The 144,179-nt window shown below is 36.6% G+C and overlaps 1 protein-coding gene across 5 annotated transcripts; it reads right to left on the bottom strand.

The window, feature by feature from the left end:
• Window positions 1–30,987: 30,987 nt before the first annotated feature.
• ATG5 (autophagy related 5) lies at window positions 30,988–141,805 on the bottom strand. 5 transcript variants are annotated; one of them, XM_081044930.1, is made up of 8 exons: window positions 141,509–141,805; window positions 134,469–134,634; window positions 128,770–128,897; window positions 118,812–118,890; window positions 102,999–103,161; window positions 83,234–83,328; window positions 48,788–48,905; window positions 30,988–33,118 (listed from the first exon to the last, which is right to left on the bottom strand). In XM_081044930.1, exons 2-8 carry the CDS (start codon window positions 134,574–134,576, stop codon window positions 32,982–32,984), a joined length of 828 nt encoding a protein of 275 aa, XP_080901056.1. In that variant the 5' UTR covers window positions 134,577–134,634; window positions 141,509–141,805; the 3' UTR covers window positions 30,988–32,981. The 5 variants fall into 5 exon arrangements, with proteins under 5 accessions (XP_080901056.1, XP_080901060.1, XP_080901057.1 ...); XM_081044934.1 differs by having other exon boundaries at window positions 83,234–83,324; window positions 141,509–141,798; XM_081044931.1 differs by having other exon boundaries at window positions 140,835–141,563.
• Between the last annotated feature and the right edge of the window lie 2,374 nt (window positions 141,806–144,179).

Raw genomic sequence — 144,179 nt, 5'->3', positions numbered from 1 at the left:
TGAACACTGATGTGCAAGGATCTGAGTCCTTGCTTTCAATCCTCTTGGGTATATACTAGTAGAATTGTAGGGCCACATGGTGTTTCTTTTTTTTTTTTAATTGCAATATTTTTTTATTCCTTTCAGGTGCAAAAAACAATGTACTAGCTAGACATTTATACCTCTCCCATAGTGATAACCCCCTCCCCCAACCTACTACCCCTCTGACATCACATACAGCTGTTACAATTCCACTGACTCTATTCCCTATGCTGTAGTCCACATGGGCCACATGGTATTTCCATCTCTAGCCTTTTAAGAAACCACCAGAGTTTGTAATTGTGTTTTGATGGGAATGTTCAGCAGTTAAGTAGCTTCCTTGGGTAGAGATGATTAGGATATTTGAGCTGGGACTGGAGATGAAATATTGCTGCAGCTTGACATCAGGCCAAAGGACCTGAGAAAAGCATGGCTGTACTTCAGGCACTCTCCAGGCTGCCATGCTGACAGGCCACCCCAAACACTTTCCTTGTCAAGTCACATGGATAGAAACCAGAAAATCGTTTGACAAAAAGAATTACTCACTACCATTCTCTGACCAGGCCATCAGGGAAATGGCTTCCTTAGACAGAACTCTTGATTAGTGGCATTCATTTATGTAGTTTTATAATTATAAAATATATCATATAAACAAAGAATACATAAGTAGAGATTGAATAATAATATTGTCATCAAATCTATCACTCAGCTTAAGAAACACAACTTTACCAACCCATTTGAAGTTCTCCATTTTTCTTACTGAGCACATTTTCATTCTTCACCTCACAATTTAGTCTCTTGTTTTTTTTCTAGTTTACCATATACATATACAGACTTACATATTGTCCAGTTTTGCATGTTTTTGAACCTCACATAACTAAAATCATCTGGTATGTATTTTTCTGTGACTTGCTCTTTTCATGCATCATTATACTTTTGAGACTCATTCATACTGAAATGCATAGCTATAGCTCATTCATTTGTACCACTGTGTTATGGGTTCCATTTTATACACAACCTTAATGTATTTATCTAGTCTATTAATGATAGGCCATTTTGGTTATTTCCTAAGAGTTCATTCCAATCAGGTTTTTATCCTCATGGTAAGTGGCACTAAATGATTTTAAATGTCTGTCTTCCTACATGTATAGGTTTTGTCTCTAGATTGTAAGTACGAAGAAAGGTACCATGTCCCTTTTCTTTTGTTTGATTAGTAAACATTGAGTGGTCCTGTGCCATCACCCACTTATTTTCTGAACACTAGCTCTCTCTGACCCAACGGCCATATTTATGCTCACGACCCCATCTTCCCTTCAAAGCTGACTGGGCCAGGGGCAGATACTTGACTCAGACTGAGCCAATCAGATATTCTCTTAAGAATTTTAAATGAGTGTCAAAAGAGAGTGGTCTGTTTCTTTGAGGTTGGCCCTGTGTAAGTGGAAACGTGGGGGCCCAGCTCAGCTGCTTTCCTCACTGTGTGCCTGGAGGGGAAAAGGGCGATGGGCGTAGAGTATAAATGAGAGGACTGAGAGGATGAATAGGTTTTTTTAAAGGCCTGGGGGTGGTTGGTGGGCCAAGAGTCCTAAAGCCTTCCAGGCCTCAGCCCCAGCCCTTTGCAGAGGACCGCCCCTTGGGTCCCTTGAGATCGCCCTGCTGAGTCTCTATAATAAATTGACCTTTTTGGCTTAAATTAGTTTCAGTTGTTTTCTATAACTTTCAATCAAAGACACTAACTTATCTATTCAATTTGCTTCTTCCCAGCCTTTCAAAAGCATTGAAGAGCCGTCCAGGGACCCCTATTAACCCGAGAATAATTTAAATTCTTTCCCCGCCTAGAGATAGGATCTGCTCCAATGCCAGAGGCACTTGGCTTCAGAGAGTTAAACAGTGGAGTGGATTTTTAGCTGTTATGCGAACTTTATGTCACAAGGTATAAAGTAGCTATACTAGTTTTATCTCGAGTTATTTTGACCGGTTCTTAGAAATGACTGTAGAATTTTGCTCTTAACTTCCTCAAAAAAAGGTGCCTGATAAAGATGCTCCCATTATCCTCTGGTGATTGGGAGGGTAACCATTAATAAATGAATTTTACAGCTAATCCCCAAGCCTTATCTAAACTCTTGGCCAATAGCTTCCTCTTCTGCTTTTTACCAGAGGTGTTGACAGGAAGTAAATGGACTGTGAGCATCTGAGTTTTTATCTGCTTTTATTTCCCTCACACACCTCCAGTGGAGATGCTAATGAACAATGACAGGGGGAAAAAAACACAGGTGGCATGAGGATAAATAGAAGAAACAAAAACCTGGATTGTTGGAGCACCAGCCAGCCAGCTCCCAGGAGTTGTCTTAACATTGGAGGGCTTCAGGAACACTACTGATGATGAGGAAGGGAAAGGGGGGTGGGGGTGGGGCCTGAAGCCTGATCATGCCTGGGCATTTAGCTCCATGTTTCACAAAACACTTTCCCAACTTTGGATCGCTGCATTTATAAGACAACACATTCCCAGGTATCTGAGATCCTGAAGACGTGGCCCTCACTAAATGGAAGTGAAACAGGCTTTCCTCCTAAATTTGGTTTAGCTTAAAATCTTTTATCAGTCAGTGCAGCCCCTAAAGGCACTGGAGTTTTTATTCTAGCCTCTGCCAAGTGGTGAAGCCAGGCCACACCCCCATCTCACTTTAGAGGCAGCCATCAGCTTTGATGTGTAATTTGAGGCAAGCTATCTTGTGCCTCGCCTTTCTTTTTTCTTCAAAAACCACCTTATAGCCACAAAGCTGAAGTACAGAGGGGATATGACTGACTGCTCAGCAGCGCCATCTTAGAAAGCGGGGTGGATTCAGTTGCTTAAACCTCAGCCAACTGAATCAGATAATCCTTTGTTGTGATATTTCAAATACAACATTTCAAACTTGCTCTCAGAAACTGTTAGGTATTCACTGCCGAGCCCTTGAATTTGGCAGGTAATACCAGACCATAAGATTGCAAGCAAGGGATGACAATGGTGTTTCATTATTCATGGAAACATGCTGCTGGTATGCTTCGGTTTTAGCTTTTGATGAACAGAAAATGTACTCTGAACTTATTTTCCCTTTTGTGAAATTCTGACACAGCGTTTTTGGTTTCAAAGGAAGCTATATAAAAAGACCAACAGAAACCCCACAAAATGAGACCATCTTAAAATCAAGTTTACTAGCTAAATAGGATTAAGCTAGAGTTGTGTTTTAAAAAGAATAAACCAGAAGAAAACAAGTTTCTGCAGCGCGATGCCCACTTCTATCTAAACAGTTCTGAAGTCCAGATGCAAGCTGTCGCTGAAGCATCTCTGGAGAGAGCGTGGGAAGTTAAAAGTCAGTGTTTTTGATTAATTAATAATCATCCTCAGCTGTGTTGGCAAATGATAAAAACAAATTGTCTGCCTTTAAAGTAAGGGTGGAAGATGTGTGCTTACCCAGAACCGAGGGGGAAGGAGGAAGAGCCATGTTGGCCTAGTCTGCCCTTGACTGGGCGGCTGGTAGTTGAACAAAAATGATGTTGTTTGTCTCTTACCCTATAAAATCATGATAACAACCATAGCTTGGGCAGTCAGTCAGGGAGGGAGGCGAAGGAATGGCCCAAAGGATGATTTTATGGGTTGTCTTCTAGAACAACCCAGCTAAGTGTTTGCGGGAATAACTGTTTCTCCATGTTTGTCATTGTGAAAGTCATGTAAGCATGAGTCAGCAGGCTCCAGCTGAGTGAGTGTGAGCATGTGAGAGTTGTGTGTGAGTGTGGATGTGGGGATGAGGTAAAGATTTATTGGTAGTTGAGAAGAGAAATGCACAGACCCCTCTTCTTTTTAAATTTGCCACCTATACACAAAACAATGACCCTGTCATTTTCTTAAAGAGTCTGTGGCCGCAGTTGGGTGCCATCTTTCTACCTGAGCCTGTCTATAATTCTTTAAGCCATGCTTCTTTTATAGGACTTACCATTTATCTCCTGGTATTACAGTCGCTCTTATCTCTTCAAATGTAGTGTTTTCTCTTTTTGGCAGCAACTGGTACAGTTTATTGGCTAGAGAAGACATACAACACAGAAAGGTGGAACTGATGGCTGGAGCTGTGCTACATGCCATGTTCATTCTGTGGCTCCATGGCAGAAGTTAAATCTTCCTCAGTGACTGTGACATTCTTCTCTTTCTTTCTGTCCCTACTGCCAGAGCCACGATGCAGGCTCTGATTAGTTTTGTCTGTTCTGTTCTCATGGTCTGCAAATAATTGCCATCTCCTAAGTGCCTCTACTTGAATCCACCCTATTCTATCCTACTCCAGTCTCTAAACTTTCCATGACCTCTCATTCCTCGCCAAATAACCCAAACACACTACTCCCAACGATGCGAGAGCCTTCACACTGTGGAACCAGAATACTGTTTCCATCCTAACTCATATGCCCCCAGATGTGTTAAATATCCAATACACCATTTCGCTAAGAATTCACTCTTAATTTCCTACCGCCATCCCTAAGGAAAAACTCACTCAGCCTTCAGGGCTTGGGTCAAATGCAGTTTTTTATTTCACTTACTGGATGTGATTTCCCTTCTCTTGATCTTTACCCAGCATTCTGCTCCAAGTCTCCTCCTCCTTTTGTATTAGACTTTTTATGGGCTGGTCAAATTACTAGATTAGAAGATGGCTGGAAAGCCAAGTTCATCTTTGCCTCAGAATCGACAGCACAGTACTGGGGACACAGCAATCCCACTTGAATTATTTCCAGAGGATAGCCAGGCTTTCCTCCTGCTGGGAATCTGCAACCTAAGGCTGACAAGTACCAGATAAACATGGAAACTCTGTAACCCCAACACAACTATTCACCTATATTAGTTTTTTACTACTGCATAACAAATCACTGCCAATTTAGTGGCTTAAAACAATGCCCATTTATTCCCAGTTCTATAAATCAGAAGTCCGGTCAGGATGTCTAGGTTCTCTGCTCAGGGTAACACAATGTTGAAATCAAGTTGTTGGCCCTCCTGAGTTCTTGTGTGGGGGCTCTGGGAAATTGTCCTTTAAGCTCTTGTTGGTGGTAGAATTTAGTTCCCTGTGGACGTAGGACTGAGGTCCTGTTATGATTAGGTCAGGCCCACCAGGATAATCACCATTTCTTAAGGTCATATGTAATCATGGGAGTAAAATCCATCTGCAGAGAAGTGGAAAAATTCCCTTTTCCCTCCTCTGGTTCTTTTGGGTGGTTGAATAATCAAATCAATGAGACAAATTGACAAGAGAAAATCAAGTTGAATTTCATGCACCCGGGAACCCCACATACATGAAAGAGTCATGGTCTCTGCATACATGGGAGGTTCAAAGACAAAGAGGAAAAATGGGCATATGTGACGTTCTGAGCTAGGGATGAGGTAAGGCACCTGGAGCTTGAGAAAGTCACTGCAGGAAGAGCACACATGTTTAGTAATTAGTTTGCCCTGCCATATAGATAGGTCAGAAAAGGTTACCTCTGGGCGGCCTGTTAGTTCAGTTGGTTAGAGTACGATGTTCATAACACGAGGGTTACCAGTTCGATCCCCACATGGGCCAGTGTGAGCTGCGCCCTCCACAACTACATTGAAACATCGACTTGACTTGGAGCTGATGGGGTCCTGGAAAACCACACGTAAAATAAATAAAAGTTAAAAAAAAAAAGTTTATCTCTGATAATCTCTTATTATGGGCAAGGCTTCTAATTCAAATTCCTTTAGATAGTTAAGGGCTCAGGGGACAGAAGTTTCTCTTGAGCCAAAGATCTCAGTTGCCTTTAGCTCAAAATAATCCACATACCACTGAGACACATTTGGGGGTGGCTTGTTCTGAACCCCCACACATAGTATTCACAGGATGTGCATACAAACAGGGGAAACAGGAAATCTTGGGTCCATTTTAAGAGTCTTCCTACCACGTCACCTTAAGTATCAATCTGAGCCATTATGAGAGAGTTGAGGCCAAATCAATTTTGTAGGCAAATGGTGGCTGCAAAAACCACAATGTTTCTTCAATGAGTAGAGGAAGACACTGTAGGGAAGGGAAAACTTAAGAGTTCTTGAAATGTGGGAGGGACCTAGAATTCCTGAAAGATCCTGAAAGGTATAGGAATGAGAGGGTTTCCCAGACAAAGAATGCAGATGAGGAAGGGGAGACAGGGAGGGATGAAGGAGCTGCCAAACCTGGAGGAACAGGAGAGACCAGGGTGGGCAGCAGAAGCAGTGAGGAAGAAAACACGCCTGAGAGCCCTGGATCAGGCCTGTGTTTCTGATCCATAGTCGGTGGGGAAGTTGCTGGCATGGCCAAGGCCAAGGGCACAAAGGACCACTTTGGTGGACATGCTGGAGCAAGAGGGATGGGTTTACAAGAGGCATTTGGAACTGGATAGCCCATGAGATGGCCAAGGGCCCATGTGAAGGGAGGCTGAGGAAGGCAGGGCCTTTGGCTGTCGGGCAGGCTGGCAGAGAACAAACAATGTTAAGGTGAGAGTCATGAAAAGAGTATCACAGAAAAGATCATCCTTGCTATGGATAAAACAGGAAACATTTTCCCTGAGACGAACGTGGGCCCAGGAGGCAACATTTATGTCTTGGACCCAGTGTACTGCTGCCTTGCTCTGTGACAGTGAGCTCCTTATTTGACCTTTCAATGCTTTTGTTTCCTGGTCTATAAAAGGGAGAAGATCAACACCCCTGCTGCTACTGCTTGGCTTAATTAGTGCACAGAAAGCACTTCACTGTCCCTGGGTGCCAGGACCACGGCTTTTCCCATTCCAGGGCTCTGCATCGTGGCTTCTGCTAGTGACTGGCATTAATGGTTCAGTGCTGAGGGGGAGCACAGCACAGGTGCAGCTTGACCTGAAACCGCCCATGCCTGGGGCGCGCCTACGCAGAGACCTCTCAGGGCCTGGGCCCTAGGAGATTCACATCCAAATCGGGTGTAAATCACATAGCAATTCTTGTTCAGGAGACTCCCTTGAAGCTATGATAATCTCCTGTTAGAGTCCTGTCGAAAGGAACTCTCCTGGGGTTTCCAGGGTGAAGAAGGCTCCATAAGTCACATTTAATCACCATTCACTTTCAGACCATGTCATTCATTTTGTCAAGTAAAGCCCAAATGTGACTGTTGAAAGCTGTGTGACACCATGAGGCTAACATAAAATCTTTGAAACAAGAGCCAAGCATTAGCTTCCATCTGGTATACCCTATAGACTAGTCTGGATGGTAGTAAAGGCAGTAGGCAGCGGACGGCCGTTCCTACTCTGAGCTCAGATCAAGTCTTAAAACTCTCAAGACAATATCAGGCAGTCATTGACGTGTCCTAGAATTTTCCAGACCCAGTAGTGTTTAGAAAGATCTGGGCTGCCTTTTCAAGGACTTTGAGGAGCAGGTAATGATTTGAACTGAGAAAACCCGAAGTAAAAAGGTCCGATGACAGCTCCCACTTCCCAGCAGGACTCAAGGCACACCCTGCCAGAGAAGGGACGTAGCAAGACCACTTGACAATGAACCAAACCTCAGAGAGCAGCCCAAAGCAACCCGTGGGGTTTTGCTCCAACTTTATGCATACACGGTGTCAGGGGTTCCTTCAGTCCTGAGCAGGAGGGAGGGTCCCTCTAGGACGGAACACTTTGGGACCGGAAGGTTCTCTACTGACTGAGGAGCACCCCCTAAGGACTGGGTCTTCTCCATGTGGGGTCCCAGAGCACAACTAGGCCAAGCAGTTGGGCAGTGAGGTCCCAACAAGAGACTACTCTCCGTGGGCCTACCTGCTGCCCCTCGCCCCACATCCAGGATAGACCCAGGGTCTGCAGGGCTATCCTGGGAAGTACTGACTGGCCAGGAAGTACTGAGCTCTGTGACCACACTTGGAGTAGCTGGAGCAGGTCCAGAATCTTCTGGAGTTTCCAGGTAGATAGGTCTGTCTTGATTCAAAGCCCAAGGTCTCCTAAAGAGTCTCAAGGAATCTCTGGTGACAGCCAGAGCTCATGTTAGAAATGATGCTCCTCTGGCCTCACTGCATAACCTGGAATTTTCTTTCAACATTTTTCTAGAATTGAGCAGTGTTTGGCTTAGCCACTGTGGTTATTCTTGGTGCCTACTTTTATTTCCGAACATACTACCTTTATCATCGACAACTCCGTCTTGCCCCTGCTCTGTGAGTAGCAGCAATGAGCCTTTTAAAGAAAGGCCGTTCTGCAGTTTGCTTAACTCAAGGGTCGGTTTATAGAAAGATTCCCAGGAACCCCACCACTAAGGGACTGAGTGACTTTGGGCAAGTCACTGTATTGCTTTGGACCTCAACTTTCTCATCTAGATAACGAGAAAACTGGACTAGATTGCCTCTAAGATACATGTGGGCGCTAATATCCCGTCATCTATGATCTAACCATTCTGGGGCACTATTGCCCTGGAGAGCTTCAGTTATGCCTTTAGCACAGTTTATTCAGCAGCTATCACGTGACAACTTCTGTGCTAGGTCCTGGCAATAGACTATGAACAAAATGTGGCTACTATCCTCAAAGAGTTTATAGTCCAGTAAAAACTCACCAAACTTTGAGACAATTGTAGGGCTCACCTCATTACTACCCTGCCTCTCAAGGACCTCTTCATTGCCTGATGTCTGGTGTCTTGAAAATTGTTGTTTCATATATTTTGTCTTTTCCTTTGGGGGGGGCTGTTTCAGACGGGAGGGCAAATTTGGTCTCTATTATTTTGTATTGGTCAGAAACAAAAGTCCCACCAAACATTTTGGATCCTATAATCCAATCAAAAATGAATTAGAACCTATGTTCCCATGATATATATATTTATTTGTAAATTATATGCACATATACTTGTGAATATGTATACTAAATATCAATCATATTTGTTACCATTAGTAATAGTAAACTTTAATATCTTTCTTCATTTGTAGATTGAAACATAGATATAAATATTTTCTTCTTGCATTTCATGTGATCACCCACGTACTCCACAGGTCCAGAGGAGAAGGTCTTAGAAGTCCAGCTCTGTGAACTTTCAAAATAAATTGACAGAGATATCCAAGATACTTGATATGGCTAACACTATACATTTAAGATAATCAGAAATAGGAGATTGACACACTTCAGCTGATACCAACTAAAGATAGGGTTCTACAGAAATCATTCTTTAAAAACAGTTTCAAAAACGTTGCAATCTTTGATCCTGTTTGGAAAAATTCCGTTTTCTTTACCTTGGCCTGGCCTTATTTAAATATCAAGTTTCCATAAGTATTAAATGCATTCTCAGCACTATGTTAGGTATTGTGGGTGGATGCAAAAGATCTTTGAATACAAATGCCCGTCCTGAGTTTAGCTATATTTGCGTCCCTGCCTGAGCAGGGTGAGATGTACCCGTGGGTGGGCTTTAACCACGTGCACCTGACAAAAAGGAAATTGGGCACCAGGATTAGGCCTGCATTTCTTTTCTGGGACTTGAGAAGATGCCAAGGGACCTGGCTCACGCCTTTTCTGAACTAGCTTGTTCAACCTGGTTCTCAAGTTTGGCTCACACAGCAGCAGCAGAAAGACAGCAAGGGGAGGTCATGTTGGCGAAATGAGCCTGCAGAGACCCAGGCGGAAAGTGGAGCTCAGGCTGCTCATCACTTTCACTCTGCTGCTGCTGCGAGGGCTGCTGCAGCCACCCACCCCATGCTGCTGCATGAGGGTCAGTGTAGCACACCAGCAGGAAATACATCAGGCGGCAGAAAGGGTAAGAAAGAAACCTATCCCTTCTCAGTCAGGAGCTTTATTTCCACCCTGGTCCACAGCTTCAAAGGGCAGTTGCCTCACAGGGAGAGTGTTTCACGGAATCTGGTTTGCATGTTTGAGATAAGGCCGTTTTTTGATCTCTGAAATTGAGTCCTAGAAGACCCCATTTCCAGCAGCCTTGACATCCCCTTTCCCTCCCACTCTGGCAGTCCAGGTTGTTCCAGCTCTCCTGGTTGACCACTGATCCTCCATGAGGGGACATGTGGCCAAGTAACCGGATCTGTCCTCCACTTGGACAATTTTGCAAACCTTTGCATAAGAACAGATTGCACAAGCTAGCATGTCTGAGGTTGAGGGAAGAAAAAGGGAAGAGTGTTTTCTCCTTATGACTGGGACCCTGTTATTCATTGGCTTGGGTGTTTCAGCTGAGTTTTGTGGATTAGGAGGCCAAGTCATGTCAGCACTAGAAACCACGCTGGTCTCTGTTACATGTGCTGCCCCACCTTTTCCCCGCAGCCCATACCATTCCTTTAAGACAGACCTCCCTGTTTCATGTTTTCACAGAGCAAAGCTTTTCTGAGTGGTGTCTTAGGTCACAACCAGTTCACACTGCCCAGCAGACGCTGAGAAGAGAGGTCTGGGGGACTCGTGTCTGGGGCCTCCATCTTCCGGCCTGGCCCTGCTTCCTGAGGTGGAGAGGAAGCAGGACTCACCGTGAGAGCTGGGCTTTGGCGTCCGCCAGCAGTGGAGCTTCCATCCTGCCCTCTGGTTCAGGGAAGGAATGTTGGTTACATGAAAGCCAGGGGCGGCTGTGTAATGTGGGAGACAGTGAGGGCCATGTTCCCACACTGCAAGCCATGATGACACTGTTAAAAATGGCTGGTGGGCGGGGGAAAGTGAAAGAAAAAGAATAGGGGGAACTGAAACCAAAGTGAGACATGTAGTAGGATCAAGCAACAGTAACAGCCAACTTCTGAACAGAGACTGGGGATGGGATGGGACAGAATTAGGGAAAGGCAGAAGAATGCGACTGTGGGAGGAAACAGAATTCGACTAGGAAAACAATGAGACATGAAGAGAAGACATGATCGTTTGTTTGAGGAAAGGGCAGGTAATCTGCCAACACACAGTATGGGAAGCCATGGCCAAGTAAACCCCTGGGTACGTCACCTTCAAAGCCTCAAGTATAGAACAGATCAGCCCCTAACGATAAATGTATGTCTCTGCTTGCTCAAGGCCTACGTACATTCAGGCAGAAAGGGCCTGTGAGACACTTAGTAAAAGAAAAAGGAGATGTAAGCAGAGGGAAATGATCAAAGGGAGATCCACATGTGTAGTCGCAGCTCTTCTATGAGTTAATCTTCAAGCCAACCTGCTCATGGTCTTGTGGGTGATACAAAGAAATAGAAGCCATAGTTTTTGGCCTCAAGAAAGTTAGGAGAGGGGACAAGATGTACATACGAGTACACAAGCAATAAATAACAGTGATATTATTGGGACTGCTCGGATGAACACAGTAAGAGAATGCTGGTTGAAAGAAAGAATGAATAAATAATCAAAGAAATGAAATACAGAAAGGCTTTCTTGACAATGTCCCCTTGTGGAAAAAAATTAAAAAGCAGGAATTAAGTTAAGCAATGTTGGTCGAATTGGATGAAAAATTTTAAACTGGGCCAAGAAGGTTACCTGGGCTTGATTACAAATCCAAACTCCCTGTGAGCTGGATCTATATAGACATGATATTCAATTCAATATTAAACATTTTTTTTTTAAATTGGTGCCCCCTGGGAGTCATATTTAGCATTAAAAGACAATAAAGAAAGATTGGCGAGATGGCTCTAGAGGAGACCAGTTTGCTAGCATGGAAGCAAGACTTGCCTTAGTCTGAGACAGATACTGGAAGACAATTTGAGATCAAAGATCAGATGAATAACTGAGGTTGGAGGGAGGCCAGGTAGGGAAAGAGGTTGGTTGTACATATGTGAGTCAAAGAGGCAAGGGCATCCAACTTGCAATTGAGAAAAATGAACAGTGAAGGTGATGATAATTACAACAACTAACATTTATTGAGTGCAAACTGCGCTATGTGCTGCCCTAAGCACTTTACATACATTAGTTTACATAACTAACCCTCACTGTCACTCTATTTGGTATTTATTATTATTACCATTCGCATTTCATACAGTAAGAAAGTCAGACACAGTGATCAAGCCATTTCAGAGTAGAGGTTAGCCCAGGACTCTAATCAATTCCTAAAACACACTCTCTCTCTCTCTCTAACGGCATGGAAAATTCAGTCTCTGTTTCTTCGTATGTAAACATTTGCTTTTTAACCTTTAACCTGTTTATAGAGACATGTAGATGAGAAAGCCTTTGCGAAGCGACTGGCTGTGTTGTCCTTATGAGAGTATTGGCATTATCCAGGCAATATCCTTAGTTTTCTTTTTTCCAGACATACTAAGTGCATGCTTACTTTCTCATGCAATACCATAAAGCCTTTAAGAAATTTAGAGAGGCTCATCAAGGAGACAAGCCTCCCTTGTGTTCACAATAGATAATAATGCCAAGAGAAGAAAGGTCTCTTTCTGACATCCATTTACAATTCTTACAATGTTGGGGGAATGGCACTCTTCTTTTTTATAAAACATTTCCCCACTGAGAAGAATAGCCAGCTTCTTGTCCTTCCCAGGGCCTCTCCTGCAAGGACCAAACCAGAGAGGACCAAGACATCTCAGAAAACAGGTTTCGAGTCTGAGAAGTAGCAGATAGACAAATCGGTAGCAAATACATCTGTTTTCACAAGAGCCTGTTGTTCTCTGTACTAACTGCTATAAAAATGACATGAAACTAGCCACACATTAGTTTTAGTTCTCGTGACTAAATCAAGAAATGGCATGATGGTGCTGTGTCATTAGAAATGAAACCAGCTCTTATACAAGAGAATAGGGCCGACATTTTAATAACCTGAACAATTTCATAGAAAAATCAAAGTTGAAACTTCAACACCCAAGCCCTGAACACCTGTGCTGCCGAAGTTTGGTTCTGAACCAGTGAAACTTCTTTCTTGTAATGAAGAGGTGATGAGCCCCGACTTGTTCAGCACTCGTGGTGGCCAGGGAAATCTTCCTTCCATCTGCTGTCCTGCTAGGTGGGAAAAGGTCAGCTTAATCTTGGCTTTAACAGGACTGACTGTATTTGGCACTTGAAGAAAATACCAAACGTACCTTATATTTGATTTTTTTTCAAAGACATTAACCTTATATGTTTTGCTATACACATGACATATTGAGATACATGAATTTGACCTTCCCTGAGATATTGTCATCCACCTATTTTCAGATAAAGAAATTGAGATTTGAAGGGGTTAAGTGACTTACCTAGAAGCAGGCTGATTGGGGTTCTGAAGAAAGGTTTTCTTTATCTCTATCAGCATTGCCTCCAATTTGGCCTTTATCACAATAATAATGATGTTGATGTAGTAAACATACATAGGTTGCCTCCCAACTTTCCATTGTCCCCTTCTCCTGCCACCATCCACGTTTTGTCTTGAGGGAACCACCCCCTCCTTACTTCCTCCCCTTTCTCTAACAGGTAGATATATATCCAGCTCCCAGGGGTGCCCCGCTAAACGTGAGCTAATCGGAGTACCCATCACCCGGCCATGGTGATTGGCTCAGAGGTGGGCATATGGTCCGATTCAGGCCAATAAGGTTTGAGGAAATGTTTGCTAGGGCTACTGGAAAAAAGCTTCCTCAGTCCTCTGTTGGGTTACCAGAGGGGGTGATGTCTCTTTTCCTGGAGGGTGTACTAGAGAATACAAAGTCCAAAATGTCCTCAACCTTTGTGTCACCAAGAGAAGTGTCAGCCTGAGGATGAAGCCAGCCCACAGAAGAGGCAGTGCGATGAACGAAACAGACTTGAAAGCTTGTATCATGAGGAGGGTATACAGTCTAGATTGTGCTCTGCAGTTTTCATGCTATGAACCAGTGAAATTCCTTTGTTTGCTTAAGCCACTTTGAATTTGCTATTCTGTCACAGGAGAATTCTTAACCAATGCAAATCACCACCAGCATCACTACCTGTATCATCCGATTGCTGCTCTGGCCTATCAGCCCATAGCATAAAACCTATTTGACCAAAATGACCGATCCTTCAAAATTCATCAGCATTTCTAGAGCATGCCCATCTCTGGTGCCCAACTTTTTAGAGAGGGCTTACATTTTTCTGTTCCTAGGGTCTGGCTTCTTCAGTTTTCTGCTCCATATGGGCTCCCGCTAGGCCCGTCTCTCTTCCAAGTCCCTCCACAGTGACAAGAGATGGCGGCAGTCTGCTGAGGAAACCAGAAGAGGAATGGGCAGCCAGCTGCACATCTTGGGTATTGGCACTGTCAAGAAAAGTATGTCAAGAAAGGATTTTTCCACTACATATTTTTAACATAGTGGAAAATCAGGTGAGAAGTTTCTTTGAAACAGTTAGTTATATAAATAATAATCTCACCAGCTCCCTGTCAGAATTATAAACTCCCATGTGTCTGATAATCTACGACAACTGGTTTTTGCAATTCTACTCAATCTCAGTTTTTCTTGAAAAATTCTGTTATTTCTACTTCTGGCCAATCTGACTAAGCACAGAGGGAGAAGCACAGGCTAAGCAGCTGAAAGAATCCTGTAACTACCTTACGTAGAGAAAGAAAGCATAAGCAAGTGTTTGCAGGCTTGGATGTGTGAAGGAGAACGCTCCCTCTCTCCTTCCCCCTTTCCCCCACACCCAATCTATCAGCAAGACCTGCCATTTTCCACGTCTTTGTTTTTTAATTGGATTTATTTATGTTTCTACGTATTATTTTCCATGTGTTGACTGCCTCATGCCTTTCTCTCCATCTTTACTGCAATTGTGTAAGTTATTCCTTCGACATACACACACTGAAGGCCTGCTGTGTTCCAAGCATTGCTCTAGTGGCTGAGAGAACACGGCTGACAATGAAGCGTGAACCACACATTCTAGTGATTCTTCTTGCTCAGGCCACGTGTGAGAGCTTTCTCACTAACTGCCCCCTGCTTCTTCTTTTGCCCTCCCCTTCCAGTCTCCACTTAGTAGCCTAAAGGATTTTTAAAAACATCAGGACTGCCCTGTTTAAAAGCCTCCAATGGCTCCCTATCAATTAAAACCCCAGGGTCTCCTGGGCTGCGGGGCGGCTGTGTGCCTCCGTACATTGTCACATCTCATGTGTTCCTCACAGGCACACCGGCCTTGCAGACCCCATCAAGTATATTAAGGCCTTTTCTCTCTTCAGAGCTTTCAATCGGCTCTTATTTCCTCCAAAAACAGCGGTTTTCAAACTTTTTTTAAACAATAATTCCCAGTTAGAAATGCATTTTATATCATGAACCGGTAAGTACATCAACCTCTACATTAAGGTAACATTAGTTTTATATGATAATACTTCTGGTATTTTCTATGGTTTTTTTTTTTTTTTTTTTTTTAAAGGCTAGTCAAGACCCACTAACCTGCAGTTTGAAACCATTTCTCCCTCTGCTTTTTAAGTGGCTGAATCTTTCTTCAACTGTCTATCTCCATGTTAGCCACTCACCGGGAGTTTCTCCGGACACCTAATCTAAACCAGGTTCCTGATTTAGGTTACTTTTCATCTGAGTCTCTTGTCCCTTCCCTTTCACAGCACGTGTCAGAGTTATAATTACATTTTCCTCCGATGAGACTTGCTCATCGTCTCGCACACCACATTGCTAACTTTTGAAGGCAGGGACTTGATCTGCTTTGTGCTCCACCGCATGTCCAGCATTTGGTTCAGTGATTGGCATTAGACTAGAACACACGTACTCATTGGCTGACTGACAGACTGGCTGACTGTGGAGGTTCGGATTTTAAAGCAAGGCTCCTCCATGAAAGGAATCAGTGCTCCCTGGAGAAATGGCTGATTCTAGAGCTGAGGCAAGAAATAGGCACTGCCAGAAAGTAACGCCCCAAAATGAAAGGATGGGGCACAGGAGCCAACCTGAAAGATCTCCCAATGTCCGAAGCTGGAACAATGTAAGCAACAAATTAAATAACCTACTGTCAGATTATAACCCAAAGCATTAAATAAATATCCACAAGAGTTCATACTGATATAAATGGGTGACTGAAAAAACACATGAGCGAGAAGAGATTAAATCGTCCTTACAGAAAAATGTCAAATAATTTATATAATTGATATTCCCTACCATCCAGGAGGTAGAGCTTATTTCTCCCCACTTCATCCCCACCCCCTTGAGGGGAGGAGGTGCTGCACGGAGTGGCTGGCTTCCAAACAACAGAGTAGGAAATGGAGAACAAAGTAACTTTACTCTGGAGAAAGCTGGCAAACAGTACCTTGGCCACCGACTGATTTCACCACTTATGTCATGTGCCTCCTGATAGGATGTGATGAGAAGGGTATTTCATCTCTGTGGACTTTCCATAACGCTGATGCAAGCATAAAAAACAGCATTAGACAAACCTAAATAGAGGGACATTTTACAAAATACCTGTCTATTACTGCTCAAATCTGTGAAAACTTCATGAAAAGCCAGACTAGAAACTGTCAAAGACCAGAGGGATTAAGGAGACATCACAGCTGCACGCAGTGTGGTGTCCGAGATGAAACCCGGGAACAGAAAAAGGAAATTAGTGGAAAACCGAAGGAAATCTGAATAATAGGGATACTGTGTTTCTCAGAAAATAAGACCTAGCCGGACAATCAGCTCTAATGTGTGTTTTGGAGCAAAAATCAATATGAGGCCCGGTCTTATTTTACTATAAAATATATATAAAATATACTATATTTTACTATAAAATAGAACCGGGTCTTAATATAATATAATATTAATATAATATAATGCAATACAATATAATATAGGGTCTTATATAATATACTATAAGATCGGGTCTTATTAATGTTTCTCCAAAACACATACTAGATGATTGTCCGGCTAGGTCTTATTTTCAGGAAAACACTGTAGTAAGTGTTCAAAAGTATGTGCTGAATAGATGAGTGGCTGTATAAATGGACGAGGTCTTGCTAACTTCACCTGAATTCCAGAACCGCCGTAATAATATTAGGTCTCCCAGGTGCCTACTGGATTTTCACTTTTGTACATGGTGATGACAGTGCTTGCATCCTCAGAGGTCTTCTGGAAAGCGTGCAGATGTTAGCATCGGTTTTGAATGGCCCTAATGTTCATTTATGGGCCCTGATGTGCTAGGACATGAGCTTAGTTCCCTGAAGCATTTCTTGATGGTATTAAAGGATAGGTGTGCTTATCAGCAGGAATGAATGGCATTTACTGCTCTATTCTAGTGTCCTGTTTAACCCAGCAGGGGTTCAGCACTGTGGGAATGGGTAGTCAGCAGGGGCTTCAAGTTTTCCTTATGGTCTGGATATGATCTGGGGAAGTGTAAGAAGACAGTGTAGAGGGTATTGAATTTTCCTGTAGACCTCTGACATTCCTCCTCACTGGTCCTAAATGCTCAATATATTCACTTGCATATAACTGAATTTGTTTGAATTTGAAACAAATTCAAACTTTGGAAAAATCATACAAATTATGTACCTATTAACAAAAATAGGGTAGACTGTGTATTAATATGTGTATTACAGACAATACTATGAAGGTTACCAGAGGAGAAAAAGGGTGACGGGAGGATGAAGAGGGTAAAGGGGCAAATATATGGTGTTGGAGGGAGGCTAGACTATGGGTGGTAAGCACACAATGTGATACACACGTTATGAACAATTGTACACTTGAAACATGTTATTAACCAGTATCATCTCACTACATTTAATAAAACCTAGGTGTATTGATATGAAATAGTCTCTAAAATATATAAAAAGAAAAAGAGAATTACAGAGCAGAGTAGATATGTCACTATCTTGTATGTGGGGGGGGTGTCTCACAGGTATTATACATACCTAGCTGCTCTCTGAAATACACATGAGAAACTGATGAACAGAGGGAGTTCTGTGGAAGAGGCACAGGAGGGAGGAAACTTTCACTATACACTCTTGGAATCTTGATTTTTATACAACGTACTTGAAACTTAAAAAAAAAAACTTTAAAAAATGATTCCAGGGGAAGCAAAACTTGATTTTTGGCTTTTTCCGATTTAGGCTCGGATTATCTTTGAGCCTTTTGCTCTCTGCAGGATCTTTAATATATTAGTTGATAGACAGGTAGGCAGTTCTGCCTGTTAAGATCTTGCTTTTAACATCTTCAGTTGTGGCTTTACATGAAGTGACAGGCATACACTGATGGGATTGAAAAAGGAAGTAAGGTATTCATCATAATTCATATGTTCTAAACTAGGAATTAATTTTAAAAATAAATCCTATAGTTATTATATAAATAGCACACTCGTATTACATTGTGCTATTCTGTTAAAAAGCATTATCTTGTTACCTGTAAACATATAAAAATCATCTCTAGATGATTAATAATGAGTCATACTACTACCCTAAAAATATTTGCAGGGGCCGGCCCGGTGGCTCAGGCGGTTAGAGCTCCATGCTCCTAACTCCGAAGGCTGCTGGTTCAATTCCCACATGGGCCAGTGGGCTCTCAGCCACAAGGTTGCCAGTTCAATTCCTCGAGTCCTGCAAGGGATGGTGGGCTGCGCCCCCTGCAACTAGAAAAATGGCAACTGGACCTGGAGCTGAGCTGCACCCTCCACAACTGAGACTGAAAAGACAACAACTTGAAGCTGAACAGCACCCTCCACAACTAAGATTGAAAGGTCAACAACTTGAATTGGGGGGAGAAAAAAAGTCCTGAAAGTACACACTGTTCCCCCAACAAAGTCCTGTTCCCCTTCCCCAATAAAATCTTAAAAAAAACAAAAAACATTTGCACAAATGTTCAAGTCCCTTTGAATTAACACACAATAGATACCTCCAATAAATAAATGATCAATAATTTACTATAAATATTTCGTCAAGATCATGACATTCAGCTTTTAAGCAATTTTCAAATAAATAAATGATCAATAATTTACTATAAATATTTCATTAAGATTACATTCAGCTTTTAAGCAACTTTTTGTTTTCTTACATTCCAAAACAACATGGTTTCCAGATAATTTCTTAGTTCTCAGGGAATGTAAGTTAACACATAAGATTTTTGTGTTACTTAAAACTAGAATGAATTTGCTAGAAGATATATTCTGTCACATTTCAGCTAACTGCGGAGAAAAAATTTTCAATTTTTCTTGCATCGATTTCACTGCAAGCTTAAGCCAAATGTAAAACATTTACATTCAGCTGTCACATAAACAAGGATGGGAAGACCTAAAACCTAAAGTAGCAATATGTATGTTGGAAATACAGAATTTCAGGCCCAGTCCCACCTACTCATGACTATCTGCATTTAACAAGAGCCCAGGCAGTGATTCCCGCGCCTGTTAAAAGTTGGAGAAGCTCTGGGCTAAGAAACATTAATTATGTTCAAATTCAGGGTATATTCTAGTGAACACTGTATATAATCTTTAGCAATAAAAACTATGTGACTGTTTTTGAAAGCAATCAGTCACACTTACCAGGAATGACTATAATAATCCTTGCTCCCACCCTGCTCCTCTTACTTGGGAAACATCCTTCTATGGGGTTGCCAGTTATCAGTTGGTTAGAGCGTGGTGCTGATGGCACCAAGGTTGCCAGTTTGATCCCCACATGGGCCACTGTGAGCTGTGCCCTTCTTAAAAAAACAAAACAAAAATCCCTTCCACTCTTCCTAGATCATCTATTATCCCTCTCCTCAAAACGGTCAGATTTTTTCCACTGGTTCCTTCCCCTTCACCAATGAACACACAGAGGTCTCCCTTATGCATAAAACAGACACACACACACACACACACACACATTTTCTCTCCACCATGCTAAAAGCTCCACTACAGTGATTTGTTTTTGTTTTATTTTTTTGATTTGTTTTTTTCTTCCATCACTAATTTTCTCAATAGTCTGCCTGCAATCTGACAGCTATTGACCAGAATCAGCTCTCTTGAAGGTCCCAAGTATTTAACTGCCAAATCCAATGGCCTGGTCTCTGCTACTTCCCTAGATCCCTCTGCAGTTTAGGAGTTCTTTCTTTAGCACTATTGTCTCTGGCATCTGCCATTCTTCTTCTTCTTGTTCCCTAAGCATGGGCTTTCCCCTCAGCTTAGCTCAACATCTTCTCTTTCTACTGCGGGGACTGAAAAAAAAGAATTAATAATTTTCCTCCCAGTAAAATTATCATTAATTGATGATATGATACTGTATATAGAGAATCCTAAAGAATCCGCCAAGAAACTATTACAGCTGATAGATGAAATTAGTAAAGTAGCAGGATACAAAATTAATATTCAGAAATCAGGTGCATTTGTATATACCAATAATAAAACATCAGAAGGAGAAATTAAAAAGGCAATCCCATTTACTATTGCTCCAAAGACTATAAAATACCTGGGAATAAATTTAACCAAAGAAGTAAAAGATCTGTACTCAGAAAATTATAAGACACTGAAGAAATGAAAGAAGACATAAATAGATGGAAACACATGCCATGTTCATGGATGGGAAGAATTAATATAGTTAAAATGTCCATACTGCCTAAGGCAATATACATATTCAACGCAATTCCTATCAAACTACCACGACGTTTTTCACAGAAATAGAACATATAATCCTAAAATTTATATGGGACCACAAAAGACCCTGGATAGCCTCAGCAATCTTGAGAAATAAGAAGAAAGTGGGAGGTATAACAATACCTGACATCAAATTATACTACAAGGCTACAGTAATCAAAACAGCATGGTACTGGCACAAAAACAGACACATAGATCAATGGAACAGAACAGAGAGTCCAGAAATAAATCCATGCCTATATAGTCATTTAATCTACGACAATGGAAGCAAGAATGTACGGTGGGGTAAAGACAGTCTATTCAATAAATGGTGCTGGGAAACCTGGACAGACACATGCAAAAAAATGAAGCTGGACCACCTCCTTACACCATATACAAAAATAAATTCAAAATGGCTTAAAGACTTAAATGTAAGATCTGAAACCATAAAATACCTAGAAGAAAATATAGGAAGAAACTCCACAGACATTACCCGGAGCAAGATTTTTACTGATACATCCCTTTGCGCGAAGGAAGTAAGAGAAAAAATAAACATGTGGGATTACATCAAACTAAAAAGTTTTTTCACAGCAAAGGAAACCATCAATAAAACAAAAAGGGATCCTACTGAATGGGAAAAGATATTTGCCAATGATATATCTGATAAGGGGTTAATATCACAAATCTATAAAAAACTCACTCAACTCAACTCCAAAAAAACAAACAACCCAATTAAAAAATGGGCAGAGGACATGAAGAGACATTTTTCTAAAAAGGACATACCATCTGTCAAGAAATGCTCAACCTCACTAACCATCAGAGAAATGCAAATAAAAACCACAATGAGATACCACCTCACCCCAGTCAAAATGCCTATCATCAATAAATCAACAAACAAGTGCTGGCGCGGATGTGGAGAAAAGGGAACGCTTGTGCACTGTTGGTGGGACTGCAGATTAGTGCAGCCACTATGGAAAACAGTTGGAGGTTTCTCAAAAATCTGAAAATGGAACTAATTACCTTATGATCCAGTAATTCCACTCCTAGGTATCTATCCGGAGAAATCCAAAACTCCAATTGAAAAATCTTTATGCACTCCTATGTTTATTGCAGCACTATACACAATAGCCAAAACATGGAAACAACCGAAATGCCCATCGGTAGATGACTGGATTAAGAAACTGTGGTACATTTATGCAATGGAGTATTACGCAGCCACAAAGAAGAAAGAAATCTTACCATTTGCAACAACATGGATGGACCTAGAGAACATTATGTTAAGTGAAATAAGTCAGACAGAGAAAGACAAATACCATATGATCTCACTTACATGTGGAACCTAAAGAAAAGAATAAGTGAATGAACTAATCAGAAACAGTTTTGGAGACATAGAGGAAAAACTGAGGGTTGCTAGATGGGCGGGGGTGTTGGGGGAAGGGGGAAAGTGAGGGGATTAGAAAACAGTCGGTAACCACAAGATGGCCATGGGGTTTTGAAAATTAATTTGGGGAACGTAATCAATAATGTTGTAAAGATTTTGTAGGGTATCCGATGGACACGTGTCCCATTTGGGAAACCACTTCAGGGAAGATGTAGATGCCTGATCACTGCACTGTACACCTGAAGCTGAAGCTGAACAATAATGAATGCCAACTGTAATTTTACATATATATATGTATAAATATGTATGTATATACTTACACGAAGCGGAGTACAGCATTAGGAATAGACAGTGGAAATGTAATGGCTCTGTGCGATGTCAGAGGGGTAGTGGATGGGGGGAGGGGGGTTCACACAGTGTGAGGGATATAAATGATAAACGTCTAAGTATTACTTTGTCTTGTGCACCTGAAACTAATTTGGAAAAAAAAGAAATGCTAAATCACAAATACAATTTGGTGCTATCCTCAAAAATAAATAAATAAATAAATAAATAAATAAATAAATAAATAAATAAATAAAATAATTTTCCTCCCATTTTCTGAGTTCTTGTAGCTGGGCTAATCAAATTGACAGAGACAGATTAACAGGAGAAAATCAAATGTTTAATGCATGCACACGGGAAATTCACATAAGCATAAAAACTCCAGACAATGAGGCAACACTGGGTATATATGTCATTTTGGACAAAGGAGAAGAGCTTACGGGGGGTGGGGTATTAGATTTCAGAGGTGAGAATGGGCGATAATCAGGTGGCTGAGAAAGACCTGAACATCCATGTGAATTTCCGCTGGGCACCTCAGAAACAATGAGACACGGGGTAGCTAGCTAACAGGCCCCTGCCTGAAGCCCTTTTATTTACCACACTTAATTTAAATTAGCTTAAGACAACATCCTAAGATTTCCTTCCTGGAGTAGGCCTTTCCCTCTGAATCTCTTGGACAGGAAAGGGGGGAGGGTCAAATGTTTTTTCGCAGTCTTTTTGTTTCTTAATAACCAGCTTACATATCAATATCCTAAAAGGCAGCTTCGGGGTAGCAAAACTTTGGTCCCCTTCACTGCTCTGTACGTTTGCTATGTGTTCTCTCACTCCCTCCACCCTCCTCCTGCTTCAACGTTCATTTCCATGCAGAAAACTTCCCAGACAGTATCTTCTACACTAGTCTCTGGACCTATAACGGTTCAATTTTGTTTTCATTCGTTTAATATGTTACTGAGAGCCTCTGACATACTAGTAGTGTACTGTGCCAGACACTGGTGAACAAAGCACACCCATCCCTGCCCTCGGGGAACTTACAGCCTATCAGGTAACAGCCATAGGGAGCAATTAATACAAGTGAGATAAATACTGAGCGCAAGTACAGAGTGATCTAGGGGAAGGTAGAACCAAGTCTAGTTCAGGGGGTAGGGTTTCCAGATAAAATATAAGACATCCAGTTAAAGTTGAATTTCGGATATACAACAAATTCTTTCTGGTGTAAGTATGCCAAATATTGCATGGGATATATTTATACTAAAAGAAAAAAAAGATTTCTTATTCATCTGAAATGCAACTTTAACTAGGAGCTTTATATTTTTATCTACTACATCTGGCAACCCTACCAAAAAGGGATTGGTCAGTTGGAAAGTCCTGAGGAATTAAAAGGATGAGTAGGAATTAACAAGCAAAAGACGGTGGTAGGAGAGGGGAGACATTCCAGAGAGAGTTTATGAGAGCTTCACGCTTTGGGGTATCTGAAAGAGACACAGTACAGTTGGATTATGGAGAAAGGCAGAGTACAGGGGAATAAATAGTGGGAGGAAGCCAGATCTTGCAAAGCTTGTATTATGGTAAGGATCTGAAGTACCCTAAAAACAACTGGAAGCCATTTACAGATTTCAAGCAGAGGACAAAATGGACCTCAGATGATTCTGGTACCAATTTCAATGTGGAGCGGGGATTGCCCACACCACTACCGAGCAGTTCTCTGGAGGTTAAGAGTTCAGTCTCACAACACGGCCCCCAACCCAGCTCACTACAGAGGCCAATTGCAAGCCCTGATTGCTGCCTGTGCTTCTGACCAACAAGCTACAGACTGGGAGTTCCCACAAGCCCCCTCTTTAGGTTCACTTAATTTGTTAGAGCAGTTTACAGAACTCAGGAACACATTTTACTTACTAGATTACCAGTTTGTTGTAAAAGGATGTAACTCAGGAACAGCCAGATGGAGGAGAGGCATAGGGCAAAGTGTGTGGGAAGGGGCACCACTCTCCCCCGTTTCCATGAATCCACTCACCCAGAAGCTTTCTGAACCCCATCCTTTTGGGGTTTTATTGAGGATTCAATAAAGATATGATAGATTAAATCATTGGCCATTGGCGATTCATTGAACCTCTAGCCCCTCACTCCTCCCCAAAGGTCAGGGGGTGGGATTGAAGGTTCCAACCCTCTAACCACATAGTTGGTTCTCCTGGCAACCAGCTTCCCATTCTTAGGTGCTCTCCCAAAGTCATCTCATTCAAATAACAACAGACACCTTGATTGCTCTCATCACTAGGAAATTCCAAGGGTTTTAAGAGCTCTGTGCCAGAAACAGGGTAAAGACCAAATATATATTTCGTATTATAAATCACAACATCACAGGACCTACGCTGAAGTTTTAAATGATCTTTCTGGCTGCCAGATGGAGAAAGGAATTGAAGGGGCAGGAATGGATGTAGGAACTCCGTTTCTGAGGCTACTGTGATAAGTCAAGAGACATTAGTGACATGATCATGACAGCTTTCTCTGGACTGCCCTATTAGCTGCCACCAGAGCCATCAACTGAAAAGGTTGCCCTGAACATACACATATGATTTAACTATTAAAAATACTCAGTGGCTCTGATTGCACACTAAATATAAAATGTCATCTACTTAACCTGATACTCAAGGCTTTCTACAATCTTCTCAGAACAGAGTATCTCCTATCTTATCTTTCCTTCTCTCCTGCAGTGATGTAGGTTCCTATTCCATCGGCCAAACTTTTCTCCGAGCTTTAATTCATAGGGCTCTTTCTCCCTGGCTGTCATTCACTGTCTTTCCCTCTTTTCCCAATTTCTTGAAGAATTTCTTCAAACCCCAGTTAGAAAGCCTCTTCAAGGAATCTTTTCCAAACCTACTCAGAAGTTACAGAAACATACGCATTCAACAAATATTTAATAAGGTCCTGTGATGTGTCAGGCACTGTTAGAAATATGGGAATAAAGAGAAGAATGTCTCTGCCCTCAGGGAGTTCATATTCTATGGAGATCACAAGTTAAGTCAAGGCAACGGCAGGAAGTAGGGAAGAATGTGGACAGTGGGCTTATTCTGCCGGGGTTTAAATCCTGGTTCTGATGCTAGTAAATTTTTCTGTGCCTCAGTTTCCCCATGGGGATAATATGAGTAACTATCTCTTATAGTTCTGAAATTAAGTAACTTAACACTTGAAAAGCACTTAGAACTGTGCCTGGGGCATTGTAAACATTCAATAACTGTCAATTATGTAGTGATAGAGCGTGGAATGGGGGGGGAGTATGACCTTACCTATATTCAAGTGACAACATGGGCTAGTACAGACATAATAGAGTAACAAAAGTGGAGAGTGATGAGATCATAAGTAGGGATCAGATGAAGCACAAATTGGGAAGGATCTTAGATCTGTTTTGGGTGGGATGGCGACACTGGAACATTTTGATCAAAGGACTGCCATGGGGCCATTTAGGCTTTAAGGACATTGTATTTTGAAGAGAAGAGTGGGGCACAAGAATGGAAACAGGGAGACCAGGTGAGAGGATACTGTAGTAGTCCAGGTGAGGTCATGGTTGCTTAGACTTAGGGGGTAACAGTGCAAGTGGTAAGAAGTGAACATTCCCAGGGTATATTTTAAGGTAGAATCATTTGAGCTTGCTGATGGATTAGATATGGTTGTGGAAAGTAAAGAGGAATTAAAGATAACTAGGCTAGAAATAAAAAATAGGAGGCGTTGGGGCTAGGTAGAATTGATTAAGTAGGAAAGAGTGGGAGAGGTACAGATTTGAAAAGTCAAGTTCTGCTTTGACCAAATAAAATTTAAACTATTAGACATCTGAGATGGATGTCAAGTAGGTGGCTGGGTAGAAGTCTGGCTCAGGAGAGAAATTAATATTGGAGATCATATTGGACATTTCCACATTTAGGAGTGGAGAAGAAAGAATCGTTGATGGAAACCGAGAAAGGGGCTGAAGTAGGAGGAAAACCAGGAGGGTGTGGTCTCCAGTGAAGAAAGTGGTTCAAGAACGAAGGTGTGATAAACTGTGAAATGCTTCTGAGAGGTCAAGCAAGGTACCATTTATTAGCTAAAAGTACGTCGTTCTCAGCTCTGTTTTTCTCATAGTGCTTTGTTTGTACCTTTCTCATTGCAATTTTCAACTATTACGTCGTATACTTGTTTTCGTCTTCTCTTCTCTAATAGAGGCTCCTTAAGGTCAGCGAACACGGTATGTTCCTCCCAGGACATCCACTACCCTGTTTGCTCAATAACTGTATGAATAGATGAATTATTTGGAATGCTATAAAATCTAGGAGAATATACCTAACACAGAATCTGAAATTAGAGCCAGTTTTACTAAGATGTCCTAGACATTTTCCTTTAATACTTATGAGTGGGCTTTGTTCTTCCTAGAAGGAAAGACATTCACCATGCATCTATTAGACTACTGCTAACCACAACCTACCTGGCATTTCTGTTTGCACTCTAGTGTTTCATGCACAGTGCAGTTCAAAAGTAACAGCTTTTACTTGATTTGCATAAATATATGCATATATATAGATAGATATATCTCTCTATCTATATATATATATATATATACACCATTTCCCTGAAAATAAGACCTAGCCGGACAATCAGCTCTAATGCGTCTTTTGGAGCAAAAATTAATATAAGACCCGGTCTTATTTTACTATAATGTAAGACCGGGTCTTACATAATATAAGACCGAGTCTTATATTACTTTTTGCTCCAAAAGACGCATTAGAACTGAATGTCCGGCTAGGTCTTATTTTGGGGGAAACATGGTATATATGTATTTTATATAAAATTTCTCCCCAACTTGACTATCTCTCATCTAAAGTTGGCTCCAGTTGATAACTTCAGAGATTATCAGTTAACTTTCTCTGTCACACTTAATATTACGGCACATCAGACACATCAGACTATGCTGACATTTCATATTACATGGTAATTAATTTCAAAACCATGACAAAAGGAGCCATAGAAATATAGGCACTAGGAATGACCAAGTTCTTAAGGGAGGTGTGGTTGAGATACCATACCCAGAAAAAGGCTAGTCAGGGCATGCCATTTTCCCCCAGGCCTGCACACAATGAATCAGATACAGTTAATAGGTCACTGAGTTACTGTCTCTGGAAAAGAAAGCTAAAACGCAACAGTTTTGAGTAACAAGAATATCAACGTCCAAGTTTCGGATGTAAGCTTTCAGAAACTATAACTTGTTATTTGGAAAATGTGCTGGAGACAACTTCACAAAGTCGTCACATCCCAGACAAGTACAGTATCTGCCTAGAGATCAGAAATGCCTGCCACATGTGCCACATGAAACCATCCATCTGTGAAGCCAGCCTCTCTCTTGGCCTTTTGAGGCTCCTGGTGATTTTCCTAGAATACCACATTTCAGCTCCATGGCTCATTTGGCTAGCTTTATGGTGGCTCCCTGGGAGTAACTATTCATCTTTGATTCCTATTTCCTCACATCTAAAGACTGAGAAGGGTCTTTTCTCCAATCCAGTGCCCACGTGCCTTAGTTTTTGTATTTGTAGATGTTTTGTAAGGACAACTTGTGGTTCCCAGTACGTTTACTAAATTTTACTCTGAATATGCCATCAAATTATAGCATGGCTGAGTAGCCAGACTATCCACCCAATACTGGCATCATGAGTTCTCAATTATTGTATCCCTTGCACAAAGTTTGTCATTGTATTGGGTACCCACAATACACTTTGTGAACGCGTTTCAAGAGTGACACTGACAAAGTGGGACAGAGCTGGAGGATGGAATGAACGGGCTAGAGATATTTTGCTTGGAGTCAGAAGCTTGAGAGCTTCTCTCAAATAGAGTTGTCAGAAAAGAAGGGATTAAGCCTTATGCTATAAGTTCTGGGTCGTTAGGATCTAATGACTCAATGTAGCATTTCCCAAACTACAGTTCAATGTGACGTGGTACTACGGGGGAAAATCCTATAATCAAGACAGTTTGGGAAATGCCAGGTATCTTAATCTTAGAACTTTCCAAAGCCTTTTGTGCTTTGGACTCTAAAAGGGAGATACACTACACAGCTTTTTCTAAACTTTTATTCAACAAATACTTAGTACATTCCAGTATGTTCCAGGCACAGTGCTAGGTCATGGGAATACAATACTGAGTCAAATAGACGTGGTCTCTGCACTGAGCTTACGCTCAGTGTGAGAAACAAATACCTTACAAATACTTATTATAAACCCCAGTAAATATTATGAAGGAAAAGTTCATCAGCATTTTCTAAGTAAAAACACAAAGGAGATATCTCTTCCACTCGATGTAAAAGATTGGAACCCAAATATTTCTCTTAAAGCTTTTCATGAGCATGCTTCTAAAATTCTACCGTAGTTTGAATAACCTTGCTCATATGTCTAAGATATTTTCCTTGCTAAAAATGCATTACATTTTCAGAAGTAAAGTCTGGAGGCAAAAGCAAGACACAAACCACTCATTTATGAAAAGGTCAGAATTAATAAATACCTCCAGATGCCTGATGAGAATAGCTCCAGCTTTAGGGGCTGCTTAAATTAGTGATGTTGAAACAGAAGCTATGTACTGCGGTCTATGCTGCAACCAAAATGAATGTGGACTGATGCAAGGATCTGATCCACAGTGGTTCCTACTGAAAGTAGATTTGAGTAAGCAAGTCTCCACCAGTAACGCAACCCCGAACCAACTGCACTTGGTATATTAATTTCTAAACGACAAGCTTCTTCCTATTTTTATAGCTGGTATTTTTTAACAGGAAAATAGGATTCCAAAGTGTCATTAAATAATCTTGAGCTTTTTCTTCTTTTTATGCACATTTGCAAAGAACCAAGTATGTGCTAGATGTACCACAAAGAACCGGGAAAAACAATGAGGAAAAAGCCTGGTTGTGTTTTATTTCTCCTTGTGATGTGGGGGTGGGGCCACTACGGAGGGAATGCAAATTAACCACTTTCAGAAGAAATCAACTCGTATGTCAAAGCATGCTGGCATTTAGAAATCTTCAGATTTGTCTTTATCTCAATGTTGGCCATTCTAGCATAGTATCAGTTAATAAAACTTAAGTATTTAAAAACCTAAACACTTAATGAACCACCTAAATGACCTAAAAATTGAGTCCCTTTTACTCTGTGGTTACCATAGCATGCCTATTACATTCCACAGTATTACATTTGCTAGTAAGTGTGGAGAATCAAATTTGTAATTCAGGTTTGAGAGAATTAAGGGATTCTTTTGTCAAATAAAGCTATTTGGAAATAAAATTTTATAATTACAGTATCTTTTAATCTCAAATTATCTGAAAAAAGGCATGCCTCTCTCTCCTCTCCTCCCCAGCATCCTCATGGGTAAGTTTTAATATTTTAGACCAGATGACTATAATTAGAAAATATATGAGGATGATAGAACTCAAAAGAGATAAGTATTTTGAGTGATTCCATCCTAGTGATTGACTATGAATGGAATTGACTATTGAAGGATACCAATGTTTTGCCATTCGAAAGCTGCCTTTTGGGATATAGATTTTAAGCTGGTTATTAAGAAACAAAAGGCTGAGAAAGAAATGTTGACTCTCCCCCCTTTCCTAAGGAATTCAGATGGAAAGGCAGGCTCCAGGCAGAGAAACTTAGCATAATCACCTTAAGCATTAGGATAGGAAGGATCCAAGCAGGGTCCATTTAACAGCTGCCATATTCCACTGTTTCTGGGTTGCCAAGCAAAAATTTACCTGCCAAGTGTATTCCTCTTCCTCAACTAACTGTAAATTACTTCCTTGAAAATGTCAGACCCCTTAATCCCTCTTCTTCTGTGTCCAAATGACATACACACCCAATTTTCCCTATCTTTGGAATTTTTGTGCTTATGGGTATCCCCTGTGCACGCGTATTAAAAGTTTTATTTTCTCTGGTTAATCTGTCTCTGTTAATTTATCAGCCCAGCTAGAACTTAGAAGGTGGGAGGCAAAGTATTATTGTTTAGCCCCCCACACGATATTGTCACACTTGATTTCCCCCCCACCATCCCCCAAGATTCCACACTTTTACTTCAACTATGTTAGCACTTCTAACAGGAAACCCAACTTACCTCAGATCTAAGTATCAACAGTATGATAAATAAAAAGTGAGACTGTCATTCTTTGGCATGACCCACATAACTCAAATTTCTGAAAATTTAAAGGAAAGGTTACCTTATGTAGCCTATAAAAATAAACATACCCTAGAAAAAGAACCATTAAAAATGACTGTCACTCAATATCAAATCTTGTATATTGTTTTCTTACCAATTCCTACCTAGGTTCCAGTGAATGAGAACAGGGGGATAAACATAATCGGACTAGTCCATTCATGGTTCACTTCAGACTGATTGGAATACGGTCTACACATCACCACGCTGTAAAGAATGGTAGGTCAATTTTATTCAATTATGGTCAGGCTACTCTGGGTGTCTAGATACACATGAGTAAGCTGCTCATCAATTGAATTCTATTTATGATTAGAACTAAGATCATCTGAATGCAAAACATTATGAAGGGCAAACAAGCAATGATTTCCTTTACTTAAGCTGAACTTATTCCTTCCTAGTTAACGACGCCAATAATTTTAAAACATATTTTAATTTTCTTGGGGGGGGCGGGGGGTTGTCACTACCAAGGATGAGTTAAATAAGCATATAGAGATTGAAGGACTTCCCCAATTTTCTTTCATATGTTCCCCTTTATTCCTCGTAGTGTTTATTTCTTAGAAAAACTTTTATGACTGGTGTTAAGGCTAAGGACATTTTAATGACTTCCCCAATAGGTAACTTGCTTTATATCAATATCATTCTGACCTCTAAAAATAAAGACAGACACAAAATTTATTTAATTTTTTAATAAACCATAAAATTTAAATATTCAAATAAAAAGAAACAAAAATAGATATTTAAGCCAGTACTAATTTCTGTTTCCATTCTTCCTCTGCGTATCGGAGGCTTGACTTACCTGGGATTAGAGTAATACAGTTATGATGCTGGTACAATAATGAATACGTAAGTAAAAATGGGCAATGGCTTGAGAAAATTTACTTGCAAATCTAGAAGTAACGATCCTCAGTAGCTCACGTGAGCCCACTGCGGAGACCTCACAAGGGTCTATCTGTGGAAAAGCATGGCTCACCATTCTCACCACACTTGCTTCTTCACAGCTCAGCACTCCCTGGCATTTTGATCCTTCGCTCACTGAAGCTCACTTCAGTCTGTCAAAACATCAAGGGGGAAAATCCCCAAACTGAATAGATGAATAAACACTTTTAATGTGAACAATCATATTCAGATCAACCTCTTTTGAAAAAATACAAGTCAGTGGGTTTTTATCCTTAAGTCACTCAAATATTATTTTTTCTGCCTGTACTAAAACGGCACTTTTCATTTGATTGACATTAGACCAGTGATTTGCTATTTGTTCCTATTTTTGGGGATCACATCAGTACCCCGTTTTTCTTTTTGGACTGAGCATTATACTTTCCATTCCAGAATAGTCGATCTTTGACTAACTTTATCTTATTCTGTATCTGCTATTAATCAGTGAAAATCACGGAAGTGTGATTTTTATTCCCTTTACTCTTCAGTCTAAAACCATTTCTGTATGATACTCTGTCTTTTAGCATACCCAAGTGGGTCAACATTCAATACGGACAGCAAGCTAGCTTACAAGAAACAAAGTGTGATGCACAAATACTTTCAGCTGGTAGAATCCCAGCAGTGCGGGAATCGAGTGCAGCAAAATTTTCCTTATATTGAGTAAGAATCCAGTAACCTCTGAATATTTTTGGTAAAGTAAGGAAAAGCTACTGCAATCAAGAGATGGGTAATCTTCAGACTTCAAAGACTGGCTGCCAGGGACCACAGTGAAATAGATGTGAAGCCAGTGGAAAACAGTAGCTTGGGAAGGAATGGGTTTTTCCAAAAATGCAAAATTTTCCTATTCAGATGCTTAGCATACTATGATTTGACAGGTTTACATGGGCCAAACAGCAATGAGAATAACATTATTTATATCTTTAGTGTGTGAAGAACACAGATTTAAAAACTGGCAGCTAGAAATTCTATGGTAGCTCCTGAGACAAGTTATCCTATACTCTACATTCATTCCATGCTGACGATGACCAGTCTGAAGGTAACACACAGAGGAAAAACGGTGATGTACTGTATGTGTGTCAGAAAGTACTGGAAAAGTGACAAAACTGCATGTTATTAAATGACAAAACATATTCTGAAGCTTTATTTAAAAATCTCTCACTGTTCATTATCAAAGTTACAAGATTGTTTGCATACCAACAGACAGACTGTAAACATAGGAAATTTTCATTAAGGAAAGATGGGTTTACTGTAATTTGATCTTTTACAAAAAATTACTGCAAGTTATTGATAACAGAATTTCTCTTTTACTTTCTTAAGTCTAATTCTCTTGAAAATTAAACCAATGTTTCCATTCCTTCAAGCTAAAGTTCAACCATGGTCACCTTAGGAAATACCCCTGTTTATTTGTTAATCAGAAATACAAATTGAGTGGCACATATTTCCATTTTCTTCTTAGGCCAAAGGTTTCAGCTTTGTTATATTTTACAAGAAAACAGAAGACTTGCAGTGGTCCTGTCAAGTCTTTCACGTTGCAGATGAGGTTTAATGACGGCAGTGGAGGAAAGCAGTGGGGATGCAAAGTACGACCAGCCCAAGTGTCTTATCAGACGTGGAATCTTTTTCCTGTTTGGCTTGCAGCAGTGTTTCTGGTCAGGTTACCTCCACCAAACCTGACTGAAGCAGATGGGTGACATGCTCCGATAAATCCTGTTTAAGGGTGATTCCATTCAAGCAAATGGTTGATCCTTCAATCTGTTGGTTGTGGGACGATACTAATATGAAGAAAATTATCCGGGTAGCTCAGATGTTCACTCAGCCACTGCAGAGGTGTTTCCAACATTGGCTCAATTCCATGAATCATTACTTGATTCTTTTTTTCCCCATCTATTCCAACAAAGAAATCCAATAATAATCAGTAAGACTCAAAACAGTTGAAGAAAAAATAATCTGCTGCGTTTGGGTAATCCTTAGTGAATTAAATGGATTTTACACCTTTAACAGGTTAAACCTGGTTTGTTTCCTGAGCAGGAAATGTGGACATGGAGAAAGTTCAAATGTTGCAATATGTATCACCCAAAACAGAAACCTGAGGGTTACAATGAATTCTGATAAAAATGCTGTTGCTATATGTGAAAGTATTCATTCTTTCTTAATTACTGTGCTTACCTAAGACTGACGTTAATGAAACTATAGTGGAGAAAACAGCCCATCGTACCCACTGACCAAAATTTATTTTAATTAAACATTAAAAACTGTACTATACGGCAATTAAAAATGACAGGTATGTGAAGTAGGTCAATACATATTTAAAATATATAAAATAGAAAGGTGAGTAGAAATCATCAAGCATAAGATCAGTGTTTAGGAAGATGTTTAATAAAACTGATGGGAGCTATAGGTGAATTTTCAGTAAAGCTGTTCAAATGTATATCAAAAAATTTTAGACACTATTAGAACAAGAGTTAGAGTTTTTATGAGAAAGAACTAAGAGTCTGACTTAGGGATTTCTGCTTTAGAGTCATGAAACCTGACAGATTTTTGTTAACACCAACTCCCTAATTAAAAGGGTGCTATAATAAGTCACACTTTTCTTTCAAATTCAAAATTGTATCACAAATTAAATTTCAAGCTAGTTTTGTGTCTTTTAAGATTTTGGTATGATGTACTGACAATCTTTAAAGTAAACAGAAGTACCCTTGGTTGCTGTAGGAAAACAAAAACAGCAAAATCAAACTCCTCTTTTGGAAAGGACCAAAAAAAGAACCTTCAAGAAACTTTGTGTCACTCCATTAGCACAATTCTTGGTCTCTTTTAGTCTCTTCAAAATACAATGTCTAAACCTCTCAGCTTCCTGGAGACAGAAGGCAACAAGGAAACAGAATTCATGGAACTATACTGTATGAGAGGGAAATACCCTACTTTCCCCCCTTTTTGCTCCGTTTGAAATGACTTTTGCATCTCTAGTGCTTTAATGTCTAGGCAAAATGGGCTGATGATGTATGCTGATACTGGCTTGGTTGGAACCTGAAACAAGAGACCCTTTTAAAGAAATATTTAAACTTCCCATTAGAAGCAGCACAGTCCTGGGAGGTGACAGTCAACAGACAGACAATAAGGAGGACACAAAAACACTCCAGAGAATTGCTAAAAAAAAAGAAAATGCCAAAAATAAAAACCTAACAAAGTATCAATCTCAGAGAGAGCCAAATAAAAGTCCCAAACAAACCCCTGAATCATTGTGTCATAGTTAAAAACAATTTTAGAAAAAGATATCACCCCATACTACTACTAACCTGAAAAATGCTTTCATGTTTTGTCTGCCAATCTTGCATCTATACATGCTTTTTACACAGTTGTGATCACAGTGTTACTACAACGAGGGTTTTTTCTAATGAGTATCATCTATAAATAAAAGATTAAGCTTTATACAGAATATTATAGAAAACGGGGTATTAGTACTTTGAGAAGACTTTGAAATGTTGGTATTCAAATGGATAAACCCTCCGCTATCTGGCATGATTCATTCATCATCAGTTCTACACTGCCAAATTTTACTGTATTAAATTTTTCTTAGAATATTTGAAAACATTTCTGGTGTAGTTCTCTTTAAATTCTAATTATTTATTTCTTTGAAATACTTTAATATTCTCAGAATCTTCCTCCTACTTACTTAGCACTGAGTCAAAAAATGAAAGAGCAGTGGTATAAGAGTAAAAGTTCCTTATCTGTAAAGTTTTTCCCTAAGCCAGAGTCCCTTTTGGATATTCTGAAACTGGGTTAGAAGAAACAAGTCACAACTCAGTATCCAAAATACTATACCTAAAGAGGTATTTAAATGTGGGAGCAAATACATTACGGCAAACTCATGCACAGTGTGTTTGAAAGGCAAAAGGCCAATCCTGTTACACAAAGGGATAGAAGAGTTAAACAACAGAAGTTGAAGAACACAAGCGATTCAAACACTGTATAGCAAACCCAATAAAGCACATTATCAGAAACCTGAATAGGCAGCACTGATTCTGTGCTTTTAATTGGGGCCACTCTGAACCTGTGATGTGAAAGTGTCACTAACTAAACTTAGACAACGAAGGCAGTGGATCTAGGACTGTCATATCCCTCAATACAACAGTTTCAGATTTTAATTATTTTGTCACTGCCTACATTGGTCCAAATATTTCACTTGTGTATATTTAGCTTTTTTATTTCCTGATTAAAAAAAAGATAAAAATCTTTATTTCCAACAACAGTGGTCACCAGAAGGATTCTTAGAATGGGGCAAGCAGTGTCCTTGGAACTACTAACTTAAGTTTCTCTTATTCCTCACTGTTCCCCAGTTCCTAGCATAGTGCCAGATACTTAGTAATTAGTCAATAAATGTTTTCAGAGCTTGGATAATTTTGCTGCTGGTAGAAGAAGTCACTGCCAAAATAAATGTTTTGAGAATGGCTTTTGATGGCTGGTACTACTATATAGAAGAGCCCTACTGATAAAGACAGTTTTGTTTTGGTTATTAAAAAAGCAAAAAAATCAAAATGTTTCCAAATAAGCCAAGAAGTTTATATGCTATCACCTAAATTCATGGTACTGTGGGGACTAAAAAAAAAAAATTAATACTTTTTTCCTCCCATCTTCTAAATTCTTCTAGCTAGGCTAATAATCACATTACCAGGGACAGATTAACACAAAAATTAACAGAGAAAAACACAATTTTAATACATGCGCACAGGGAATTCAGATAAGCATGAAAATTCCAAAGACAGTGAGGAATCATTGGGTATAGATGTCATTTTGGACAAAGGAGAAAGGAGGGTGGGATATTAGATTTCAGGGGGCGATTTACAGACAGCTGAGGAAGAGGGGTACATACATGGCAGAAAAATTCTTGCTGGGCAGCTCAGAAACAATGGGACATGGGATATCTAGCTAACAGGCTTGGAGTTTTTCTTAAGGTGATTAAGCCCAGGCTCCCTTCCCAAGGCAGGTTTTTCTGTCTGTCTGAATCTCTTGAGCAGGAAACAAGGGAGGGCCAAAAGTTCTTTCTGAGTCTTATTTCTTAATGAACAGCTTAAAATCAATATCCTAAAAAGCACCTTCAGGAGGGCAAAATTTTGGTTCTCTGTTCACTACCATAAATAACAACAGAGCATGACTGTACATTCTGGCAATATCAGAACAAAATGGAGCAGTGAAAAATAAGCTGGTTTCTTTTTCTACTAACAGTAGAAAGGAAACACTTGATGATATTGCTAAAGTAAATCATGTTTTTGGTAAATATGTCTTTGTGTCTCAAAATGGGAATCTAGAATTTAATAATTGGGAATAAGAAATAATGTCACTACAAAGCAAATGACTCAGGAGAAAAATGTTACTCCACACTTCACCCACTCAGAATTTTTAGAAGTTAGTTCAATGCTTTAAAGTAGGCAACCATTTGAGATAGCAATCAAGTGAACTAGTTCTATATGAAATTCTCTCAAACAGGGCAGGTTTTGGGGGTATTTAATTTTGATATAATTTCAAACTTATGGAAAAGTTGTAAGAATAATATAAGAAATTCCCCTTCACGCAGAGTCACCAATTGTTTACATTTTGCCCCATTTGTTTTTATAATTCTGTGTATACATAATTTTTCTCAATCATTTGAGAGTAAATTAGAAATATTGAACCCTTTATCCTTAAATATTTTAGTGTGTACTATATTCTTTTATATAACCACAGTATAGTTATCAAAAAAAAAAATGAACACTGATATTGAAGGGGTCCAAAGTTTTGTCACCCTAAAACTGCCTTTTGGGATATTGACTTTAAGTTGGTTATTAAGAAACAAAAGAGGTTCAGATGGAAAGACCTCTTCCAGGATAAAAATCTTAGCATATTTACCTTAGCCTAATGTGAATTAAATACGAGATACAAAGCCCCCAATCAGGGCACCCTCCCCACACACTCCATGGTCCCACTGTTTTCTGAATTGCCCAGCAGGAATTTGTTTGGCACTCTCTTGCTACTTGTTAATCGCTCATTTTCACTTTTAAAATCTAATACTCTTGTTCTCCACTTTTCTCTTTTGTCCAAAATGACATATATACCCAAATTTGCCTCATTGTCTTGGAATTTTCAAGCTTATGTGAATTCTCCATGCACATGTATTAGATTTTGATTTTCTCCTAAATCTGCTGTGTGTCTTTTGAATTATTAGCCCAGCTAGAAGAACTCAGAAGGTGGGAGGAAAAGTATTTTTTAGGCCCTACAATATAATACTATTATGGAATCATTTCAAATTTTATCAATTATCCCAATTATTTTACTCCAGTGTAGGATGTAGTCCAGGCATCATACATTGCATTTAATTCTCATTTCTCTATACTCTAGACAGTTTGAAGCCTTTGACAATTTCCTTGACAATTTTGTTTTAAAACTAATTATTTAACCCCTCTTGTAAATATAAAAATAGTAATTCATAAATACTTTGGGTTTGTGATTTAAGGAAAAGGATAGAAACAAATGTCAAAGACGTGTATTTTCTTTAGGTAGAGATGGAATTCAATTCACTTAGAGAGATTATGTACCAACACAGAGACTATACAACAAAATTTCGTTTCTTATATTTATCTTCCTTGTAAGTCCAATTATTATGAAATAAAATATAAATGTATCATATAATTTTGTATTATCACCAATAGCCTAATAAAAACAAATTCAGTTCTGAACTAGCATCTACTTTAAAGTGAATATTTTTAGAGTTGTAGGACATTTTAAAGAAAACATATTCAGAAAGATTTTGGCTGTATGATTGCAATGTTTAAGAATTACATGTAAAAGCAAAAAGGGAAAGAAAATTCACATTAGCCAGGTAAGTCATTAATGAAAATTATGAACCCAAACCAATGGTTAACTTGTTATGTACATATAAAAAATGATGCACACACACAAATTATATGTATATATATATATATATATATATATATATATATATATATATATATATACACACACATACACACACACAGTGAATATGATATACAATAATAGAAATGAGACATAAAGGAGAAAGGACCAACTATGCACTGATAGTTAATAAGGTGCTACTGAAAGACAGACGAACTGGGAGGTAGGAAATTTGAATTCCAATTCTGGTAATGAAGGACTCTGGGCAGTCCTCCTATCTCTTTTAGGGTGTGTCTTTACAAAATGAAGGTGTCTGTCTAGATCCATGGCTAGCAAATCAGGCTTATCATCAGAATAATTTGGAAGATTCTTAAAAATACATAAGCTGGGCCCTCTCCATACTTTCTGAATCAATCCCTGGGGTAAAGTGTGTTTTAAAATGTCCCCTTGAATAAATCTTACGTGTGTAGAACTTTTCTTCAAACAAAATCTTATGCATATAACACAGGTGAGGTGGGGCAGCTTTGGTTGTGTGGGACTGGGCCTGCCTGCCAATCCCCTGCTTACTGACGTACGGCCCACGGTAGTTTGATACAACTGTGTGGGTCAGTTTATAAACCACTGGTCTAGAATGAGGACCACTAATGTCTTCCAGTTCTAGTACATGAGTCTTTTATGCCTGAACAGCAACATATTTTAGAGTTAAAATCGGCATAATTTACTGTTTTGAATTAATAGGCAAATCACTCAATCTTCTGAGTCTGTTTCTACCTCTTATAGTGTAGATAAACAATTCTAATTTCTAAGGTTGCATGGAGGATTAAATGGGATATCCGAGGGTTTGGACATAGCAGGCATTCAAAAACTGAGGGACTCTCTTTCTCATTCCTCCCTTCTGTTCACTCCCTAAAAAAATAACAGTGTCAAATATATTACTTACGAAGTGAAGACAGAAGACCGGTTTTTAAAAGATCATGGTTTAGTAACAAAACATAAACACTCATTGAAATTCTCTCCCTGCACACAAAGTTATGGAAATGAGTTAATTGTCTTAGTACTAGATATATCAAAAAATACATAAAAACCATACATTCAATTATGTGATTGGCATGCAAAGGGCTGTAAGAATTTGGCCTCATGTTAATATACACTCTGCATTACTCAGCCCCAGTATTATGCAGTGTGGCACATACATTTTACGAATGTGCTAAGAAAAAAAAAGATGAAAACAAAAATCCAAAGACTCAATCGTTACGCAAACAAAATGAATGACGTTTTCAAATATTCCTTAAGCACTGTAAACCCTCTGGATTAAGCGAGCAGCACTTGCAACCTGTACATTCCGTAGAGCACATCATGCCAAGTCAACGAGCTCTATTGTACTATGATTACGTAGCTTCACAGGCCTTAGGTAAGGTTCTTATTTTTTTTAAAAAGATGAAAACATTCAGGTGTGTGGGGGATTTCCAAAATCGTTGTCATACAATTTAAAAATATCACTGAGGACTCATAGTATGTGATGAATCTGTCTTTTAGAGATATCTGTTAGCAATGGCTAACAGATCTGCATGTTAGTCCTTATTTTTTTAACCAATTTTCAACAAGGAATATGACCTAAATGTCTTCAAAAACAGGTCAGTTGAGATTCTAGAGAGATGCATGAGTTTCATTCTTACTATTAAGAAGTATAGTAAATATGTGAACTCTCTGAATTTAAAGGAAGCTGAAAAAAAATGGCTGGTGTATCTTCATGAGAAAATGCTTTTAATCAGAAAATTTCGGTTTAAATAATTTTTTTAAAGTTCATAATTGTGAATATGGAAATAATAGAAATTTAAAGCCACATGTTATAACCACTGTGTTTAATCTTGTGGCTTCACATTTACATTTTATAATTCAGCAGAAAATTATTTCATTTACTACTTTGGAATGTGTGATGCTGAAGGTAAAACTTCTAAAAATATACTTAATACTTCTGAAAAAGTTTCAAACAAATAAAGAGATGAGCTTTTTGATTACCACCAGTTTGAACGATTTTGTTCTGACAAATTCTTTAACCTCTGATATGTTCATTAGTAAAACGCCAACTAATTGAATCCATCGACATGAAAAACCACAGGCTGAAATGTGAAGTGCATACATCATGTTGAAGGATTCTGACTCAGCCTCAGCGGTAATAGTCAGTGAGGTGAGGTCAAAGGGGGTTAAACCAAGCCAGGATATAGCCAAAGGAATACATCAAACGCTGATTTTAAAAGGGCAATTAATCTTAGACAGAAATGCTTCCTGGGGAATGAGATCTCAATCTTAAGAGCACACTACATGATGTAGCAGTAAAAATGAACATATACAAGCTTACAGAGCTTTTATCCTGTGATCACAAACAGAAGGAGAGTGCTGTTTATCAGAGAAATACAAACCCATTTAAAAATACTTACATTAACTTCTTCCGGATCTATACTAACTTAGCAGTACAGGTCTTAATGAACATATAATATCACAGTTAATATATATAACATATTTCTTTCTATGCATAAACTTTATATTTTTTATTATTTAGTATTACGAGCCTTGACTTTTAACATTTCATACAAGATTTTCAAAACATGTCCATGTTAATTCTTTCATTGACTTTTGCTTATAATCTTTCTATTTCTTACTGAGAACATAAACCAAAATTTAAACTAAAAAAAAAATTACGTATTAGTTATAATTATAAATAGAACCCTATATTAAATTAAGTGATTGTAAGACTGTTTTAATAAACTAAAAGCCTCCTGATAAGATAAAAAAGTGGTAAAAATTAGAAATTAAAATTTGCTCACTTAACTCACCCAAAAATAACACTTCGAAAATATAGGTTCAAATGTTTGATCTGCTTTCATAAAATGATCCAGTAATTCTAGTAGGGCATAATAGAGCCCATTAATACTTGTCAAGTATGAATTACAGAATACTTCAGAATTGTTTCATTTAAAATATAGGTGATAATTACACTGTTTATATATATGGTCAGACTGAGGCTACACAGGACTTGTTTTAATGAAGAAATGAGTAGCTTTTAATCGCCTGCATGTGTTATTATTTTGTTAAAGGAATTTTGTTTTCAAGTGCTAATGATGAAATCTTAATCGTCTGTTCTCACTTTTGAAAAAGTCATGTTAATTCATTTAACTTCTTGAAATTTAGATAACAATAATTGAGGGAAATAAGATGCATCTTCTGACAGATCCAGTAATCTCATTTTCATTAACGGAGAATAATGAAAATAATCAGTTTTTATTTCTTTGCTTTTAGAAAAGAGGTAGGTCAATGGATTAACTTGTTAACAGATTTTGTATTACAAAGATTAGTCCATGCTACCCATGTGTGGGGACAGAGCACAGAGATGGAGGTATAGTGAAACAATCAAGGCAAAGAATTTGACTCATTTTAGTTGAGAATTTGGTAATGTAATATTAAATTTAAGAAGATAAAATTACCAAGTGAAAACTGAGCCTAACAAATTGCTTCTGTCCAAACTTGAGTATAGAAGATCTTTGTTTATGAGGGCTACAATTGAGGAACTCTTTGAATTTCCACTGTGAATGACACTGTATCACTTTTTTTTTTTTTTAACATAAAATGTGCATCCTACGAGGGAGAGAAAACAATGAAGAGCAGAGAAAGTTAGAATGAGACTGAAAAGGTGGGGCTTCTATTAGAGTCCAGTAGCCCCACGTCTGGCTCACAGTAACTCAATAGCTAGAAAGTTGAAATAAACGTGCATTCTGTTGCTTAGTTTTCAATGAAAAACTTCACTAGCAGCAACATCTTCAGACCTGTAGCCTTTACCAAGTAGATGATAATCAAGCTGGCCACAGTAACTGTGGAGATGCCTTAGTGAAATAAGCTTATTTCGTCCTTAAAAGAGCCACACTTCTGGCATTTCGAATCATATCCAGAAGTTCATTTCTAAAAAAAGTGAAAATCCAGGGCATGGAACTTTCGCCCTAACCTAAGTATAAGTGGTTACAGTATCAGTTTACAGTTAGAGTTCATCATAATTTACATCAGCTGTGCAGAGACTGAACATCAACAAGTACTTGTCTCTGCAGAGTGGGTTTATCAACAAGCCATAATAGGAAAAAACACAACTCCTTACTAACTATAAATTCTGTATGAGTACATTTATTTGTGAAAAATACTAACAAAACCATAAGAAAACAAAAAAGAAATGTCAATTGTAAAACCCTGGAGTAATATGAGATTATGAAATCTCATTTAAACAAACTGTTCATTTAAACCCTACAACCATCCCATCCTTTGAGGCCGGTAGTAGGAAGGATCCTTATTTTATGGACTAAGAAACCTGCATCCATTAAAGAAAATCAAACCTTACTAAATGATCTTCCAAATCAAAGTGGGAAGGTACAAAGTGATACTAGAATGAAAACAAATTCTTAACGAGTGAAAAGAGAATTACTGAAATTGTGAAACCATTAATTATTATTATTCTTACTCCTAAATTCTAATTCTTATCAAGTTTGGGGGGGGTATTGTAGATTTTATGTTTCTGTGGTATGAGTTTGCAAATTGCAATGCCACCTCTTTGGGGGTAGTGCCATCATGCTGATAAAAATGACTTTGCTGGTTCAAACTTCAAATCAAAAGATCTACCCTGGATAAATAACATGAGATTTAGATACGTATTTCTTTTCTCTAATTGCTTTATGTCTGAAAAAAATTATTATAATACCAAACAGTTAATTCACTTTATAAATACAATCTGATCATGTCATAGAGCAAAGGAGAAAAAAATGTGAATATACCATTTTTCCTTACCTTTTGTGAAACTATTCTGTGGTTTCGTATAATAAGCATATCAAAAATAGAGTAATATAAATTTCCAGTTACTCTACTAAACGGGATACTATGACCCCCTAGCGTTAAGTTGTTAAAATAATCTTTCGATGTACTAAGCGAAACATAGATCAATCTTAAGTCACTTGGTTCCTCAGTGTTTTTCCCACATTACTGACTTCACTGAAAATTTTCTGCATATTTATAGGAGAGAAGTAGAAAAATATGGCTAGTTCCTCAGCAAACAGAGTGAGGACATTTTAGACCAGATACTACCCCTTAGCAACCAGCTGGGGAGCTGGTAAAGGATTCTGTTTCTACAGTGGTCATGTGGTATGTGACCTGGTCCCTCCTTTTCATTTGTCTAATTTCTACTCATCTTTGAAGACTTAGCTCAGTCTTCACTACCTATTATACTTCAGAATGGATAAGACAGCCATTCTAGGAGCTTCCTAATATTCTTTGTGTATCTTCATTCCTGTACACACCACATCTGTACATGTTTCTGCTCACTCCAACTGGACCAAAGTTACTGGACCAAAGTATCAAGACTACAATATGTCTTACACATCTTAATATCCCCAGTGCCAGAAGACAGTATGGTACAAAGAAACGGAATGATAAACAATGAAATCTATAACATCAAATGGAAACTGAAAGTTAAAATAGTAGTTGGGAAGGGTCTCAAGGTAAATAAATCTCCAGGGAACAGGGCAAGAATGGAAATGAGAATGGGACTACAGGACTGTACTTGTTGGTAACAAAGATGCAGGGAATTTTTACTAATTTGCCATGGAATGGCAAATTACACATACACTTCATTTGTACAGTATCAATATAAGTTGAGGATTAAAGCGGCCCAACTGTTACAGAGGACTGATCGACTAGAACTTTGAAATAAATCTATAAAAGCAAGAATAGACATTTTAATTCTCATATGCATAACCTACTAGGTTTTTATACATGACACTGAAAAACTGGGAAATAAAATATTATTGGGCAAAGCTTAAAGGTGTTTCATATTCTCCCAAGTAAAAGAATAAAAGCTATGGTTTTAAACTTCTGGGTTTTTTTTTTTTTTGTATGTAGTTTTTAATGAACAAAGAAAAAAATACTTCACACTTCAGGTCTGGTACAGAAGCTTAGCCCAGAGTCATTTTAATGAAAGCTGACACCACAGAAAAATTTACCTGAGCTCACCTTTGGTTACTTCCTGTTAGCTCTAACTTGGCTAACTCCTCTAGCCACTTATAAAACAACAACAACAAAAGAAACACACAAAGCATCATTAGTTACTCCACAAGAACAGTGACCTAAAGCACGTCTTCATAATTATTAGGACATTGTACTGTCATGTGATGAAATAAGGCAAAATTCCTTCATGTATGACTCACTTGTTGTAAGGAGTAGGAGACAATGGTGCCACATAACTTTTATGAAGTACTTTCTCTCTTTATCGTGTGATGACAGCCATTTGTTATCCATACACACCCAATCTTAAAGTCTTTCGCTTTCAACCTAAGTTGGGTGCAGGTGTTTCAAAATGCTTCACATTTGACAATGCCACAGGTGTACTGAACCAGACAGTAAACAGTTCTTTACTGAAATAGTGACTTGTTTTGGATATTCTACACAGATCCTGAAATGACAGTTTATTTTCGATATGAGGTGACAAAAGGAAGAGGTAAATAAAAGTTTTTATTTAAGATACTGGTGTTAGAAATGTGGCTTCCTCCTAGTATGAAAGGTACAATCAAAAGTATAGGTGCTATTTATATCATTTCAATGATGTGTGTGTATGGGTGTGTTCCCCGATATAAGCATGTGACAATTTGGGTGGTCATAGCACTGTCTGTCATAGCACAAGTCTGTCATAGCACCTGAAATCACCTAAGAGGAAGGATTACGGATTTAAGTTGTGAGTGGCTACCTAACTGCCCCCTCTTAAAAAAAAAAAATACAAGGAAGTCACATTGTGTATTCTTCAGGAACAGATTTACGGGTATGGCAAGATAAAAACTTAGAAGAGAATAGAGAATCTTTAAAAGAATAAAGAACCTCACAAAATTTGTGTGTCATTCTTGTGTAGGGCCATGTTAATCTTGCATTTATTGTTGTGATCTGGGTGTAGGAATGGCAGGAGATCACGAAATTGTGTTCTGATAATATGGCAGCTCAAGCCATGTGACTACTTTTAATTTACATGCCTGAATGTGACAGCCACAATTAAAAAAAAAAAATCCCACCCAATAAATTGAAAAAAAAAAATCCATCAAGAAGAGTGGTCAGAATTATATACAGGAACTCTGAAATAACAAAATAAAAATAGCAGAAATTCAGGTTCCTAAGACCATACCAGGAAATACTGTAAGAAAGAACAGCACATAGGCGAGATTAGGCACTAAACACAAATCACAGAATACTTAGGAAAAAGCAAACATTTCAGAATGTTATTTTAAACTAAACAAAAAAGCTAAAAGGTAGAAAAATTGAAGGCAAAAATAAATAGTAGCATAGTAATGTGGAAAAACCAATGGCCCAAGAAATGAAGACTTGAGTTCTAAACCTAGTTCTGCATTAAGTAACTAAGAAATCTTTAGCAAATCATCTAAATTAAGAGAATGAACGAATAACTCTAAGATTCTACAGTTATATTATTCTTTAAAGATGTCAAATACAAAATTAACACCCAATTTCTTCCTGCTCTTCTCTAGTAAGATTTCTCTCATCATTTTGTGTATTTGTTGACAAAGTGTGCTGCTGGTTGGAGAGATAGATCATTACAATAGAACAGTTTTCTTCAAAGGTTTTGAGTTTCACTGTAACATTCTCACTCAAGGATCCTATAAAGTATATTAAATGACATTATGCTTTTGAAAGATTGTCAAAAAATATCTAAGAAAAATAAGGTAGCCATTTGAAAATTAAGCTTTAGTTTAAATTTCAATTACTCTTAATTGACAAAGGCATTATTTCAATGTTCTTTAAAATATTACCAAGTATTCAAAAACAGAGAAAAAAAAACAGCACAGAGAAATTAACAACTGAAAGCCAATGCTTGCAGTGGGGACAGTTATGAGGCTTATGGGTCCCATTTTTGTTAATAAAAAAATTAATTTCTTAATTATACTTCAAATGGAAAAATTAGTCTATATTCCAAAATTTTCAAGAATGTAGCAAAACACGTTAAAAAATTTTTTGTTTTTAAACAAACCCTTACAGAATGGAGAAAGTAAACTGGAACGGTAAGTATTCCTGAATCAATAAAAATTATTGGGAGTATCCCAGGCAAAATTTCTATGACTTAACTTCAAAACTAAAGTCTACTCAACTATCTCTGCAAGGATATACAGGAAAATGGCAACACTGATTGTCTCTGGAGAGAGGAACTGGGTTACGGATTGGTGGATAGAACTTGGAAGAGAAACTTTTCTCTATATTCCTTTATGTACTATTTCATTTAGGAATTATATAAATGTATTATCTATCAGAAAACAATTTTTAATTATTTAACTGAATACAACACATAAAAAACCTTGATAAATGGACTTCATCAAAATTAAATACTTTTACTCTTCAAAAGAAAATGAAGACAAGTGCCAGACTAGGAGAAAATAACTGTAAATTGTATCTGATAAAGGACTTATATCCAGAATACATAAATAACTCTGAAAACTCAGCAATAAGACAGAAAAATCTATGAAAAAATGAGAAAAGGGTTTGAACAGACATTTCATCAAATATATCCATGAATAATAACAAGTACATGAAAACACTCTCAATGTCATTAGTCATTAAGGAAATGTAAATTAAAAACACCATAAGATACCTCTAAACACCATAAGATAGCCACTAAGATGGCTATAAGACAAAAAGTATGCTTTGGAGACGATGTGAAAAAACTAGAACCCCCATACACTGCTGGTAGGAGTGTACAATGGTGCAACCACACTGGAAAAGTTTAGCAGTTTCTTAAAAAACTAAAAGAAAACTTAGCATACCACCCAGCCATTCCATTCCTAGGAATATACCCAAGAAAAATGAAAACATATGTCCAAACAACGGTCTGTACGTGAATGTTCACAACAGCATTATTCATAAAAATCAAAAGGTGGAAACAATCCAAATGCCTGTAGAATAAACAAAATATGATATATATACCCAATGGAATACTATTCGGCAATAAAAAGGAACAAACTATTGAATCAATCATGCTACAAACTGGATAAAACCCAAAACAGTATGCTAAGTGGAAAGAAAAAAAAGTTGCAATTTTGTATGATTCCATTTATGTGAAACATCCCAGAGGAAAATTACAGAGACAGAAAGCAGACCAGCAGTTGTTTACAATTGGCAGTGGGAGCAGAGATTAGCTGCAAACAAGCACAACTGAACTTTTGAGGTGATGGGAATGCTCTAGAACTAGACTGCAGTGATGACTGAACACTATAAATTTACTAAAAATAAAAATCATTATAATGCCCCCAAATTTATTTAACTGAAATCTTACTGAAAACTAAAATTATATAGCAATAAAAATAGATTAGGATTCTAAAATAGTATTATAATCAACTTAATACTCATTATGCTATGATTTAATGATCATAAACAATGTTTCAGGTAACGACACAAAGAATGAATTCAGTAACTAAAATACTGAGTAAACCCTTAACCCTAACATTAGAGCTACGAGGATGTGTAAGATACCATCAAAAACCTTGACTCTATGGTCTAATAGAGAATAGAGTACAGTGATGACAAATGACACTAAGACCTTATAAAATACATTTATAACCGCTTGAACCAATGAAACCTGTTCAATTTCAGTAATTTTGAGTTGTCGTCAATGATCTATTTTTTTAATCAATCTCTTCTGGTATTGGTTCTGCCGGTTCTCCCCCTCACTGGCCTTTATACAATGCAGAAGTATTAGATACACAAGAATGCTAGGAAAGGCAAGCATATCTGATTAAAGAAAAGGTACAAAATTTTTTAATTATCTTATTCTTTTACAATGAAAAAACACAATGCAAGATTAAAAACAATATTTACCAGAATTGAATTCACAAATAAAAGACCCAGGGCACCAAAGATGTAATAAGACAACAATTTAAGAACATCTATGCGTAAAGATACATGTACCCGTATGTTCACTGCAGCACTATTCATGGTGGCCAAGACATGGAAACAACTGAAGTACCCTTTGCTAGATGATTGGACAAAGAAGATGTGGTACATACACACAATGCAATATTACTCTGCCATAAGAAAAGATGAAATACTGCTCTTTGTGGCAACATGGATGGAGCTTGAGGATATCATGCTAAGCGAAATAAGTCAGATGGAAAAAATCAAGAACCATTTGACTTTACTCATATATGGGATATAACACTGAAAGCAACAAACAAGATAAAAATTCATAGACACAGACAACAGTATAGTGGTGATTGGAGGAAAAAGGAAGTGGGAGGGAGGTAGAAAAGGGTGAAAGGTGTCAAATATATGGTGACAGAAAGAGATCTGATTTTGGGTATGGAACAAACAATGTGATATACAGATGATGTATCATATTATAGAATTGAAAACTTGAAACATATAATTTTACTAACCAATGTCACCATTTAATAAAAAAATATTGAAATGGTCCCCCCAAACAAACATTAAATATTGAGTGATTCTACTTCAAAAGATTTTTCCCTATAAGATAATGAAAATATCTTCCTGAAGTACTAACTAGTAAATGTGATTTATAAATACAGAATGTTTATGTTACCTCAGTAATAAAGATAAATGAAAGAAATATTTTACTGTTGCTGATTATATTACCTTCAGGAGCAACTGCAGAAGGACAAACTTCTTTGAGGAGATCTCCTAGCGTATGCAATTGTCCATCTGTAGACACAGGACGAAAAAGCTTCTGAATGAAAGGCCGTTCAGTCGTTGTCTATTTGAAAAATGAATGAAGAATTCAAACAATTAAGTCTTTGTTGCTATGAATTACGAATTAACAGATCAGAAATTTAAAGTTGGCATTAGATGCCTTTTGATATGATGTAATATGAAGTATATATCACAAATCTGGTATTATTGCCAAAAACGCTTAACATAAAGTCAAGTAAATCTAGTAATGAAGAAATAATCAGACAAATCCAGAATGGGTGACATTCTAAAGACAACTGGCCTGGACTTTTCAAAAACAATTTTCAAAGGCATTAAAAGAATAAAATACAAAAAGTTTAAAAGAGATTGATGAGATATAACAACTAAATACAAAATAGACTGTGACTGAATACTGTATTGGAGAAGGAAATTTTAAAAACCAGCAGCTATAAGATATTTTTAGAATAACTTGGGAAATGAGGAATGAATGTTAGATAACATTATTGAATTAATGTCAAATTTCTCAGGTATGATACCATGTTTCCCCGAAAATAAGACCAGGTCTTATATTATTTTTTTGCTCCTAACGACACATTAGGGTGTATTTTCAGGGTCTGTCTTATTTTTTCATGTACAACGATCTACATGTATTCAAATACAGTCACGTCATCTTCGGGCACATGGTCATGATGCACTGAAACGGTGCATCTGGCCACCTTAAGCCCCATCTTAACTGGGGCTTATTTTCGGGGTAGGTCTTATTGTCAAGGAAACATGGCAATGGTTATAGAGACAATATCCTTATTGTTAAGAAATTCACACTCAAGTATTTAGAGATGAAGTGCCATTATGTCTGAAACTTACCTTCAAATAATGAAGGAGAGGGAGAGGGGAGAAAAAGAGGGGAGAGGGCAGGAGAGGCGAGAGGGAAGAGGAGGAGAGGAGAAGAGGGAGAGGACAAATGTGGAAAAAATGTTAATACTGTGGATGGAGATGAAGCATATAGGGTCTTAGTTGTTTTATTATTTTAACTTTTCTGTATGTTCAAAATTTTTCAAAATTGTGGATGCAGCATTTCTTCTGACAACTATGTCATACCTTATTGCTAATAATTTCAACATTTTACCCACTTTAAAATTAAGTTTCATTTTCCTAAACTGTCAGCAATGGTGGAAGCCTTACCCTGACACAGAGTCCGAGGCTCTGGCATCAGCCCATATATGAACAGCGCTACCGTTTATGACCTCTATGATGTTGCATTCTGTTTCTTTGGAAATTTGGCACATTCCCTATCTCTTAAGTTTGTTGTGGAAATAACTGAAGAAACTGCTCCAAGCACAAAGTAAGGAAATGGTCAAGAGAATAATCTTCCCCAATTTTTTCACTGTTATTTTAAGGCGGTTTTTATTTTAAGCTTCCTGTAGTGAAACTCATAAAAACCTACAAGTACCGAATACAACCTTACAGTTTATAAGAAAATGATCTCAACTTTCTGGCTATTAAAAACGTTTTTTTGGTTCGTTTGTTTTATCACAGAGGTATACCTCAACTTCTTCGATAGAACTGTTACAGATTTGGTAAAACACAATTTAATTTTAAGTGTGGACGTACAGAAGAATGAAAGAAAAAAAAAAGACATGGTGCAAGCATGTGAGAGCTATCTCTCCTAGTTTTACACTGTGTATTCAGTGGATATATAACAACTGTTAAAAATGATATTCCAATAATACAGTTGTGTGTCTGTGTAAGTATGAAAAAAAACTATAGAAAACTAAAACCTTGATCATTAGTTTGCATAGACTATAATGCAAATCACTTCAATAATTGAACTAGTTATTTTTTTAAAGTCTGAATAATACCCTTCAATTTAGGAAGTTCATACTTTTCACACAAAATGAAACTGAGAAAGAGATCATGCACAATCAAGGATTAACTATATGAAGATAATAAAGGTTAGGGAACTTCAGAGAAGAAAGAAATGAATAAGGGAACGAAGTAATAATTAAAATAGCCCCCACCCACTTCGGGCTTTCAATCTTCCAAGTAACGAAGAGGCTTTTAAGACTTTTTAGCAAAGGAAGTGACGTGATGAAAGAGGCTTTTTCTGAAGCCTAATGGAAAGCAGCGCTGTGTACAATGACTTGGTTAAGAGGTAACATCAGAATGACTGGTGAGAGGCTGTTTGACTAATACAAGCCTATGTGATGAAAACTGGGGCTGGGCCAGTGGAGAAGGAGGGGCAGGACTGTGGCCTCAGTTAAAAAAAAGTTCAAGGGTATCGTCCATAGTCCCATCTGAAAATACCCAAGTTTTCGGCAAAGTCAAAGAAATCTTTTCAAGATTCAATTGCTCCCTACGTAGAGACAGCATTGTGAGATGGCTTAGCTAGAATAACAACACATAATATATAATAATATGATAAAACAATATGCTAAACAGGAAAGGCCAACTAGTCTTAGCTACATTATTAAAATCCAGAAATTCTCCTCTACCCCCATTCCTAGAAAAATAGCCTGTGATTTCTCTGTACTTCTTTTTCTATTCTGAGCAGTTATAATAAAGGTATGACAACCTTTATAATGATGCTCTTTGCTTGTGGGGAGCAGGGAAGCCCGAGTACGATTAACCTAATCTAAGTAAATTCCGTGAATAGTAACCAAGAAAACTCTCATCCAAGTAGAGTGCTGTTTCTCATATAACAAAAACCTTATTCGAAAAGACGAGACCCAAATACCTCAATCAAAAATCTAATGAACATTTTGTTTAATATTGATTAGCATGCCTTTAAAAACTTATATTCTTTTTCCCTCCCTACCCCCAAAACTTATTATTCTTAATAATTTATTATGCTAAAGAAGATCAATTAAGTGTCTGAGTAAGTCACACCAAACAATTTCAGGAATTACCCTTAAAACAAAAGCCCTCCACAGACAGATGGTGCATTCAAGGACTGTACAGAGGTCCTGAAGGGCTAGGAGAATGGAGGGTAAAGTCACACAAATTTCTTAACAAATCTCATTAAATTTAAGTTGGAGTTCAGCAGAGAATTCTAAATTATGCTAGGAAGTATTTTAAAACTACCTTCTTTTTGAATATAGCAAGAATTTAAGAAATACAAAAAACTACGAAAATGAATTCTTTCATCTTTGGTTCAGTCTGCATGAAACCAGACGATGCTCACACCATGGTAACCTGAATGTCAGTGTGACAGACAAGAAGGCCACTGTAACAGGAATACAGCCAATACTTACTTAATCTAACCATTTATTTGTAAATATGCAAACTATTTCAGTGACTTCCAAGAAACAGTATTTTTCTCTCATGAGAAATAATATGACTTGGTAAAGTCATCTCTGAAACTGCCCTTGTTACTTTTTAAAATACATGTTAGTCACTTCTTAAGTATACCAAATGATATATAAAATCGGGCTGCTGCCGGCTGGCTGTTCCCATCCCTCCTCTAGTCATGCACCCTCACCAATGCGATAACTTTTTCCAATAGGAAGTTATTACATTGTTGATTTACCTTGGAGATACAATGACCAGAAGCAGAAGAACCAAATTTGTAAAAACTTTTAAGTTAAATTTGTAACATTTTAGTGACTCAACATATTTTCTTAAGCTGACAGTTCAAGAGTGACACTTAAATTCTTATAGATGTGTGCTATGACTACACAGCAGTGTAGGCTAACCAGGATATTATCAGTTTTATATCTAAGAAATAAAATACAGGGAAAAGGTCTACGAGCATTTCCAATATAGCCAAATAGGTTAACATTAAAGTTCAAAACCCAGCAACGCTGCCTTACTACAGCTGACAATGCATGGACTTTAGTATTATGTAAGACGTACAACCACATCACCAAGATCAAGTCTGATTCTTCTGCGTTACATAAGGGACATATTGTAACAAAAAATACGACAGTTATTCAAGAGCTTTTTGGCCAGCAAGAACTGGCTTCAAGTCCAGGTTCTGTCATGTATTATATAGGACCATGGGCACAATTATCTAATTTTCCTGAACCTCAGTTTCCTCAACAGTAAAACAGAAATAATTATGTGTGTATACATGCACATATACAGGCATAAGTGTAAGTGGAGATAATGTCTTATACTGATGATTTTTTGAGATAAAATATATGTACAGCAAAATCATAGTACACATAGCCACCTAAACACAGCCTAAAACAGACTACAACCATGATCAACAGTTTTAAAATACTGTTTTTAAATTAATACTATCCCAATTTAGCAGATTCAAGTTTTATTTCCTTTTAGTTTCAATATATTTTCTCTAAGTTCACTTGTCTGTATGAACTTCAGGTTATATAAATTTAAAACTGGTCTAGAAATTAACACTAAAAGCAAGATCCATTAAAGGAAATACTGATAAACTTGACTTCATCAAAAACCAACCAACCAAACAAAAAACGCCTTTTGCTCTACAAAAAATCCTGTAAAGATAAAAAGACAAGCCACAGACGAGGAGAGAATATCTGTAAACCATATATCCATACAAAGAACTCTAAAAATTCAAGGGTAAAAAAAAGCAAAGAATTCAATTACAAAATGGGCAAAAGACATAAAGGGACATTTCACCAAAGAGGATATACAGATGGCAAATAAGCATGAAAAGATAACTGATATATCATTAGCCATTAAAGAAATGCAAATTATAACCACAATGCCATATCACTACACACTTATAAGTATGTCTAAAATAAAAAAAATAGTAGTAACACCATATGCTGGTGAGCACGCAGAGAAAGTAGATCTGTTATACATCGTTAGTGCAAATGTAATGGCACAGCCCCTCTGGAAAGAGTATGGTAGTTTCTTATAAAACTAAACATGCATTTACTATATGACCTAGCAATTTTATTCTTGAGTATTGCCAGAGAAATGTAAACTTACATTCTCAAAAAAACTTGTACATATATGGTTATAGCAGCTTTACTTATAATATCCCAAAACTGGAAACAATTCCAATGTCCTTCAACAGGTGAATGGGCAAACTATCTGTGGTATATTTATACCATGGAATGCTACTCAGCAATAATTTAAAAACATATTTTAAAAAAACCTTTATTTATTTTAAGTGTGTTTTTCCAGGACCCATCAGCTCCAAGTCAAGTAGTTGTTTCAATCTAGTTGTGGAGGGCGCAGCTCACAGTGGCCCATGTGGGGATCGAACCGGCAACCTTGTTGTTAAGAGCACCACGCTCTAAACAACTGAGCTAACAGGCCGCCCTAAAAACCTATTAATACACACAGCAACTTATATGGAACTCAAGGGAACTATACTGCATTAAAAAATGCCAATCTCAAAAGGTTACATATTGTATAACTCCATTTATATAACATTAGTAAAATGATAAAATTTTAGAAATGGAGAGCCAATTCGTGGTTCAGAGGTTAGGGCGAGGGGCAAGTAAGGTACGTGAGCTAGAGGTACTGCTCCCAAGAGGCCCCAGAAGCAATATACTTAGAGGTTGGCTTCAGCCCACGCAGAGCACCGCCTATGTAGCCCCACAAGTGGCACACATAAAGGGCGGTCTCAATAGGCACCAGAGCCCACTGGGGCAAATCCCACTCAGTGGGGTAAGCCCCCTACACAGCAGCTCATAAGCTGTGGATGTGGCCAGATTCCACAGCCAATCAGCCTGACGGTCAATCCCACCCACTAACGTGCCAATAGCAATCAAGGCTCAACTATAACAGAAGGGCACAGACAACCCACATGAGGGACACTCCTAGAGCTCCCGGGGCAGGTGACCAGGGAGACTGTGCCAGGGCTCCACAGGGCACCTACTACATAAGGATACCCGGCCAAGACTGGGAGACATAGCAGCCCTACCTAATACAGAGAAACAAACAATGAGAGGCAGCAAAAATGATGAAATAGAAATACGTCCCAAATGAAAGAACAGGAGAAAACTCCAGAAAAAGAACTAAATAAAATGGAGGCAAGCAACCTATCAGACACAGAGTTCAAAACAATGGTTAAAAAAAGCCATAGAAACCTTAAAAAGAACCAGTCAGAGTGCAAAATATAATTACCAAAGTGAAGAATGAACTAGAGGGAATCACCAGCAGACTAGATGAAGCAGGGGATTGAATCTGCAATATGGAAGATAAGGTAGCAGAAAATACCCAAACAGAACAGCAAAAAGAAAAAAAGAATCTAAAAAATTGGAGACCTCTGGGACAACATCAAGTGTAACAACATTCACCTCATAAGGGTCCCAGAAACAGAAGAGAGAAAGCAAAGGATTTAGAACCTATTTGAAGAAATAATGACTGAAAATTTTCCTAGTCTGATGAAGGAAATAGACATTTAAGCACTGAGAGTCCCAAACAAGATAAAGCCAAACAGGCCCACACCAAGACACATTATAGTTAAAATGCAAGGGTTAAAGGCAAAGAGAGAGTACTACAAGCAGCAAGAGAAAGGCAACTAGTAACTTATAAGGAATTTCCCATAAGATTGTCACCTGATTTCTCAACAGAAGCTTTGCAGGCCAGAAAGGATTGGCACAAAATATTCAATGTGATGAACAGCAACGACCTACAACCAAGATTACAGTACACAGCAGAGCTGTCATTTAGAATTGAAGGGCTGATAGAGCTTCCCTGAGAAAAAGCTACAGGAGTTCATCTCTACCAAACCAATATTACAAGGAATCTTAGAGGGACTTCTTTAAGATGGGGAGGGGGAAAAAAGATCAAAATTATGAATAATAAAATAGCAATAGCTACATACCTATCAACAATTACTTTCAATATAAATGGATTAAATGTTCCAATCAAAAGGCACAGGAGGGCTGAATGGGTAAGAAAACAAAACCCTTACATATGCTGCCTACAACTGACTCACTTGAGATTGAAAGACACACGCAGGTGGAAAGTAAAAAGATAGAAAAAGATATTTCATGAAAATGGAAACAAAAAAAACTGGGTTAGCAATACTTACACCAGACAAACTAGACTTTAAAACACAGAGACAAAGAAGAACCCAGTAATTCCACTTCTGGGTATTTATCAGAAGAAACCCAAAATGCTACTTCGAGGGGACATGCGTATGTATATGTTCACTGAAGCATTGTTTACAGGGGCCAAAATGTGGAGGCAGCCTGGATGTCTGTCTATGGATGAATGGATAAGAGGAGGTGATACATAATACAATGGAATATTGCTCAGCCATGGATGGGAATGGCTTGCCATCTGGGGTGGCCTGGATGGACCTGGAGGGTATTGTGCTGAATGCAGTATGTCAGACAGAGAAGGACAGATGCAGTATGATTTAACTTATACATGTAATCTAAAAAGTTAAATAAACAAACAAAACAGAAACGAACTCATAGATACAGAGGACATTTTGATGGTCGTCAGATGGGAGAGGGTTTAGGGGTGTGGACGAAAAAAGGGGAAGGGATTAAAAAGTACAAATGGGTTGTTACATAGTGGTCATGGGGATGTAGGGTATACAGTAAGGAATATAGTCAATAATATTGTAATAACTATGTATGGTGTCAGATGGGTACTAGATTTGTTGGGGTGATAGATGGGAGGGGGGTTGGAGACAGAGTGAAAAAGTTGAAGTGATTAAGTCCAAACTGGTAGTTACAAAAGAGTCATGGGGATGTAAAGCATAGGGAACATAGCAACAACTATATATAGTGCCAGGTACATCAGGAGGATCACGTCTTAATTTATACAAATGTCTAACCACTATGCTGTACACCTGAAATGAATATAAAATAATACTGAATTGTCAAAAAAACCATCTGGAGAAGGGATTATATGAATATCCAGAATTGAAAAAGATTGCTCTCATTGTTATACAAAAATTATTATATTTATAATTAGCATAAATTGAACTGAAAGGTATTAGAAAATCTAGATTTTATAATATACAAGTCTAATGAAGCTAATGTGTTAAGTATTCTGTGCATGCACAAAAGCTACCTCCCATATTAAAAACCTCACCAATAATTACAAGGGCTATCAAAATCAGTGTTTTCACTTGACACACAGTTTTAAATTAATGAACTAAATTTACTATATTTGAAAAGCTTTACCTAAGTAGTGAAAGCTTCATTAATATCAAAATGGTGACAGTGATATCAATAAAACTTTTCTTATACATCTTTAAAGAAAACAAAACCACAATGAAACACTTTACTTTTGAGAATCATGTAGTTGCCGATATTCCATTAATAGTGATGCCAGGTATTACAAGGATATAAAGATAAATAAATTGTAATGAAGGGTATTTTATTTACTTCCTGCCTATGCTATGAGAAACAAGGGAAAGATTTGAGATTGCTTATGACAAAAGCGTGCATATAACAACCAAAACTATTAACACATCTATAGTTGGACAGAATTATCCCATGTGTCTTATATGTGGAATCTAAAAATAAAAACAAGAATAAAACAAAAAACAGCCAAGCTCAGAATGGTGGTGGTGGTGGGATGGGTGAACTGTTTTTGTTTTAGTTTCAATAAATTGACTTTTTTTTTTTTTTTTTTTTTAAGAAAAGGACAAATCAAGCTATACTATGAATTAAAATTGGGGGGAAGATTGGAAAATTGGTGAGTCCCTTTGGTTTGCTTCACAAATAATGTGGCTATGAACCTGTATGGTGGCAAAGAAAACGGAGAGAATGGATATAAGGTATGTGGATAAGTTATGTGATCTAAAAATAGATATGCTTCACTGATTCATTTGTTCATCGTACTTTAATCATTTCTTTCATTACATCATGTACTTGATAGAGGTACTCAGCAAAAAGGGAGTACCGCAGTTTCTGCCCTCACAAAGCTCTCTGACCAGCCCTAAGTAGCTCCTTTAATCTAGCAATTTAAAAATTAGTCCCACTCCCTAAGTGTTCACAGCCTCCATCCAGAACCATTCACCCCATATCCTTTAAAGTCCGCTGCCTAGCCTGTTCCCAAACCTCCCAGTTTCTGATCACATCTTATTTTCTTGACTATGGTTCCACCCCACTCTCTTGGCAGCACTCCAGCTCTCATCTGTGGCTTCACTTCTTAGATTCACTTCCTACTTCCTATTCTGGGTTAGAGATGATTTCATATGCTTTGGATAAATTGCCTAGTTCAGCCAAGCCCTGTGGTCTTTGCAACTAAGCAAAGTCCATATGGCTGGCTCCTTTCCCCCCCAAACAGCTTAGACCCAGGCACTCAGAGTTCAGCCATTTAAAAAAAAAAATATCCCAATAGTAGGACTCTGGTCCAGGATCTCTAAGGACTAGTAACTAGAGGGCAGAGGTAAATTATATTATAAATCTTCATTCATTAAACATTTATTGCGTACCTACTAGGGTATCATTGTGAGGGGACACAAAATTGAATAATGCACACATAAACAACTAATCGCAATACAGTGTTAAGTGATAACAGACATATGTATAAAGTGCTATGAGAGAAAATTTAGAAGTCCAACACAAAATTTAATTCTGGACTTTTTGGCAGCTAGTGCAAAAACAAAAATAAAACCCAAAAAACCCTAACCAGTTACATAATTTCATTTTCTAAGAGAGGAAGATTTACCCAGTAGGTACAAAGTAAAATATGCTAAGTATGATAGAATATCAGGTATTAAAAAACAGTAGGAAGTTTAAAAGAGGATGAAAACGAAGGAATACAGAATGTCTTTATGGTTGCAACTTGAAATACATGTTTTTTTAAAACAGAGGAAGATCTAAGGTGTTTCAGGCCGAGTTCAGCACCAATCCTTCCCTTTCATAAGCCCCCCTTCCTACTAAAGAATGCAGAGGGCAGCTGGAATACAATGGAATCTGTGAGAAATTAATAGATAAGGGAAGAAAAATAGTCTAAGAGCTTAGCATGCAGACCCTGTAATGTCAAACGTAGTAGGATTAGGAAAGGTTTGGTTGGAATCCCAACTCAACACAACTGACTGTGTATCTATAGCAAATTACATCAATCTTTGGAGGTCTGCTTCCAAATTTGAAAAATGGAAATAATACATATCTTTAAATAATTGCTGTGATAATTGAATAAGGTGAGATCCATAAAACACCTCACGTAACAGATGCTTCACAAGCATTACTTATTTTCATTCCTCCCTTTTAAACTCCTGTTACGTGTGGAACCAAAGAAAGGTAACACTAGTCTCTAGAGAACCAACAACAGAGAATGAACAATAACTGGTATAACCATCAGTTCCCTTTGAAGTCTTGTTAATTAGAATAAATATGTAGCACAAATAAAAACAGGGGTTTACACAGGATATGCTCCCAGACTTTACCAACAATGACACGATACGTGCTTCAAACTGTCACATGCATATTTGGCCTAAGATATATTCATGCATGTCAAATTTTGCATCACATGCTTTTCAAAAGAAGCCTCATATTAAAATTAGCTTAAGAATATACACAATTACAATACTTCATTAAGTAAAAAGAACAGACCATTTTCAAATGAATGCTTTTAGACCTTTACAGTAAACAGTCCTTTTGGTGGTGGGAAGTGAGGCAACAGAGGGGACGATGGGGTGGGGAGTCTGTGCCACTTAATCAGACTACTTTTATCCTTTACGTAGGGAAATAGGAGACTTGAAAATAAGCACTTTCTGTAGTTACACTACCAGAGTCTAAAGTCCACTTTTAATATTCCCGACAACTCTAAAAAATAATAATTAACATTTGAAAAGCTGTCATTATTTTAGTCAGGGACACTTAATCCTCAAAGCAGTAGTGTTTTAATTGAGACTATGATTAAATGAAAGCACCCATCAGAATTATATCCACACATCTGGTTTGAAGTTTATGTTTTGTCTTATTTAAATTGTTACATTTATTATAATTCTGTCTAGACAATGCCAAATATATTTTGTCACATAAATAGTTAAGGCAAATTTTCTTCAAATACAGACAACAATTTGTGTCTTCCTTATATCTTTTCAGTGAATAAAATGTGCTACAGGGAAGCACCATTTTCCTTTTGGTCAAGATTGAGATAAATTTGGTGCTGTTTATGAACCAATTTATAAAATAAGTTATTGTTTTATATTGTTCATATTGCCTTAAATTTTTTATAGAAATTATTAGTAGAATGGCCAAATGAGAAGCTTCCTATAAAGGTGCCAGATTGATATTTTTAGTAATAATTATCTTACTTCTTCTAAGGTTTATCCAAAAACATTTTAAAACCATACGAAGGGAATCAATTTAAATGTTGTTATCTATAAGAGCTTTAAAATATCTTTGCTAATTTTTCCAAAGCCACACTAAAAAGGTATGCTAATACAAGAGTAATGTAATTAATAAACTGTTTTCCACTGAAAAATCAAAGGACACTTTCATATGTGGACTATTTCTATCTTTATGGTATACTTACATAAAATAATTAAGCAGCACTTTTAATTTGTACAAATAAAGAAATCAAAGTAGCATGAAGAAACATCTGAAGAAAAAGTTGTGCTGAACTCAGAATTAAAATTCTGTTCTCTTGATGCCCAGGTCAAGTGTCTTATGCACTAGAAAAATGTTTCTAAACCTGGACTAGGATCTAGAAAGCTCTATAAAGATCCTCAGCTCTCTGAGCATGATCTATGGGTTTTATAGTGAATGCTAAATAAAGTTTATAATAAAGGAATGTTGATAATTTTGTTTCTGACACAAATAATTGGCTTTGGATCCGGCAGATATGACAACCCAAAAACACAAGCAATGCCTCTCTGAAAACAAAAAAAAAACACCAAGCTGGACTTCTTCAAAATTAAAAATCTCTACTTCAAAGGATACCATCAAGAAAAGCAGAAAACCCACAGTATGGGAGAAAATATTTGCAAATCGTATATCTGATACTGGATTAATACCCAGAATATATAAAGAACTCTTACAACTCAATAAAAAAAGAGACCATGATTAAAAAAATGAGCATAGAATTTGAAGATACTTCTATGATGATATAAAAATGGTAAGCACATGGAAAGATATTTAACATCATTAGTAATTAGGGAAGTACAAAACAAAAACAAAATGATATACCCCTTCATACCCACTAAGATGGTTAAAATTAAAATGACAGAAAATAACAAGTGTTAACAAAAATGTGGACAAATTAGAACCCTCATACATTGCTGGTGGGAATGTAAACTGGTGCAGAGGCTTTGGGAAACAGTGTGGCAGTTCCTCAGACTTAAACATTAAGCAAAGAATTACAACAGAACCCAGCAATTCCACTCCTAAGTATCAACCCACGAGAATTGGAAATATATGTCCACACAAAAGTCTGCATATTAATGTCCATTGCAGCATTTATGCATAATAGCCAAAAGGTGAAAACCATCTAAATCTCCATCATTTGGTGAATGGATAAATAAAATGTGATGTCTCCATACAATGGAATATTACTTGGTCATGGAAAGGGATGTAGTAAAATATGCTACAACATTGACAAACCACAGAAATGTAATGCAAGTGAAAGAAGCCAGACATAAAAGGCAGACATAAGATTCCTTTTACACAAAATGTTCAGAATAGGCAAATGCATAAAGATAGAAAGTAGATTAGCGGTTGCCATGGGCTGGACGGAAGGGAGAATCAGGGATGAGGAGTGACTGCTAATGGGGTATGTATGGGGTTTCTTCTTGGGGCGATAAAAATGTTCTGGAATTATAGCAGGTCCTCAAATAATGTTGTTTCATTATAATATTGATCAGATGCTATAGGAAATTAATTCTTCTTTATATCAATTAGCCTGTGGTAAAACTGGTTTTGACAGTGAGAACTCCTGTATATAGTAGTGATGGCTACATCAACTCTGTGAATACTCTAAAAAAAATTTAAAAAATCAATGAATACTGCACTTTAAAAGGTATCGAACTTATGGTATCAAACTTAATACTTCAAGAAAGTTGTTATTAAAAAGAAAATGTAAGTAAAAAGTCCTCATGTGGGTGGTACAAGGAGTCCTTCTGGGTTGAGAGCCCAGATTCATCATAGTGTAATTTACTATTTAATTTACAACTATTCACCAAACATGTTTGTTTTATGAGTTTTTTTAAAAACAATAATTATATTCCCAAAAATTATTTTTTAAATTTTTGAAGGAGGTCAAGAGTCCCCAAACAATAAGGATCAGAGAAATATTCCTGCCCTCGTCATTTCAGAAAAATTACAGGTTTTTCTTTAAGATCAAGTTGTATAGCATCATGGCAATTTTAAAGTTGTCTGTCTGTGGGAATTTAAATAACTTTGCCTTAATTGTTCAGCAAAACACATTTAAAATTCATGTTCTGACATTTAAAATGAAGCCAAAAAGTTTTGAAATTACAAATGCTAGTTTAAAAGAGAGGGGAAGGTTTACTAAAATAGATACAGAATTTAATAATAAGGGGTTATATGAAATAGAAGTAATCTATCTTACCAAATAATGCCTGGATCATAAAAAATGTCCTTGTTGATAAACTGCTGCCCAGATTGTAGGCTCATTATGTCTCCTGTTTCTGAGTTTTCCCAGAACCCTCTCCACTAGTCAAGGTAGCAGAGGAACGCCTCAGCGTCCTACTTCCTTCCTTACTAGCTTGGAACCTCAGATTCCCACCCACACTGCTGTGACCTGAACGGGGAGGAGGCACTCTGAGTAAGAGGGAACTCTTCCTCTTGCAGATTCTCGAATTAGAATCTGGAATGACAAAGGAACAATACTATAAACGCAATTAGGGTTTGCAGCACTGATATCACAGTTCAATTTCATTATTAATTACATAGTCTATCCCAGGAATTTTATTATTTATAATACAAGTCCCTATCTCCATAAAAAATTCAAATTTTTGGAACACAGTATATGAAGAGAGGGCTGTCTACAGAATTCAAAGCAGGGTGAGATACCCCAACAGCATTTTATTTGAAGATAATAATCCAACATCACCAATTCAGCAAGTCAAATTACAGGTTTCTTTTCCATAATCAAAGTTTTAAAATAGCATAAATATTTTGTTATTTAGTAAACTGAAGTGGTGATATTTAAATAGGGTTTTAAGAGGATTGCAGACATCAAAGATTAATTCTTGCATAATTTAAGTGACAATTTAATCATCTGAGAAATGGAAGACTGCAGTGAGGGGCTGAACAAAAGACAACTGCTCCAAAGAATTCAATAGCATAAGAAGATACATTGTGGTAATCACTTATTATAAAGCCCTCTCAGGAACCAGGTCTTAAAAGATGATAAACTTGGCCTCGTGAATAGTTATCAGTAAAACTACAAAACGAGTGCAAGAGTGTGGTGTTCCAACTTAACAGATAATGCTTTTACTTAAGGAACTTTTTTACTGTTCCAAAATCGGCATCATTATTCCCCAGAATTACTTACAATTAAATAAAACCTTCCTTATTACACGGAATATGATTACAATACTATTTAATGTGAATGTTGTTAAAACATTCCAAAGTAATAGAACTATTCATTCATATGTGATACGGCTTAGGAAGGCATGGAAGTCAAGTTTTAAAACTTTAAAACGATGATAATGTGGTAGGGAGAAAAGCAAATTTGTTTTAAGGATCCTTCAAGCAATGTAAAAGCCAGAGTTCAAGTTACACTTTGATGTGCAGATCCTTTTGAAAGCTACTCTACCCTGTTTTATATGAAGCATCTGTAGCTAAAATGAACACCTTAGTGAAGAGTACGGATGCTCCATTACATAAGCAGACGTCAGAACTGTCCCAAGCTGATTCTAAGTTACTTTAAACATGTACATACGTAGAGTCAGAAATTAGCTATGGTTTACTTCTTAGAAGTAACAGATAATTACCCTCATCATGATGAAAAGGATTTTAAATGTAAGCTAATAGAGGTATTTTTCCTTTAGCAAAGTTCTGCTTTTAAAAGTAAACTTCAAAACTTTAATTAAAATAGGAAATGTTTTACTACATACTAGAAACACTTTTCAGATTAGTGAGGCAGAGAAAAGGAAGGACTCTGTAAAGGAGGAAAGGTGGGACAGAAAGATGAAGAAAAAGGAAGGAGGAAAGGAAAAAGAGGAAGGAAGGAAGATTGAAAGGATAGAAGGGCCTACTAAAATACAGTCTTTGAAATTTTAAACTAGCAGGGGTAATTCTTTCCTTTTCACATAAAAAAATCAATGTTCCTTTTATCTATGCTTTGAGAGATCCAGACAAAATGTTAATAAATACTACACTGGATTTCTAAATCTTTAGTTTTGAAAACATGCTATTTCTTTTAAATATATGTTAATTTCCTACATTTCAAATGTATTACAATTTCCATTTACAATGATGTTTTGAAGACAAGTTAAATACGGTGTAAAACACGGTTAAATGGAATTCAAAAATATGTAACATACATTAGTTTGATTTCTCAGTTTTGTGCACATTAACTCAGCCACATATCTAATATATAAACCATTCATCAGTGAATTTAATAATCATTTGAAATTTTCAGCTTACTAATTCATGTTATTTCACAACTAGTACAATTTTAATCAATTTATGTTTTGTACATAACTGTTTCCCAACATACGCATGCAGATAGGTGCCTTTCATGAGAAGATCACGTCCAAAGTAGACATATGATCTACTCAAATATGGTTTCCAAATGTAGATACAATCCTGTTGAACTTAATTATGATCAGATTCATCATTCCATTGATATAGACCTCTCTCTACCCTTACCACCTCAGCAATAGACTCAAACAGTGGCTCTTTGAACCAGCATTGACCTTCCTTTAAATTTATAGCCTTTTTTGAAGCAGACCTTTGAGAGAGACATCCTGTTTAAGACAAGATATACAGTATTCTGTAAAATGCTCCCAAGGCATCAAAGTAAGGATAATACAACTGAATGTTTAAACTGTGTCATATTTCTTAACTGAGAATTAACATTTTAATACATTACAATCTGCAAGAAACACCTTGCCTAAAGATTTGAGGAGTTTCAAATATTTATATATTAATATCTGTATCTATATGTAATACCAATATAATTGATACATACATACATCAGTATATCTATACATATAGTTGTACTTACACTATCTCCTCAGTACTTGTCTTATTATTATAAACAATCTGCATGGATCACAAAAGTATTATATAAACCCCCCCAAAACCTTGAAAATTAAAAACAAAACAAAAAACAAGTATGACCCAACAACTAAGACACAACATACTTCAGCAAAGAATATGATACCAGGGTATGAAGTGTGAAACAAAATTTTCCAGGATCAGGTCAGAAATAAAGAAGAGGATATTGGCTTTTGTATTTTTTTAAATTGGTTTTTCCTTCTAATATTCCTAAATAATCAATCTTTATATTACCTACTTGAAATTATTAGCAAGTAGTTATTTTAAAAGTATGAGTAATTAGACCAAAAGCAACTCTCATATTTACCCAAAAGCAGGAACCACTACTAAGAATCAAAGCCTAGTAATTCTGTTCTTAGCAGACAGGTGTTGTGTGTTCTGGCATGTTATATGAAAATCATTTATGAGAAGAACAAAAAAAAAAAATCAGAAGGTAGTTTTCACTATTGGAATAGATAAGTGATTAAGCAAATTTTCTTACACCATGAAATTGTCAATAGACTACATGACCACACTAAGGGGCAGCATTTCTGGATGTTGGCATTCTCTGAGATGGAAAGGAAAGGGACTGAAAGAAAAATGTGATAGTGACACAAAGAAACCAATATGGGTCTTACAGATCTTTTTGAATAGCAGGTTGAAGGAATGAACATTCTTCGTGTGGGAACTAAGTTTAGGCTTGAAACTGCCAAGACCTTATTAGGCCAACAGTAAATCCAGAAGCTAAAACCCATGTCAGGGAAAGTTAGGAAAAGATGGGAGGACTGTATGTCAGTCATTAAAGCAGCAGCAAGACTGTGGCTGACTGTCCTATGGTACAGGTTGTCTCTGGCATATGTTACTAAGGAACTCAAACATTTACTGTAATCTGAGGTATCTTAATAAATAATAATAATAAACCATTAACTAAACTTAAAAAATATTTTCTTAAAAGAGTTATACACTACTATCTCATTTTGTGATACAAATATTGTTGAATACTTAAGGTATGAACAGTTCTATTTTCATTTTAGTCAACAGTTAAAACTTTTTAAACCATCTCACATTTAACCTGAGCTTTTGTTAAATTTCAAACTAACCAACTGGAGTCGAACTTAATTTTACTGTATCTATTCATATTTTCAAAGAGGTATTAGGAAGAGGTGAAATTATCCAAAGCAGAGAATGAGAAAAAAATGCATACCAGTAACTGACAGTAAGATTAATTTTTACATATGTTAGAATAGTACTCATAATAAAACATTAAGTGTTTTATTACAATCAAGAATTTCTTTGTGGAGGAAGCTAAAAAAATCATTTTTAGTGAAATAATTAAGACCATCTTATCACCATCTGTCTCTTTCAAAATGAGGTACTTAATATTTTGGCTTCTAAAATTACCCCACAGTACTACATGCTTAAGCATAGGGAGTGAAGTTCATTCTGTTTTTAAGTCTGAGAGTTCAGGTTTTAATGCGATCATTAAAAATTGCTTAATTGATAATTAGAAAATAAATATTCTGTAAATAAAAGAGAAAGAAACCTACGTAATTTTAGCTATCTGTTTCAATTTCTTCACACTAAAGGCAGGATATTATGTTTTTACTTTCTGTCCATGCATTTTCTCTATTAAAAGAAAAAAGGACTGAAGGCAAGAAGCAACCAAAAGAGTAATAAGAAGCCTGATGTGTGTAAAATGTGGAACACAGTCTCAAAAGGAAAGTTATGATACAAAGGAGTAAGAAAATAAAAGTAAGAAAATAAAAGTAATGAACTTCATATATCAAAGGGAATAGTGATTAAGAGTATGAGCTCTGGAGCAGTACTGCTTGGGTTCAAATGTAAGCTCTTCTACTTCTAAGCTGAGTGATCCTGGGCAAGTTTCAATAACCAATCTTTATTTCAATAACCACATTTATAAAATGGGGACAGTACCAGACATATCCCAGAGGACTACAGTGAGGATTAAATGAATGAATAGATGTAAAATATTTAAAATAGTATCTGGCACTCAATAAACGTTAGTTATTATTGTTATTTGTCTATAATTACCAGAGATATTTTTAATCTCAGAAATATTAAATGAAACAATGCCTTGATTTCACAATTAGTAATGAGAAAATGTTGACTTCATTTAATAATAACTTTAGCAGTTTGGGATAATAATAACTTTCTATATTTTTGTTTTGAATAATGAGGGAAAATAAATGAGGGTAAACATTTGCCGTCATATTATCTGTGTTATTTTGAAATTAATAAATGAGGCAAATTTTTAAGAAGTTGTAATAAATATCATTTGCTCTCATCCAATACTTTAAAACTAAACAGTAAATTTGCATTCAAGTTCCCATTCTTATATTTGACAATAGTTTTAAAATATACCTGCCAAATAACCTAATTATTAATAGTTGCTTTCATTTTTCAAAAACCCACACAGGAAGCAATTTAACTATAAAACCATCTAGGAGAATAGGAGCTAGCTTATTTTTATTTAGCAAGAGCAATCAAAACTTGCTGTGTTGGGCTGCCCCCTACTGGCCTCAATTTACCAATCTCTCTTTTTTTAAAAACTTTTATTTATTTTAAATGTGTTTTTCCAGGACCCATCTGCTCCAAGTCAAGTGGCTGTTTCACTCTAGTTTTGGAGAGGGCACGGCTCACAGTGGCACATGTGGGGATCGAACTGGCAACCTTGTTGTTAAGGGCACTGCTCTAACCAACTGAGCTAACCGGCAGCCCCACCGATGTCTTTTAAAAGGTGTTTAAGTAGGGACTATCATTTGAGTTTCACATTAAGAATACTAATACTAAGCAAAGTATTATTCATTTCTGTTCATTTAGTCATTCATTCTAGCAGGAAATCGTCTCTGAGAAACATCTATACAGAAACAGAGAGAAATGAAACAATTCCTTGGCCTCCAAGAATCCATATGTTACTGCTTACAGAGAAACTTCACAGATTTCAACATATCCACAGTAAAATATTGCAAAGTGACTTAAGAAATGTTTATATTATATTTCAATGCTGCATACAGAAAAAGAACTAGGCTGGAAATCCAAGACCCAAGTTCTACTCCTGTCTCTGCCACAAATATCCAGTTAAACATTGGGTCAGAGTTTTGTGCAACTTATCTTACATCTAAAATTAGGAGTTTTGAATTATATGATTCCTGAAGGCTTCCCCTGGTTCTAATATTCTATAATTACATTTGCCATAATAAAAGCTAGGAGGAAATATTTTAAAACAAAGTAAAGAAAAAGAAGAAATAATTTCTACGTGGTATGAAGCGTTGGAGCATATATGGAGAAATCAAGAAAGACTTTTACGGGAGGTTACATTTGAGGTAAGTTTAGAAGCATTCTGGAAGTAAAGGCTATTCCTAGAAGGAGCGAACACTGTAAGAAAATGAAACATCAGTCATGTTTTGGGGAACGCGTAATGTTATTTGGTTGGGGTCTACCTGTGTTTAAGAAAATCAAACTAATAGGAACTACTAGTACAAATGGCAAGAAGGGGATAAATACAAATGGTTCTGGTAAACTACAATGTACAATTCTAAGACACAGATCAAAAATGATTCCAAGGTATTTACTGCGTCTAGGAACTTGAAGGAAAGTGGTACAGAAACAGGGAACTGAAACAGAAAATAGGTTTGTGAGTAGTTGGTACCGTGTTTCCCCGAAAATAAGACCTAACCAATCAGCGCTAATGCGTCTTTTGAAGCAAAAATTAAGACTTGGTCTTATTTTACTACAGTATAAGACCGGGTGTGATGTGATATATGATATGATATATGATATGATATGATACCAGGTATACTATGCTATACTATAATAGTGGGTATAATATAAGACCAGTTCTTACATTAATTTTTGCTCCAAAAGATGCATTAGAGCTGATTGTCCGGCTAGGTCTTATTTTCAGGTAGTTACAAGAAACAGATTTGGGGGACTCGATAGAGCCTCACAGAGGAGACTATACTAAAACCAGAAATACACTGATAAATGGAGGGAGCTACGTGTCAGATATGTTCCACTAGTCATAAAAATAAAAGAATACAGGAGGCATGGCAAGCCATCATCGTTGCTGATAGAACAATTAAACAGCATAATTGTAATGATTTAAGTCAATAACATCTAGTAATAATACAGCAAATACTTTGCAAATTATTTACTATGTACCAGGTACAACAATATATTAAAACAATTACATTTAATTTTCATGATCACATGAAATATTACTATCCCTCTTTTACAGATGATAAAATTGAGGTCCAGAGATGTGAGGTGAATGCCCCTAATCATATGGCTAGCTGGGATAGAAACTAAATGAAAACCCCTATCTTAACCATTTGCTATACCCATGAGTGTTACAGATTCAATTCTTTCAAAAATTTTCAAATTTCCAATTTATCAGTGACACTGTAGAATATAATTCCAAAATAATCAAGAATGTTTGACTTTTACAAAAGGTAATAATCTATCATTTAATATTCATGCTCTTAAGCAATACAGTGAGTTAAAAATTTTATATTTAGAAATAATTAGAAAGAACACATCTCTTAAAACCCTCGAAAACTCCTTAGTCTTTATTCTCTTCCCCAAATTTCTACAAAATTCACCTATCTAAATTTGAAAGTTAAGAATCACTAGAAGTGGTGATGTCCTCAGCAATGGTGGAGTATGGACCTCAAATATCCTTTTCTCCACAAGAGCAACAAGAATACTGGCAAAAATTGCCCAAAATCTGAATAGACAAAAACAAATAAAAGAAAAACAAACAAAAGACCAAATTAGTAATCTAAAAAACTTCCCATAAAGAAACACCTAGGACCACATGGTTTCATATATGAATTCTACCAATTACTTAAAGATCTAACACTGATCCTTCACAAACTCTTTCAAAAACTAGAAAAAACACACCCCAACGCATTCTGTGAGGCCAGTATTACCCTGCTATGAAAACCAGACAAATACATCATTAAGAATACTAGAGAGCAATAATCTATGAATATACATACAAAATCCTCAACAAAAAACTAGCAAACCAAATCCAGCCACATACCCGTGTGTTATATACTATGACCAAATGAGATCTATCTCAGAAATACGAGGCTGATTCAAACCAGTGCAACACATATTAATAGAATAAAAGGGAAAAGCACACAGTCTTCTCAACAGAGACACAGGAAAAGTACTTGACAAAAATCCAACACCCTTCAATGATAAAAATACTCAACAAAATAGCAATAGTAGGGGACTCAATATTACAAAGGGCATCTATGAGAAACTTACACGCTAACATCATACTCCCCTAAGGTAAAAAACAAGACAAGGATGTCTGCTTTTGCCACTGCTATTTTAACACTATACTGGGGGTTTTCTGGTCAGGAAAATAAGGCAAGAAAAAGAAATAAAAGGCATTCAAAAACGGAAAAGACAATCACTGGAAAGAAGTAAAACTATCTCTAATTGTAGTGAGTGACATGATCTACATAGAAAATTCTAAGGAGCCAGCAAAACAACCTATTAAGATGTAATAAACAAGTTCAATAAAGCTGCAGGATACAAGAATATACAGAAATCAGTATTATTTATATACACTAGCAATGCACAATCCAAATATAATGAAACATAGCTGAAACAAACTGAGGAGCTAAGTAAATGGAAAGAAACCCTGTGTTCATGGACTGGAAGACTTAACATCGTTAAGATAGTGATACTGCATAAATTGATCTACATAATACCTATCAAAATTCCTATCAAAATCCCAGTTACCTTTTTTTGCATAAACTGACAAGCTGATCCTGGAATTCATATGGAGATGTAAAAGTTCCAGAAAAGTGAAAATAATCTTGAAAAAGAAAACAAAGATGGAGGACTCATAATCTCGGTTTCAAAACTTACTATAAAGCTAGAAAATTCAAGACAGTATGGTAATGGCATAGGATAGACATATAATAAATGAACTAGAAATGAGAGTCTAGAATAAACCCATACATTTACAGACAATTCATTTCCAACAAGAGTACCAAGAAAATCCAATGACAGAAAGAGAAGTTTTTTCAAATCATGCTGAGAAATGGAATGCATATCCACACACAAAAGAATGAAGTTGGACAAACTACTTTGCACCATATATATAAAAGTTAACACAAAATGAATCAAAGACCTAAATGAAAGAACTAAAACTATAAAACTTTAGAAGAAAACACAGCAGGAAATCTCCATCACCTGTATTAAGCGATGGTTTCTTAGATATGACACCATACAAGTGTAAGTAACCAAAGAAAAAATGAACTGGACTTCATCAAAATTAAAAACTCTGTTTCACAGGACACCACCAAGAAAGTAAAAAGACAGCTCACAAAACTGAAGAAAATATCTGTGCAGCATATATCTAGTAATGAATGGTCTAGTATCCAGAATATATTTTTTAAAAACTCTTACAACTCAACAATGAAAAGACAACCCAATTTAAAAATGAGAAAAGGATTTAAAGAGTCATTTCTCCTAAGAAAATATACAACTGGCTAGTAAACACATGAAAAGATGTTCAACATCATTAGTCATTAGGGAAATGCAAATCAAAATCACAGTGAAAATACCCCTTCATATTCACGTAGGATGACTCTAACCAAAAAGATGTACAATAACAAGTGTTGGCAGGGATTTGGAGAAATTGAAACCTCATACATTGTTAGTGGGAATGTAAAATGGTGTAGCCAATTTGGAAAACAGTTTGGCAGTTCCTCAAAAGGTTAAACAGAGTTACCATGTGACTCACTCATTCCACTTCTAAGTATACACGAGTATATATACTCAGGAAAACTGAAAACGTATGTCTATCCGAAAACTTGTACACAAAATTTCATAAAAGCATTATTCATAATAGCCCCAAAGTAGAAACCACCCAAATGTTCATCAATTAATGAACTGATAAATGAAATATGGTATATCCATACAACGGAATGTTACTCAGTCATAAAAAAGAATCAGGTACATGCTGCAGACGCACGAACATTGAAAATATTATGCCACATGAAAGAAAGCAGACACAGAAGGACACAGATGATATGATTACATTAATATGTTATTAATAGCATCCATAGAGACAGAAAGTAGATTAGCAGTTGCCAGGGGCCAGGGGGAGGAGGGAATAGGGGTGACTGCTAATGAAGATGGGGTTTCTTTTTGAGGTGATGAAATATGCTGAAATTAGATAGTGGTAATGGTTACACAACTCTGTGAAGGGGTGAATTTTACGGTTATGTGAATTATACCTCAAAAGTTCGAATATCTGAGTAAATTTCATACAACTTTTTATATTTAAGATTATATGGCAATTCTTTGTTCTAGTGTCAAGTACTTTTATTTTCTCCAGAAATCTTTACGCTCTACCTTACATTACATCATTCTGGTTGTTTACTGCTATCTATAATACTTCTTTTCATTTCCTGATCAGTGCCTTGTGGCTCTGAAGTTGCTTGAGATTCCATATCTACACTGTGGAAAATAATTTCATAGTTAGGCATACGAGAAAATTAAGACAGGTTTGTCTGATAACTGCATATAACAATTGAACTGTTCTTGTGCTATTCTGATTGTCAAGATATGCCCACAAATTGATGACTGCAATACGAATAGAATATAAAATCTTATCAAGTAAAATTAGAAAAGAAGATTAGTTGCAATTTACAATAGGAAAGGGGATAAGGAATTAACTCAAACCAGGCAGCAAAAAATTTTTTAAGGTTAAGGTAAAAACAAACAACAAAAACACTGAAAAACAACCCAGAACTTAAGCATATCACAAGAACCAAACTTAACAAAGAGGGGCTTACGCTGATTAGTTTACCATTTGGCTACAATCACCATGTAAGAAATTCCCAGGACTCTCCCCAGTACATAATCTGATTATCTAATTTTAAAATTGAACTCTACTGAGGTACAATATTACATACAATAAAATGAGCACATTTTAAGTGGATAGCTCAAACTGTTAGTTTTGAGACCATTGCCCTAACAAGGTATAGGACATTTCCATCATTCCCCAAATTCCCTGTTGCTCCTTATTAGTCCATCTCCACTCTACCCTCCCCGCTTGGTCTGCGCCCCAGGCAACTACTTTTTGTCACTACAGATTAATCTTGTCTATTCTAGAAATTCATTAATTCAATTTTTAAAATAAGATTCCAACTAATTTCAGAAAATAATTTGAGTTAATTAGCACTGAAATACTGTACATAAAAAGCGTATTTTAGATTAAAGCAAAACTAAACCAAATAAAAAAGAATGCTGGACTCTATTTCTTTTCATCCTTTTAAAAGTTCAAATCACAATGCTGCCAATGAAGTCTTCATTAATTGAACCAACTTATGTCCATAAAGCATTAATTTCATACAATTACTGAAGCCTCAATAAACATTTTTCTTCTTGCAAAAAAAGATACTTTTTTATAATATGTGCAAGTGCATATACCACTCTGATAGATTTGCACTCTTGCTCCACTGCTCACTAACTGTATGTCCTTTATCTGGTCATTAATTCTCACCTTATAACAAACAGTATTTGTCTCGTCTATATAAGAATGTTGTGAAAATCAAATAGCGTGAAAGTATTTTACAAAATATAAAGTGCTATATGTACAAATATGACTTTTTATTATTATGCATTCCATATCACTTTATTCTACAACTTTGAAGCTATTGCAGAGAATGATAGTTATTGCCTAAGAGAAAATCCAGCCCAGAACTCTACAGTAAAAATGTATGGTATGAATGTTAACAGTGTAATTTATCATGAGCCCAGAATGACCACTGCTTTCACAGGTGATTAGTACTTCCTTTAGTTTGTTCATATAGTTTGTGCATTTATTGAGCACCTATTAAGTGTAAAGCATTGTGAGGAGCACAAAGATATAAGCGCAGCACAGAGGCTCAGCTTCTTCTTTGGGTTTACTATACAAGATTTCTCCTTAGCTGTTTAATAAATGTTTAAAGTGCATTTATTATACTGGGAAGAAATTAACTTCATAAACTGACCATAGATTAATATTTACACAAAAATATGAGAATGAATGCTATGTCTTCAACTTGCAAGTTATTTATCATTTCAGAATTGTTATCTTCACTTGGATCAGAAGTGAAGTTTTTTTTTAATAACTGAGCATCCATGCTATACTTTCTTGTCTTTCTTTACACATGAGATAGAAATCCTATTTTTAAGCATAGATGTCTCAACATTTACCTTAGCATGCTACTGCCACAGCTAAGGTGTAAATTAAGAATTAGACATCTTTTCCCAAGATTACTGTTGTACAATTCTTCACATAAACAGTAACATATTAACAACTCTACCTGGAGGGGATTCTGGGAGCGTGAAAGCTACATGCCTCCCGTTTTCCCCTCTACCCACAGTTCTATCTCCCATCCAACACAGCAGCTCTCCTGAGCTAAAGGGTGAGTAGGCAGGTGGGTCTGTATGAAGGGAGCAACAAATCTCTGAATATTTGATTTGAGAAAACCTTAAAATCTGTAAGAACATAAAATAAAATATGACTAATTAGAAAGATGTGGGAAGATTTAATAACATAAGATGAATTCTACCAAAATTTAATAGAGAAAATGAGTCCACTTATAATTGAACAGGACACTGTGGGGGATTCAAGGAAATGATTTAAAAAGTGATATGGAAATATTAATGAGGAAGAATAACCATGAAAAGGATGAAAAAAAGGGGTGAACTGCCTCAGCAGATATCAGAAGACTAAAATCACATAAAAATAATACTGGTATAAGAAAAAAATAGAGTCCAGAAATAAGTGCCAGTAGTCAAACTACTTTAATGTATAGCAGAGGTAGCATTTTTATCCAATGGGAAAAGGATAGTTTATATCAGGAGTCAATACACTATGGCCTGAAAGCCAAATTGTGCCCTTGGCCTGTTTTTGTAAATCAAGTTTTATTGGAACACAGCCATGCCCATCATCTGCAAATTGTCTATAGCTGCTTTCAAACTACAGTTATGCGGTTATGACAGAGACCATCTGGACTGCAAAGCTGAAAATATTTACTATCTGGCTCTTTAAAGAAAAGGTTTGCCAACCTTTAGTTTATATAATAAATGATCCTATTACAACAACCTATCACCTGGAAGAAAATAAAGCTGTACCCCTATATCTCACTCAGTATTTAAAAATGAGTTCCAGATGAATTAAAGACTTACGTATATATATATAAAAACAATCAATCTTACAAGAAAAGCTAGGTAAGAAAACTATGTATAACTTGCAGGTATATGGTGAGGGGCCTTCCTAACAAAAAAATCCATACAGCACTGAGAAAAAGATAATTGGCTATAGAGTTAAAAACTTATTTTATATAAGACACCATAAAAATCAAGACAAATTTTATAGTTGTGATTATTTTTTTACAAAGTGTTTCACAAAAAAGTGGTTAATATATATAAAAAATAATCTTTTATAAAACAAGATCAATAACCCAAAAGAAAAATGTGCAGTCTAAAACATGAGACAATTTACAGAAAAACAAATCCACATGGCAAAAAAGGTGAATGGACGCATAAGTTCACTAACTGTAAGAGAAATACTAACTAAAGTAAAAATGAGATTACCCCTTTGTACCTGTAATACTACTGTATGCCAAAGAGTTAAAATGCCTATTGCTGGCAGAGACACACGGAGAGAAGCATACTTTCGTTATCTATTTGGTAGAAATCTGAATTCATTCATTTTTGGAAAGTAATCTAGCAACATTTATTTTTAAAACATATATAATCTCTGCCTTTTGACTCAAAAGTCCACTCTTGGGGATCTATTCCATAGACCTAAAAGAATACATATATAACACATATAATGCTGTTTACTGTAGCACTTCTGTGCTACAAAACCTGGAAACAAATAGAAAACTGGAAATTAATTCATCAATAGGGAATACTGAACATATTATAGTACAGCCACAGATTGACTATAATGTAGCTATTAAAAACAATTGGGTCCTAAAATTCAACAACAAAAACGCCCAATCTTATTTTTAAAATGGGCGAAAGACTTGAATAGAAATTTCTCCAAAGATATACAAACATCCAAAAAGCACATAAAAAGATATTCAACATCACTAATAAGTAGGGAAATGCAAATCAAAGCCATCAGGAGATACTATTAATACTTCCCACCCATCAGGATGGCTACTAGAAAAAGAAAAAAAACAGTAAGTAACAAGCGTTGGTGAAGATGTGGAGAAACTGGAACCCTTGTGCACTCTTGGCAGAAATATAAAATGGTGCAGCCACTATGGAGAACAGTATGGCATTCCTTAAACACTTAAAAACAGAATTTCCATATAACCCAGAATTCCACTCTAAAGAATTGAAAGCAAGGTCTCAAAGAAATATTCACATACCTATCGTTATGGTTAACTTTATGTCAACCTGATTGGGCCATGGAACCCAGATATTGGGTCAAACATTATTCTGGATGTTTCTGTGAATGTGTTTTTTCAGATGAGATTAAGATTTAAATTGATGAACTTTGCTTTTGTGTAAAACTAGAAATATTGGTACACTGTTCCTAAAAGGATTTTTTGAATTTATTTATAATCTCTAGAATAACACATAGAACAAAGTAGGTGATTACATACTCATTGTATACTCATAAATATAAATATATATTCAAGTTATTAAAAATATTTATAGGCTAAATATTCGGACACTTACCTCTACAGCCTTATTCCCATCCCTCAACTCTGTGCTCAAAACCAACAGGCTGTCCTCAAACTTACAATGTGCCTGCCCTCTGCCTACAAAGGTCTTCTCATCACTCAGTGCCTACCTTAATTCCACCCATTTGTCAGATCTCAAGAGATGTAATACTTCATCAGGGAAGCCCTCTCTGCCCTCCCAAACTAGATCAAATTCCCCTTAGAGGAATTAGGCTTTTATTGCACTGCGTACCTCCTTCACAACATCAATCACAGTTCTGACTTTACATTAATTTGTCTACATGTTTGATTAGTTTCTTTACACCTCTAGATTATAAACTCTATAAAGGGTAATGTCTAAAATTAATCACCACAGGGGTGTACACAGCACAGGGCATGGCATGCAAATATTTGTGAGTAAATGAACTTGTTGAATTAATGAATGGATAAGACCAATTTTTCTTACACTAAGTACACTGGCAGGATAACCTTTGTGAATCCAGTGCTCCTTGGAAAACAGAAATAATGTGCCAAATATTCACTTTACAATCTAAATACCAATGCCCAAGGACTTCACAGCCATTTTACTATCTTTTTAACAGATATCTTCATTAATCACCACCTGTTTATATGTGCTAGTCTAAATACCATTTTAGTTTCATTTCTGAAACACTTCCTGCCATTAACCTCATCTCTAGAATACTGGCTAATATGAAGCACCTGGATTTCAGGAACACAGACCTGAAACACACACACCAAACTAAACTGTTATGTAAATGGCAGAAATGACACATTTTGGTCTGTAATGGATCTCTAGACTATTTTCGGACTTATTTTACTTTTACCACTAAAACTCTGTCGCTAGATTATAGTCATTTTGAGCCCATAATAATCGAATTACAAATGAAAAAGAACTAAAATTTTCCAACAACCTGTACAAAAGTCAGCTTTTAAATAATATCACTAGTTAGAGATTTTCTAGGTTTCCAGCAACTTATTTGGTCAAGGTAGTCTTCACTTTATGTGACAATTACATCCTAAAAACTCTGTAAACTTACTTTTTATGAATAACATCACTCTTTATTTTTAAGTCTCACCTTGGTCTGAATTCTAGCTCTTCCATTTTTCATTTGTGTGCCTGTGAACAAGTGACCTAAAATCCCTCAGCTTCAGTTTCCTCCTATGTAAAATCAGACAGTGATCCCTATCTCATAAGATGGTTTTAATGCTTCGACGGATAAAATGAGCCTCGCTCAAGCTTTCTCAGTGCCCTTCCTTTTTTTACCCTCTGCTAGAGAGAGGAATTCTATTAGGATTCCGAGAAGAAAAATAAGTATTTGAGCAAAATTATGCCCTTCATTTATCTTATTAATAAACATAGGTTTTCAGGTTTTATTTACATTTACTCACTAACTTAAGGTCTCAAATAGTACAGAGACTTATACCTAGCATGTTAAAAGAAATATAAGGTGCAGACTAATCAAAATGCCACATAAGTAAAAGCTATGTAAATCAAAGGAATATCCCAATATACAAACGAGTCAGCTACAAAGGAGTCAGCAACAGAAACCTGGTGTTACCTTTAGATCATGTAGTATAATTAGGAAAATGGAAAGCAGAGCCCATCTTTCTTTGGTTAAGGCATGAAAGAAGATTCAAAAATACAAAACAGGGAATGGAAAAAGCCAGGAAACGAACAATTGGCAAAAACTAAGGCTCCTAAATTTTTATATTCACTTAAGTATCTCACTTTTAAACTTTTAACAAATTCAAGTAAGAAACAAACCGGAAAGGGGTAAAGCCAACAAGATGGTTACACAGGTCAATTGAGAACCTCAGCTCTGTCTCACTTTCTTTGGAAAAACTCCCAATTGTCTTGTTTCAGGAATGATCAGGCAGCAAGCTCTGCCCTAACAGAGGCCCCACCTGGCAACCAGGTTTTGTCAAGCAAATTTTGAGAATTCTCTAGCTTCCCACTTTCTATCTAATTATAGAACTTTATAAAAACCATTCTCTCTCTCATACATACACATTCTCTTTCTCTTTCTCTTTTTCTTTCTCTCTCTCTCCTTCTCTCTCTCATTCTCTGTTACATTCTCTCGCTCAAAATCCTGTGCTATGATACCACAGTAAGAGGTAGGGATAATTCCCCCCAAAACAGAATGATAAATGCAAAAAAGTAAGACCTCCGTTCTGTACATCTACACTATTCTAACAATAATAATCCCTATGTTAAGTATTAGGTTGGTGCAAAAGTATTGCAGTTTAAAAGGTTAAAAATAACTGCAAAAACCGCAATTACTTTTGCACCAGCCTAATAATAATATAACACACTTTTCCTACAGGAGCTTAAAGTATTCAAAAGACAGAAATTATAGTATAATTAAATATACATGCCAGAACCTAACCGTCCAAATAAGTGCTGGGAGGTCTGTATCTCAAATTAGTTTTGGAACTCTACTTCTGAAGACATCTTCAGAGTCTGATATATTTTATTCAACTAAATTCCGTAAATAAGACACTCTGCTAGGCTCTGGGGATGCACTGTAGCACGTTACGATGAAGCTCTTGGCACAACAGAATAGAGCCAAATTAACTATTAATGACTGATGAATGATTTAATGAATTAACAAATATGCACAAATGCCTCCTATGTACCAGGCGCTTTCTAGACCCTGAACACCAAGCATGAACAAAACAATTATTCCGCCTTCGGAAACCAATGGACCACTTGAAAAGTAGAAGTTTCATTATTAAGTGAGTAGAGGTCATACAGCACCATAAAAGATTTCAGTCAAGCAGTGCCATAAAGGAAAGGACTGTATGTTGTAAACAGGGTAACTCTGCTCTGAAGACAGGAGTCTAAAATATTTTTAAAAAGAAGAGCATTACTGACACAATGATATAAACTGGTCATATGGCTTCTTTAAACAACTGCAACCAGATGCAGATTCACTCAGTCACACCCCTTCTGTTGCTTGGATGAGCAGAGGCCTAGCCAGGCTGAGTAACGTTCTATGGTCACACAGCTCGACTGTCAGGCTTCCCTCTCACAGAGCCTTAGAAGCCTCCCTTCTACTGTGCTTCCCTGAAAATAAGACCTAACCGGAAAGTAAGCCCTAGCATGATTTTTCAGGATGACATCCCTTGAACATAAGCCCTAATGCATCTTTTGGAGCAAAAATTAATATAAGACCCGGTCTTATTTTCGGGGAAACACAGTATTTCAGTGTTCTTTCTAGGAAACAAGATTTTTCCTGGGCAACTGTTTTATCTTTTACATCTCAAATATTTTACAACTTTCAGAGCTTAGTGAGGTTGACATGTAGTCACAAACTGTCAGATTAGGAAACTGAAGCAAAAAGAGGTCAGTAGAATTTTTCTACTGAGTAAGACAAAATTGTGATCTTGATCATGCATTGTTTTTTTAATGCAAGCCTTCCAACAGTGCTTTTCCACTTGCTCCCATCATTCAAATTCATTTTAAAAGTGTTTTGTGTTCTTCAATGGCACTGCCCTTGTTAAAACCACCATACATCTAAAATCAAGGAAACTCTATCAGCTTTTACAGTTTTGAATTATTTGAACTATAAAGTCTTTTTTCAGCTTTAAAATTATGTGATATTTGATGCTTTTAATACCCCAAGATTCGATTAAATAAGTACTTATGAACCCCTTACAGTGTATGAAACCCTGTGCTAAACCCTACTACACAGATTTTTTTTTAAAAAAGCTGACTTTGTCTTTAAAGATATCACTGGCATCTTGAGGGTATTAGTGATTCCCGAGTGCTAGCTAGATCAAGAACTACCTAACTTGGGCAAAGCACTGACCCCGTCTCGGCCTCGACAGAGAGCTGATTTTCAAACTGTGCTTCAGAATTTCCATAAATATTTGATAACTATATGTAACTACTAGACCCAGGAGGAGAGTCAAGCCACCTGAGTCAACCCCGCTTGTTCCCCCTCCATCCACCCCTTCCAAGCTTATAACCAAAATGCGTAAAATTGGAAATCCACTCAGAAAACTTAAGGACTACCCTAAAATTCTATAATAACCTGTTATGGTTTTAAATTTATATATTGATCACCAATATCTATGTTAGTGATGGTGAAGAAGCAGATTCTCACGATGAGATTTACAGACTACGTAAAGAATCCTACTTACTATAAATATTAAACTTAGCCCATAAAACCTGACTCGATTTTTCTCTGTGGAATAGCTAAAGCCTATAAAACCTGACTCGATTTTTCTCTGTGGAATAGCTAAAGCCTATCACTACCGATTCTAGCTCTGCAAATTACTCCTAATGTTTCTTTCAGTAAATACCTAGGTGGTCAGTACCAATTCATTTAATGTGGGAGACTTCTTCTCTCAATACAAACAACTTTTTTTTGTTTCCCACATTTTTAACGCAAATATAGGAACTGTTCTATTTGGCCACTGTCAAACAGAACAGTTGCCAAAACTGTTAGATTCTTCTCAGCAAGATGGCTTCATTCCGTGCTATAGAAGGAAGACTGAGACTTTCCCATATGGGCAGCAACAATTTCCCCCCTCACTTTCCTTAACAGTTCTCTGCAAACTGCTCCTCTGTTGGATTAACCTTTATTGGTTAATCCCAATCCTCAACTATCATGATCCATCAATTATTTTCTTTCTTATTTGAGAGACACATTCTTTCATAAAATAACCTAAAAATCTTTTCTGCCTTAGCCTTCCTATTACTTCACCAATTCTTCATTATACTGTGGATGATCTATGAAGCCTTGGATACATTGCCTTTATTTATCATTGAGTGACACTTTAGGAAGCAACTTTATGAAAATTATTATTTTTTTTACTGTGGGTAGGGTATAAAAGATATTGCCCTGCCCCTCTAAATGAATTTTCTTTCCTACGTAATGCCAAAAAGTTTAGCTTTCCCTGACGACCAGTAGGTTTTCATCTTATTGGGGGGGAAACAAATCTGATCACATTTCACTCCTTGCTTTGGTTATAGAAGAAGCTCAGGGTCAATTTGCAGGTCAATTTTAAGAAATCTGGGGATCTCACTGATTCATAGCTTATTTAATTTCATGCTGAGTTTATGTTTTCAGGAACTTTGATTTTAAATTTAATTTTTTTTCTATTTTGTGATTATATATTCTTGTAAATTGCTTCAGATTCTTCATGATACAAGATAAAGTACAAATAAACTATTTGTACTGTGAATAGTTCTGTGAAAAATAAACTATGTATTTTCAAATCCACGGTATAAATCTGTGCTTAACAAAGACTTGTAGAATTAACATTTTATTTTCCTATTAAAAAAAAGGAAGGAGGAGTGTGGCTAATTAGATAATCTGGTCTTACTCCTCTGGGCATTTTTCTCATTTTATCCCTATTGTACATATGAATCCATGATGTGAAACTAGTCTATTTGCCTTAATGAAATCAATGAAAAGTAACTTTTTTTAAGTCAGAAAAACTTTTCATTCTTTGGGATTTTTGTTTACTTGTTTTAAAATTAGATAATTTGTTTTCCTCTTTGAACACACAGTTGCATGATGGCTCTATAACACATTTCAAAATAACTGTCAAAGTAACTATGAGTAAAGACTGTGGGATACGGAAAATGGCTCCAAAGGGAAGTTAGGATAGCCTCTTTGAGCTTGAATGGAAGTTCTGCTCAATTAGTCTATGTCTTTAACAGTATGTTTCCAGTTCCTATTCTTAACTGCTTCTTCATGATAGTAGGTAACTTGATTTCCGGAATACCACTCATTCAACAAATATTTATTGAGTATCTGCTATATGCAAAAACACATAGGAGTTTTAAAATACAGAAACATGGAGTGTCTTTACCCCATGAAAGTATGCTATAAGGAACACTTACTATCTATTTTGTTGTACAACACTGAAGACTCACCGTCTAAAACAAATACAGTTGATTCTCTTTATTTCCGGTAGTTATCTACAAGGTTACCACAAACATTGAATAAGCAATACTGAACCATTGCTCCTAGAGGAAATACAGGGTTAGGTGACTGTGAGCCTCTCTGGTCACATGTTGTTCAACTGATCAATTTATAACCTCATTTTATGTGTGTTTCTGTATAAAGGCAACTTTAACACTATGCTTGGGAGTCATTTTTAATATCAAAATCATCAACCAAAAGCACAAAAATATAAATATGTGGCACTAAACAGACTGGGAAAAGTCACTTGTTTGCAGTATGAGAGCAGAAACAAGAAAGCTTTGCTGAGAATGTGTGCATTGGGCGAATCAAATTTTTCATGCTTCTGTACATATCCAGGATAGTGCTGTTGAGTGTTGACTTCAGGGTTACAAATAAATTTTAGCAAGCAGGCAAATCTGCAAATAGAGAATCTGCAAACGAGGATCAATTGTATATGAGTTAAATATTTCAATGCACTCTCTTATCTGATTGCTACCAAAAAAAAAAAAGAGAGAGAGCTGGAAGGCCCTAATAAATACTATTCAGTTACTATGCAAACTTAAAGAGTTTTGGACGAGACTGCTTCAAAAAGTAAGATGTCCAAGGCTTTCATAAATTGGGACTATTAAAAATATTACTTCCTACCTGATATATTCTAAAAGGGATGTAACGAAATCCATTTTCTTCTGCAGGATATTCCATGAGTTTCCGATTGATGGCCCAAAACTGGTCAAATCTGTCTGTAATGACAAATTATTTATTAAAAATGAACAACATTATAATTTAACACCTCACATGAAGAGATGAAAGTTGTTAAACTTCCTCTTTAAAGTTTCTGAAAAGGCATCATTTCTGTTATTTTTTCTTAAGCTTATGTTTCCATAACTAAACATAAAGCAAGATATCAAAATGAACTTTTTGTACATTATTGCTTCCACTTTCTAGATATTTGCATAACTTTTTTATTTCCTCACAGATTATGATTACTTTTGTTATCAAGGCAAAAAACATCAGGGCTGGGTTGAATGCCTTGATTCCCTTTGTCCTACTCCCACCATCTAAACTATAAAGACACAGCTTCAAATGGCCTAAATTTTAACCAGACTTTGTTTAAAGAAACAAAGTAAAAATACCAAACACAATAAACATTAAACAGATAAAAAGATAAAATTATACAAAAGGCTTTGAAAGAAATGTGAAACTGAGACTTAAGAAATAACTGTCAACTGCCATTTAATCTGAGATTGATTAAGTAACGCCTTTAAAACTTTTTCAGGCTCAATTTTTAAAAACCCCACTTTACTGAGATGCAATTCACATACCATAAAATTCACCCTTTTAAAGTGTACAATTGACTGTTTTTTAGTATATTCAGAGTTGAGAAACTATTGCCAATATCTAATTTCAGAAAAATTTCATCATCCCAAAAAGAAACCCATACCCATTAATAGTTATTCCCTTCCCCTCCTCTGGCAACCACCAATCTCTATTCTATTCCAGACATTTCATATAAATGGAATCATAAAGCATATGCGCTTCTGCATCTTTAAAAAAAAAATACACACACACACACACACACACACACACACACACATACTGTTTTCAAGGTTCGTTCATATTGTAGCATGTATCAGAACCATGTTTGCTTTTATGGCCTTATAATATTTCACTGTAGGGAGATACACATTTTGTTTACCCACTCATCAGTTCATGGACATGTGAGTTGTTTCCACTTTTTGGCTATTATGAACAATGCTACTATGACCATTCATGAACAAGTTGTTGGGTGGATACATAGCTTCAGTTTTCTTGTGTATATACTTAGGAGTACAATTGCTGAGTTACATGGTAACTGTTCAACATCCACATGGTAACTATGCTTTGAGGAACTGGCAAACTGTTTTCCAAAGAGTCGGCACCAATTTACATTCCTGCCAGAAATGTATAAGGATTCCAATTTGTCCACACACATGCCAACACTTGTTATCATCCATCTTTTTTTATTACAGTCATCCTAGTGGGTGTGAAGTGTTATCTTTTTACGGTTTTAATTTGCATTTCCTTAAGCACTAATTATGCTGAGCACCTTTTCATTTGTTTACTGACCATTTATATATGTATCTTCTTTACAGACGTATCTATCAAATCCTTTGTCCCTCTTGTGTTGTCTTTTTATTGTTGTGTTGTATTTCTACTGTAAGTGTTCATTATGCATTCTGATACAAGTTCCTTAGCTGACAAATGATATGCAAATATTTTCCCCCATTCTGGGCATTTTTCAACTCCTTTTTAACTCATCCAGAGTTCTACCTTAAAATATTTTTTTTTCTCAGAAATTTATCTCAGAATCAAATACCTGTAAAACAAATATCTGTGAATAGCTTCAGAATTTCAGATCAGTTTGGTATTAAAGTCCATTCTCTACTACTAGACTTGTCTCAATTCAATTTACTGGCAATGAATTTGTTCTGTTTAGGCCATCGTAATTATATACAAGAATCAAGTTTAGTTCTCTCTTCTTACACCCCTATCCTAGAAGACTGAGAAAGGCTCTAGGTCTTCTCTACTCTCATCCTCAACTCCAATCTGGGGAAAGACTCACACTACATTAAAACTGGTAGGACAGGGAACTTAGAATCCATTCAGTTCAGTGCAACTTCACAAATGACAACTAAGTCCAGGTTGTTGAGTTTAATTCAGAGGCAAGACCAGACTCTTGGTCTGATTCAAAGTCCACAACTGTTTCAACAGTCGCAACCACAAAACTGCATCTTTTTTTGCAACCACAAAGGAGCTCCTTTGACCACAGTCCTTTCATATATGAATTACTCTTTCAATGCTTTTTAAAAGTACCTTGTTTCCATCAAGTATCAGGTAAAATGCTAAAGGATTCTTCATGCTACCTGAAGTTTTACTCACTGCCTCATTATTAAATCTCCAGCACCTACCACAGCGCATGTATAACATACGCTCTTGAGTCAAACAACAAATAACAGAATACTATGTACATAACTTTTCATGGAAAATCTAGGATTCTAATCCTAAGTCTGCAACTAAATAGCTAGGTGATAAGAAACAAATCAATTGAAAAATTTACCCTAATTCACTTAGAGATGAAATGAAGGCATTAAACATTTTCTAATGACTTCTAAAAATAAAATTTTATAATTATTTGACACCCTCTTTTATTAAAGTAGAATTTATTAAGAACCACAAACAAAACTTTATTAAATAAAAGGTTTATACTGTTTCTCACAGGGAAAAAAAGCAAACCATGGGCTAAATCTATGGGAAGACTTCGCTCCCTGGTGGGTCTGGACACATTTTTGGTTGTCACAAGTGTATGTGTGTGTTACTAGCATCTAGTGGAAACAGGCCAGGGACGCTGCTAAAACCCTCTACCATGCACAGAACAGCTCTCCACAACCAGGAATTATCTGACCCAAAATGTCAATAGGGCTCAAGGAAGGGAAGCAAATATACAGTAAACATACAGTAAAAAGTACAGATAGGTAGTTAGTAAAAACGTTTTTACATACCTATATGGCAAAAAAAAAAAACCCCACAAAACAAAAACTGGGAAAAGGAACATTACACGGTGGCTTTTATCAATTTAAGGACTCTCAACTCCAAATTCACCCTTCAACAGATGCACTGCCATAATGGATACCGTTCTGTTAGGCATCTCTCCTGTGACAACCACATTAAGCTTTCTCAGTCCAGAGTGCTGAAAGCACACTGCAGGAGAAAGGGGTTCCTGCCTGTGTATAGGCACTGTGAAGGCCCCTTACTCTTGTCAGCACCCTGATTTCCTAGGAGGCCCATATGGGCGGCTTGCCTGTGGTTTCCCACAGAGCTCCCACTCCCTCCGCAGGCCCATGCCACTTGGTGCTGGTGGCCTGCACTCAGATTGTCCTGATTGCCCAGCGACTGCAGGTCAGCTCCAGTCTGGGGGAGGTGGCTGCTTGAGTGAATTAAAAGAGCAATAAAACCTGGATCCTGAGAAAATTCTGACTTGGACTATCACTGTCTCGGAATAAACTGAGAGAAGGTATTTATTTACTTCTTTGCCTTACAAAAGAAGTCCTACAGTCTGGAAAATTGGCGTCAAGGAGAGTAATCAGTATATACATTTAGAACGCAATTGTTTCTCTCAGTATTCACTGCTACAACTTTCATCTAAACCACTATCAAATCTCATCTGAACCACTGTGACAGCCTCCTAATTGATCTCTGCCCTTCCACTTGTATCCCTGCTACACAGCACCCAGAATGCTCTTCCAAAACATAAATCTTATCATTTCATTAATGAATAAATTTCCAAACATTTTTCTAATGGGTCATAAGGAATAATGCTTTATGATGTACTTTAACAATATGGTTATTTCAAGTTAAGTACTAGAATCATTATTTAAAAAAAAAAATCCACTGCACCCCCTTCCTGTCTGCAACTGGGGCAGACTGCTCCCTGTCTAAACTGCATGCGAGCAACCACAATATCCATAGTAAAATACCTCCTTCCCAGGAAGCAGGCTCTTTTCAGCCGCCAGTCACCCTCTCAGAATGCAGTGTTTCCTGCATTCATCTGAGATCTCATTGCCTACCAATCAGCTCACTCACTAAGCTCCAAGTCACACCATTTTTTTTCTGTCCCTAGAAAACACCAAGCTTGTTCCCACGATCAGTTTAGCAGCTTGGAATCTCCACTTTTGTAATCTTCACATAGCTGCTTCTTTCTCATCATTCAAGTCTCAAAAGAAGTGCCACCTTCTCAGAGATTTCCCTCATAATTCTAGCTAAAGCATTACTCTATTTTCTGCTAAACACTTTATTTGAAATTACTCTATTCACATGTCTAATTATTTACCATCTCTCTCCCGAACTAACATACAAGTCCTATGAGGGCAAGGCATTTGTCTTCAGCCCTATAAAGTTCCTGGCACAAAGTTCATGCTCAGTGAATGGCTATTAAATGACTAAATAACTAAAGGAATGACTGGCTTTGGTAAACGGAGAAAGACAAAAAGAAGGAATCCCAAATGTAGCATAGCACGGTGCAAACACCGTGCTGGCGCCACACGGCCTGGGTTTGCCTTCTAACTTTGCCAATTATTAATAGGTGGGGGAGTTCAAGTATGATACTTTTACATTTTCTGCATCAATTTCTTCATCAGTAAAATGAAAATAGTAATAGCATATATTCATAAAGTCACTGCAAGAAATAAATGAGTGAATATATGCAAAATACTTCCAACAGCACCTGGCACAAAGGAAGTGCTACATAAGTGTTTTGTCTCTCAGGCTGCCTCAGATTCAACACGACACTGAGCTTCTAGATTCAGCAACAAGGTACACGAAAGGCCACAACCAGTGTGGGAAAGCGGTCCTGCCAAAACCCCATCGTCACAAGATCACTGGAGTCTTCAGATTGGCTCTGGGCCAGGGAGTGTGAGCCACTTACATCAAATCCTACATGACTCTGTCTCCTGGAGTCCTGTGGCCTCTTCCAGCCACGGTGGGGAGAATAGGAGCCATAACACAATCTAGCTGCAATACCTCACAACACCAAACTCCCTGCATGTCCCTTTTTGCTTCTTCCAATCCTTTCTACTGCCACATAGGGCCCTCTTTCTCACTCCGTGGGAACAATTTAGTTGCCATTTACCTTTCATCAACTTCGACTGCATTAATCTCCAGCCATAGCATGAAATAGTGGTGGGGCACGAATGGCGGTCCAAGAACATCCAGAACAACCTCTGATGAGCCCTCCAGGCCTGGCAGGCTAGTCTGAGCTCCACCTCAGACTACCTTTAAAGTCTACTAACCATTCCTTTTCAAACCCTCTCTCTCCTAACATGTCTGGAAATATTAGGGGATAGCAGAGTGAAAAAAAAAAATCAGACCTCTTAATAATCTGGGAAGAGGCTCACAATTGTTACACCTTTACAGCATTAGTCTACAAATGGAGCCAGTCAAAACTAGTTACTTTTCAAACAGTTAAAAAAATATTGCTGGAAACTTAAGGAAAACTAATCTCACCGAGTATTGAAAAAAGCAGGCTGTAAATTTTAATTTCAACACCACAAGCCAATAAACCATAACTGCAAATTACAACATCTTTAATGTATTCCACCAGTCAATCCCAGTAATTGACTTTATTTTTAAGTAGACAGAATTCAATTACTGTATTCTAACCAATTAAGAAAAGTTTGTTTCAAATTTATTTTGAAATTGGGCCAGTATCAACATAAAAGGAATTCAAAACTCAAAAATCTCATAATGTAAAAAAACCTTCAACTTATTTTATGTGCTCATGTTAAAAATAAAAAAAGGAAGAATGATCTATACTCCAGCCTTCACTTACTCCAAAAGACAATCTTTTTAAAAAGTAGCTTGCTTGCCAAAAAGAAATTTACAGAGCTGTAGCACAGTGGCGGGCCAAGACTGATTAACTAAATGTATTCCTACGTAAATCACCTATAGATATATAACCAATAATGATTTATTATTACCTTTCAAAACTACTGTAAATTGAGAAAATGTTTTTCCTCTTAGGCTAAATTACAGCTTATCACTTTCCTAAATTCAGAGGGCCAGAAACAAATTTAAGGAGTTATCAAGCTCATTTTCACTCATTCAGTCATACTTCTCCATTTCACTCATACGACTCCAAAGTTGTAAGACAAAAACAAAAATCTATTTTAATTTTTGAAAGACCAATAGAGAAAAAGATGCTCCATTATAGTCACTGTTTCTCAGGCCGGCTATTCTGTCTTTTCTAATACAAATCCCTCATGCTTCTGATGAGAAAACGTAAATGAGAAAGTCCTATTAAAAACTCACTGACAAAATCTTTAAAATGGGGATGGGTGGGAGGGGCACCAGCAGGCACTGGAGATACAGTAACTAATGCAACATTTCTCAGCACTAGGTGCTCACTTGGACCACCAGAAGAGCGTTAAAAAATACTAATGCCAGGCTCCCACTCTAGACCAATTATTTCAGATTCCCTGGCAATTTTAGTTTTGGGGAGCTCCCAGATGATTCCAACATGTATCCAGAGTTAACCTCCAGATATAATGAAAAATACTCTTACTTTAGAATCAGAGACCTAGGTCAAATCCTGATCCCATCTCTAACTAGCTCTGTGAGCTCATTTCCTCATTTTCAAAGCTGATGTTGATCTAATTCTTGTGAGGAATCACTGAGATAATGCATATAAAAGTATCCAGGCCTGGGACATCGCAGGAATTTGGTAAACGTAGTGTAATTCCAGGCAAATTCTGTTCTATTTCAGATCCATCTAACGTGCCTATGGTGGCCACATGAAAAATATCCCTTTAAAAGAAGTCCCCAATTTGCAAAGGGTTCACATTATGAATCTCCAGTTTGATTCTAGGTAAGGAAGAAAATGGAATAAAACAGTTGATAGAAGGAAAAGTGTGCTCAAACAAGTTTCTCCTTTCTAGGCTCTACCATGGAGTTAAATCTATCAAACTTTATTTGCTCCTATTATGTACCTAATTGAGTACTGGGAGCTCTAGAGAATTAAAAACATAAATAAATAAAAAATAAAACAAGTATACAACAGACTCAACTCACGTGCAGTTGGAGAAGCCAAGTCGACGTACATAAAATTACAGACAACTTTTAGTAGGACGGATCCTTTATCTTGCATTAGTAAAGCCTGGTGGTTCAAGTCCTCCCCATCCCACCCCCATCTCCTCAAATGCCCATGACCAAGTGACAGTTAAATAAGAGGTTAAGCTGGTAAAGAAGGGGTATAAAAACACTCAAGTGATTCCAGAGTGAAAAGTCGTGGGGTCTGATTACAGGCAGACCTCAGAGATAATTTTTATTAATATACCTGAACAGAGTTTAGCTGTTTATAAAACCCAATATGAGTTTTATGTTGTTTGGTTTTCACAGCATCTTTCAGAGGTGGCTATCCTCGTTCTACACGGGAGGAAATCTGTTCAAAGCAGAGAAAAGGATTTGCCTGAGGTCACTGAGCCAGTAGGCTCTCAGGGATGCTACCTATCACAGAAGAGATGGAGTTACATTTCTATAAGTAAAAACACAGCTTGCTTGGTAAAACTCCAAGGTAAGCCAATTCAATAACCTATGATTAACCAGAATCTGGGAAACCATTAACGAATACGATGTTCATAGTATCAAAAATTCCAGTTCTGTACTACAAAGTTCACGGTAGTGTCAGGTTTAATAGTGAAGGGGACCAAAGTTTTGCCACCTCAAAACTTTGCCTTTTGTGAAATTGATTTTAAGCTTGTTATCCAGAAATAAAAGATTCAGAAAGAACCTTGGGCCCTCCTCCTTTCCTGCCTAAAAGATTCAGATGGAAAAGCCTGCTCCAGGAAGGGAAACAGTTTATTCGCTTTACTGTTAAGATAGGAAAGCTCCAGGCAGTGGCCTGTTGTTTCTGGGTTACCCAGCAAAAATTTGCCTGTCACCTGCGTTCTCCTCTTCCTCAGCTACCTGTAAGTTGCCTATTCCTTTGAAATCTCAGGCCCCTGCCCCCTTTCTCCTTTGTCCATAATGGCATATAAACCTCAATTGCCCAATGCATTTGGGGCCTCATTTTATACAGCACCCCCATGAGCATTTTTATAAAAACTTTACATTGTTCTCCAGTCAGTGTATCTCTGTCTAATTTGATTACTAGCTCAGCTAGAAGAACTTAGAAGGTGGGAGGAAAAGTAATTTTTGTAGCCCCCACAATAGTTGAACAAATCTTGTCTCCTTTGGCAGTTATAGATGACATAACTGAACAGTTAGCAGTCACTGCTGCAGAAATAAATATTATTTGCTTCAACGTGTTCATTGAGGCATGATTTTGCAGAACAAGGGGAAATGCACTGTGATCATCAATTGAAAACACCACTCAGGATCAACCTTTTAAAAGACAAGGGCAGTGATGAGTGAAACTGAAAATCATAGCTGAAATTTTCGCCACGAAGATTATTCTGGTGGCATTTACTACAAAATTAATTTAACAACTCATTCATCCGCAAAACAAAGTTGAGTTTTACAATTACACACATACCTCAAAAAATAGGGCCCACCTAATATTTTACAAACTAAACTTTATTACTTCACATAATGTATTCTACAAGGCATAAAAATTTAATCAGGATTTCCAAGAATCCAAAGAGTAAAAGTGAGATTAGTTATTAAAATTTGAAATCATTCTGCAAGTATTTCTCAACTTATTCCTTTACAACTCAAATATTTAAATCTCATACAGTATTCTTTTGAGTATAATATAACATTTTTTGAGTGTAATATCATTAATTTGAGAGAAAAAATATTGGTGGGAAAACTTGAATGTAAAACCTTTTCCCTTAACTCAATAAGCCTATGAAAAAAAAATTAAGAAGTATATTACAAAAACAAGAAGCTAGTTTAAGAAAAACAGCCATAGTTATTTTGAAGTTTAATTTTGAATGTGACTTATGGTAATTTGAAATCAAGTGAAATATTATTGCTTAAATCTTTTATGGACATTAACTCCAATTAAAAACACTGAGATATTTTATTGATATCCTATTGTTAATAGAAATAAGCTAGATGTAAAAAAGCCAAGATATCAAGGATAGTATTGAATCCTAAACGGACCCTGTGGGAAGAAACACTTAAACAGAAAGCCACGTTGAAGATAATAATCAGAACTTGACTGAACACGCTGCATCTTAGATGAAAAAATTTGTTTATTTTGCACTTATTCTTTTAATGGACTGTTTCTTTTCTAGTTTTCTAGTGTTTGGGTTAAAATCTTGCAAGTCTCTGAATGCTAATTAAAATATTGGCATACTTTAATATTTAATGTGATTTTTCTCATAAAAGGATTTCTGAATCTTCTACAGTTTCTAAAGCAAAAAAGACACATGCAATGAATAATAAAAATTAGCACTATTAAAGAACTGCATTTACTTCTTTGTTTCAGGAAAAGACATCATTAACATAGAGAATTCTGACATCCAGTACTAACTCAGGACTGCTCTGCACAGGCAGAGATGGAGGAAGCAGAATGTCAGTGGGAGAGTGGGGAAGAGGAGGCCTGAAGTTCTGAAACTCTCAATAAAGTAACTTCCATGTCTTTGTGTAAAAGTGTGAGAAATAGGTACCTGGGAATAGGTGACACACTCACCAGCATTAATTAGACAGCTGAGCTAAAATGTCTATCTGGCCATCGAGACCCCAGAAAGATAATGAAGGAATAGACAGGTCTGAGATTAGGTAAATTTAAATGAGAGGGTAGAGACAAGGAAAGAAGTATTATCGACATACGCAGAATCAGATCAAGTGCCACATGGAAAGCTAGAGAGGGAGCTGAAAAGAAGCAAAAGAAGGAAAAAGAAAAATATAGAAGACACATGTTACTTCAAAAATGTAAGCACAATTAGTCTTACTGAAATGACAGCATACTATTGATTTATTTGTCATTCAATAGTCACCTGAGCAAAAGTAAAATAATCTTCATAATCCAGAAACAATTATGACTAAATTTACAATAAGTTCACATGGTTAGGTTTACATATTAGAAGAGTTAACTGATTAAAATAACTGTTTAATTTGTTTATATGCTAAATTTCCTTGTTTAAACAATATAGTCTCAAATACAGTCTAAATGAGTCATTGCAAAAACTGAACCTACTAGTAGTTCTCAAGGGTTGAGTTGGTGGAACAAATGAGAAACTTCAGAAACGGGTGCGCCCAGGTTTTACACTTTCAAACACATCTTGTGATGACAGTGATCATTAAAGTGCTCAGAACAGAACCTGGGGATTCAATAAGTGGTCACTGCTACTCTAAAGAAGAAGCAGTTTTATCCATTAACTCTATCACCTCTCTTCAGAGTAATGGTTCTCAAATGGGGTGCTTCAGCCGCTGAAGGCCTATTTGGCAATGTCTGGAGACATTTTTTACCGTCATGACTGAGAATGGGGAGCACTGTGAGCCTGGCATCTAGTGAGGAGGTGGAGGTGAGGGTTGCTGCCAAACCCCCTGCAGTGCACAGGGCAGCACCCGCCTTACCACTCCCTCAACATCAAACAAGAATCCTGTCCAAAATATCTACGCGCATCAAGGCTGAGAAATCGGGCTCCAAAGCAGCGCTTCTCAAACTTGAGAGCATCGCAACCACCTGGAGGGCCTGCTGCACCAGGGGCTGTGGGTCCTACCCCGGAGTTTGGTTCCGTTGGTCTAGAGTGCATTTCTAATCAGGCCCTTGGCAATGCTGATGCTTCGGGCCTGTCTACACTTTGACACACTGCTCTAGAGAAAAGGGATGAGGAGCTAACTGACAAAACAAAACAAAAATATTAGGAAAGTACGTACACCTGGGTTTTCTGTTCTCTTAAGGAGAATCCTGACATTAAGTTTTGAAACAAAACATTCATTTAAAAACAAAATAAGTTGAACTATCCATGCATATGTACATCGACATATGTACGTCTTGGCAATGATTATTTGAATCTGACACCAAAAGCAAAAGCAACAAAAGTAAAAGTAAACACGAGGGGCTACATCAAATGAAAAAGCTGCTGCACAGTAAAGGAAACCATCAACAAAACAAATAGGCAACTAACCAAACGGTAGAAGATATTTTCCAATATTTTTGATAAGGGGTTAATATCCAAAATACATAAAGAACTCCTACAATTCAAAAGCAAAACAAAAAAGAGAAATCAATCTCATTAAAATGGACAGAAGATCTGATGAATAGACATTTTCCCAAAGAAGACATAACAGGTACATGAAATGATGCTCAACATCACTAATCACCAGGAAAATGCAAATCAAAACCATAATGAGATATCATCTCACATGTTAAAATGGCTGCCATCAAAAAGTTAAAAAGTGTTGGAGCGGATGTGGGGAAAAAGGGAACCCTTGTGTACTGTTGGTGGGAATGTAAATTGGTGCAGCCACAAATGAAAACAGTACGGAGGTTCCTTAAAAAATTAAAAACAGAACGGCCATACAATTCAGCAACTTCACTTCTGGGTATTTTTCTGAAGAAAATGAAAACATTAACTTGAAAAGATACGCATATATGCACTCCCTGCCCCATGTTCACTGCAGCATTATTCACAATAGCCAAGATATGGAAAAAACTTAAGTGTCCACTGATGGATGAATGGATAAGAAAATGTGATTATATACTCATGTGTATACATATCACACACACACACACACACACACACACACACACACACACACACACACACACGGGATTATTCAGCCATAAAAAAAGAGACCTTGCAACATGGATGGACCTTGGGGCATTATGCTAAGTGAAATGAGTTAGACAGAGCAACATAAATACTGCGTATCTCACTTATACGTGGAATCTAAACCATACACACACAAAAACCAAGCTCAGATACAGAGAACAGACTGATGGTTGTCAGAGGCAGGGGGCTGGAGGTCAGAGAAACGGATGAAGGGGAGTCAAAGGTACATGTTGCCGTTATAAAATAAGTAAGTCCCAGGGAATGTAAAATACCACATGGAGACTATAGTTAATGAAACTGTATTGCATATTTGAAAGTTGCTAAGTAGATCTTTTTTCTCATTACAAGAAAACAATTTTTGTAACTATGAGGTGAAGGATGTTAACTAGACTTGTGATCATTTTGTGACATATAAAAATACTGAATCATTACGCTGTACATCTGAAACTAATCTAATATTGTATGTCAATTATACCTAATTTTTTAAAATCAAAAACATTTTAATTAAAAAATAAAAACAAAATAAGTTAAACTATATCTGCACATATATGTACATTTGTGGGTTTTTTTGAAGTGAAAAAGAGGAATCGTGCTGTAAATTCAAACACTAATGATAGTCATAATTCCAAGAATGGAAATCATTGATCAGATAGATGTTTGTTTGCATCTCCTCTATGTAGAGTACCAACATTCACCAGGAAAACCTAGCTTCTTGAATCTTCTCAAACTTATATTAAAAAATGTCAGTATGTTAGAAGACATAAATTTTAAAAAAGTTTTTTAACTGGACCAAATATAAATAAAAGATATAAAGTAGTCTTTTTAACTATGGATGATTTGAAATTTTATTTAAAAGGAACTTACAAACTAAACTTTTGTATTCCTGCAACACTGAGTTCACTAAAAATATTTTCAATTACTAATCAGAGTTAAGACTGAAGCATTAATCTAGTGTGTGTGTGTGTGTGTGTGTGTGTGTGTGTGTGTGTGTATCAACTGAATCTCATATACAAAATGTATTGTCTACCACTGATAAACTCTGGGATATATGACCACTCATTGTTATTAATGGACTCTTTCCAATAAACTTAATGTTAGTATAATTTGTAGTATATTATAAATAACTGTCTAAATGTTTTCGCCAAGTTTTATTACCCATGATGTTCACTGCCAAGTATATCCAAAGCACTGTAAGAGGCTATGATCCAAATTATTGCCACATTTATTCACTTAAATCATGCAATTTCCAAGAACAGTATTTCTCCACAAGTCTAGCAAAGTATCTCTATGGCTTTACATTAAAACGCCAATGCATAAACTTTTAGATTTCCATCATTATTTGTAATTATAGAAAGTGGAATAATGAGAGATAGATTTAAAACATGTAATGTAATAACAGTAAAATGCTTATTTGTTCCATAGTAAAACTTAACTGAATGCTCAAGGAGGTTACAAATTGACTTTAAGCAAATTTCTCACAAAGTTGTAGACTCCTGAATGCCACACACATACAGCTTCAGACTGAACTTACTCACCTTACTGCACTGTAGACAAAACAACAATGGAAATGACTGACTCAGATGTATGCAGAAAGAAAAGCACATGATGGTTAGTGGATACAAAGATTTGCCCAACATACAAAATATATGTGATTGCCCCATATTTCACTGCCTTGTATCACTGGGAACATTAGCTGACGTATCTTCAAGACGAAATAATAAAGATGGCACTTACTGGGAAAGTAAACGAGTAAGAAATGAGAAGCTACAGCACTTGATTCAAATCTATTAAGCCTTCTCCATCTACTGACACATACTCACAATACTTAACTTCTAACTCAATCCATCTCCATGTGAATGTCTCAGAGACATTTCAATCTTCTGACCTCAAAGCTGACCTTCTCAACTAGGGTTTGCTCCCCATTCCAAACCTATTCTCTAGTTATTTCACATTGCAGTACAAAGTACCACTATCCACCTCATTGCCCAAGTCAAAACCCAGGAATGATTCTTGACTTTCTTTCACTCTACACTTACATCCAATCTAACAACAGATTCTGTCAATTCTGTCTCCAAAAAAAGCCCCCGATTTATTGACTTTACTCCATCTCTACTATTGTCACCATAAAGGCCACCATCATCTTATTCCTGCAGGTACTACAAGAGCCTGTACACTCCCACTTTTGGCTCCCTCTATTCCGTTCTCCATCCAGCAGCCAGAATGTTCTCACATCACATTCTACATCACTCTCCTGCCTAAAACCCCTCCAGTGGTTCCCCACTGCACTTAACACCTAAATTCTTCTCCTTGGCCTAAGTGGCCCTACACCTTTTAGCTCTTTCACATCTCTCCAACCTCATCTCACGTCAATCTTCCTTCTTGGCCACTGGCCAAGACGTACTAGTCTTTCAAATCCTTAAATGTACCAAACTCTTTTTTGCCTCATGTCCCTGAAACATGCTATTCCCTGGTGGGGCTGGTTCCCTCTCATCCTTACGATTCCAGCTTAAATATCATCTCCTGAAAGAGGTCTTCCCTGACCACATTTATGTAAACAGGTTCAGTCCCCACGGGTCTCTATTCTCAGCATTTTGTTAATTGCTTTCAAAATGGTGTAAAATCAACTGCCAAAAGGATGTTTTGTGTCCCACACAATAAGAACTAGATAAGGTATCATTTTTGCTACACAGAATGTTCTAAAAAATGGTGAGACTCCACTATAGACTGGCGTCACAGGTCGAGGGGAAATATGACAGGTACACTAGAGGAAAAGGGTGCCCTAGGGGAAAAGACCTCTGTTGTCTACTACGTGTACAAAGCTACAGAGGACTATGCGCTGGGAAAGTACCTAGCACCCCCCCACCACCTCAGGGCCTTTGTCCTTGCTGTTCTCTCCCTAAGGATGGCACTAACCCCAAATAAACACAGGGTCCTGCTTCAGGTCTCCACTGAACGCCATCCAATCAGTGAGGCCTTCTGTGACCATTTGATTTAAAATAACAAAGCCCTCTCCCAACACAGTCCCTTCTCACCTTTCCCTGTTTCGTTGTTCTCACATAGCACTCATCATCACACAACACATAATGCATTTTACTTATACTTATTGTCTGTCTCCCCCACTATAATTTAAGCTGCATAAGGGCAGGAATTTGGGTCTATTTTGTTCATTACTTTATCTCCAGTATGAATTCAGTAATTACCTGTTCAAAGAATGAATATTAAAATGACACCCATAAAAGATGAACCAAATTATAGCAGGAATGTAACACTTAATTTTATGGGTCGACTTGACTGGCCACAGGGTGTGCAGATTAAACATTCCCAGATGCGCCTGGGAGGGTGTTTTGGGATGAGATTGCATATGAGCACCTGGCAGACTGCCCGGGTGGGTGGGCAGCCTCCAATCAGTCAAGGACCTGAATAGGACAAAAGGCAGCAAAAGGAGGAATTTGCCCCTTTTTTGCCTGAACTAGATAGGACCTCTTATCTCATCTTCTCCTGCCATTGGACTGGGATTTATACCATTGGCTCCCTGGTTCTCAGGCCTGGCTTTCCCGGGTCTTCAGCTTGCAGAGGGCAGATCATGGTAATTATATGAGCCAATTCTTCATAATAAATCTCCTTTTAGATACACACACACATACATGCATACATGAGCACACACACACACTTTATTACTTGATTCTATTTCTCTGGAAAACCCTAATAGAAGAAACATATAAAAACAGTGGCAGGAAAGCCAGTATCAAGCACAAAGTGAGCCATATAGTAAAAACGATGCTTCAATAGGCTCAAACATAATAGTAGGAACTCTGTTCTGGTAGGAATGCTGCTTTAAATCAATGCAAGTCTTTGGATAAAGGGAAATTACTTCAGAGGACACTAAAAGAACTTAAAGATAGGATCACAAAACCAATTCCAATCATCTTATTACACAATGGAAAATGCGAGGTGCCTGAGGTCCAGAGACAGGCAAATGTTTCAACTTAAAAAAATGAATGGATTTTATCAATTGGTAAGCCTGGTGTCAGTCTCTCGCAAAGTTATAGAATGTTTTTGAGCATTCAGAAAGACAGTAATCAGCAGAAATCAACATAAATTTAAAAATATGTATGACATCAAAGTGACCTGTGTTCCTTTTTATGATATTATTAAGGGACTGGGTATCAAAAAAGTGATTTATCCTAAATGTAACAATGTAACGAAGATCTACCTCTGGATAATATGTATAAGCTGGATGAGACTAGACAGGAATACTCAAATCGTTTATGAACCGTCTAGGAATCAGCCTTGATAGTTCCATTTATAACCCACCATATTCAGCCAAACACTAAGTCCTAACTATTCTATACTTCAAATATTTCTCAAAACTGTCCACTTCTCTCTATCCTCAAGGCTACCATTTGTAGTCTGAGCAATTACCATCTGCCACCTAACCACTGGAATGGACTTCTCCTTGGTCTTTTAATTCCATTTTCGTTCCCTTTTTAATTCGTTAACCATACTGCAGCCAGAGAGATGATTTTTAAAAGATAAACTGATCCTGTTATACTCCTGCTTAAAACCTTCCCGAGGTCCCCTATTTACCTCACCTCATTCCCTGCAGATTCAGATCATATCATTAAAGGGCCTGTAAGGCCCTGAACAGACAGGGTCTCTGCCTAAATCGCAGTGTCACCTACTTGCCTCTCTCGATCTTGATCACCAGGCTCCAGCCAGAGTGGCCTTCTTTGAGCTCCCAGAACTTACTAAGCTCTTTGCTGCTTCTGAGCCTAATTCAGATGATGGATTTCCCGTTTCTGGAACATTTTCAGCACAACCACCCTGCTCTCTATCCCTTCCTCTACAACTCCAATTATAAATTAAATAGTTATGTAAAAGCCACCAGTTTAATGTCTGCCTCCCCTACTAGACTGTAAACTGAGGGAAGGAGCCACACCTGTCACGTTCACCCCAGTGTCCTCTGTGCCCAGCACAGGCCCAGCACATGGCAGATATTGTAACTGACTAATCTATACTATCAGGACCTGGGTATGACTCGCCTATAATGAACATTGTTTCCAAGACTTGATTAAATATCAGAGTATAAAAATCTGAAGAATATGAATCTGTGAGCACTTTTGGTAGCACTGGATGAAAGAATAAAAATTTCTATAAACTGAAAGTTGGGGAGGGCTGAGAAGTCACAGATAAAACGACTGGCCACATACTGGTAAAAGGGTGATAGGTATACGGAGGTTCATTATGCTACCTTCTCTGCTCTTACTTTTACAATGTGATTCCAGCATTCTCACAACTGGTAGAAATCTTAATTTTTCTAAAGAAGACAAGAAGCTTACCAAACATCAACCTTTCAGTGAGACAAAAGGTTCAAGAACAGTACTTACGCTTCCTACTGACAATTCTACTTAGGAATCTCCTTCCATACCACCTATAGCTAGAACAGCATCTGACACTCTTAACAAAATCACAGAAATTTAAGTTTAAAAATACAGAGTTGAGTCCAAAAATCTCTTGTCTCTCTGTTTCAGTAGTCTATCTACTAAACGTTTCTGGAATGTTATCTACTACCTCCCACCTAAGTCCTACTTAAAAGGGACTGGGAAAGAAGGGGGTGAGAGAGGCAGGGAAGGAAAGATAGTAAGAGGGACAGAGGGAAGAGAGGGAGAGAGACGGAAACACAGAGAAATTACGAATAATAATTATTTTTCCAAGAAGCCCTTCTGGAAACAATTGAGAATATCTAATCATCAGAATTCAGGTACATGTGATTACCCCTTGACAGTCCTTGAGTTTGAGTCTTGTGTGGTTTTCCCACCTTCACATTCATAAAGAAATTCCAGCTTAGACAGAAAGTCATCTGCCATGGCCACACAACCAACAAGAGATGGTAAAGATTAGGTCCAATGCTCCTTCTCTGAGCAAGATTCTCACATACTTAATCTACGATATGCTACTGATAAAAACAAAAAGCAATGTAATTACAACCCAACTGGCCCTATCATACAAGCCTCTAAAGAGCTAGAACCATTGTATTTATCTTTTATATCACCTACCAAACAAAAATACTTTCAAAATGTTACGATTTGTTATGAAAATCACGTTGCGCTAATCACTATTTCCTCTTAAATATGAGCTTTAAGTTAAAACGGTACACTACCAAATAACTGATTTCTCTAAAGAATTACTTAGCTCAAAAAAATTAATCACACTTTAGTAACAATGTATATTTTCAACATATTTAGCAATCAAAATTGCACTTATTTGAAGATCTATGGAATTTATTTAATGCCATCTTTTATTTTCTTAGTATATACAGAAAATCAAGACTGAAAACTCATATATTAAAAATATTTTTTAAAGATTTCCTCAAGTCTCTAATTTACAAGAAAAACAGCTTGACATTTAATAGAAAATAGCCTGACATGACAACTGCCTCATAAATAATAAAAATGCTACTTTCTTTTCTTTTATTTGTGGTCACTAACTCTGTTTCACAGGGAAGTTAAATACTTTTATATCTAAAATGAAAACCCATAAAAAACACTGAAAGGCACAGTATGTCTTAAATGAGTTTTCTTGGTTTCAGAAGCTTTTCTTGTTTCCTTCACAGAGATCTGAAAAATTAAAATTAGCATTTGAAAGTATTCAAAAGTTGTTTAAATCGTTGTTTAGAGGTTATGCTCTACAGGTGCAGTTCTGAATGAAACAGATTTATGATGTGCTATGTCTCAACTTTGACCAATGTACAATTATACTAACCAAAAGGTGAACTATCTCTGACTTCACAAATTAATAGAACTTTCTTTTGAATGGTAAAATTCTTGAACGTAAAATCTATTTTGGTAAACAAATTCAAACAAAGCTCTTCCTCTATTTTATACTAATATTAAATTATTTATAAAAAGCTGTTAATATTACTTCCTAATAGTATTAGAGAGGAATAAAATAAAGGAGTCATTCAGTCAGTATTTATTTTGTCTACTCTATGCCTACGATTAGATTAGGTGCTGGGGATACAAAAATGTATATAATCCACTCTAACTAGAAGAAATTTATATTCTAGCAGAATATATAAACCATAACTATACCAGGATGCGATAAAATATGAGAGCAAAAGTGCATGTAAATGGAATAAGAGCCCCAAGGGTATGAAAACTGTAGTTCTGCCTTCACCTGGCTGTGAGCTCGGGGTCCGTGTTCCATCACTGCGGGGGGAGTACTACTCCTACCTAGTGTCAGGTACATGTTAGGTGTCCAATAAATATTTGTTGGCTAAAAGAAGAGAGAAGGCTTCACCCAGAAGGTAACAAAGAGACAAAAGAGAAGAGCATTAAAACATTAAGTAGGAATTACACAGACAAAAGGGATGGGAAAGGGTATTCCAGGCAGCAGGAACAATTAATTACTTTTCACCAATTTACCTTAATGTAGACAAACATTCAGCCTTTTACCGCAAAATGCATTTTCTATCTTCTCTACCCAAGTAACAATTTCCTAAATGAATATTTCCATTTTTAAAAAGTAGAAAATAAACGACCAATGTCTCCAGTATCCACAGGACACCACATACAAGATTTTGAGTGTGTAAGCTCAATAATTACCAGTGCAGACAAAACCAACATAATAGCTACAAAAATAATTTACAGTTAAATATAAAAATGGAATAAAATATATTTTAACCACATGCATACCTTAGTGGAATTCAATGAAACTCAATTTGAAAAATAATTTAATAAAATTTAATTTAATAAAGATAACTTTAGAACGGTCATATATCCAAGAAAGAATATGAGTTAAGACAAAAACAGCAAAAAAGAAATTTTATTCCAAAAAGTATCAATGAAGGCAGTTACTAGACTAAGTCTGATATATTAAGTTATATAAATGTCTGAATACGTGACATTTTGAGTCATGCTTTGATCAATGATAAACATGAGCTGTTAGTTTGGTTAACGTTCTATGGTTTGGTTGGTATGGTCTGGTTGGTTGGTACAATGAAAGGGATGACTAAAGGTAGCTTCTTCATAAAATTTTGTGTGGAGAGACTAGAATCTAAACTTGCACTACTAATCTTACGATGCACCAATTTCTCCTAGAATTACAGGTCCTTTATAAAGGAGTATTTTGAAATTAAACATTGCTATATTTACCGTTATGTAATCCCATCCAGAGCTGCTTGTGATCTTTTTTCTGCATTTCATTGATTATTTGACTTTTGTGCTTTAAAGCATCAGCTTCTTTCACACAAGACATAAAATGAGCCTCAATTGCATCCTTAGATGGACAGTGCAGAAGGTCCTTTTCTGGAAAACCCTATCAAAGGAAAAAAAACACATATAAAACAGATACACACATTATAAAATTAACTTCTTAAAGAACTGTATCTCCCCCAGTACTTTTAGCAAACAATCTCTTACCTTCCCAATAAAGAGATTTCAATACAACTCCAAATACTTTTAAAATTAACTTAAAAATCTTTGGTTATCTGAAATATCTTATACTTTTTCCAAATAATCCTTACATAGTATGTTTATAACATTAAAAAAGATATGAAATGAATAATTTTAAGAATAGCTTTCCGACTGACCATACTGAGTGTTGGCAAGAACATGGAATGGAGCTCTCATATACTGTTGGTTGGAATGTAAAATGGTACAACTACTTTGGAAAATAGTTTGGTAGTTTCTTTAAAAATGTAAACATACACTTACAATGATCCAGTTACTCCACAACTAAGTATCTACTCAAGAGAAAAAAAGCATATATCCAAACAAAGACTTGTACATAAATGTTCACAGCAGCTTTATTTGTTAATAGCCAAAAAACAGGAAACCTCAATGTCAAAAAGTAACTGAATACATAAATTGTGGTATTAACTTATCAAAGTGTACACTTTTAATATGTATAGTTTGCTACAGGTCAACTGGAGCTTAATAAAGCTGTTAAAATATAGCTTTTCAGGTCAAATAGCTCAATTTACATCCTATACCTTCAGTGAATCTTTCTGGCAGTTGAGGCAATGATCACTGGTCAGATAAGCAGTTACATAAGTGAGGATTAATGCACTTTTCACTGAAAAGAAGCAATAGCTAACACTAATTGAATACTTAGCGACAAACCTTGTGCCAAACTTTTTATAGGATTATAATTTAATCTGTATAACAACCTTTGAGATGAACATTATTCTTATTGCTATTTAACAGATTTAAAATATTAAAGCTCAGGGAGTGAATAGATATACAACTTGCAAGAGGTAGAGCTGAGATCAGTCTGTCTCCAAGTCCCAGCTCTTAAACACTATGCAATACCACTTCCTCCATAACACCTACTACCTTTATTATATCATAACATTATTTTACAGAAAAATACATTGTTCTATAAGTCCCTTAATAAAAAGAGTAAAATAATAATGGCAGAAAACACCATTTAGTCATGACCTATTCATGTTGCTGTAGTAATAGACAAACATTCAATAATTCAAGTTATGAAAAGCTCCTAAATGAGTAAAAAACTGACAGTAGATGCCATTCTACCAAGAGAAAAGGCACTTAACTAACTATAGCTATTTCCTAAATTCTTTAAATGCAAATAAACAGTTATACCTCCTTGTGGTCTCTAGAGTGTGATCTCAGTTTCCGCTGAGTAAAAGGTGAACCATTATATAAACTACCCCCTGGTCACAGTTGCCCAAGAGCAGAAGGAAACGGCTGAGACAATCAAATTGTTTCTCTAGGTACAAAGGGATTTCAGATTCATGGTGCTGTTGCACTAGAGGTCCATAAAAAACTCAGGTGCATGTTTACATATGTTTACAGGAACACAACGGCAACGAATATGAGAAAATGTAAAGTTCCATAAAAATAAAAAAGCAAAAGGAGAATATGAGAGAAAGACAAAAGTAAAAGATGGGAGAGGACATGGGTAGCAGAAAGAGCGTCCTGACCTTAAACAACTTTACAATCAGCTGTATTTGCTTTGATTTAGCTAGATTTAAGGGGTTTGTCCTGGCTCCCTGACCAAAATGAAGAATTAAATGTGTATCATATCAATTACATTCTATGCCAATGAATTAGCATTGTGATATTTATTTCTATTTAAGAAAAAGTTGACTTTGTTATTCTTGATGTATGAATGTAAAATAGATGGGTGGCAGAAAATACGAAAGTTCATATTCCAGAGAAAACATTATTTTCACGTAGTTTAAATTTATGACCTATTTAAGTACTGTGAGAACTTGTTAAAATTGTATACAAGCTGACTAAGGAAAAAAGGAGTTCCGGTCTCTCAAAACAGTGTTTGGAGAAGTCAGGGGGGGAAATCGCACCGTTTTTTAGTGTTGTTTCAGAGTAGGCTACTAAGCCGCCTCAATGGCTCCTGTAATCAGAGAAGGTACCAAAGTTTTACTTTTTCCAGACTTCCATTGCTTTACAGGTTTCTAAACTTAATGCTGACACCTATAATTGACAGCTGAAGTGAGAGAACTATAAATGACTAATCTTTCTAGCAAATGAGAGAGGTTTACAAGAGAGTGCAGAGGTTTGCGTGCCTACTCTTCAACAGAGAATGCTCTACCTCTATCCAGGAAGGAGGTGAACTCTTTCTTGAAACAAACTCAGGGAAAACATGAGAGCAGTAACAGAAAAAGGAGGTACCTGTTTAGGCAGCCACAGCAGTTGAATTAAGTGTGGCAATGAATAAAGTGACAGATGTCTCAAAGTCCCCTCAGCTCCTACTCATGAAATGCTCTATTCCATGGTTAGGTTGGAGTATGGAGGAAAAACCTTTTTTTTCCCCCTAAAGCCTCACAATAAAATTAAACAGACCCTTGGTTCATTACATTTCTAATTTCTTCATATATGTATTAGCCGCTGTGTATAAGTGTGTATCTTTACATTACACGCAAATTCTTGCAAAGAAAGGAGAGTTTTGACACCAGCTTTACTTGCTTTCATTAATCTTCCAGGTCAGAATGCCTAATAAATTAAACATAATTTTATAGAATTGATCTAAAAGGTTTAATTCACTTAGATATTATTACCTGTGCCGTTTAATTAAAATATTAATCCAGACAGTCTGGAATATGTCCAGACATATTAGAGATAACCAAATAACACTAAACTGAAACTGCCTACAAGTGAGGAAGAAAAAATGCCTTTCAATCTATTAATAATAACTGCAAGCTCTATTAAGACAATGGAGCGAGAAAAAAAAAATTTTTTCCATATGATCAATAAAGGATCTAACATTGCATTAAAAATACAAAAGTTGCTAATAATAGTGTTATGAACTGTTTGTGTCCCCCAATACTCCAATGTTGAAGCCCTAAAGAGTGGCTGTGTTTGGAGATGAGGCCTCTAAGGAAGCAATTAACGTTAAATGAGGTCATAAGGGTGGGGCCCTGATCCACTAGGATTAGTGTCCTTATAAGAAAAGACAACAGAGAGCTCAGTGTTTCTCTCCCCCAACAGCAGGAGGAAAGGCCATGTGAGGACGCAGTGAGAAGGCAACCACATGGACACCAGGAATAGTCTTCACCAGGAACCAAACTCTGCTGGCCCTTGACTTGATCTTGTACTTTCCAGCCTCCTGAACCATGACAAAACAAATTTGTTATTTGAGCCACCTAGTCTGTGGTATTTTGTTATGGCAGTCAAGCAAACGAATATACATAGCCATGTGATTTTATTTTACTGTTGAATCACCTCAACAGTAGGAGTTGATTAAGAGTAGACTCAGCACTCTGACAGGGAAAATATGAGGTGATAGCTTAAAGGCTTACTTTTATAAAATCTAAAATGTTATTTCCAAAATCACTTTGATGCGTGTGCACGTGGAAACGGAAAGGGAGAGGATTTTTCTTATTTTCAGGATGAGAAAAGAATAACATACTACGAAAAAGATGCTAATAGAAGTTAGCTGAATGAATGCTAAAACCAACACTAAAATTTGTTAAACTTTCTTGATTTTTAAAAAATTTTCTAATTTTACCAAGATCCAATCTACAAACTTACCTGCAACCAATTATCTCCTTTCCTGGTACAATCTAAGAGGTATATTCCATCCTGTTTACTAGAGCCCATCTTTTGGACCTTTGAAACCCAGCTCATTTAATTATCCCCCCAACTTCCTGTAATATTCCCTTTAACCATTTTATCTGTAATTACCATTTCCCATTAGTTGTCCTTAAAAATAAAACTACCCCCCCAAAGCAAAAAACATAACCTTTCCCTCAACTTCACCGAGCCAATCTTTCAACTCACCCAGCAGGCATTTCACTCTTAACTTATCACCCAAGCAATCTGTCTGCTCCCCTTACCACTCCACTGAAACTGCTCTTTTCATGGTAAAGGATACCTTTCAGTCCCTAACTGTTATAAGCCCTCACCAAACATCTAACATCTTTGACTATGAAGCAGTCATCCTCAAATCTGTGTTACCACACTTCTTTTCTTTATTTTTCCCCTCTTTCATTTGCAAAAGCCTATTTCTAGCCCATTCCTTAAATGTTGGCATTTTTCAAGTTTCTGACCTAGGACTCCTTCGCTTTTTTCATTCCATATACTCACCTTAAATAAGCTTACCTACTTCAATACTGTGTATGAACTAATGAGTCTCACTGTCTGTCTCCAGCCAAGGTCGTTCTCATGACCCTAGAACCCATGTATCTGTTAATCTAGTAGACATATGTCAGTAGCTGTATGAAACTCAACAAATCCAAAAGTAAACAAATGATTTCCCCCCTTGACGACTCCTCCTCCCCATTCACACACCCACTCAAGTTCTACTGAGACTATACTCTAAGTAGATCTAAATCCATTCACTTTAAACATTCTCAGTGCCTTTCCTGCTACAAACTAAACAACTATGACATTGCTGAAAACCTTGTAACTGGGTCCCATGCCCAAAGTTTTATCCTCTTTAATTCATTTTTCACATTTGGAGGCATGGTGATCTTCCTAAAATGCAAATCTGACCTCACGCAAAAGTGTGAGAAGGTCAGAACATACGTATTATTATACTAGGGGTGCCAAAAAAAATGTATACACCTAACTTGTGTTTATCTTTTGTTATCAGTATGTATTATTACGATTGTAATAGTTTTTTACTTTCTTAAAATGTGTATACATTTTTTGGCACCCTCTGTATACAAGTATATCAGAACATATATATATGAATTATGTGTTCAAATCTTTTGGATCTGTTCCAAAGTGAAAGAAATATTAGGAAACAATTAGAGGAATGTTAAGTTTCATGTTTACTTTTGTAAATATTGTCCACAAGAAATGCTAGGTAAACACAGAAAACTGCACCCAGATAAACCGAGCCCCATAGGAATACGCAACACACACACCTCAGAAATGGACCTGCTACCTCAATTCTCCTTATGAGCTATCCATATCTGATATTACAATTTCGTCTGATTTCAGATAACCTTCCTTCCACTACTTCACAAAAACTGAAAAGCTGCAAACCACGCTGATGCTCATTTCTACAAGCAAATTTCTAGTCTTATTCAACATAAAAAGTATGTTTATGTTCAACATAAGAAGTATTTATATTTTTCTTAACCATTTTTTAATTATTTTTTTAAATTTTTATTTATTTTTTGGGGTGACAATTGTTCGTAAAATTACATAGATTTCAGGTCTTAACCATTTAACATGTGTAAAACTGTGCTTTTATTAGGTTCCTATCTTTTTCATTTGTCACTAATGAAGTTTTTGGATTTTATGCCCCTAACGCACTTTCCCCATAAGTTCTGTGATTTTTACCAGCATAGTCCTTTTTAGGATTATATAAATTGATTAATGTGTTTTGCAGTAGAGCAAAACTGCCTGTATAAATGGTGGGAGCAGACATCCTTGCCTTTCTCCTGATTTTAGAGTGAAACATTCAATAAACCACCATTTAGCATGATTTTTAGTTGTAGGCTTTTCGTATGTACTCTGTCAAACTCCCTTCTATTCAAAAGCTTGCTAAGAGTTTCAATGACAAATAAGTACTGAATTTTGTCAAAAGCTGTTTCTGCATCTATTTATCTGATCATACGCTTTTTCTATTTTCTGTTAATATGCTGACTTACACTGATTCATTGATATTTGAAAAGTCAGTCAAACCACCCTTGTATTCCTGGGACAGTCTCAACAGTCATGGTGTATTGTCCTTTTTATATATTGCTAGATTCAATTTGCTAGTATTTTCTATAGTATTTCCTATAGAGTGTTTGCATCTGTGCTCATGAGAAATACTGGTCTGCAATTGTTTTTTCTTTTAATATCTTTAAGAGATTTTGGTATCAGAGTTATTCTGGCCTATAAAACAAATTGGGAAACATTCCCCTACCTTCTGTCAATTTGTAAATTTTGATATTATTTATTCCTTAAATATTAAAACTCACCAATGAAACTAGGCAAGAAATTTGACTTTGTGAGAAAGCTGTTTTTAATTACAAATCCAATATTAAGGAGCTATTCCTATCTGGTACTTCTTTTGTCAGTTTTGGTAAACGGTATTTTCATTGAATTTATTTGTCAAATTTGAAGGCATAAAGTTATTCATAATATTTCCTACTACCCTTTAAATGGCTGTAGGATCTTTAGTAGTATCCCATTTTTCATTCCTGATTATCAGTAAATTGTGTTTTTCTACTTTACAAAGAGAAAGTTTTTAATTCCCTCTAAGCACTGCATTAGGTAAATCCCACAAACTTTAGTATGTTGTGTTTCCATTATCATTTAGTTTGAAATATTTTTAAATTTCCCTTCTGATTTCTTCTTTGACCCATAGCTAACTGAGGATTTAGTGGCCCCATCCTTTAGACCAGGGGTGTCCAAACTTTTTTTAACGTTATTCACCAAGGGCCATATGCACTAAATATACAACAGCCGGACCACTCACTAGAGGTGAAGTACATATTGCCTCATCTGTTTTATTTAAGTAAACTAAATATATTTTTGGAACTTGCTGTGGGCCAATAAAAAATGGATTGCGGGCCGCAGTTGACCCACGGGCCGCAGTTTGGACACCCCTGCTTTAGACAATTGTCATATATTTTACTTATACAGACATTATAAACCCTTCCTTAAAATTATATTATTCTTGCTTTAAACAATCATTTCTCTTTTAAAGAAGTGAAAAGATGTAATCTTTTACGTTTACCATTTATTTACCATTGCCAGGGCTCTTTCATTTCTGCTGGTAGCTTCTTTCAGTCTTTTATGGTGTCATTCCATTGTCTTTTGATCTCCACTGTTGGATGAGAAGCTAGCCATCATTCACCTTACTGTTCTTTTATGTCATGTGTCTTTTTTTTTTTGTGGCTGCTTTCAACATTTTCTATTTATAACTGGTTTTCAGCAGTTTAAGTATGATGTGCCTGGGTATAGTTTTCTATATATTTACTTGCTTGGGGATTTGCTGAGCTTCTTTGACACACAGACTGATTTTCGTTCTCCCAAGTTTGGGAAATTATTAACCATTATTTTAAAATTGAGATATAATTCATAATCACTTAAAATTCTCCATTTTAAAGAGTACAATTCAGTGGTTCTTAGTATATTCATAGGGTTATGGAACCATCACTATTATCTAATTACATATTTTCATTACTCCAGAAAGAAACTTCGTATCTATAAGCAGTCATTCCCCCTTCTGCCTGCCTCCAGCCCTTGAAAATCACGAATATACTTTCTGTTTCTGTAGATTTGCATACTCTGGACATTTCATGTATGTCACATAATACGCAGTCTTTTCTGTCTGTTTTCTCTCACTCAGCATGATGTTTCAGGTTATCCACGCTGTTGCATCATCAGCACTTCCTTCCTTTTCATGGTCAAATTATGTTCTGTTGCATGGATATCCATTTTGTTTATTCGTTATGAGTATTTGGGTTGCTTCTACTTTTCGGCTATTATGACTAATGCTGCTAAGAATATCATGTACAAGTTTCTGGCTGGACATAAGTTTACAATTCCCTTGGGCATGTAACTATAGTGTAATTAGTGGGTCATATAGCAAGTCTATGTTTAATCAGTTGAGGAACTATCAGACTGTTCTCCAAAGCAGCCCCGTCATTTTATAATCCCAGTAGTAACATGCAACATATGACAGTACCAATTAGTCCACTCTCTTTACCTGTTATTGTCCAACTTTTTGATTATAGCTGTCTTAGTGGGTGTGAAGGAATAGTTTATTGGGGTCTTTCTTTGCATTTCCCTAATAACTAATTACCATGCTTAGCATCTTTTCATGTGCCTGTTGGCCATTTTATGTCGTCTTTGGAGAAATGTCTGTTCAAATTCTTTGCCCATTTTTAATTGGATTATTTACCTTTTTTATTGAATTATAAGATTTATATATATGTATATATGTGTGTGTGTATATATATATGGATACTCGATCTTTTTTAGATACATATTCTGCAAATATTTTCTCCAATTCTGTGGGCTGTCTTTTTACTTCCTTTGAGGGAATGAAAGTTTTTCATTTTGATGAAACTCAATTTATCTATTGTTTCTTTGGTTGCTTGTACTTTTAAGTGTTATACCTGAGAAATCACTGCCTTCTCCAAAGTCACAAAATTTACTTTTTTTTTTTCTAAGATTTTTATAACTTTAGCTCTTACATTAGGTCTTTGATCCATTCCTACTTATTTTTCATAGGGATCAATTTCATTCTTTTGTATGTGGCAATCCAGTTGTCCCAGCACCATCTGTTGAAAAACTATTCTTCCCCTTGGTGAATTGTCTTGGCACCCATACAGAAAATAAACTGCTCATAAATGTGTGTTTATATCTGGACTATCACTTCTACTCCATTAATCTATATGTCTATCCTTATGCCAGTATCACAGTTTTGGTTACTGTAGCTTTGACACCAAGACATGTGAGTCTAGCCATTATTTCTTAAAATATTTTTCTGGCCCATTCTCTTTTCCTCTCCTCCTAGGACTCCAATTACATGTATGTTAGACTGCTTGATATTATTCTAGAGGTCACTGGGACTCTGTCCGCCCCCCCCACATGCCACCTCCATTTTCTTCTCTTAGTTCTTCACATTGGATAATTGCTATGGATCTGACTTCAAGTTCACAGAAACTTTCTTGTGCCATTTCCAATTCACTGTTAAGCCCATCCAGTGAATTTTGCATTTCAGATATTATTATTTTCTGTTCTACAATTTTGTAATATTATTTTAAGTCACTGAGTTTTTTATAGTTGCTTTAATTCATTTTTTGTTAATTCCAAATGTGGGTTATCTCAGAGTCAGTTTTATACTATCAGTAGCATTTTTTCCCCTTGATATGGTTCAACTTTTCCTGCTGATTTGCATTTCTAGTAATAGCTAATTGTATGCTGGACATTGTGAATGTGGTATAAAGAATCTAGATTATGCTGTCTTTGTTGCCGAGTTTTGTTCTGCCTAGTGCCTCTCCATAATCCTAAAAAGGCTTAATTTTAGGCTATATTAGGGCAGATTCTGAGAAATCCTTACTCTATAATAGGAGTTGGCAAACTTTTTCTGTAAAGGACTAGACGGTAAATGTATTAGACTTGTGGACCATACAATGTCTATAACAAGTGCTTGAGTCTGCTGTAGTCCAAAAGCAGTATGGAAATGACTGAGCATGGATGGCTGAATTTCAATACAACTTTATTTATGGTCACTAGAATTTATATTCCACATAATTTTCACGTATCACAAAATATTCTTCTACTGACTTTTTTTCAGCCACTAAAAAATATAAAAATCATCTTTAGATCATAGGCCATACAAAACCAGCCAGTGGGCCGGACTTGGCACACAGGCCACAATTTGCTAACCCTGCTCAAAGTATAATCCTTACTCCTACAGCATGGCCTTTCTGGTGTTTCAGGTAAGTGCACTAAGTCTCTCTCCTCTGTGGAAGGGCTGGGATACATACTCTCCAGGCATCATGGAACCTGTCCCACTCTTAACCCCCTAATATACACTTTCTATCAGGCCTGGAGGGATATATCACCTATGTATGTGTAGCTCCGTCCTAGCCAAGTACTCTTGGGGAACTCACACTTACACATCTGTTCCCTCTTCTCTGATACCCTACCTGGCAAGTTCCAGCTGCTTCAGCAGCCCAGAACTCCAATCGCTCCATCCTCGGCTCAGTAGAACTTTCCTGCTCTGCTTGAGTTCAACTCCCTATGACAGTCAGGAAATTGTCCCAAAGTACAGATGGGTTGAATGTGGGGTTTATCTTGTTTGTTCTCTTTCCCTCTAATGTCCAATGCCTGAAATGCTCTACTTTATTTTGTCTACTTCTATAGCTGTTTCTGGCTGGAGAAAACAATCCAGTTACTCTGTCATGGCTGAAAGCAGATATTAACCTCAACAAATATTTGATGAATAAATTAATGATTAAAAAAAATATTTCATAAAGTTCTAAGTATATGTGACCCTCCATGATCTCTATCTCCTGGTGCTTACATCTTTCTTTATTTCCTTCCCCTGGAGTGTGGGCAGGACCTGTGATTTGCATTTAATCAAAAGAATGAGGCAATGGTCATGTGATATTATTCCTGTGATTAGGTCACATTATATAAAACTGCAGTCTTGTTAAGAGACTAGCTCTAGAGGTTCATTTTGTTGATTCAGTCAAGTAAGCTGACATGTTGGGAAAGTCTACTTGGCAAGGAAATGAACAAGCAGCCGTTAGGTGCTGAGTGCGACCTCTAGGGGACAGTCAACAAGAAGGTATGGCCCTCAGTCCTATAATCACAAGGAAATGAATTCTGCCAGCAACTGGAGTGAGCTTGGAAGCAGTCTCCAGTCTCCAGGCGAGAATGGAGCCAACACCCTGACTGCAGTCTTGTGAGACCCTAAGCAGAAGATCCAGGTGAGCCTGACTCACAGAAAACTGTGTGATAATAGCTGTCTGTTGTTTTAAGCTGCTACATTTGGGTGATCTGCCACACAGCAGTAATAACTAATATCATGCACTATTGATACATACTATAAAATAACCACCAATATTAGAGTTAGGAAGTACAGGTATCAGAAGCATGGGAGAGACTCTGAAGTGTACTCAAGGAAAGTTGAGACCTATCTTATCAACATACAGTGGAAAAAGCCGGGATATGGTAAATTACCTCAGAGAGACAGAGTGGCTCTTGGCCTAGCAACAAAGAACTGTCCATCAAAAAAGGGGTGTGACCAATCATACACGTATACTTAAAGAACAAGTACCAGTCAGGACCAGTGGGAGTGCCTTCCCAAGCATTGTAAGTAAGACAGAGCACCTCGGTCCAAAACCCTAACTTCATCTGGTCACAATCATTCAACAATGTTCTGCATAGAACCAGTTGCCTTAAGGCTGACCCATTTTGCCTAGCAAATGTGAGCTCTTATCCTTAAAAATCACTGTGAAAATTCAAGATTAAAATTTCTCCTCTTATCGATACCAAAATACAATTTAGCACCATGCTACCAGGAAAGAAAGAGAGAAAAACACCAAGTTATTATTAACGTCGTTTATTCTACTAAATTTTATTTCGGATATGCAGAACTGAACATTCTAAAAAGCTCCTGATATTTTCACCTGATATTACCAAATTTTTAATCACACTACGAAACTTCCCCTTCTAAAAATTCCACACACTGTAAACAATCTTTTGATTACAATTCAGCTTTGCAAGCAACATGTCTATAGAAATAATGAAAATATCAGAGAAGAAAAACACAGAGAAATAAAACAAAGGTAGCAAAATGTTAACAATTGGCAAATCCAAGTGAAAAGTATGTGGTTAATTCACTGAATAACTCTCAACTTCTCTAATATAGGTTTGAATTGTTCAAAGTAAAAAATTGAGGAAAGAGAAATAATTTTTTCAGTAGGCTAATCAAGTTTAGGGAACAAAAATGTCCTTGAAGCTTAGAAAAGCCTGAGGAAAGTACAATTTTCACTGTTTTGATAAATACAGAAAGAAATAAAAGTGAACATCCATCCAGCTCTATATGTTTTAAAGCAGTTAACACTTTAGAATTACATAATATCTCTCTCTCTCAGAATTCAAAAAGTAATGTAAAAATTCCTACAAAAACATTAATTTTCTGACTCCTTCTTACAACCTTTTGGTTCTGCACACAATATTATGAACTTTTAAAAGTGCATTATTCTCTAAACTCTTTATTATTCAACATGCAGTCTGGGGGTCCAACAGCACTGCATTACCTGTGAACTTGTTAAAAATGCAGAACTTCTTCCTGGAACCAAACTTAGGGAATCAAATTCAAAATCTCACTTTAACAAGACACACAAGTGATTTGCATGTACATTAAAGTTTGAAAAGCATTCTCTAGACATTAAAATTAATTTACTATAAACATAAATCTGTTCAAATAACATCAAAGTCAATTAAAAATCAGAGAAAATACGTCTGTGTGAAAATTCTTTAACAGTCTCACCCTCACCCCCAATCCAGTCTAAAATACAAACTGACTCACGTGTGTAGGGTGGAGGCAGGAGGGTCTCTTGGAGACTTTAGTACCAGTACTGCACAAAATCTAATCAAAATAATTTAGTATCTTTGAAAGCAAATATAAAAGAAATAAATCCTAAGCAGTCTGGCAAAAACAGACATCATTTGACATACCTACTACAACATCATAAAAGGTAAAACAAACACTGACACACCAATTGACAAAGTTGTTACTTGATAAATTCAATCTGTTGATGATAAACTATTTCCTAGAAAATTAAAACCTGTTTCCTCACTCTAAAAGCACTGCTTTTCTACCTGCAAATTTAACACTTACTCGAAAGCCATAAGGCAGTACAACAGAGGTGGGCTTACATCAATTAACATAAGCTATCAATTAAATATCTGAGGACAATCTTTGAGATAAGCTAAGTCTTACAACCGTAAATAAATGCAATTTAGTATACAAAAAGAAATCTGGGCAATAATTTTCTTCCAACATAGGCCTGGTCAGAAAGAGTAAGAGCAGCTGAGAGAAATACATTGGTAGTTGGAGAAAATTTGTAACATCCTCTATGATTTCCTTATTAGCTCTAAGATTCTACTTTCTATTTCATTTTTCTAATAAACTATCCATCTGGGGAAAAAAATGTATGACCTATTAAGAACCCCAAAGAAAGATTCATTTAAAAATACCAAGAAAAAGCCCATTGCATGTTAACATAAAAATCCTAATTTTGTAAAAAATAGCTATATTTTCTAGAACAACAACAAAAGTCTAGGGAGATGACTGGCACCATTTTACAGTTTTGCAAATATCTATGTCTGGCTTAACAGAAAAATAGATGGATTACCTTATTTGCTTCTACATTCAATATTCTGCAATGTTGTTTTGGTTAAAGTATATAAATACATAGGTTTATAAAAATATGTAGTTGGAAAAAGGAGTAACCTTTTAACAGTCTTTTCAGATCTGTGGATATTGGTTTTTGACACTAAATTCAGTTAGTATAGTTTATTATAACACTAATGTGGAATCTGAAACTGTATCAATAAACATTTTGACCTCTGTTATGTTAAAATCCCTGACTGTAACCTTGCACTTTGAATGGACCTTTTACGCATGCATGATTTTGGAGCATCATGCATTGGTCATCTGGAAAACATGTGTTTACTGAGTTAATGTAGATCTTCTCTAAATGTTCACACATTTCACTATATAAAATTTATTTAAAAATTAGATATGTTAAAATGACAACCAAACTCATCAAAATATTCTTTTAAGAATAATAAATCTGTCAAGTTCATGGTAGCAGATACATGCTTTCCAAAATTCTAATTTTCACCTAAAAGTACAAATCTTGTCATTGGCAATAAATACTGTCAAGTGTTTCACTTGCAATGAGAGTTTCACTTTATTTTCAAGAAACTGACAAATACCCAAGTCTAAATAACCACAGTTCATCTATCAGTCAGTCTTTCAAATCAATAATGGTGTTTCATGAAAAAAAGTGGCTTGTTCAGCTTGCAACTCAAACAAGGGCACAAGTGCTTTTTCTTAGGACAACCATGATATTTGGCATACAGCGTAAGCGTTTTATGTGTACTTCCCATTTTATCACACAGGAGATTAAAAAGACATGTACTTGAGAGTCAGATTAATAAAAATTAATAATTTGTTCTGCTTCATCTAGAACAGAGTGTGGCAGTGAAGAATACAATCACTACTAGTACAGTTTGGTGCACTGTCTTACTTTGTGCGAAGATGCCAACAGTTTTACCCACCAATACTTTTGCAGATCAGTACAAATGTAAAAACAATGGAAAGGGCAAATAGCATCTTTTTTTTAACTTTTATTTATTTTAAGTGTGTTTTTCCAGGACCCATCAGCTATAAGTCAAGTAGTTGTTTCAATCTAGTTGTGGAAGGCACAGCTCACAGTGGCCCATGTGGGGATTGAACCAGCAACCTTGTTGTTAAGAGCACCATGCTCTAATCAACTGAGTTAACCGGCTGCCCCCAAATAGTATCTTAATATTATTAAGGAAATAGATTTAACCTCATGAATCCCTTGACAGGATTCTGGAAACTCCCATGGGTCCACAATCCACTTTAAGAATCGTGACACTATAGCTACCCTAAGAATTCTAAGCCTTTCCTATCATAATTACCCACTGACTCATTCAATCAATAATTATGGAGGGCTTAGTATGTAGTACCAGGTAGATACCACAAAGTGTCTGAGTATCTGAGTGTCTTTGTGTCAATCACACATATATCCCAAGCTCTTAGAATAGTGCCCGGCTAACACACAGCAGGCTCTTAATATTTGTTGAATGAATAAATAAATGTGTAGCCATGATATATTTAACCTAGATTTCAAAATCTTTTAGTGTGCGTCACACACACACACACACACACACACACACACACACACACAATCTAATTATTGGAATTATTTTTCAGTATAATGGGAAAGTCTTGTTAGGAAATACAGGACCTCTACCCTTATTACGCTTGTCGTTTTACCTTCACACCAGTATAAACTTGAATTATTATATACACAGACAGTCCTTACTTTCTTAATACGGTACCACAGGAACTGAAACTCATGTACATCAGTCACGTCCGCACTCTGTATGGTTCTGTGGTAACTAAAATCTGTGGTAACACGGTACTGTGCAAAGCACATTAGTCAAATAGGGAAATAAATTCCAATGACTCACATACTCAATTTCAGTAAGACGGGAAGGAAAACATCTTAGGAAGAATGAGTGACTTTGGGCAGTGACTTTGAATGAATATCCCTTATGGGAAAGCAAATCAAACTAAATGACTTTTCAAACTCTTCACATTCCTCCCTCCATCCTTCACCATGTGAGAATCACTGCCTAGTGACCAAACAGAGGCTGTCCAATCCTTCAGAGGTGTTTGTGAACTGCTTGGGCGGGTAGGGATGGAGAATCAAGGTAGTTAGGGGGAAAGAGGGACCAGCACTAAATAAAATATTGAGACAAACTAGGTTACAATAAATCTAGCCTGTCTCTTTAAAACTACAGGAATTAATATTTCTCAAAACAGAATTAGGTCAGTTCTTTACACTTTTGTCTCCTAACCCTTCTCTCAACTCAATCAAAATAGCCTTCGAGTTACCCAGTGTTAGGCTATGTCCTTCCTACTCCCATGCCCACATCTACACTCAGGACTTTGTTCTTCCTATTGAGATTTATTTTTTTTAATGAATATAAGTATCCCCAAAACACCATAAATTTTAAACATAGTATATTTGGCCAGAATAGGTGTTTATATATTAAATGTTTAAATGGTTCTGCCAAGAATTAGGAAGAAATTGAAAGGTATTTTATAGATAAACACTAGTGGCGGCTTAGCAATTAAAAAGTGCCCTGGGAAAAGCAATAAACAACTTCACTTTTTAAAAAAATTCTATTCTAAGCCTACTTACTACGTACCACAAGTGGGATAAATGGGAAATGCTATTTAAACTATACCTTAAAATGTACTGTGATGTTCCAAGGAAGAGCTGAACTTGATGCAAGAAGATCAAATAGCAAACCAATTGGATAATGCCTAAAAATGAAAGAGTATATTTTAAGAAAGAATAAATATTTAAAGTTATAACTACAATGCCAAAATAAATTTCCAGCATGTTTTAACATCAAATATCAGGGGGCTTTAACCACAAATCACAGGAAGGGGACATTTTATACCACTACCTGCCTGGACTAATGTGGTATCATCTTCAGGCATCAGGTGGTTTTCCTTCTAATCATCTCATTCCCCAGAGAAACCTCAATGCACACATGGGATTGTGCCAGGGCATCTGTGATCATCCATGAGCACTGTTATGTCACGGTAATATAGTATCTAATTATTATCCCTACATCCAGTTTTAAAAAGTTTATTTAAATATATTTTTGATTTTAAAAACAATCTAAAATTTTAGGAAATTTTAAGAATTCAGAAGAGCATCTAGAAGAACATACAATCATCTATATTTTTTGGTTATTAATATCAACATTATAACATAAATTTCCAATCTTTTATTTAAGCACACATATCTAAATTTAGATTAGGCTTTTCCTTCACAAACTGCCATAACCTGCTTTTTTCATATAACAATATGGTAACATTTTCCAAAGTCACTGAATATTCTTCTGCAGCCTAATTCTAAAGTTGTTGCTTTTTCAAAAAATACATTTTGGACTTCCTAAATAGGAGAATATTTCCTAATATAACCATTACTCACAATGAAGCAAATTATTTAGCTATGAACAAAAATAATACAAACCTTGCAGATTTCAATAGACAAACTTTATTTTTTAAATCACCTCTTTAAAGAATCTAAAGTAGTTTAACTTGTGATTCAGAATAACACTCCCAACAAACGCAAAAAGAGCACTGCTTGGTGTTATGTACAGTCCTGTTCTTTCCCATATATTAGTGAATTACTCCTAGATTTAAGAGCTGAAAATTATGAAAATACATCTTATTTCCCTCAAAATGAGTGACCCAATACACTACCTGACCAAGATTCAAATATTAGCTACTACTATTTATGCTTGCTTATTTCTACATAATATAATTGTGGAAAAGTCACCGTAATTAGAGATCATATATATATTTAGAATGAATTTAGGATGAATATCCTGCTAGTAAAATAAAACAGTGGGTAGCTTTACTCATATGAGCTGTACCTCTTCATAAAAACCCTTAAACTTCTCTCTATTCGTAAGTCAGCACCTACCATGAATCTTTCATAAATAGAAATGAATACTGAAGGAAATTTTGCACTACCTAAATAATAGGATTTTCCTTCAGGAAATTCTAACACCAGAAAAAACTCCAGCCTCAATCAAACTCTAAAATAAAAGTAATCTGAAAAACAAAAATATTACACTATAGACAAGTTATAGAGTCTATCCAATTCTGGTCTTTCTCTCTGAACTATTAAAATTGTAAAAGGTCTGCCTTGTACTTTTACAAAAGCGACCTTTTTTAGTCTCCATTCTTTTTTCTTTTCTAATGTTCCTCTTAGGTATCCACAACTAAGAATGAATGTGGGTATTTAAACTAACAGCATATTGCTTTCCAAACTCTACACAGTACTGCTAATACAGTTACAGAACTCTTTTGCAAATTAAGAGCTGACCTACTGGATAAATTCACTGGTGATCCCATACAATGGCTAGCAATTCAGTGTTGTACACATTCTCTACTGTTCACTATGGAACTGTATGCAAATTGTAAAGTTAAATCAAATGTTATCTTAAAGCAATCTGTGTCACATAAAATGAAATACAATTTTTTAAATAAATAGTAAGTATTTGGGTTAGAACCAAGTTAAACATAAGACGCATAATCATCAATTATTTTTACCCTCATATTTTAAAAAAACAGACTGTAAGAGCACGGAATCTTGAACAAAGTAGATAATAAATAGCTGTGAATGCATAAATCAAAGAGCCACAAAATAGCTAACCCTCAGTATACCGTGAAGATCCAATGGACCCAATTTTAGGTTCTGAATTTCTTTTCTTAGCAGCTCTATTTTAGGTTTGATACTTCATAACTTTTATTCTTTCTTAAAGGTCTTCCGAAAAACTCACTTCAAAGAAAAAAAAAGAAGAAAACTTTTTCTACCTAGTAATTTCCATATGGATCCACTGGACCCTTTTATAAACCTACAATATATTATGGGATCTTGGTGATGGTATTTTTTCCTTATCTCCTGAAATATTTCGTTATTTAGTCATTCTAGGAATTACTTCACCATTCCTCACCAATTAATCCCAACTGTAATTTAAAAAGAAAATAGTAAGAATTTGAAAAAATAATGGCATGCCTAGAAGGATATAATAATGCATCCTTCTTCCATTTTCTTACTGTGCCACCTAAAATATTACATCATATTTCAATGAAGTTTTTTTAAAAAGATGCAGACCTCACTTTTGAAGTCTGCTTTTAGCTATCATTAATACAACTAAAAATTCAAATTGTCTTATTTTCCACCTATCATGGGAAAAAGAAAATTGACTGAGGAAGATGTTACACAATTATTAGATAAATTGGAAGATTTTTGGAGAGACAGCACTTTAGACTTTAGACTTTAACGACAATGGTAAAACTAAGTGAAATCTCAGACTATGAGTCTTTAGATGACGACATACCAGATGAATTTTATAGAACTTAAGAACTAATGAATAAATAACATATTTCTAAGGACATATTGCATTCTTATCCACTTAGTCATTCAACAGAAAGAATTTCACCATGCAATATTTTATGACAAGAACCTGGACCATCCCATTTTGCTAAAAGGATGTGTAATGGTATTCTTTCATCTTTTATGTCATTTGTGCACTGTAATTTGCTTGATAGTAAGTGGACAAATGCTAACGGCAGATTTGTACACAAAGAAAACTAGAAGGAATTAAATGACGTAGAAATGAAAAAGTGTTGGACTGACCATTCTAACTGGTGTTTACTGATGTAAAAAAGAAAATATTTTACAACAAAATCATGATCTGTCCAAGGTTTTCAAAATTCCTTCAAGCATTGCTATTAGGTACAAGAAGAGCCAGAAGGAATGATAAGCTAGAACCTCTCAGAGATCCATTTCAATATATGACAATTAATGAGCAGTTAGAAGCATTTAGAGGACGTTGCCCATTTCAGGTATATATGAGGTGTGATAAAAAAATAACGGTGAATTTTTAAATAGAAAAAAATTTATTACAGTAAAAGACACATTGTCATTAATACCCTGCAAAGTACTCCCCCTCGCTTTGAACACACTTATCCCATCATTCTTGCCACTTTCTGAAGCAGTTCTGGAAGTCCTCTTTTGTGAGTGTCTTTAGTTTTGCTGTCATGGCTGCCTCCATGTCCTGAATAGATTCAAAATGTTTACCTTTCACGGTCACTTTGACTTTGGGGAAGAGCCAGAAGTCACACAGTGCCAGATCTGGTGAATAAGGTGGATGAGGACACGCCGTAATGTATTTATTTGACAGAAATTGCTGTACCAGAAGTGATATGTGCCAAGAGCACTGTCATGATGGAGGATGATTTATGGCACACCTTTTGCTGAGACGTTCATCTATAGTTAAATGATATTTCCATGCCGCTGACTGCAGCGTTTGACTTTACCTCATGAGCTCAGTGTTCCAGAAAGGAAGTTTACGAAAGCAAATGTACATTTTTCTGTATTTTTGTGTTTTTCAAGAATGAATAATAGGAAATTTTTATACTTTAATCATTTATTTTAATAAAATGTAGTACCTTAACGGTATTTACTTAAAAATATAAATACTGTAATTATCCTTGACACATTTTGGAGAACAAATCTGAAATTCATTAACGCGGTGAAAAGGTTAAAACACACCTTTTCTCAATGGCAGCTCACACCCGACTGCACCAAACAAGTTGAAACTTGTCACACATGGTTACTAAGCTTCAATGCACCACTTCCCACATTGAAGATCCCTGCCATTCCATTGGACAGCACTCGGCAGCAACATTCACGGTATTTTGGATTATAACAGAAGGCTCCGTGTCACATACCGTGTTTCCCCGAAAATAAGACCTAGCCGGACAATCAGCTCTAATGCGTCTTTTGGAACAAAAATTAATATAAGACCCGGTCTTATTTTATTATAAGATCGGGTAATATAATATAATTTAATACCAGGTCTTATATTAATTTTTGCTCCAAAAGACACCATTACAGTTGATGGTCCGGCTAGGTGTTATTTTCTGTGTTTCTGGTATGGCAATTTCTGTCAAATAAACACATTAGGGTGTGTCCTCATCAATCTTATTCACTAGACCTGGCACCGTGCGACTTCTCGCTTTTCCCCAAAGTCAAAAGGACCATGAATTGACCATGTCCTTGAAATGATTCAGGGCACTGAGGCAGCCACAACAGTGCAACCAAAGATACTCACAAAAGAGGACTTCCAGAACTGCTTCAGAAAGTGGCAAGAAGGATGGGATAAGTGTATTGAAAGCGAGGGGGAATGTTTTGAGGGGGATTAAGGGAAATGTGTCTTTTACTGTAATATTTTTTTTCTAGAAAATAAAACAATAATTTTACAATTCATTTAATGGTAAGTGGTAATCATAAGATTAGCAGTGGTTATCTTCAAATTATTGTACTCGCTGTGCTGCCATTTCTTGAGGTTGATCAGAGTCAGACATTTTCCACTTAAGATGCATCACATAAATCAGACTTAGTTTATAACCAGTATTTGTAAAACCAGACCTAGGAAGAGAACTAGGTCTGGGGACACATGCTTGGTCTTAATATAGCAAATATTTAGCCTGCACTGATTATTACAAAATCAGAACAGCGAGAATATTCGCAGTGTAATGTTTTTTTTCATTTAAACATTCACCATATTGTTTGATCACACCTTGCATACCTTCAAAAGCAGGAAAATATGAAGTTAAAATATAAATTTGCTGTATTTAAATACTTATTAACATTTCTAATTAAAATTGTTATACATACATTATTCCCTTATTCTTACTTCTCTAAGTTATTTATAAAATGACTTAAATATATGTATTTTTAAAGTTCATTGATCTCAAGTGGTAAACGATGACTCTTTTTTCCTTACATACAACCAAATGTAACTATTATGGTTTCTAAAACTTAATATTTAAATACATATAACGAATTAATATTAAAGCATTCTAAAAATATAAAAACTGAGGAGTAAAATAACTATTTACTTATTTCAATTGTCAAAGTGTATGTATGGTTCATAGGTGGCTCAATGCAGATACGTATGTCAAAATGATTTTGATACAAGGACACTAACTCCAAACAAATATACTATCTTAGAATTAACTGGTTCTAAGATTGTTTCTAATGAGCCTGTTAATATGCAAGAAAATCTCCAAAAAACGGAACCAACAAAAATTAAAAGTACTGAATTTCTCTAACACTATAATCTGATTTATGTCAAGAATTTCAAAAGTACTAACTTGTATAACTCCTCTAAACAGATATTCTGTATAGTTTTGTCAGGAGTCTCCTAACCCACAACATAGAAACCACATAAGCCATAACTATAAGTAAATCGTAATGTAGCCATTTGGCTGTTATGTTGCTCCTCCTGCCAATCTAATCTAAATGTAATAGCAAAGGAAGTGGTGAGGATTTAAACCTGGAATATATCCCAGAAAAGGACTCAACTAGCTAAAGGTTCCATCTATTGCCATAAAAACATTGACTGCACCAGAATATTTAGTGTTAGGTCTATTTTTACATTTTATTCATTTTCTTTCTCTTGCTTCAGTTGCTCTAGTCTTGTCTAAATTCAATTCTCAAAATCATAATATTTTCATTTTTCTTTATATAAGGCTGTTTCTTCTTTATGCCTTCGTTACTGCTAAAATACATATATACATATTGGCACACAGCATGACAATAATGGATATGCTCTGAAGTCAGCCAAGTGTGCTTATTCTAGTCTAAACACCTGCAGTCAGGCAGCGAACCAGTATTCTAAGATCAGCAATGAAAGGAGTCTTCCTCATATACTAGAGAACTGACTGTCCTACTCCATTTCACTGAGATAAATGCATCCTATTCATACATTTGCTACATTAGTGATTCAGTGGAAACAGGGTTACATTTCATTGAATAAAAAGGAGTGTAACTCAAATGTAAACTGAAGTAATTTAATGATTACAGCCAATTTTGCCTTATTCTATGGTACAAACAACTGCAGATGAGCAGTGTTTCACAGCTTTCTAAGCCTATTCTTATGTACAAAAATAACCAATTTCCAAGGGACTACTACATGTAAATGCTAGGTAAACCATACTTCAAAAATCTAGTTTACAGAATAATTTATAAGATTCTAGAAATTCACAACCTTAGAAAAATGATTAGACATAAGAGAGAAGAACTTGCGCAGTATTTATGATTAAGATGTTAAAGTTATTTCATTAAAATTTACTTTTGAATCACATAGGTACAGTATCTGGGTCATTCTCTTAAGTCTATGTTTAAATATTTTAAAACCAACATCAATTTTTTTGCTTCTTTTTTTCATTTAAAATGTAGTTTCAACTTCTTATTTTAAACAACCAGTCCTAAAAATAAGTCAATTTACACAAAACTATATCCCCTTAGAGATACTAGTTTTAGAGTTCACAAAAAGAGAAGCTTTTTCTAAGTTTTGTACCTGAAGGCCTAAGATCTAAACCAGTATTATGGTATCCTAACAAAGTATTCTTTAGGATAGCCAAGAATTGCTCTCTGAAAATAAGGCTCATGAAAAAGTAACAGATACAAGTTTTGAACACTTGAATTACGTGAAGACTTCACCCCTTAAAATGCAATGTTACAGCACCCTCTGCTGACTGACTAATCAACTCAAATCACACACAGACATACACACAAAATCCTTACATTTAGGTGAGATCAGCCCTTTCCATTTCCCACGTAAATTTTTAAAGTTAAACAGACAAAACACTGTAGAGGATAAAGCACTAATCAGATAAAACCTTCTTGAAATCTCTCTACAAATCAACAATATATTAAGTATTCATTATGTGTATGCCACAGTTCTTAAATATTTTTCTATTTTAATACGGCAAAATTAACACAAGCAATTAGAGAAAATATAGAACTGGAGAAAACAATAACAACTGACAAAAACAGTTATCAGAAGGTGTGGAGGTGTGGTGGAAAGAGCCCTGAATTGAGACTCAAAATCCGGTCCGACATGCTCATATGAACAAGTTATTTTATTTATTTTAGTCTCAGTTTTCTCAATAAAAAGAGACTGATTTAAATTCATTAATTTGTTGAACAAACATTAACTTAGCACCTCTTAACACTACTGGTAAGGTACAAAGCTCCTGCTCAAGCATCTCACACAGATGTTTAAACAATTATAATCGCAATAAATACAAATCAGAAGAGTTACAGAAGAGAAAGAATATCAATTTACACTTTTTTCCTTTCATGAATTATCTAAACTGTTGTTCAATTTCCTTTCTCACTTGAATTTATTTAAAACTCCAAAGGATCAAGTGTAAGAAAGATGGTATTATCCTACTCAAATAAATGCTCCTCGACTCTTTAAGACACTTGTACGGTCTCAAAAGCCCAAGTCCTACAAAGCTTCAGTGGTAGCTGCCTCCGTACAATAATTATCCTATCTTATGAAGCCTACTGCTTAATTAAATGCCAAGTAGATACGGTGACAGCCTATTTCCAGGAAGATAATTCTTTTAACATAGTAAGAGAAAACTGCTGTTATTGGGAGTAAAGAGAGAAAAGATCAAAACTTAGCACTGAGGTCCTGGATTATACTCACAGCCCTGGAAGTTATTCACTCCTCAGATATATGAAGTACCCCACAATACTAAAGGAAAGTTGTACCAGAAGCCATTAAATACAATGAACTTATAGCAACACATACCTATGCAAGTGGTATCATGCATAAAAAGTTAAGACCCCAAAACTAAAATGAGGAAAGATACGTGAACACAATTACTTTCACATAAGCTCTCTAAAAGAAAAAATAATTTCACTCTTTAATAAAAGGCTTTCAGAGGGACATGATGACAAAGTAAGAACATGATCTATTTAAGCCAAAAATATTACTCTATAGTAACAGGGAGAAATGGGTCCAAACATTATAATTGATATCATATGTAGAATACAATAGAATATGAACCATATCAAATACAAAAATAACCTTCACACAACATCAATTAAAATAGCAGGTGAAGGATGACAATTTAACAATCATTTACTATCAAAGCTAAATTGAGGTTTTCTATCTTTTCAGGAGTTTCTCAGCTGGGGATAGTTTTGCACCCCACGCAAAACACTTATCATCATGACTGAAGTGAATGCTTACTGGTGCTAGTGGATGGAGGCCAGGGCTAGTGCAAACTATCCTACAATGTACAGGGTAGCCCTCCCACAACAAAGAATTATCCAGGTTGAATTGTCAATAGTGTCCTAGTTGAGAAACACTGCTTTACAATGGTAAAACTGAAAAGCTTGCACAAATGCTTACAATAACCTATAACTAATACACGTAAAGCAATATAATTATAATATCCAACTATAATATAGAGAAATCTGTCAAGAACATGGATATATCCTATGGCTACTCACCCACAATCTTTACCCCTCCTTTTTTTCCCTCTACTCTCCTGATCCTTGCTCCTCTTAAACTTCTTTTAAGTCACCTTCCCATTCCAAAACCTCCAAATCTTCTGAGAAATAAAAAGACATAGAAAACATTGACTTATCTATGCTGCCTGAGGTCTAGAACTATTCGAGTCATGTGTACAATATATGATAATGAAGCTCACTATTATGTTTTGATTTAAAAAGTTAAAAAGAATTTTGTCATCTCTTCCCAGAACCAACACAAACATCATCTTTTATGTTACTCAACACAAACATCATCTTTTATGTTTCTAAACCATTCTGAAAAAATTTTCTCACTCTAGGGATTTCACCAGCACAAGGTGAGTCCCAAAAGTTCCCTCCTTGTTTCTAAATAATCCTTGGATTCAGCTGCACTTATTAAACACCTACTAGATTCCTTTTACATTTTTAAAAACTCATTTTAATATTCCAAGATTCAGAGAGCAAGTCCATTTTTTAACTATTTCTACTTTTGCTATTTCATTAAAATTTTGACTCCGTCAGTATCTTTTTTATTCAACTACATTCATATGGCCGCATTCCAACACATATCCCAGCATACCTTGAACGATTTTTTTATATTCTTCTCTCTGTAATTTCTCCAGTTACATTCCATATTTTTGGAAGCACAATTAACAAAACTCCCAATAACAGAGGAAGTACAAATATATACATCATCTATACATGGGTAAACCCAGATTTAGGATTTATTTTCAATACATTTCTTAAAAATAACATACCAAAATTACTTGTCACATAAAAAGGAAATCAATATATTTTAAATACTAAACCAAGGCTACAGCAGATATGCTTACGGCACAGTTACCCACTAAATGTGATAATCGGTTTAAAAGATGATTACTGTAGGTAATCATGAGTATATAAAGATCTACAAAGATTTTGAACATAAAAAAGATACTACTGAATAATGGCACAGAGCGACTTATTCATATAGGGGTTTTAAATATAACTGCAAAACAAATTTAAAAATCCCATAACCAAATATACTATTATTATGCCACAAAAAAAAAAAAAAAACTTTTGAAAATAAATTTGTCCAGTCTCCCAGGCATCCAAATACAAGGCAGAAATATTTTCAATAAAATATCCTAACAATAGCTTAAAATTTACTGTATTATATGAGAGAGACCAGTGATTTCTTTAATAGAACTTTTTAAAAAACTTGCTTCAGGGGACTATACCTTCTTAAAGCTAGCATATACTCAATGCTTAATAATGCAGAAAAATTCACTCACCATTTCAGTGGTGTGCCTTCGTATTCAAACCATATCTCACTAATGTCTTCTTGTCTCATAACCTTCTGAAAGTGCTTTTTCACTTTGTCAGTTACCAACGTCAAATAACTTACTCTTGGCAAAAGCAACTGAAATGAAAATTTGTAAAACCATATTTACTTACTATATAAAAATATATATAATAGATTTTTTAATTTTAAGGAAAAACAGCCACCACCATGGATATTGGTCTGTTTGTTCACTGCTACATTCCCAATCTCCAAAACAGTGTCTACAATATAGTCAGCACACAATAAATATTTGATGAATAAATCAAAGATGCCAAAGGTTAAAAGTTAAAAGGCCAAAAAAGTTAATTAATAAAGAATGCCCATCCTTAAGACAGAATTCACAGTGAAATGTAGTTAGAATCTTCTGTTCCAAATGGGCTCATGGGAGAAATCCGTAACTGACAGAAATATCTATAGTAGCTCTAAGATTTAAGAATGACTATACTAGATACAATTTATCAAGTAAATTTTAAATATGGTAAAGTAGCTAGTAAATAAACAGATAAAAAATGAAAAGAAAATAATGGCAAAAATACATACTAGATACAATTTATCAAGTAAATTTTAAATATGGTAAAGTAGCTAGTAAATAAACAGATAAAAAATGAAAAGAAAATAACGGCAAAAATACATCTTGCCCTTCACATCCAGACTGTACCACTCACTGTTTTTCTTAGGTATATCTCATTGGTTTGTTTAAGTGTATCGTTCAGTGGCATTAAATACGTTCACCCTATTGTGCAACCATCACACTATCCATATCCAGAATTTTTCATCACCTCAAATTCCACACCTACTAAACAATAACTCTCCCATTTTCCTCTTCCCCCCCGACCTCTGGTTATCACTTCTCTACTTTCTGTCTTTTGAGTTAAACTATTCTAGGTAACTCGCATCAGTGGAATCATAAAATATTTGTCCTTTTGTGTCTGGCTTATTTCACTTCCAGTAACGTTTTCACAGTTCTTTACGTCCTCTTAATGTGAAAAGGATTAACCCCCTCTGCAGATACTGTCAACTACATAGAATCTAATGTCCTCTTATTTCTCATTTAGCACTGTCAAGTACTCAGTGAGTATGACACAAGTAATTTACTTTTTTCTATAGAGCTTGTAAAGGAATGCATGTTTCATCTAGTTGTATAGATTACTTATGTCCAATAATTTTCAATTATAAAATTAGAGATTTACTTATCTAGAACGAAAACAGAATTAAAATATACTAGAATTCTTCAACGTGTGAGGCATCACACCAGGCAATAAAGAGAGGAACTTGAATGACGTAGAAATTCTTCCTCTTACGGAGTTTACAGGCTAGAAAGGAAGACAGACTGTAAAAACAAAATTACAAATGTGATATATCCAAGGAGAAAGTAAAGGCTGTTATCAGAACAAGTAGCAAAGGAATTTAACCTAATCTATGGGCTCAGGAAAGACCCTGATAAGAAGTCTCTTTTGAAGCAAGAGTCAAAAGACAGAGGAGTAAGTGACCCAAATATGGGTGGGTGTGGATGTCTGGGTATGAGTAGAGGTGGGAGACAGTGGAAGCTGAGACAAAGGAAACTGAGAGAAGGCGTAAGGTCAATATAAAAAGACAGAGATTACCACATGCGAGGAACTATAAGAAAATGAGTATGACAGGTACGTAGAGAGTTGAGACAAAACAGTACTGAAGCAGCAAGAGGCCAGATCACAGAGAACCTTGTAAACTACATTAAGGATCCTAAAGATGATGAAAAGCCACTAAAGGTTTTAAGCAGGTAGATGCAAAATCAGACACGTGTTTTGAAAAGATTACTCCAACTGCAGACTAGAAAATGGAAAGATCACAAGACTAAAACCAGGGAAAGTAGTACTAGCAATCCATCAGTTTTTAAATGATGGTGTGAAGTAGGTCGTAGCAGTGTGTGAAAGGAACTGGAGAAGTGTGAGAAATATCTGAGATGTAAAATCAGACGGACTAAGTTACTGACTGAACGTCAGGGATATGGGAGAAAGAGGCACGAAAGGATGAGTCCGTGTTAATTAGCCAGATGATAGGTCTACTTGGCAAAATTGGAAGGAAGTATGGCAGATGACTAGTCTGTCTGGGGGTAAAGATCGTGAGTCCAGTTTCAAACATATTTAGTTTGACTTCCTTCAAGATATCTAAGTGAGGACATCCACCAGACAGACATAAAGGTCTGGAACTCAGGAGGAAAATTTTGGGAGTTGAGGCAAAAATGTTCATGAAAGACATACAAATGGATGAGAGGTCTAAGGGGAAAAAGTGAAGTGAAAAATAATAAAGGCAAAGCCCCAAAGAATGCCAACATTGAGGAACAAGCAAAGGAGGGAGATCTGGCAAAGAAGACCACAAAAACACAAAACAAAAGCCAGAAAGGTAGAAGCAAAACCAGTAATATGAGGCTCTGCAGAGCAGGAAAGAACAGTGCCACAAAATGGAAAAAACAGCCAATGATATAAAATACTGCTGAGAGATCAAGTAAATGAAAATTCAGAGAGTCTAGGTTTGGCAAAAAAGATGTCATTAGTGACCGTGGCAAGACGAGTTTCTGCTGGAGTAGTGTGCGCATGTGACCACAGTGAAGTTACGGGGTGGGAGTGAGGAGACGATAGACACAGACAACATTTGCAGTAAGTCTGGCTGTGAAGGGCAAGCAAGAGGTTGAAAGAGAGATGGGTAAACAGAGTGTTGTTTTAGTATGGGAAGGATTTGTAAATAAAATGTTGCAGAGGAGCCAGTAAATAGAAATTGAAAGAAAAAGAAATAGAGAAGGCAGCGGTGGGGATGGGAGAATATTAGAAGCCACCAGCTTTCTGAGAAGGCAGGAGATGGGTTCCGTAACACAGAAGGAAGCTTGAGCCTTGCCTCCGAGGAGGGATACCTCTTCCATTAAAACAGGACAAGTAAACATGTGTGAGTGCAGATAGGTTTTGCAGACTTGGTGGCAGAAAGTTAAGGGAGGTTCTATTACACAGTTTCTATTTTCTTTGTGAAGTAGGAAGTGAGGTCACTGGTTACAAGCGAAAGGCGAGGTCAGGGATCAGAGAGACAATCATAACGGAGAACAGACACCTGACCACGGAAACATAAAAGGCAATTGATGACCATGTGTGTGATTGTGTGATTTCCTCCGGTAACAAATCACAAGATAAGAATGTAAATTACTGTGTTTTCGTATTAGATAACCTAAATAAAAAAGCAACAGTTGAAATGAATACAAAAGAAACAACAAAAACTGAAAAGTTGCCTACTTTGTAACAAATTTCCTCCCTAACATTTCCTGCAAAATAAGATATAATTCTCAATGATATACATACAGAATGTAGGCTGAAAGATTTATGTGGAGGCAACAAATCAAAATTAGAAATAAATGGGGATATATTTAATATCAGTAAGCTTTTCCAATGGAAATAGAAAATTCCAGAAGACTCTTTAAACAATTATTTAATTTATAAATTTGGTATGACTGTATATTTTAAAATCCAGTTTCTAAGAAAGAAGCTATATGCACTATAAAAAGTAAACTACACTCCCATTCACCTATCACCTATTACAGCACCTCCACTTGAACATGAACAGACTTTTCAGACTATGATGACAACCCTAAGCTTTCAGAACAGCTGGGAAAGAGGTACACTGGCTCTTAGGCGATGATATTTTTACCTCATCTCACCAAGAATCTTTAAAACATTATTATTATTATAAAGCAAAGCAATTAAAAAATACTTTCAAACTTAATTTATAACCAAGACACACGTAAACTAAAATCACATGGGCACTAAAACGCTCACCTATAATTCTAACCACCGCTAATGTTTTTGTGTATTTTCCTCCTGTATGTACTAACTTATACTTAAGCATCTGTGTATGTAAAGAGCCAAATCTGGATTATGCTACATGTTAACATGTGTTAACACTAGTGTTTGTTTAATATTATATGCCTGTCACCCAATATTCTTCAAAAACATAATAATGACTATATAGTTTCTTTTGGGTTAAGAGTAGGAAGAATTCAAGATAAAAACAATTATCTATCAGATAAAATAATCCTCTTCCTCCTCCAGTTATCCCCAATACTTTTTGCCACTTTCAATTTGATTAGAAATAGCTAGATAACAACTTACACTCCAGTTCTCACAACAATCTTTTCATACTTAAACAGATTTATATATAAAGAAGAAAAAATATTGTATTATTTACTTGAATAACTGCGGGAAATGTGTCAAACATCATATTCTAATTTAAAAGTAAACAGTTTTAATTCTATATTTCTCAGTTTTTTTGCCCCTTCGACCAACTAGACACATATACTCCTTTGTTTAGATACTCATTAGAAAGCCACACAAGGTTAAAAGTATTAATTAAAATAGAAAAAACTAGCATAAAGACAAAACATAAATGATATCCTAACCCATATTACAGAAAGAGAAGAGGAAAAATACATCTAACAAATGAAATTCTTCTAAAAATAAACTATGGACACATTCTGTTTTTAACCACGGAAATTTTTCTAAAGTGAGAAACTGTTGAGATTTCCAACGTTAAAGTGACTCAACTTTATATTATGTATATAATCAGTTATGATAACCTGAGTACTAATAACAAAAGACTGCCCAATTGCTCTGAAATTATCGTTTTCAGTAAGAAAACTCAAAGGGACAACTTACAAGAAACCCCAACAGGAGTGTGGGGAGGTTTTCATGTACGAATATCTACCACTTGCACAACCTCTGTCAGATGCTGAGGATGCGCCGAGAATAATGCAGCGGTTCCTGTACCCAGGAAGTTAGGGAATGGGCTCATTAAGCAGCTTCCTCCAGTATCCCGACTTCCCACAGTGGGAGCAGGCTGAGGAGTAACGCTGTTTCCCAGACACACAAAGGAGAAAGCAAAGGGCAAGCTTTACTAAGGTGAAACAAGAATCAGTCCAGCACCACAAATGCATTTCCACTTATCCAGGTCCTCCTTGGTAAACGACATGTGTGTACTGAGACAGGAAAAAACTCAAATAATCCCAACTGAGAAAGTCTTTGCCTACTCGGGGCTATTCAGTCAACAGGCAGAATAATATTATCTCTGATTGATAGACATAAATTTGGCTAAATTTAGAAGGTATTTGATACTCTTTTTTAGAACAGATAATACACTAACTCAAATCTACAAATATATATACAGTAATTTATGTTACTAAATAACATATTTTCTATAACATATATTAGCTCATCGACAGATGAAAACACACACATATGTTCATGTTCAGAGCTGTAAATAAAGAATTTGTTAAACCACCGTAATACAAAAGAATTAAATCTGAACCTATTATTTTCAAAATAGCTTCTTGTTCAAAAACAGCACATAATTTATGATTCCATTATCATATACTACGGATATACACGTAAGAAAAAGAAAGTCAAGAGGGTCCCATAACAACATGTCAACAATGGTTTTTTTCCCCTCTGGATAGTAAGAACAGAGGTGATTTTAATTTCCTTCTTTTTAGCTGATCTGTGTTTTCTCACTGTTTTCTATAAGTATGTATTACTTGTGTATAAAATGTTGGATAACAGCCTCCAGGTTCTTAGAGCTGCATTTACAAAATTGAGCAAAGTTAGATATCCCATTTGCCACCATCAACATACTTACATAATATGGTTCCGCTTCCCGTTCAGTTATCTCATCCTGATACAGGGTGAAGCAAGTTGGAATTCGTCCAAACCACACATCTCGAAGCACATCTTTGTCATCTGTCATTCTTCCAATGGTTAAAGCCGTACATATAGGCTAAATTCTTTTTTCAACCAAAGCCAAACTGAAAATAAAATGAAGAGCATTAATCAGATCCTTGCAAGGATGAATAAACCTGCTCCAAAACAAAGAAAGATTATAGGGAAAAATGAATGCCAAAATCAGTGCAACAAATTCTAAATGCAGAGCTATTATTTATTTAAAGGGATCATAGAAGTAACCGATTCAAAATTGCTAAGGTATGCAACTAATGAACCACAGCCCAAGTGAAATTATACTTGTATCATTCTCTCAAGTCTCATCTAAAGTGAAGTCTGCTTCTGCCCTATAGATCCTTATATCCCCAATATCGTCCTCACACTTATCCCTGCCCCATACTTTAATCTCTCCCACTCCAGATAGTTCAGACTCTCTTCCTGGAAAAAAAAAAAAGATCTCTCACCTTGGAAAAACATCTTTGTATAAACCTCTTTCCACTCTAAATTTCATCCTGCCCACGATCTGATACCACCAATATTTCCAGTCTTATTTACATACTTCTTTTTAAACCCTGTAGCAACATTGGCCCCTTAAACACAGTGCCCTCTGTTTTACCATCCCCTCTGACTAGTATGCTCTTCTCTCACCTGTTCAAATCCTAAGCACTCTGCAAACCTAGCTCATAAGCCTTACCCGATAAAATAGTAAAAGTTCTACTCTGAACACAGAATATCCCCTATACCACAAATATAGCACTAAATCTACAAACTGAAATATTCTGGATATGCTTTTGACCTCTGTAATATCTAAGTGTCTTCTAGCACTAATATTCTACAACTAGATAACACCAGAGTATACTGTATGAGAAAATGCTGAAATACTGTTGGTACCTCAATACTGAGATTCAATAGCGTGCGCTCTCGCTCGCTCTCTCTCTCCCTCCCTCTCCGTGTGTTTATGTATGTGTGTATATATATATATATGTATATATATATATATATCCCATCTTTCATAGATTAGCTAATTCATAATTTATCGTAATGTATCCTGTGGAAACATTTTAAATAACCATATTAGTTTAGCCAAATATCAATTAACACTGAATTATTCAGGGAGCTTTTCTCTCTTTTCTCTTCCACTGACCAACGCCAAGTATATCAAGACTGCCATAAATTAGTAAAAGAGAGAAAAAAATCAAGTAGAGGTCTGTATTTTGTATCACTATACTTAAATGCACCTTGGTGGTCAACTGGGTACAATGTCATCTACAGGCAAATAAACTGAAGGAGGTTGAAAAAATCTGCCTGCGTAGCAACAGCACTAATAAACAGTCAAACCAGGCTAAGAACTCTAGTCACTTGAACAGAGTCCAGTGCTCTACCAGCACACCACAGTGTTTTAACCTTTATTAAAATATATCCATAATCTAGAGGACATTATGTTAAGTGAAATAAGTCAGAAAGAGAAAGACAAGTACCATATGATCTCACTTATATGCGGAATCTAAAGAAAAGAATATGTGAATGAACTAATCAGAAACAGTTTTGGGGACACAAAGAAAAAACCGAGAGTTGGTAGATGGGGGTGGGGTTGGGGTGGGGGGGTAGGGATAAGGGGAAAGGTGAAGGGATTAGGAAGCAGCTGGTAACCACAAGATGGCCTCAGGGTTTTTTGAAAATTAATTTGGGGAACGTATTCAATAATGTTGTAAAGATTTTGTTGGGTATCCGATGGACATGCGTCCTATTTGGGAGACCACCTCAGAGATACTGTGGATGCCTGATCATGGCATTGTACACCAGAAGCTAAACATTAATGAATGCCAACTATAATTTTATATATATAATGTGATGGCTCGGTGTGAGGTCGGAGGGATAGTGGATGGGGGGAGCGGGGTTCACAGTGTGAGGGATATAAATGATGAACGTCTAAGTATTACCTTGTCTTGTACACCTGAAACTAATAAATTAAAATAAAAATAAAAATATGCAAAAAAGCAAACTTCTAAAAAAATATATATATATATCCATAAACAAAACTGAACTCTTGAGAGGCACTACAATGTGGGGATTCAAAATGTAGAACATAGAGCCAGACTGACGGGATTTAAAAGTTAGCTCCACCACTTATTTGTGACCTCAAGTCAGTCACTTAACTTCTGTCTCAGTTTTCTCATCTGTAAAATGGGGATAACAGCATTTACCACATAAGATACAAAAATTAAATTAACACATGTAAAGCACTTAGAACAATACCTATAATATAGTAATATAAAGTATATCAATCATTATCATTTACAGAACCAACAAGAGCACGTCTCAAAAAATGTTTGAAAGTCATAAAAGACTTCAAGAACTAAGAACAATCAAAAGCATTATATAATGTAGGCAGGAATTATAATAGTAAAGAAAAATAACTTTATTTTATTTTTTATTTTAATAAAAAACATTATGCATTCAACACTGCTAGTAATCTTCAATATAAAGTCAATAAGTATTTGATCATTTGATGTGCTCACTCTGGCAGGTGCTGAGAGCATACAAGATGGTCATGACGATGACAACTTGGTTACGACCTTACATTGCCCAGAAAGTAGTATCTCTAAATCTACTAAACAGACCGTGCACTTTCCTGTCCTTCCCATGGCTTTGCTCATGCTGGTGGTTCCTCACCCTAAAGCAGTCTTCTCTGCTGTGTCTTTCCAGCTTAGACATCCTTCAGGACCAAGCTCAAATACCCTTTCTTCAATGCATGACTCAGACAGAAACTGTTTCCTCACTGTACCTTATTTTCCTCTACCACTACAGCACTTATAAGCTTGTAGTAAAGATTTTTTATCTCTGATTTCCATTCTCATATTCCTTCCATCATACCATGCCAATTGTCAATGTCCCTTCCAACCCCAAAATGTCCATGGGTATAATGAAATGTTACTTTGAAAGACCTTAAGGAAGGAGGGAGGAAGGGAAGAAGTAAAATATTAATGTATCCCATAGTGTACAGGGAAAAATTTTCAAAGATACGGAAATTGAAGAGTGGGTAGAATATGGACAAGCAAAAAGAAAATACAAATATTCCACACAGGGCAAAATATAATAAATAGCATAGGCAAAGGCAGGAGGTGAGCAGGAGCAATATGTGTTCCAACATTTTAGGAAACTTCGGCTTGGGAGAAATAGACAAAGAGCTGACATTGTGAAAAGTCTTAATATCACATGTAGATCCTTGGTAAGTCACTTTACTTCACTAAATCTCAATTTCCTTACCTGTGACATTCACTGGGCTATTCTGGGGGGGGAGGGGGAACCCTGTAAAGTGTTTGACATGGTACTGCACACAGTTAAGTGCTGACAAATAAAAGCAATTATTATTCTTTTAAAGTCCAATCTGTATGTAAGATCATGAGGCATATCAAAGAGAAGACTATGGGTTCTCACTTTCATGCAATAAGCCTAGAGAGCCTGTAAGGTTTTACAATGGAGAAATAAAAACAACCAGCTGGTCACGGTACACAAAAGGAGATCCCAAGTCACAGAGAACGCAGCCAGGAAGCAAGTTCAGCAACTAAGGCATCTAATGGGTGCCTGACCTAGACTGGTAGTGGAATGAGAGACAGATACGAGGTCTTTCTAAGGAAGAATGAATAAGAGGTGGTGGAAAACTGGCTGAGGGATAAAGAACAAGGACAGGGAAGATTTAAATGCTGACAGCAGGCAACAGAGTAAGGTAGTTAAGGGGTTTTAAAATCAAGATTGACATGAATTTAAACCCTGACTTCCACCTATACGCTGTGTGTCCTTGGACAACACACCTGGTATCTCTGAACCTCATATCTGTAAGTTAAAGGTAATTCTAATTTCACAAGGCTGTTGAGTGATTAGCACCTGGAAACCACTCAATAAATGGTATACGTATTACATATAGGTCTCTTGGTGCTTCCATGACCCCTCTGTTTGAACACCCTTTCCCTCTTCTTTTGGCCAACTCTTAATTCTCTTTTATGAGTCAGCTTAACATCAGTTCCTTGGGAAGCTTTCCACTATGCAGCCTCCAATCTAACTACTTCTATAATAGCACATTATAACCACGCATTGCAGTTATGTTTATCTTATCTGTCTCTCGCCCCTCCCCACACTGAACTGAGTTCCTTGACAGCAGAAATTGAGTCATATTTACCTTTGTATCCACAATATTAGCATAATTAGTACATAGCAGGTTCTGGAATTCTTGTTAAACAACTGGAAAAATACATAAATATATAAAATATATAAATCCAAACGTTGTACTTAACAAACTTTTCCATCTAAATGCTTTTCCAAATCAGTGCAATCACATTTTAAATTCAGCAAATTTCATTGTTTTAGAAAACTATTTTTCCCTCTCATACATACACCGTACATCCAATTTGAAGGCATTGTTTTACAAGCACAGAAATCTCAACCCATGATGCAGTCTCCTAGACGCTTCTTGAGGGCAGAGGCTATTTCTTGACTGCTGTATTCTCTGCATCTAATCCAGAGCCTAGAAGAGTAGTAGGTGCCCAACCAACAACACTTAGCAAATAGCATAGTGAATACACAATTAACAGTCCTTTCACGCTACAAACCGAGAAAGGCTAACCTATTACCCGAAGCTATTTTGCTGACAAAATTCCCAACTGCCTAGAAATTATTCAGTATCAAATGCCTACTAGTAGGAAACTTGTAAACATCATAATCAGTGCCGGTTGGTATCCCTTTAAAATCTTGAACACTAACTTCAAAAGTGGGCCCTGAATACTGCCCAGCGTTCCTACATTTCTCTAGTCCATTTATTCTATTCTCCCACTGTCCTAAATCACCATTTCATACCTTCTCTCTCCTCAAATTTTCACATTTCCTTCCTCGCTCACTCTCAGCTAAGTACCTGGCTTTCTGTTTCCTTCTAGTCCTAAATAAGTGGTTCTCAACAAGGGTTTTAGTAAACAGCCTCATCCCTTCCCAGGGGGATAGTTGTAAATCTCACCAACCTCCAAATGTTACATGCGCCAAGGCTCAGTCCTTGAACCAAGCCTTTGGAGATATCTCCAGGTTTCAAATGTCATTTACACATTAACAATTTCCACATTTGTATCTTCAGCCCAGACTTCTCTTCTCACTCTAGTTTCATATATACTACTGTGTATTGACATTTCATTGTAAAATTTAGCATGTTGCAAAACTGAATGATTTCAGATCTTCCTTCCTCCTCTCCCTATTACTCTGTGGTATTCCCCTAATCACTAACTCTATTCTTTTGTGGATCACGACATAAACCTTGGAGTCATCCTTGATCCGTCTTCATACCTAATGGCTCTAGCTTAGACACAAATAACAAAATCCGCCATTTCTCACCACCTTCACTATTATTACTACTAATCCAAGTCACCATGACCTTTAACCTAGATAAATGCAATGGCCTACTACTGATAAGTCGGTCTCATTTCTGCCTTTGCTGCACAGACAACACAGCAATCAGAAAGATCCTTTTAAACACAAGTCAGATCAGTTTACTCTCATTCAAACTAAAAACTAAAGTTCTTACAAAGTCCTACAAGGCCCTATACGACCTGGCCCCATTCTGACCTGGTTCTTTGCTCCTCTCCTTCCTTGCTCACTCCAACCCAACTAACTTGTATACTCCTGACTCAGGGACTTGGTGGTTGTTCTGATGCTTTTTCCACCACATCCACATGGCACCTTTTTTTTTTTAATCACTTTTAGGTCTCTGCTCAAGTATCATCCAAGACCACTACTGCAATTTCCTATGCATGCCACCCCAACCCCACTCTCCTTCACCGCTTTATTTTTTTCTCTGTAGCTCTTCTCACCTGATATATATTTTAGTTAATTTTTACACTGTCTTCCACCCTGCCCTCGCGGTGAATTTCATGATGGCAGGGATTTTTATTGTTTTGATCACTGTTTTGTTTCCTTTTTGCTCAGTGCCTGGTACAGAACCGGCACTCAGTATTTGTTAATAAAACGAATCTACATCTGCAGTGTAAACGTTATTCTAAAAATCGTATCCCCATATACTAAGTACCATTCTGTTCATCTTTCTCCAGTTTTAACCAGCATACCTTGGAGGATCAAAGCACATGCTTAACTCTAGTGTAAAATTCTAAGATTCCCCTCAACTACTACTACTCTCAGCCCAACACCTTTACTTTCAAATTCAAAATTCAACCAAGTCCCTTTACGGAAATCACAAACAATTCAGTTCAGATCAAGGTACCCCATAGCCCCCCCAAACTCTGAGATTTACCAAGTGGATGCTGGAAGGCCGTGGAAGTCCAGTGCTGGTCTGAGTCCTCCGTGCCGTCGGACTGCTTCTGGAAGCCCTGATGTGCCTCCCCACCCCTCGGGAAAACCAAGAACCAATCCGGTTTCCCCAGGTTCCTCAAGTTCAGGGGTGACTTCAAACTAACCCAAAGTATAAAGTATGTGAAAAATGCTTTGCCAACAGAAAATAGCTTTGTTAGCATTAAATAGCATTATTAAAACGAGACTGAATGCCGTGGAGATAAATCGGAGGCAGTCCCCACCAAAACTCGGACAGAGCCGGACTGCCTGTGAAACAATTACGATGTAAATAACTGTTACCCGAAAAATGCGGGTTCTGAACTGAACTCTGGACCCTGCGATGAGACGTGGGCTTCCGACCTCGGTAAGGAATAGACGTGGTCCCCGAGAGAAGGCGAAGGCTCCAGAAACCCGGCGACCAGCCGAAGGGCTCCGGGGGCGACGTCCGGCAGCCCCGCCTCCCCCGGAGGCGCCTCCTTACCCGCCACCGCCGCCCGGGGTGCGCTCCTCTCGCCAGCCGTCGCCCCTCCTTCTTACCACACCTCCCTGGCATCTCCCCAACCCTCCACCTTCGGGCATTTCCTCACCCTGGGGACACACACGCACACACACACACACACACCACCCGCCCCCTACCAGAAAAGCCGGCTCCTCCTCCGGCTTCCAGCGCCGCTAAAGAAGATACGGTCCCGGGCGCTGGCGAGGCGTCGGCGCAGGATGTTTGCTTGACACACAGTCCCGCAGAGGCGCGCGAGCCAGTAGTCCCCAGAGCCCGCGCAGCCGCAGAAGGCACCGGCGCGGTGGTCGGAGCCGAGCCCCGCTGCACTTCCGCCCTCCGTTATCCAGCCAATACAACCCGCAGCGCAGTGGAACCCTAGAAGCCCACCCCAAGTCCAGTCACCCCGGCGCCCAGAGATGACGTCACCGGACCCCACGTGGCCCGCGCTCCGCCCTCCGAGTTTGGCCCAACCCCGCGAGGCGGCCGGAGGCGTGCTTTGAGCATGCGCAGAGGCAGGGGAACGCTGGCATGTGGGGCGAACTCCTGGCAAATTCATAATTTGTACCCTTTTAACACAGGCTCGCACGTTCCGCACAGTCACTGGTGTTTGGGGAGGTTAACCTAACAGTTATATAAGAGCAGAGAGTTTTAAAACTACTGAGACACTGCCTCAGGATCTTGACTGTGGCATCCCTCTCCTACCTTCATCGAATAATATTAATAAGACGTTGATTTTCAAAGTGTTTTTATATCTAGTTTCTCATTTGATCTTCTCAACCTTGTCAGAGCCACAGCAGAGATTAATAGCTGCATTTAACACAAGACTAAAATACAAAATCCTGGAGTCCTGCAACCCATCCAACAGTGCATATCTACAGCTTTTTGTCTGTGAAAATAACAAACAATTAATAAATTTACTCCAAAAGAGTGTTTTAATGGATCTATCCAAAGCCCTTTCCAGGCATTTAACGTTCTTCTCTTCATTATGCTTACCGTAAAACATGATGCTACAGCTAAGTAAATACTGTGTTGACACTCATAATAGGTTATTTTAAAAAGAAGACTCTCCTTGGAGGTTGACTAATCCAATGATTTTCAAATGGTGAATCACAATCGAATGGTGGGTCATTATGTGATCATCAAATCAAGTTAGGTCATGACTAGTACTTTTTAAAAGAAATAAAATAGGAAATATTGGCATGCTTCATACATGTTCAGTTTCCTGAAACTGAAATTAATATTATTTCCTGAAATTATCACTTCGGTATGTATACACTGGATTGGAATGTGAAATACATTTCTGGGTTTGGGCAGCAGTCAAAACAAAAGTGTTTGAAAGTCACAGTCTGGTTCACTCCACCTACTCAATGCAGAAATCTCCTCTTACAGCATCCCCAACAGATAGCTAATAGCCTCTGTAAGAAAAAACTCTTGGCATTAAGATGCCCCACTTTCCCAAAGGTAGCCAAAACTATATGGAATTTACTCTAAAATGTATCTTTAAAATTAGATGGATGAATAGAGGGAGGGATAGATGAATAAACATGTGATCATGCAAGTACAGTAACATGTTAATGGTACGATCTAGGTGGTGAGTAAATGGGCACTCAGTGTAAAATTCGTTCTAATTTACTGTATGTTTGAAAATTTTTCTAATAAAATATTGGGAGGGAAACTATGTATGGAGAACCTAATAGGAAGAAAGTGATTATATTGAGCTAAAATCCAGCTTCACATCACTTTTAAGAATTGACCCCTTTCTTCCTTTTTCTCTTTGCCCCTCCCCTACCTGCAGAGGTTACAACCTACAGTAGAAATATTTAACCCCTGTTTTAATAGATGGTACTTCAGGTATGAAAAAATAGATCTTGTGTCCCATCATCCACTTAGGGATAAGTTTTTTCAACCATTCTTCACATGACATATCTCTCCTTTGGGTATGGTCTAGTTATCAGTGTCCCTATAAAATAGCTGTGCTCTTTCCCTTCTCATGATTATGTGCCTTGGGCAAAAATTGGGAAATAAGAATTCTGTATTTGTTCTCTGTCATTTCCAATTGTTAACATTATGTTTTCTCTCTCAATCAGTGGCACTGCATCTTTAAATTTATTTTTCTATGACAATAACTTTTGAAGAGCTCCTTTTGATTGGCCTTACCATTTCCCCCAAGCCTCAATTCATTCTGGGTGACTCTCAGGCAGCTATTTGACATATGTGAACTGGCTTATAAAGTCCTCGTCTCACCAAATGTCAAATACGTCTTCTAAAATTCTGGGTTCAAAGGAGAGACTCCAGAAAAGCCTCTGTTAATAATATGCTTTCTTTTCTTCTCACTGTAATAGTTTGCAGTTGTAAGGTCTGGCTTTTATTTTTGCATGCCTCACACCTTGTAAGACTCAAAGCCGTAGCAGCATAACTTTCGTTGCTCTGTATTTACTTAAATCTGCTTTCCTAAATTCTAAGATGTCTCTATTATTCCCATGAACTCTAACATGCCATTACTTCCTGATGCCCAGGTCCCACCTACTCTCTTTTCTCTCCAACCTGCTAGAGTTTCAGAGGATGAATTAAGCTAGTTTTAATTCTTCTGCTTTAGCTCTAGCTCCTCTGACTGCACTCCAACCAATTAACCTGTCTCCTCAATTTCCCTCACTCCTGGTTTCTTCCTTCCGCCTATAGACATGCTCAAATGTAATCCCATTTTATTAAAATCCTTCATCACTTCTTACCTAAATTATTAGGATAGCCTCCTAACTGGTCTTCCTACTCTAATCTTGCTCCGCTTGCCCCAGGGACCATCTATATTTG

Source organism: Rhinolophus hipposideros (genome assembly GCF_964194185.1).
Source record: "Rhinolophus hipposideros genome assembly, chromosome: 3".
In the NCBI taxonomy this organism is placed as follows: domain Eukaryota; kingdom Metazoa; phylum Chordata; class Mammalia; order Chiroptera; family Rhinolophidae; genus Rhinolophus; species Rhinolophus hipposideros.
The sequence above is the reverse complement of the archived record's forward strand: the minus strand, read 5'-3'. Positions and strand labels throughout refer to the sequence as shown.

Bases quoted from the DNA above. Each gene is read 5' to 3' on its own strand.
- ATG5 (XM_081044930.1), bottom strand. From the start codon at position 134,576: ATGACAGATGACAAAGATGTGCTTCGAGATGTGTGGTTTGGACGAATT. The intron at 118,891-128,769 runs GTGAGTGAATTT...TTTCATTTTTAG, and splicing joins GAAGGCACACCACTGAAATG to GCATTATCCAATTGGTTTGC. The intron at 33,119-48,787 runs GTAATATAATCA...TTGTTGGAATAG, and splicing joins TTCTGCAGTTGCTCCTGAAG to ATGGGGAAAAAAAGAATCAA.